Source organism: Thunnus maccoyii, chromosome 21, assembly GCF_910596095.1.
Source record: "Thunnus maccoyii chromosome 21, fThuMac1.1, whole genome shotgun sequence".
NCBI classification, from domain to species: domain Eukaryota; kingdom Metazoa; phylum Chordata; class Actinopteri; order Scombriformes; family Scombridae; genus Thunnus; species Thunnus maccoyii.
Genome location: NC_056553.1, coordinates 23,337,540 through 23,481,718, shown reverse-complemented (window position 1 = coordinate 23,481,718; position 144,179 = coordinate 23,337,540). Strand labels below are relative to the sequence as shown.

The 144,179-nt window shown below is 39.1% G+C and overlaps 7 protein-coding genes and 1 long non-coding RNA gene across 12 annotated transcripts; 1 reads left to right on the top strand and 7 right to left on the bottom strand.

Moving 5' to 3' along the window:
* Positions 1 to 38,869: 38,869 nt before the first annotated feature.
* Positions 38,870 to 43,038, bottom strand: LOC121887701. Its single transcript, XR_006093021.1, has 3 exons — positions 40,660 to 43,038; positions 40,288 to 40,557; positions 38,870 to 39,772 (listed from the first exon to the last, which is right to left on the bottom strand). It is a non-coding gene; the product is annotated as an uncharacterized LOC121887701 (long non-coding RNA).
* A 14,768-nt stretch (positions 43,039 to 57,806) lies between these two features.
* Positions 57,807 to 77,981, top strand: LOC121888369 (ubiquitin carboxyl-terminal hydrolase 26-like). Of its 4 annotated transcripts, XM_042399834.1 has the most exons (11): positions 57,807 to 58,349; positions 58,533 to 58,603; positions 58,781 to 58,898; positions 59,035 to 59,078; positions 59,295 to 59,375; positions 59,648 to 59,740; positions 60,208 to 60,270; positions 60,419 to 60,550; positions 70,698 to 70,792; positions 72,061 to 72,129; positions 72,525 to 72,612. In XM_042399834.1, the coding sequence occupies exons 1-10, from the start codon at positions 58,320 to 58,322 to the stop codon at positions 72,123 to 72,125; spliced, it is 792 nt and encodes a 263-aa protein (XP_042255768.1). In that variant the 5' UTR covers positions 57,807 to 58,319; the 3' UTR covers positions 72,126 to 72,129; positions 72,525 to 72,612. The 4 variants fall into 4 exon arrangements, 3 of the variants coding, with proteins under 3 accessions (XP_042255768.1, XP_042255767.1, XP_042255769.1); XR_006093222.1 differs by having other exon boundaries at positions 70,698 to 72,129; positions 72,525 to 72,550; XM_042399833.1 differs by lacking the exons at positions 72,061 to 72,129; positions 72,525 to 72,612 and adding an exon at positions 77,392 to 77,981 and having other exon boundaries at positions 58,536 to 58,603.
* LOC121888368 (C-C chemokine receptor type 3-like) lies at positions 68,872 to 73,074 on the bottom strand. Its single transcript, XM_042399832.1, has 3 exons — positions 73,030 to 73,074; positions 72,545 to 72,765; positions 68,872 to 69,735 (listed from the first exon to the last, which is right to left on the bottom strand). Exons 2-3 carry the CDS (start codon positions 72,736 to 72,738, stop codon positions 68,874 to 68,876), a joined length of 1,056 nt encoding a protein of 351 aa, XP_042255766.1. The 5' UTR covers positions 72,739 to 72,765; positions 73,030 to 73,074; the 3' UTR covers positions 68,872 to 68,873.
* Positions 77,982 to 85,241: 7,260 nt separating the features above from the next.
* LOC121888222 (C-C chemokine receptor type 3-like) lies at positions 85,242 to 89,818 on the bottom strand. Of its 2 annotated transcripts, XM_042399641.1 has the most exons (3): positions 89,525 to 89,818; positions 89,057 to 89,259; positions 85,242 to 87,450 (listed from the first exon to the last, which is right to left on the bottom strand). In XM_042399641.1, exons 2-3 carry the CDS (start codon positions 89,230 to 89,232, stop codon positions 86,574 to 86,576), a joined length of 1,053 nt encoding a protein of 350 aa, XP_042255575.1. In that variant the 5' UTR covers positions 89,233 to 89,259; positions 89,525 to 89,818; the 3' UTR covers positions 85,242 to 86,573. The 2 variants fall into 2 exon arrangements, with proteins under 2 accessions (XP_042255575.1, XP_042255577.1); XM_042399643.1 differs by having other exon boundaries at positions 89,057 to 89,818.
* Positions 89,819 to 96,383: 6,565 nt separating this feature from the next.
* LOC121888231 (C-C chemokine receptor type 1-like) lies at positions 96,384 to 100,043 on the bottom strand. Its single transcript, XM_042399660.1, has 3 exons — positions 99,983 to 100,043; positions 99,515 to 99,717; positions 96,384 to 98,601 (listed from the first exon to the last, which is right to left on the bottom strand). The coding sequence occupies exons 2-3, from the start codon at positions 99,688 to 99,690 to the stop codon at positions 97,722 to 97,724; spliced, it is 1,056 nt and encodes a 351-aa protein (XP_042255594.1). The 5' UTR covers positions 99,691 to 99,717; positions 99,983 to 100,043; the 3' UTR covers positions 96,384 to 97,721.
* Positions 100,044 to 107,618: 7,575 nt separating this feature from the next.
* On the bottom strand, positions 107,619 to 112,015 carry LOC121888243 (C-C chemokine receptor type 1-like). The gene is made up of 3 exons (XM_042399671.1): positions 111,775 to 112,015; positions 111,277 to 111,515; positions 107,619 to 109,628 (listed from the first exon to the last, which is right to left on the bottom strand). Exons 2-3 carry the CDS (start codon positions 111,486 to 111,488, stop codon positions 108,755 to 108,757), a joined length of 1,086 nt encoding a protein of 361 aa, XP_042255605.1. The 5' UTR covers positions 111,489 to 111,515; positions 111,775 to 112,015; the 3' UTR covers positions 107,619 to 108,754.
* Positions 112,016 to 118,884: 6,869 nt separating this feature from the next.
* LOC121888204 (C-C chemokine receptor type 1-like) lies at positions 118,885 to 123,083 on the bottom strand. Its single transcript, XM_042399618.1, has 3 exons — positions 123,037 to 123,083; positions 122,563 to 122,771; positions 118,885 to 120,880 (listed from the first exon to the last, which is right to left on the bottom strand). The coding sequence occupies exons 2-3, from the start codon at positions 122,742 to 122,744 to the stop codon at positions 120,019 to 120,021; spliced, it is 1,044 nt and encodes a 347-aa protein (XP_042255552.1). The 5' UTR covers positions 122,745 to 122,771; positions 123,037 to 123,083; the 3' UTR covers positions 118,885 to 120,018.
* A 9,148-nt stretch (positions 123,084 to 132,231) lies between these two features.
* On the bottom strand, positions 132,232 to 136,319 carry LOC121888260 (C-C chemokine receptor type 1-like). The gene is made up of 3 exons (XM_042399698.1): positions 136,249 to 136,319; positions 135,781 to 135,983; positions 132,232 to 134,424 (listed from the first exon to the last, which is right to left on the bottom strand). Exons 2-3 carry the CDS (start codon positions 135,954 to 135,956, stop codon positions 133,563 to 133,565), a joined length of 1,038 nt encoding a protein of 345 aa, XP_042255632.1. The 5' UTR covers positions 135,957 to 135,983; positions 136,249 to 136,319; the 3' UTR covers positions 132,232 to 133,562.
* Positions 136,320 to 144,179: the final 7,860 nt, after the last annotated feature.

Below are 144,179 nucleotides of genomic sequence, written 5' to 3'. Positions count from 1 at the left end.
GAAGTGACGGCTATTGACAGCTGAGACTCTTGCCAGCAGTTAGAAAGCAGCCTGGGATATCTCTTTCTCTTTCTTACATGTCACACTGTCTTTCTGTTTCCTTGTTGCTTCCCTCCCCTTTTATATTGTCCCAATTTTCCCTTCTTTCTTGCCCTGAATTCATCATGCGAAGAGAAGATGATTGGTGAGTTCTGGCTGAGTTATTGAGGCTAATTCAGGGTTAAAAAGGTTATGTTGAGGTTAAAGCTGCTCTAATGAATGTTTTTTTTTTTTTTTTTACATTTGGATCAAATCAATCTGTGTCATTTGAAAAGGAGAACTCTCACTGGCATCTGCAGTTCCCCTCAGCTCTACTGAGCATTTTAGCATCTCTTGGTGAAGTTAAACCACTCTCATCAATCTAATTTCCAAAAGCAGCTGGCAGGTATTTTAAACGAAAAATCTCTGATAAACCCTATGTAGCCAGCACTACCTGAACAACATCAAACAGCAGGAACAGTTAGCAACTAGCTCAGTGGTTCTGAACCTTTTTTAGGCCAGCGCCCCCCTATCCATTATCCAGGTCCCTTTGCCCCCATCAATTAAAATGTAGGCTAATTGTCCTCCCTCAATATTATTGTTGATTATTATTCTGTGTTTTATCACTAAAAAAATCATGTCATTGGATGCAAAATAACATTTGTTTTACTGGACAGTCTGAATATCATTATGATTAGTTTCCCATGCAGAGAGCAAAAAAGCCATGTGAATAGAAATCTGACATTCAAACTTTCATTAGGTCTTGTTATTGATCATGAACAGCAGCCTATCAGAAAGTGGTAATTTGGAGCCAGTGCCAAACAAGAAGCATTCTTATTAACTGTTCCAATGAAAAACAAGAGCAGCCTACTGGCGAAAAAGTCTGAAGCTATTGGAAAAAAGCAGAAGGATATGTATCCATAGCTATGGTGTTCAGTAGAATACTGGTGCCATTTTTTCTTTCTCAGCACCATTTTGCTGATATGATATGATTGTTGTTGTTTTATGATGCTATCCAGTTGATTAAATAATCATACCAGCAGCGGTCTGGTAGAGAGCCACAAATAAAATAACCCAGTTCAAGGGCTCACAGGGGTTTTGGTCAGGGGGTGTGGGGGTCCTACCCTAAGAAATTTGATGTTATTTCACTAATTTTCACAAATTTGATGTTATATCTCTATTAGTATTATCATTGTTATTGAGATACAGAGATAAAGAGTTCTGCTTGAGGTTTCTTCCCATTAAAGGGGAATTTTTCCTTGCTGCTGTCACCAAGTTCTGCTCATGGGGGAACTGTTGGGTCCCTGTAAATTAAAGAGTAGGTCTAGACCTGTTTTATGTGAAAAGTGCCCTGAGATAACTTTTGTTATGATTTGGCACTATATAAATAAAATTGAATTGAAAAATTGAATTAAAAACTATGCATTTTCACATACGTTTGGACTATCATCATTACAATACTTATTTAAAAAACGCACTGTGTGCCTTAAAAAATAATAATCACAAATCATTGGTTAAACAGGCTTATAGTGAATGCATTTGAACAATGATATTCTCATCCTTCCACAGTCAGGCTGTAGCTACTAGCCAGCTGTAGGGACGGTATGGTTCAAATTTGATCTTTATCTTATCTATAGGCATACACATTATCGGTTCGGTTCTTTATCAGTACTCTTACTGGTTCTTTTTAATTACTAAAAAAATGTTGGGGTTTTGTTTTGGGGTTTTTTTGTTTGTTTGTTTTTTAAATAGAATATATCTAGAACAGGATTAGAATAGATTTCTATCTAAATATGACAAAATATTGTTTCTACAGCAGCAACAGTAATGTTTCCATCGTGAAAGTCACTGTATAAATCCAATAAAAAAAGAAATCAAAAATGTCAGTATAATAAATAATATTCCTGACGTCAAAATACTTAGTGAAGTTTAGAAACAATGAAGAACACAGACATCAGTCAGTATCAGTCCTTCCTCTTGTCCTCTGTCACTCCTCCTCTGCTGCTGTTTGAGAGAAGGGGCTGTTTGAGTCAGAAGCTAAAGAATTTAAGAATTTGGCAAACCTCATTATACAGTGGTGTTCAAAAGTCACTTTCCCAACACTTTCCCATGGGAAAGTGGCCTTGCACTTCCAGACCCCAGTGTATGTTACAAACTGAGCTAAAAACAAACACTGACAAATTGAAAACAGGAGAGGACAGAGAAGCTAGGGTGACCATAAATAACAGCAAGACTCGTGTCTACACAGAAAGCAGAGCATGTTTAGCAAAGCAGCATCAGAAAGTTCAGGTACAGTGTTGAGCGTAGGTCACCCACGTTTCCGAAGCGCTCAGTGCACAATACACAAATTTGACTGTAGTTATGCGTGTAAAACAGAGGAAAATAGACTTGAAAACCCCGAAGTCTAATGATAAAATTGTGACAATGTGCATTTGAATGTCGGACTAAACTGGCATTAAAAACAGACACACAGAAACGCCCCCGAGAACACCTCAATGCCCCCCTTTCAGAAATATTGCTTCCAGTTTCCCTTAACATTCTCTGAACAACCCCTGGGGGGCAGTACTGCCCCCGTTGAGAAACACTAGTTGGTGAACATAGTGGAGCATTTAGCAGCTAAAGAGCCAGATATTTCCCTCAGGAATGAGTGGAGAATGAAAAACAGAGCTAAAGGAGAGTGAATATTGGACTTACATTCATCAAGTGGACATGTTGTTCTGTGTCTGCTGGGTATATAAATAGGCAACTGCTTGCTAACACATTTGCTTTAACAACTTTATGTGTGATAATATGTCAATGTTGCTTCACTTACTTTAATGCTGCCTGAAGGATAATTCCAATTTATTGCAACTTGGGTCTTATTTCTGCAGTTGTGGTCATCATTTCTGTCAGTGATGATAACACTGCATGCACTCACCAAAGTAGTTGCTGACTTCTGGGAAAATTGCAACATTGCTACAATGAAGTCAGACAGGTCGAGAAACATGAACATTCAGACAATCAGACAGCTTGTTAACAAGCCATTTGAAGTCCATTGAGGTAAGTTACAAGTCAAGTCTACATTGTAAGCAAATTACAGGTCAGTTGCACATCTCTACAAGTCTCTCAATCCTAACTGTTAAAATTACAGCATTTCAACGTTTTCCTTTCAAACCTGCTAATAGTTTTATTTATTTATATAACATAACTGAGACCAAGTAATTCCAAAGCCCTTCCTGATGCTGTTGTAGGGAATGAATGAATTAAATCTTGTGTCATTCATATAACTATGCTGAGCCCACATGGGCTTACAAGACACCACAAGTTCATACAAGCCAGGAGTGCTGCGTATACATTTCCAAACCCAAACAACAAAGTCCAAAAAAAAAGAAGACACTTTCACAATTAAACCGTCAGACCATCGTTGTCGACAACAACGTTCCTAAATCACTGACAAAAACATATAATATATAGTACTGGCATCATCAGTTAATCCATTTTGTCATTTTAAACCAAACACGGAAAGCCGAACCGTTTTCCCTTTTTTGTTGTCAGAATCAAAAAACAAAAAACATCCAATTTTGTTTTTTGCATGTTCTGTTTTTCATTTTTTCTTTTTTGAGTCGAAGAATGAAGAAAGACAGACAGGTGACACGGACGTAGAAGTAAATGTATCAAAATAAAAGTCAAGAGGCCATTCTATAACATTATGCAAGCACAGGATCTATACCAGGGTAATGATAGAAGACAGACAGACAGACATCTTTTTTGTTTTGTTCTTTTCATTCAGGCATTAAATATCTTTTATCCAAAAAGTGTGGAATATATTATTTAGTTGTGTAGTATGAATTAATAGCCTAATTAATTATATATGTGGAAATAGCCTGTGTGGTCCTTCCTAAACAGTATTGTCTAAAGTGACCAGCAGAGGTCCCCACGTGTTACCAAATTATTATAGAAGATATTAGGCCACTCCAACATTGAAAGCGAGACACGTGGAATAGACTATGGAGTAATTGAAGATAAAGAGGAATATAGCTGTTCAGATTTTGTCATAAATTGGGAAGGCTGAGTGTCCTAAGTCTACAGCTCTGATCTAAACCACTTTATTTTCAAGGTAAAATCAAATGAGAACACACCCAAAATGACTGAATGAGTAATAATTCCTTGTGCGTGCACAATTATTGCAAACTCAACAAGTCAAAGTTGTATCAGCAAGCTGTAAACTATGATAAATGTTTACAACAGACAGATTAGGTCATAATTTTACGGCTCCCCTTCATTTTCGGTTCCAAATAAATGAGTCTAATCTGGGAGTTTGTTTACAACCTGTCAGATTGTTTGTCAGACTTAATTTTTAACGATGTTGCAGTACTCCCAGATCTCACCAAAAGGAATGAAGGGCACAGAGTTTTTCATAAATACAGGGATGAAAATATGGCATTTGTCTTTTTATAAATACAGACAAATTTGCCGTGAGACCAGGCTTGTCACTTTGGTCCAGGGGTACACTGTATCATTCTTGCTTTGTTTCATTCCTGACATTTCCTTGCACCTAACATCTCCGCCTTCACTTTCCTTCCCTCTTCATAACCCCCGCCTCATTGCCCAGAGTGTGATGTACAGGGCTTCATTAGAGACTCTCCTTCTATCCCAAATGTCTCTACAATAAGAACATCAGGAGTAAAGAACCCATTTGTATCCATGCTAATGAGCCTGAGTGAGTTCATCCCTCCTGGTGAGCATGCAAGCACACACTCATGCGCACACACAGCCCATGAACCAACCCTACCCTCTGTGAGAGTCTACGGACCAAGGGAATATAATATTCTCTTTTTTCACCATATCAGGCCTGTCTGAGGTTCTTCTCGCTGGTATTTACTTTAGTTGAGGTTTTTCAAATTGAGAGCATTTTCTACTATAGAGCTATAATTACAGGGCCTCAGCACTCATTCCAGAGAGAGGCATGTATCCTTTCTTTATGGCTACAAGACCAAAGACTAACAAAGTGCAGAGAAAAGGAAATAAAAGATTAATGCTGCAGCGGCAATGGGAGTTTGTTATTGACAATATATTTGTAGTTAATACATAGTTTAAAGTCTTGTACAAAAAAATCTACAATTAAGTCTTTTTTGTGGATTTTAACAAGACTGCTTCTTATCTTATCCTCCAGGAACACAATCTCAAACTGTATTACTCTTCTAATACAGGGTAGTAGGCAAGGTTGGAGGCTCTCTTGTAAATACAATTAGCTCTGCTTTGAAGAGTATATAGTAAATAATTTATATCTGGTACTGTTGCTCAGATTTTGGCCAACTTGTGACAACTTGGGCAGTGTCCCTCAATTAAAAGTGATGGATAACTGATGACAGATAAAACCAATGACATTTAAGTTTATCGCAAATAGGAGAGTCTTGAGGAGCAAGATGATTCAGGGATTGATTATGAGGATCATGTTTCAGAGGTTTCTGAATAGAGTGACACTGAAAATGCACCTGAAGCTAACCCAGACACGGCAGGTGCCACCCATGCTGACCCTGACACTGCAGGACCTTCAGCACTTCACATCAATACCACTGAGCCACCACTGGTTGAAGGGAGACAAGAAAAGGGAAGGGCTAGAGCCAGAGGTAGGGCTAGAGCCAGGGGCAGAGCTCCAAGCCATGCACATGGGCAAAATCATGGCATAGAGTGTAATGAAGCAGCTGGAGCTAGAGAGAATGCCAATGACAGACCATAATGTGGCAAAAATGGGACCATGTGGGAAAAAAATCTTCCACAAGCAGGGCAAAGTCATGCAGCTGACATCATCAGAAATCATCCAGGTATAACAAAGACAGCACAGTGCAAAACAGAGGAAGAATCTCTAAAATTTTTTCTGGGCTTAGAGATGATTGATGTTAGAGTGCATGAAACTAACAGAAGCTGAATGAAGAATCAGGGAATGGAATGAGATTCATCCAATCAACATTAATGATGAATGGAAAGCAGTGGATGACAAAGAAATAAAAGCAGTCATTGGCCTTTTGATCATGGCAGGGGTGTCTAAAGATAACCATGAGCCTGTAGATTCCCTCTGGTCAGAGACGGGCTGGAAACCTGTGTTCAATGCAACTATGTCCAGAACAAGATACCAACACATATTGAGATACATGAGGTTCGACAACAAAGCAACAAGGGGAGAGCGAATGGCAACAGACAAGCTTGCACCTTTCAGAGATATAAGGACCGTGTTTGTAGCCTAGCTCCCAAAGTACCTCATTCCAGGCACAGACTTGTTTGGATGAGCAGCTTGTTGGTTTCAGAGGCAAGCACAGTATCCAACAATACATCCCATCCAAGCCTGACAAATATGGAAAGAAAGATCTGGTGGAACTGTGATGCAGAGACCAGCTACCCTCCCAATGGTGAGGTGTACCTTGGCGGACAACCTGGTCAGCAATGAGAGATAGGTCAAGGGGCCCATGTAGTCAAAGAGCTTGTGGGGCCTTGGTGCAAAAGTAGCAGGATTGTCACAGCTGACAATTTCTTTACATCTGTTCCTTTAGCTCAAGCCTTACTAGTAAATGGACTGATGTATGTTGTCACTATCAAGTCAAACAAGCCACATATTCCAGAGGACATGATGGCTAACAATGGCAGAGAGATCAAAAGTTCACAGTCTGGTTTTCATGGGCAGCTTACCATGGTGTAATCTGGCTAAAGCAAAGCGGTACAAGTACAAGCAGTACTGGTGCTTTCCTCCAAAAAAAGGACAAAGACCTGCCGTATACAATCTGCATCTTCAAAAACCAAATAAATACTCAACTTAATAAATAACCAAACAGGAAGCCCATCTGCCCAAATCAAACATGGCTTCCAAACCCTTCGCTTTCATCACAACGGATAAATAAAAACAGCAGAACAGCTGACTGCAGCGTGACAAGAAAGAAAACAAACAAACAAACAAACAAAAAAGAATAAATATTTTTGGTTAGAAGATCGTATCGCTGCAACGTGAAGAGGAGAGCTGATGATGCCACGCTCCAAGTCCCAATTCGAGCAGCAGTGACCATAATATGAGGAAAACTCCACCTGCTGTTGTGGACGTCCAACACTCAGCTGGAAAATCTACTCGAAAAAGGTGTTGACTTTGCTTCTGAAACACAGACAGGAGGGTAGCAAATGTTTGCTCCTCCTGTTGCATGCCAGTATGCCCTGAGCATAGCATAAGCCAAATTGTGTGCTTTAACTGCCTGTAGCGTGTGGTGTTCATAGTTCTATGTAAACACCATTGATTTTACATTATGTACAAATTGAAAAATCTAAATTGGAATTACATTTATTCAACCTTTATTTTAACAGGGGGTCATACTTAGACCAAGGTCTCTATCTACTTTTGTATTGAAAAACAAATAAAACTAAAATGTTGAAGTTGAAATGGGTTTATTTCAATTATTTTATACTGGGGTCAAAATGACCCTGGTTGGTTTCACCATATAAATATAACACAAATAATGTTTACTTGAAATTACTGAAAACTAAATAATACCAAAATCAAAGGATGGTAAATATGCTTTTAATTACTAATGTGGATTGTACTTGGGAGCTGCAATTTGTATTAAAGAAAATAATATATTTTTGTTTTACACAATATGCAAATGAACTAACTTTCCCCCAATAAAAATCATCTGTTTTTTCCAGATGACATTAATTACATAACTAATAATGTTTTGAGAAGAAATAAATTAACATTTTGCTATGATGGTTGTTTCTTATAGTAGTTTATTATTCTTGGGGTCCCCAATGACCGTGGTCGGTAGACCTTGTATGTTAAATATGTTGGTAGGATGTGGGTTAATATTCATTGCTATAAATGCTTAATGTTTACCAAAGGGTTATTTTTCATCTTTAGTCCCTGAACAGATGTTACAAAGCCACCTAAAAAAAGACTAAAAAAGACGATTTAAAATTAAAACACTATTGAGATAATTATATAGCATGCAGGGCAACAATAAAAAGAAAATATGAATATCAGTAAAAATATATCATACATTATACTACATTGTCAGGTTCTAAAATAAAAATGTGACACAAACACATAATTCAACATATATAGCAAATATTAATTAATTACTATTAATGGTAATAGAAATATATACTGAATAAAACAAAATTGTGCTGCATTATTAGACTATTTGAAAACATATAAAGCAGAAGCACTGATATAAAAAGCACATACAACGCATCAAATATAACATTCACTGAAATGCTACATGGTTATATGTAACCTGTAGAAGTTGACGAAGTAGAAGCCAGTAAAGTGATACTACCACTGGGCACCAAAGAACAGTAAATTTGCGATTGCCTGAGCAAGAATCCTAAAGAGGAGCCATTATGTGTATTAAAAGTTGTATGATATTCCACCAAAGTGAGCTTTATTATTGCAGTGCCAAGTGCATAAATAAAAGAATGAAACCTCTTCAAAAACTGTTCATTTCAGCTGGTAATTGCAGATTTCTGGCCAGTGAAAAAATGATAAAAATGTGAGAGAGAAAGAGAAAGCTTTCAAGACGTATTGTGTGGCAGAAGAAAAATCCATTTTTATAGGCTTGAGTTTATAGATGGATTGTGCTTTGTGCCTGTAAATGGTGCTCTGAAACTCATCATTGCATGGTTATCAGATGACTGGAAAAAAAACAAGATAAAAAACCACCAGCTGTCCGAAAAAGGACCCAGAGTGCATCTCATCCTTACATAAAAGCATGCTGCTGCTCTCAAATCACTATTACAGTTCTCTTTCTCTTAAGCTTCCACACTAGTTGAAATTATAATGATTTGTGTGGTAAGAATTTTCACTTTCACTGCTGTAGGAGGACAGCTTGCTTGTTTTTGACATTTTCTGAACTATTTTTTTTTTCTTAAGAAAGGAAGACAGACTTGTTTTCTTATTTCAGGGATACATTCTTCATTTGATTTCAGGAGCATATTCTTTAAAATTTCTTGAATTCCAGAGACGTAGGGTGAGTGTCTCACCCCAGGACCTACACGAACTGACCCCTTTTTCCCAAGTAGGGGTCTGACAACACGACACTGGCCAGAATCAAACAGTGTCAAAACTCTTGGAAAGCCAGATGGCTGACAAAATAACTAAAATCAACAACTGGACTAAAAGCCTTTAAATGACCTTGAGGTCATTTGAACTGGACTACTCCACATTAAACATGGACAGAAACTCTCCTTTTGGGTCCAGCTTACTGCCAAGCCACTGTTGTAAAATTTGAAGGACATTCCTTTGTGAGCTTTCACTAAGTAAACCCTTATTGTAGTGTTAAAACCCTTTCCACCCTGTGTGCCTGTAGCCCAGTTTGTGACAGTAGCCTAATCTGAATTCTGTGTGAATTAAACATCTAATCATTATGTAAATCATGTAATGTTGTTTGTCATAAAATTGCATGAATAATGATATAATTTTGATAGCAATACAATAATCTATTGAAATATTAAAATTCAATTTTATTACATTTTTCACCATGTGACAACATTGCCTTCTGTTGACATAGTGTTGGTATAGTGAAGTCTTTTTAACACTAAAGAGTATGGGTTGTTTCATAAAACTGCATTCATTTCACCTAAACTGTTGCTTTAACCTTGGTGCATTTATTACATATTATATACACTTAAACTTTTAAGAATGTTAAAGATATAATGTTTGAAGAATTTCAGGTTGATTATTTTTATAATATGAAATAATAGTTATGTGGAATTTATATTTGAAGCAATGTGTAATGTTTGGTATATTCATATATAAACTCTGTTTTTCTGAATAGTCTTACAGTAAACTCCGATGTTGACAGGAAGGATTCGGGCATCGTGACTCTGAAGTGTGTGAAGTGTGAAAGTCACTGGTGTAGAAGCCAAACAAAAATGCCATCTGAAGCCAAAAGATCATATAACGACCCCACCTTAGAAGTCCCCAAACTACGAAAATACATATTAATTCGAAATTTTGCGCAAAGCTCTTTTCAACATGCCCTACTCTAGAAACTGATAAAAGCCAGAGGGCGTTCCCCATGCCTTTAGGCTGGCCTTCAACAAGTCCTTAAACTTTCTTTATTTTACCTCGAGTTTTCATTAGACATCTGTTATAAAATTTGTTCCTCGACCTAGTACCAAGTATGGCACAATTTTAATCCTTCCTTGAAAATTTCAGTTATTTTTGCTTTTACAATTTTAACAAGAAACCTCATGTTTTAACGTGTAGTATTTCCATTTTGAAGTTTATCTAAAGAGTTAGAGCAGGCAGAGTGAATTTTCCGACTCAGCGCCTGAACTCAACGGCAGCTCACGTCGCTCTAAAGAAGACAGCAACGCCTCAGCTGGACCTCTGGTTGTCTGCCAAAACTAGACAACCACACCGACTGTTAAGTAACCTGCTGTTGGGCCTACTTGCTCAGCGACTCATTACTCAATGTCACTTGGGAGCTCAGCCAGTAACAAAGACTTTTCCCGGCAGTCTGAAATAAGACTGCCCAGCTTCACCGGTCCACCACGGCAGTGGCCCAAACTCTGCCACAGCCACCCGAAAGCCTGCACAACGCCAGACCCGGATAGATAAGCATTAGATAAGCTTAGGCCCTCATTAGATAAGCTGAAGCCCTCTTCCCCATTGTTATAACATTAAGTTAGGTTCAAGTCACACACTACGGGCCATTATTTCCCAGAGATTTAAAGTTCCTACTATGATTTAAAGGCCTTATTATTCTTTTGTTTTATTATTCTCTTTATCATGTATTATTAAGATGTTTTGCTATATTAACAAATGTCATCATTTATCTTAAGAAGTCATTGTTGTGCTTTCCTTTGAGCAGCAGACAGAAGTCACTGTTTTGAAAAGAACTTACAATTAATTTGAGACTGATTAATTAAACATGTCCTCCTAAAATTAAAAAGGAAGTGGTGCCACTAACAAGTTGAATTGAAGAGTAAAAGTAGAGATCAATCCCTACACTGCACCTTGAACACCAACACATCTACATGCTTATCCAAATCACTGATTGGGCACTTTAAAAGGATGTTGAAAGGGATCCTGGTAGAGGCTACAGACACTCTTCTGTGTACTTGAATGCCAGGACAGAAAGAAAGAAGACAGGCAATGCACTTTTTGAGGCGAAAATTGTTTGGAATGGTACAACAATTTTAAATAACTTTAGTCTAGCAAGTCTCTCAACTGGGAGGATTTTCTACTTTTCTTTGTGTTATATCTAGCACATTGTTAATATTTTCTGACATTTTATAAACTGAAAATAAATCATCATTGAAAGGGCACACTTAAGTTGTATGCAGAAAAGAAGGCACTTGAAACACAGCATGCCTCTGTGCTAATATACTGTAGCTGCAAATGCTCACTACAAGGATACAATTACAGTTTGTGCAAACAACGCCTCGCAGATTTTATGCCTGCAAACAATGCCTATACTATAAAGGATTTGTAGGTTGGTGTTTGTTAACACACAGCATTCAGAGATGGCCCCTCCTTCAGCGAGAGAGAGAGAGCGAGAGAGAGAGAGAGAGCAGTGGTCGAGTGAGCTAGAGAGTGAATGAAGAGAACGAGCAGTGCTAGCAAAAACAAAGCCATGAATCAGATAAATAAAACGTTACTTTCTGATAGTTTCACAGCAGTGACATTCTAAAGGACAAACACACCCACACCTCCACGCACCCCTGCGAGAGGGTGCAGCATTGTCGGATTTTGTATGAATGCAGAGCTTCATCCTGTCCGCTGTGGCCTCTCTGCTCTGCATGTGTGTTGATAAATACACCACCACACACTTCTAATGAGTCATAAGTGATGAATCCTGCATAGTATACCTTTTAAGGAAAAAAAAACTGAAAGAGACCTTAAAATTAGTAGTTGTGATAAATGTTGCGAGTAACCAAAAAGACAGGAAATATCCAACCAAGGGAAACACTTGGTCAATAAATAGATACAGTACATCATCAAGACAAAAAGCAGTGCTTTGCTAAGTAAACCAGCAGTGGCAATCTCTATCCTTAAAAGCACATTTAAAAAGCATCCATTTGTTACATTGGCTAAAGATATTTCAGTAAATCATTATGCCTGAACAGAAAACTAAGAGGGTACCTTGCTGTCTGAGACACTCTCACAGTCAGTTTATTTCACAGCAGGTAACTCTCAGCCCCAAGCTGATGATCTCTAAGTTTGGCAATCTACATCTGAAGCTTAATATGCAAGTTAAATTGTGATTAAACAAACAGGAAACCTGCTGCTGTAGCTGCAAGCCTACTGAGGTCACATTTAACACAAAGGAACATTGTTCTGAACTTGAACGAACAAACAAAGCAGCAGCATCATACTACAGTGGCAGTAGAGGGGGAAGATCAGAGCTTCCCTGAGGTATTTATCTCCTGTATTGGCATGCTAATTAATTGTATTGGCCTCATTGCGCATGTAGTATACTGAAGTGGACATTCACTGCATATTTAACCCGCCAGTTACACCATGCCATGTTCACAATCTTAGTTTGTGTTAGCATGCTGACATTTGCTTATTAGCACTAAACACAAAGTACAGCTGAAGCTGATGGGGATGTCATTAGTTTTGCAGGTATTCGGTCGTAAACCAAAGTACTGGACTAATTAAACTATGACCTGATTATAGTAGCATATGGAAAGTGAAGGGATTAGCAAGGTAATAAAAATTCATTGTGAGGGAGACATGAATGTCATTCCATGCCAAATTTCACAGCAATCCATCCAATAGTTGTTGAGACATTTTATTAAAAAACAAAATCTGTCAACCTGCTGGTGAAGCTGGAGGAAAAGTCAAGAGATCATCAAAATCACTCCCAAGAATGTTTTCTTTTTCCTATCATCTAATATGCCAAGTGAATAGAACGCTATGTCTGCATGTGTATTCATTCCCATATACAGTGTGTATGCCTTCTGCTATAGCTGTAGACATATTTCAGTCTGGAACAAAGTTGTGGACCGACCACCATCCCTAGAGCCCTGCTGCTAGCACAGCTAATAACATATAGCTCCATTGTTTGTGTGTGTGTGTGTGCGTGCCATGAAGCTTTAGTGTTTTTAAAGGTGCCATGTGTATCATTTTTAAACATCACTATATCACTGTCAAATTATAGTGCTATCTTGGTGCTTTTACTGTGAACAAATGGCACCACAGTGGAGAAGATTGGTAGTCTCTGTCTCACATACAGTGTTAATGCTACTGTTTCCACATATTATCACCACATCTACTTAAAACTGTGTTTATAGGTTTGATACCTGCAAGTCATAAATTTCAGTGTTTCTCAATAATTGTCCCAAAAATGGGGAAACCCTGCCAGAAGTTACTGCTGTGCTTAATGCAGTAGGAGCAATTGTCACAGTTCTGTCTTCATACAGAACTATGAAACATTGAATGAGCAACAGATAAATCTCAGTGTCAGATGCCATTTGTGTGCTTAGGGATAAAACTGCACGTGTTTTATTTATTCTGTGCTGATCTTGGCCTGCTGTTTGCATGTTACATGTTAAACAATATGAATGAACACAGAAGATGCTGTTTAATTATAACACATGGAAGACATTTGTTTATTTCTGTACACATGAATTTTCACATATTTAATCCATTCATGTGCTTTTCAGTAAAGGTTTGAAAAACATACAGGAACTTGGTTTAATAGCTTCACCATGAATTCTCCCTTTTTGGACTTTGTAAAATGGATTCTGATGTTGCCCAGGGACAGTCAGCAGCTTTGTTTACATGAAGGGCTGTCAGGTAAAGTTGCGGGTGAAAAGCAAAACTTAAATCTATGGCAGACAGCATACATATATGTGGAAATGAATACACATTCAGACAGTAATGTGTTATTCACCTGCATAGCTTTTCAAGAAAAGAACGCATTCTTGGAAGTGAAATAAGGTGATGCTACAGAGAGCCTCTATAGGCTGTTAGTGTGGGTTGAGCATTTCCCCATCAGAGCCCCACTGCTGGTCAGAAAGGGGCTGCTCCTTACAAAACATTGAATAGTTTAGGTTTCCATAAATCAAAAAAAGATGACTTAAGTGATCCCCTGACTTTCAATCTAGCACCACCAGCAGGTCAAAGTTTCCACTGATCCTGTGAAATATCGTTGCATCTGCTGGATGAATTGGCACAAAAGACATTCATGGTTCCCAGAAAATGAATCCCAATGACTTTAGTGATTTCCTGACTTTTCCTCTCGCTCCACCATGACAGCCCATCTTCCAAAGAAAAACGACAGTACAGGTCAAAAATTCAGCCAGCCAAAATTACCTATAGTTATGTTTGAGTGACAGAAGCCATCTAGTGGCCTTATCAATTATGATGCGGAGAAGTGACGCAGTTCAGATGACATCAATATAAGGTGAGAAATTTCCATAATTGGAGTTGGGTGGATAACTAGATAGATAGATGGCAAAAAATGGACTTAGCTGTAGGAGACTGCTGTTCACTTCCCGTTTGATGTCTCAAATTACAGGTCAGGACAGTTTTTTTAAGAACTGTAACTATGATTGTTGTGCTGTTTACCGTTACCATGATGACGAAGGTTGCCTAACTTTAAGGAAGTAGTAACTTTAACCCACACCACATTTCAAGTTAAACCCTAACAATGATCCTCCCCAGTCTTGTGTTGCTGAACTGAAAGCTCAACTAAAATAAATTTGCAATGCCTCTTTTAATTTGCATTTCTCTCTTTCTCTGGCTCTTTTTTTGTCTGTCCATCTCTTTCATTTACTGTTCCAACCTGGCTAGTCTCTCTGTCCCTCTTTGTGTGTCTGAGAAAACAGTGCTGCAGATTTTACACCTGTTTTTCCTAGATATTAAAAAAGTATACGCTGACTGATCAAATGTTTGTGTTCATAGAATGTTCCACTGCAAATAACAGTCATATGAATAATAACACTACTGTGACAACCACAGTGAATAATGCCAGTACTGGGGTGGTCCAATCCTTTGTATGAACCACTTTTCTATTCACCAATAGAGTGATTTACACCAGTTTGCTTCTGGCAAACAGCCTTTGTGCACTCATGCTTGTGTTTTCAATTTTTTTGCACAGAATTATAGGAGGTAATGCTTTTCTCCATTGAAGTATGTGATAACCTCTCAAGGTTCTCTCAGTTCTCTCATCACCACGTGTCCCAATAGGCAACAAAATTTTGAAAACTACTTGCATCTCTACTACAGCCAAAGTTAATTATTCATAAAAACAGATTAGAGTTGACCTCTGTTTAGCTTATTGATGGATGGACAACAGTACCACTGAACTTTTCTGAAACTCTTTATGATGGACAACAGTGTCAGAGTGTCAGAACAGTGACAAGAGTGTCAGAGGCACATTACAGTATTTATCTTATTTAGATGCACAATGATTCTCATGAAGAGAAGAAGTGAAAGGCTCAGATGCGCTGTAAGGGAACAGCATGCTCAATTTACAAATGTGACCACCCTGGGATTGCCCTCTGTTTGGGTGTGTGTGTGCCTTATCTTCCAGGGTGCTTATAGGCAGGGTGAAGGGCAGGGTCGTCAGAGCAGATGTGGCACACCTGCACAGCCTGGCTCACCTGTATTTAAGATGGCTGCTCTAAAACTCTCACCATGCCACACACTGTGGACACTCCAGGTCTCCACATTTCCATTATTTTTTGATTCTTAACTTTTATACACACCTCATAATACACTCATCCATACACTCCTGGCATTAGTGATCTTACTGATTTCTATGTTTTGCTTGATGCTTGTGTTAATCGGTATCTTGGCTGAATATAACCCTTCAAGGTGATGTTTGTATGAGCATCCTGTTTTGTTACAAGAAGGGGGCCTATAAGTAGATACACTGTTTATCATGTCATGTTTGAACAATCATTAGGGAACATCTCTGTTATGCGTTTGAAATCGTAAAAGCCATTACTTTAACAGAAACCACAAACTAACATGGAACCAATAATATAAAAGGTTCTGCTGTACATGGACTATTGTATGTAGCTGTAAAAGGATATATAAGTCATGTTTCTGACATATGAATTGATTTTGGATCAACAATAAACTGTTAACTGTCACTTGTGAAGGAATGTTGTGATGTTTTTTATATACCACCACTGGAATATTTTGTGTGCAATACTTTATAGCAAATTTTATGCAAAGAATACAGACAGATTTTCAAGTGACATCATCATGAGATATTTGCATGCAAGGGGATAGAATACAAACTAGAATGACAAAGGAGATCAAATTTCAGCTGAAGTTGTTTTGTGGAAGTAATGTATGGAAAATGTTCATTATTCCATGGAGAAAACCTCTCTATTAGCTCAGAGTGCTATTAGCAGCTAACAATCTAGTCAGAAACCTGGATGTTAATAAGGTGGTTGATAAAAACTCTGGTTTAATGTAAAGCAGCTCATACTGTTATTGTGTGTTTATGGCTGTTTAATGAATATTGCAAACGTTTGTCAGCCTGTGTGATCAATGCTTTGGTGATCGTTTTCATGATCAGTTTCATGTATGTGTAGTTTTTCACTGTGTTGGTGACAGCTGATGGAGGTGCAGACTGATGAAAAGTAAATCACACTGTGACGCTTTTTCATTTTTATATTTATTATTATTCAGAGTGGTAAACAGGTGTGCATAGTCTGTATTCATGATCCCCTGCCGCTGGTCAAAAACATATTAAATCCTCTGTTTACACAGTTTGTTTTCATATTAGATGCCTGTTTACACTATGGGCATCTAATATGAGGTTTTGCTTTAACATAACACATCTAGCATATATCTATTGTCTGGTACATGCTGACAGTACAAAAACAATATCCTGAATGAAAAATAGTGTAGCAGGCAAACAGCAGGAATTTAATATGAAGATGAAAATGCTATAATGTTATGCATCATGTCAGCTAACTAGAGCCAAAAGATGTCTATCAATGTGTGGCGTATAGTAAAGACAATATGGAAATACAAGAACGAGGGCCATATATGCTAGGCACATGTAAACAGTAATTTTACTTTTCCAGCAAGTCACTTTATTTCTGAATACTGAAAATATTCATATATATCAGCTGTCATGACATGCCAGCGCTCATGCTTGATTATTTATAAACCAGACACATATCCATACACTTATTTGCGTCGTGGGAGGACGTAAACAAGCTGCCATTACTGTGGTGGCATCTCATTTTTACCTGCACAATAACACTGTAACTGTTAATTTGTAAGTAAAACTGGCAATACCCTATTTCAGAATGGTTTGTTATGTTGTTGTGTAATTATTACTGATACATTAACACACAGCAGTATTTTAATGTTGCATCTGGTGAGGGTGGAACAAATGTTAACTAGATTATATACTGTTGGGTATTTGAATCAGTAACCATACATTTTGTAAACTGGTCATAAGTTTTTATATGTAACATCTTAATCTGGGAAGTAGCTAGCAACTACAGTATAACTGTGAAGTAAGTGTCATGGGGTAAAAAGGAGCCCAGTGGACCACAGTGGAGTAGCAGCATAAAGTAACATAAAATAGTAATACTTAAGTACAAATACGTCGCAGTGCAGTACTTTACTACTTATATGTAGTTACAGGTTATCTAGACGTCCAAAAAATGTAAGCTTTGTTAATAAAGCTTATCCCAAAAATAATTAAAAATAATTAAAATAGATGCCTATATTTTTTTTTCACCTGCAAATCACCTAAACCAGTTGGCCTGTGCTGTTGTCAGGAGCTCCAACAGTACTGAAAAACATTCCCATTCAAACATAAACTAAACTGCATTTGGTTTGACTGCCTCCAGTATTGGCAGCATCACTAGAGAGCGCTATACAGCAATCATGATGTAAGTCATGAGTCTAATATCTGTTTTTGTTTGTATTATAGTTGTTTAAATGTTAAAAAAAAAATGCAGAAACTACATAATTATTCACTTATTTATGAAGAAATTTGACACATTTTTTGTTATCAGTTACTAAGCTACAGTGTAATCTGAACACCAGCTGCATCATGTAACTGAACTTCGATGTTGAAAACACAGGAATGTTTTCAGGACACAGTTGGGAGTTCCACTTTGAAGGCAGCATGAGTAACACTGAAAGTAAAGCCTAACCTTTAAGCTACTCTTCTAGAGGGTTGGCATTTACAGTACATTCATCATTGTCTCATATACTGTACATTATACTGACTGCTCTGTGTGTGTGTGTGTGACTTAGATTTTCAATTGGCTCCACAGTTAGCCATGAGGAAATAGATTCTTGTCATCTCAAAAATGGACTAAAATCACACACACTCACATTAATACTCTCGCTTGCTTGCTGCTGTGCAGGTTTCTCATGGAAAAGTCAAGATCGTGCTTCATCATCTCAATTTCCCCTGGCTGCCTCTGCTCTCTAAATCTCTATGTTGGGGAAAATAACACAGATTTATGGGTGGGGCGCTAACAATATCCTCAGTTATTGCTGGAAGCAAATGAATAAATCACCATGCCAAGATGCTTCAGCTCCACTGCCCGGCCTCATAAGAACTGAGAGTGTGTGTGTGTGTGTGCATTTCTGTATGGCATTGTGTGTGTGCAAACCCATTTGTGCCTCCACACAGGCATGCATCTGTGTGTTTGTGCATTTCATTTTAAATGCGTTATGAACCAACCGCCTCTTTAAACCTATTCTTGTTTGATTTATTCAGTTGATAGCATTTGGTTTTCTTTAGCCTGATCAGGCTGGTGAAATGCAGTCAGTTGTAAAACTCAATTGAAATAAACTCAAATGTAATTTAGTTGAGGAAAATCTTTTTTCCTTTCTCGAACTGGTTTTATTCATTAAGATAGGCATTAGATTTTGCAGGGCTGCTTGGAGAAACATGTGTTATGGATGAACATCATACTGGATGTATTTAGAGTCAACTATAAAAGGAAACATGAGGCTGCAGCCATGGTAGCAGCTCTGTGGGGCTGCTATTGAGCTCTGAGCTAAATGCTAGCATGCTCACAATAACAATGTTAACATGCTGATTGTAAGCAGGTATAATGTTTATAATGTTCACTATCTTAGTTTATCGTGTTAGCATGTTAACATGTTCTAATCAGCACCAAACACAAAGCCCATGGGAATGTCATGAGTTTCGTAGATATTTAGTCATAAACCAAAGTATTAGAAAAATTGAAATTTTGACCATATGATGGCACTAGATTAAATGTTAAGGTATCACCAAAGTTATTACAATTCATCCAGAGGGGGGACATGAATCTGTACCATTTTAGATGGTGATCCATCTGACTGTTGTTAAGACAATTCACTCAAAACCACAAATGTCTGCTGGTGGAGATAAATTCTGGGGATCACCAAAATCATCAGGATTTATCCACTGGGGACCATGAATGTCTACAAATTTGTATGGCAGTCCATCCAGTAGACCAAAGTGATGGACATTGCCATAGCCAGAGACACACTATTAGCTTGGCTAAAAAAGCATAATTCATAGGAGTAGCCACTGTGCTTGGTATAATAAGTGTATGAAATTTCATATTTGGCATTTTAGAAAGGTTTTGTGATTTTTTATTGCAGTGTGTCACCTCCTCTTTTTCCCTTTCATCCCTTTTAGTCTGTCAATCTGAATTTGCCTTTCTTGAGTCTGCTTTTGGGTTTATCTCTTGAGTGTGTCATATTCAACATTGTATACAGTTTTTTTTCTCAGGGCAGACATGAAAAGTTCTGTTTCACCCTAAACTGAGGTAGGATCTTCTCAAATAAAAGTAATCAAATCATCAAACAAATTTAAAGAGATACATTGGATCAAGATGCTAGTTTGTAGTTCAAAATTTGTGACTTCAAATTTTCCACTGATTTTACTACATTGAGTTAAATATAGTAAGTGCAAATATTGGTAATGCTTTATTTTCTTAGGAAGCTACTTGAAACGAAGTGGGTAACTTGGTCCAAATTATATGGAAAATAGCAACGTTAAGACAGTAAAGTATCAACTCATCTATTTTAGTTTTGAAGAAAAATCCGGGAAATGCTCTTGCTCTCCACAGAGATAGCCTTAAAAGACATTATGACAAGGTAATCCATTCATGCCCAAGAAAATATTTATTTATTGTTAGAACTGAATTCTCCATATTTGTTGAATTGCATGTTTACGTACAATTTAACAACTACACAGAAAGACTAACTACACATTTTTGAATGTTCAACTTAACTGCATCAGCCACCAACTTTGGTAAAAAAAAAGGTTATGCTACTAATTCTTTTGAATTTACCTTGATGCTTTGCTAGAATAAAAATCTGCCCTATTATTACTCATTAGTTCCCCCTGCACTGAGCCAAACACGCAGTCCAAACCTTGACACTTGTCTGCAACGTTAACACAAATATAGAGTGAAACGTCTTTGAAAAAAGACCCTCCTCACTGCAATATCTTTCATCTAATTCAGTTCTTTGTACCACAAGAATGAAGACATGAACTGTTTCAATGATACTGACGTAAAAGACCACACTTATGCTTGTCGCTGTTTGCCTTCAAAAGAGATGAGCCACAATGTCAAAAAGTGTGTCACTTGTATAACATTTACAAACCAGACTGTAACAGAACAAAACGAGCTTAGAGGACAACTCAACCACTGTCAACCTGGGTCTCTGTGTATCTGTTGGGGAATGAAATACACAGGTGTCTATAAATAGAGTGTCAAGTTTTTGACTGTTGAAGTTGAGTGCATACAGCTTGTAAACTGAGACGTCAGCTGAAAACTTCACAAAGAAAGTGTTGGGATTGTAGCATGAAGCAGCAAACATATACGTTCATACATTTAATTAATTTAGGAGCAAATGTTAAGTTTTTAATGATACAACTTTCTTCTGTGCCTCTTTCCCTCTCGATCCATTTCTCTTATTCAGTTTTAGTTGCAATACTTGAATAAACATGCTGAGAAAATATCCATACGATCTGCCAAGCTGAAGAAAAACAGAAAACATGTGTTCTCTTTCCCCTTCAAAGAATGCTTGATGACATATTGATTTAGCAGCATGTCTGAGAAAATACAATCCATGTCATGCTGTATTTTCTTATTGTTTACCATTTGTCTTTATAGGTTTGGGTGTATTGGGTCTCGTTGCACATTTCTTAATTAACTTTTGATGGGTAGAAAGAAGGTTTGGCCTTGGGTTTAGATGTGTGGGTGGGTTGTGGGTTGGGGGTTGTCAACTCCAGCACTTTTATAAATGAGCAGAGTGATTTATCACGAGCTGTTGGACCGGCAATCCAGTCCTCAGAACACTAGAAGTAATGACTGCAACGTCATGGGTCGTTTAGTTCTTCATTCCTAATTTATGTGTCTCTCTCGCTGATGGTACGCCCCCTTCTTAAGGGTCTTGTAGAGATCTGTTTTCCAAAGGGTGGTAGCAAACTGGCTGACTGGCAGGAAAATGTTTAAGGTCTAGCAACCAGGATGTTGCTAGACCTTAAACGCCATCTTTGCAAAGATATACATGAACCTATGGTTCATTTTATAGACACTGAAACTGTCATGCATGTATTCATTTCATCACATCTTGATTTTTGAAAAGCCTTAGACTACAGATGGAACAACACTTGAACATGAATTAAGAGATGGGATCATGCTGTATTACACCTGTTTTGGCTTCTTTATACTGTCTGCCTGTTTAAAATTTTTACTGCATTGAAAGTGTTACATGGCCAAGCACCTAGCTACACCACTGAACTGGTAAATCCATACAAGCCTTCTTGTAATCTGAGATCTTCAAGCAGTGACCTCTTAGCAATCCCAACTGGTAAACAAATGGCAAAGAAGTGTAGTTTCACGGTTTGTGTTGTATCGGTGAGGTTCTCCAACAACACCTGAACAGCTATAATTACATATGACCATTACAGACAATTGTGCAGCTATTTAAAACGTACATATTGATAATTCCTCATATGAATTTGTAAAACATCATCAACCATCATATCTCAATCAAAATTATTAAACATCAGAAAAGGATCGATGATAAGTTTGTAGCGCTTGTATCAAAATCAAATCACATTAAAGGATAGCATAAAAAGAACGTTAACAGAGAAATAAAATAATGCATAGAATGATCAAACTGTATCATCTATACATCTGGCCCCTGGGGTGATCAATCCTTTTCTATGAAGAGACTCTATGAAAGACTTTGTTCATCAGCTGGGCCACACAGCCTACCTTTACCTGTGCATCACTGAACTGCTGTGGCTCGCACGCCTGTGGTGTCCACATAGACAGCATTGCTACTGCCAGCTCTATCTTTCTACATAGAGTTTGACTTTGATTATGGCCATCAATAATAGACAGTTTCATATCATTTAATTAAAAATTTCATTTATATTTAATTTAGACAGAAAAAGGTTAAGAAGCGTGTGCTCACTTGGGAAAAATAAATAATATGCCCGCTAGATGTCCTACCAACCACTATGTTTTTAAAGGTTTTTAACTGTATCGGCCACTGCATAGCCAATATTATAAACAGTTCTCTTCTATCAGGGTGTGTCCCCAGATACTTTAAGCAGGCTATTGTTTAGCTTCTATTATAGAAATCAAACCTGGACCTCTCCCCGCCAGAGAACTACAAGCCCATTTCAAAACGCCCTTTCTTTTCCAAAATTTTAGAAAAGACTGTGGGGAAACAACTGGTTCAAACACTGGAATTGCACAGGGTGCTTGATAGATTTCAATCGGGTTTTTGTAAACTGTACTTAAGGAGAACTGTACTGAAACAGTTAAGTTAAGGTCTCAAATGACATTTTAATGGCTGCAGATGCCGGAGACTGTTCTGTTCTTGTACTATTGGACCTTAGCGCAGTGTTCGATACTGTGGACTATCACATTCTAATCCACGGGCTAAATCACCTGGTGGACATTTCTGGGACTGCATTGGAGTGGTTCTCCTCATATCTCACATATAGATCAGTCTCTGTAGGTGAATTTGTGTCGGACACTGCAGCTTTGTCATGTGGTGTCCCCCACGGATCGGTCTTGGGACCCATTCTCTTCTCCATATACATGCTGCCACTGGGACAGATCATCAGCAGTTTCAAGAACATCTCCTACCATATGTATGCTGATGACATCCAGATGTACTTTTCATTTATACCTAATGAACTTCACAAACTCTCTGTACCTACCAGTTTAAACGCAATTAGGAATTGGATGGCAAACAATTTTCTGCAGTTAAATGCAGACAAAACTGAAGTCCTGATCTTTGGCCCTGATAATCTTCAGTCATCAATCAGGCAGAACCTTGGTACCTTATCTTCATCTTCCCGGTCTTGCCTGTGCAATCTTGTGTAATTTTTGACCAATCAATGAGTTTTGAAGAGCATGTTAAGACGCTAACTCGATCATGTTTCTTTCACCTGAGAAACATAGCCAAACTCTGGTCTGTGGTATTAAGAAATGAAATGTTAATACATGCTTTTATCTAATCACGCTTGGACTACTGTAACTTTCTTTTTACCTGTCTTAATAAATCTTCCATACACCACTTACATACTGTCCAAAACGCTGCCGCTAGGCTTTTAACAAAATCCAACAGATGGTCACATATAACTCTTATTTTAATCTCACTGCACTGGCTTCCAGTAAATTTTAGAAGTCATTTTAAAATTTTGGTGCTCACTTATAGAGCCCCACACGGCCAGGCTCCACAGTACATTACAGACCTTCTGCACCCCTACACCACTAGTCAAGCTCTTAGATCCTCCACCCAGGGCTCTCTGAGTGTACACATTTTAAGAATCAGGGGGATCGTGCTTTCCAGTCAGCAGCCCCTAAGCTTTGGAATAGTCTTCCAACAAGCTTAAGGTCCTTGGATAATGTAGACTCTTTTAAAAAGCAGCTAAAAACCCATTTGTTCAGACAGGCATGTGGATAGTATATGCTATTTTATCTTAATTTGTCCATTTTATCTGCTCTTCTTGTATATTTTATCTGGTGTCTTTGTTTTTTATTTATTCAGATTTTATTTTATTTTTTTTATTTCTTTGACTGTGAAGCACTTTGTAATTGGTGTTTGTGAAAGGTGCAATATAAATAAAATTTGCTTGCTTGCTAATATGTGAGGTGAAAGCAGCTTTCTCCAGAGCTATGGCTCCCCAAGCAATATCTTTTTTGCCATTGTCTTTGTAATGATGGGATTGTGGGTCATATAGCTTGGGATATGTCTCAATCTCAACAGCTAGTCTCTCCTCATCCATTGTTCTACACACACGAGAGACAACAGTGACAGCGAGAGGTGAGGAGAGGAAGTAGAGCTGCCACTGGAGCAGAGGAGAAGAAGAGCTGCTACTGGAACCGAGATGTACAGAACAGCTTTTTCTCTGGAAAAAATGCATTTTTTCAGGGCCGGCAACACTGGAAATAGGACAGTGTTATGAAGTGTCATGGGGCCATGCATCAATGTATGCCTAGCTGCTGCCAGTGTGGGGATTGTACATAGAATATAGGGGCGGCTGTTTTGATGCACACCGTTTTTGGCCTTTAGAGGATCCGCCTAGCCATCTCTCCTCTTTGTAATCACCCTTCAAAACATTATTTTGTTGTACATCTTACCTTGATTTTAAATTTGTCTCCCTTCCATTGATTCATTTTTAACTGCAGCCTCTCTTGACTTCTTTAACTCTTGTTTTATTTCCTATTTCATTTAACTATTGTAGTTGTCTGTTTTGGCTTTCTGTTGTAAAGAACTTTACAACTCTTGCTTTAAAAATATCAGAAGATCTGTAGTAATAAATCTTAAGGGTTATAGGTTAAAGGGTTGAAGGGAGACCTTTTTCAATGCGATGAAATGTCAATCTGGCATTGAACTACAGCAATAGGATATGATTTTTTGTTTTTTTAATAATTGAGGACAAGTGATTTTCACCATCTATCTCTTCCACAAAGTCACAACATTTCCAATCATAGTTCTCTAGGTTTTTTCTACAAAGTCCAATTATTCTAGTATTGAAAAAGATATCGAGTAAAGGGAACATTGGCTCCACATTTGCACCCAGCTGTATTTTGTAATTTGCATGTGAGATATTTGTATAGTTTTGGCTTTTGAAATTGAGCTTTACTTCTACAAAAGATCAAAATAACAACTAAAGTGCTGAATTTGATTGTAATATTATGTATTTTTTTGGAACTTTCGGTCATCAGAAAGGGGAAGGCCATCACAACCACAACTAGATAAAAAGTCATGACTCTTTCCAGTCTACAAATGAGAGAGAAATAGGATGTTTCTTAGTAAGGTGTTGATCCACCATTAGAATCCAGAAAAGCATCAGTTCTCCTTCTTGTAAATTCTCCAAGTCTGTGGATCTCTACTGGAGGGATGAACAGCATTCTTCCAAAAGATATTTCCTAATGTGTTGTTTTCGTACTCATCAAACCATTCAATGCCACCCTGTATGTGCCTTCTACAGAAACGTCTGCATTTGTCATATTCTCAGGTGTTTCTATGTATTTGTCACACACACACACACACACACACACACACACACACATATATAAATAATTATGTATATATCTTAAGAGCCAAGTCAAGCTTGACCTTGTTGCAATTGTTGAGGAATTTGCCAATTCATAGAATAAAATCTGTGGACACAAAAAATAACTTTTTCAGACAAGGATGTCTGATAGCAAGTCTCCCTGTAGATACTGTGCTCACATAGCAAAAAATTCATTAGCAACATTAGCAACATACCAGGTTTCAAGGGTTTTTAGAAAACTGAGGAACACTCAACATTAAAATAGTTGAATTATGCATTACTAGGTGACATGCACCAGCTACTCATTTATGCCTTGGTTCCACCAGGCATGTTTTAATTGTGTTTGTTGTTGATATACGATTGAGAGTCTGCACAGGGTTATTTATTTTGAAAATTGACCGGATGCTCTATGCTGTTTTTCTGTCTGACAGCTTGATCCTACCGGGTGTGTTTGCATTGTGTTCCAGCTTTGACACAGAGCTGATCAAGGCCACTCTAGTCAGTGCTTGTGATCCCACCAGATGCACTGCAGTGCATTTCAGAAGTGTCCCAGAAGCAATTCTCTGCTTTGCTCCACTAAACGTACACGCTTATTCTATTCTTGACAGAATGGTAGATGTTAAATGGACTGTACTTGTGTAGCGCCTGTCCAGTCTTCCAACCACTCAAAGCACTTTTACACTATGAATCACATTCATCCATTCACACACATTCATACTCTGAATGGGTACAGGGGCTACCATGCAAAGTCCCAACCTGCCGATCAGAGGAAATCTGACACATTGACACGCGGACTGGAGGAGCTGAGAATCGAACTGCCGATCTTCCGATTAGTGGAAGACCTGCTCTACCTCCTGAGCCACAGCCACTTCAGAAGCCATGTCAAAGCCACGCCAAGCTGCACAGAGCAGATGAGCCGGGCAGGAAGTCAGACACAGGAACAGCATAGAGCATCCAGTCAATTTTCAAAATAAAACACCCTGTGCAGATTCGATTGTATATCACATCACTACATCAACATTACGTTATAACCAGTGACACCAGTCCAGAGGTCAACTGGTCAGAGGATATTTGTCACCATGGACAACGAGAGGTTCATCTTGGAAGTGGAAAATCACAAGGTTTTGACTTATGACTGCCATGGTCCCTGGCTTCCTCTCCAGGTAGAGGGATAGCTCTCTTCTTTCTGGTGCTGCCAGAGCAAAATGCTCCACTTCTGAAACACTCCCAATGGGGTATAACGACATGCAGAGGATGGAACAAAACCATATCACAGCTGCAAAATGACACAGCCATGCCCAGTGGAATCAAGGCATGACTTCCTGCCTGGCTCGATCTGCTCTGTGCAGCCAAGCGGCAACCTCCGGGGCTGAAAAATGTAGCCAACGAAGAAGTGCCAAAGACTGCAGTTCCTCAAATGGCCACTTGAGGCTGGCTCCGAAAGCAAGTCAATCCCCACAGACCCCCATGTTAAAATGCCCAACTTTACAGCAGAAATAAACATGTTTACAGCCTAGTACAAAAAACGGTTTTGGTCTCTATAGCTAATTTCCCCTTTCATGACAACTGTATGGGGGGTGATTTTTTTTTATAACTCACCCATTTAAATGCTATTAAGCTATAAAGTTATGCATAATTAAGGACGTGGCCACTTTGAGTGACAAGTCGCTAGCCGATGGTGGCTTGTTTCAGCAACCAGGCTTCATTTGGCCCACCTCAGCTCCACTTCTTTGCCCTTTGAGCTTCAAAACCACTCCTCAGAAACCAATGGCTGACATCACGGTTGCTATGTCCATATTATTACAGTTTATGTGTGCAACTTGACGCGGCCTCTGTCAAAAATAGACTAGGTGAGTATGTTTAGCGTAGCAGAGAGTGGAGAGCAGCTTCTGGGATGCTTCTGAAACACACTCCAGTGTGTCTGGTGGGATCAAAAACATTGACTAGAATGGCCACAATCAGCTCTAGTGGCCGCGTCGTAGCCAGAATCTGACACAGCCACACCCAGTAGAATCAAGCCGTTAGAGACATACAACAACAGAGTAATCACTGGTGTAAGCACACAGGTATTCTTATAAGTTTTGTTACGAACACGCCACCACAAACATAATGTCTCCTGATGATCAAAACCTGCACACAACAAGCACCTGTTATGTGGTGATTTCAAGCTCTGTCTTTATTGCATATTGCAGCAATGTATCAAAACCAATTTAAACTTGTAGCTAACTTTGAGTTTGACAGTCTCTGAGTGTGCATGTCCATCTATCTAGCACCTCAGGTAATTTGGAAACCAATGTTCAGAGCAGCCAGCAGCTGTTGAGTCTCCTCCAAGAAACTTTGTGGCAAAAAAAGATATTTGACTCCCCTTAGGCCGACCGTCAGCAGCGCATTCAACAATAAAAGAGCCAAATAATTACTGTGCCTGAGGAGGTGATGTGTCTGCAGCCCCCAGTGGTACTCCACACAGCTCTGACTGCCTACAGGCCTATGGTACAGGGAGATATGAGGGACTGACAGAAGGAGAAAGTTAGTGATGAAAGCACTGAGGAAAACAAGGAAGATGTATGCATGGAGGTTAGCATACAGGTGAGAGGAAGGACACAGCACATTTCTAGTGTTTGGAAGCATTTTTCCAGTAAGAATTTTTTGAGTTTGGGGATTTGTTTGTCCACTTGTGGGGGAGTTTCAATACTCTTGGGTGGGTGGCGTAAATTGTATTACAACATCAAACACTATCTTCACTCATATTTTCACCCAGTAATACACAGTATTGGTGAGTACCAATACTAGAAAGCAATGCTTCTAGTTCAACTACATCTCCCAGTAGCTTTTGAGCAGTGGAGCAACTTCCACATTCATATCATTTTTCAAGTAGTCATCTTTTTTTCCACAAAGTAGCAAGTGGATGACCAAATGTATTACTTAACAGTAGAGGTTTTGTGATGTGAAAAAGCTTCAGTAGATGTATGTCCTGCGTGGTGTGTTTCTGTGTACCTGCCCTTTGTTCTGTGTTTCAGGGAGCTGAGACCAATCATTGCTCCTGTTCAATCAGTGGCAGCTGGTAAATCTAAACAAGGCCCACCCTCCTCTTCCTCACCCTCTCTTTCAGCCAGCAGACTCTGCAGGAGTGTTGTTTCCCCACACCACATTGTTTGCTCTTTGTGTTTTATTTAACTTAAATTTGTTTTATCTAACTTAAGTATTCTCATTCATGTTACTTCCTCCAAGCAGGGGTTGTGACAGGAAAGGGTTTTTTTTGGTATTTATGCCTATATATCAGTCTCTCAATGATAAAAACTAACAGTTGGCCTATATCTTTCAGTGAGTGGGGACACAATTTGCCTGTTGGATTCCCCCACTCAAGATGCTGAAGGCATACCTGACCCATGTCAGTATGTATGTCTTATTTTGTCAAAACACTGCATCTTATGTAAGTCTGTCTCCTTTCACTTTAACAACTGCAGTGTTCATCTATCTGCAGGAAGATGGCGCCAGCACATCTAGGGCTCTTGATGATGAGGAGACAAAGTCTGCAGACACAGAAATGCCAGAGATAAGATCAAATGTGAAATGTTATGAATGTATCAACATTTCACAAATTACATATAACCATACAGAAACTGGACACAGAATGCAAAAAGCTCAAAATGAAGAAGTTGAAGCTGAAAATCAAGAAACTGGAGAGGGATGTAAGTATAAATTAAATACAGCAGAAGGTAATGGTTTGGACTGTATTTATTTATTTATTTATTTATTTATTCATTCATTTGTCTTCATAGCTTTAACAAAATGAGTGAATTAATAAATAACTTCAATACAATTTAGGCACACTTTTCTTTCTGAAATTATATATGCTACACTTCCAAATAAGAGGGATCACTCCAAAACAAAAGCTACCATAAATAAAATTGGGACCAACTGAAATAGGCATTCTTGTAAAGGTCCCTCACTGTTCTTCCATCCATGTGTTCCTGAAGGGGTGGGTCAGTGTTTTCCCATTGTTCCTCCAGCAACATTGCGGGCAGTCTCTCACGGTGTAGAGTAGCAATGTTGTGCAAGACTGCACAGGCAATGGTGATGTCACAGGGCCTGTCAGGAGTAACCCTGAGGCTTTTTAAGCACTGAAACCTCGATTTCAGTTGGGCAAACACCATCTCTATCTGTGCCCTGGTTCTTGTGTGGGCACAGTTGAAGGCCCTCTCTGTCTCTGTTGCTGGTTCATGGTAGAGTGTCAGCAGGTATGGCATGAACGGATAGCTTCTGTCCCCAAGCAGGACTCCATTAAACTCCCTACAGAATATAAGTGTTGGTTAAATAAACATGACATTCTTATGGTTAACATAGATCAATGATCCCCTCCACACATGTATTACATCTTATAATAATTGGAACAATGATGTGTCCCTGATATGGTTTTCCAGAAAAAAAAAAAAAAACTATAATTACCACTTTGAATTCCTTAAAATGGCATCTACATTTTCTCCCTCATTACAAATTCCCAAATCTGTCACATCCTGCCAGGATTTTCTGTTGTGTTTGGACTCTGTGTTTTTGTTCTTTTGGGTTTTCTGTGTAATGCTTATGTTGCCTGGTCATTTGGTTGAGCTCATTTATGTTGTTTGACTTTTGGGGGACTTTTGTGCATTTTCAGATTGGACTGTGTTTTGTGTTCTGGGATTTGGTTTTCTCTGTGTTTCCCTTGTGTGTTCCTTCACTCATCCTGTATTCATGTGCTCCTCCTTTCACCTGCCCTGCATTACCCTTGTTAGCCCTGCCCTGCTCCTTGTGTCTTCCCCAGTCTATCAGCTCCCAGTCTGCCCTTGTGTTGTGTCACCTATTCCTTGTTGTCTGATTATTTTAGTTCCTGTTTTATTTTGAAATGTTTTCTCCTTGTGTGTTACGTTTTCTTCCTGTGTTTTCCCACCTTTGCTGATTGCCTCATGTGTTTCACCTGTGTCTTGTTTCACTCACCTGTGTTCAGTTTGTATTCAGACCCTGTGTATTTAAAGTCCAGTTTTTGTCACGTTGTCTGCGTATCTGGTCAGTGTTCCTTGTTTTAGTGTTTCCTGTGTCTTTTGAGTTCTTTCAATAATTAATATTCTGCATCTGATCCTGCCTGCCTGCTGTCTTCTGCATTTGAGTCCACCTGCTCCACTCACTTCCTGACAAAATCTATGAGTGTGAGATATAAAACCTCAAAAGTAAAACCCCTTGGGTAGTAAAAACTTTCTCTTGCCTTGTGCAAATCTCTGGGACAGTGATGATGCACAAATGATCCTCAAATCATGAACAGAGCCCGGACATTTTGCCTTGATGTTGGATATCAGGCAACTTCCATCACAGATCATCTGCCAGCATAGAGGGTGACCATCAATGATGCAGCACACTTCGCTTGGCAGAGCATTCATTTAAAATTACTCATCATGACTAAGAAAGGTTAATGCAGTGGTGTCATTCAAAATGTAAAGTCCAGTTAAGAATCATCTGAATATTTGTCACATGTTCCAGAATAATATTTTAGACTTTGGGTCTGACATTGTGTATGATTTCAAATCTGGTTTTGCATGGGCCCTCTGCAGCTACATGTCAGTGCTATGACATATTTGGTTAGGAAAGGAAATACCTGCTTTGTTTTCTGTATTTGTGTAATTCATTGATCTGTGCTGATAAGGTAAAGTGAAACACTACCTCTGTACAGTACAGGTGCGTCTTTGTTTAAGGCTGACATTGAAATGCACATTTCTGTGAACAACTGCTAGGGTAACAGGATTTACATCCAAAGAAATGTCGACATCAAAGCTAATTTGATCTATTATCACAGACTTGCACATTTCTTCCAGATCCTATTATTACTATTCTGCCTGACAGCGTATGAACAGCTGCACCCCAGTACATACATGTACATTTAGGCTATGGAAAGATTTCCTATTGACACAATCTGCCTCCACAGGTCCAGATGGGGCCTGGATATGCACATGGGTGCAGTCTATGGTGCCTATGACATTGAGGAAGCCTGAAGGAGAGTTTTAAGTTAATACAGAGACATGTCAGCCTGTAGGCCACTTAACATGTTTTTTAACTGTCACATACCTACAACTGAATAAAATGCCTCCTTGATTTTCTGTGTCTCCAGATGGCAAGGGAAAATGACAAAGACATTGAGGTACTGCTCAATGTCTTTGTCCCTGCATACAGGCGAGGCACACCAGAAAACTACACATACAAAAACTCAGGTCAGCCAATACTCTGAATAACAAAAAAGGATAAAACACTGCAAGACTAGCAGTGAAAACTCAAAAAAGCTCGAGTAAATCATAAGAAGCTCTGGAGAACAAGAGAACACCAGGGACTGCAACTTGATAATCTCGCACAGGAGTAGTGTCTTAACCAGGCTTTTATGGAAGGAGTGATTACTGGATGAAAACCAGGTGTGCCTCGCCACCTGGCCAGAAAGTCCTGATAAAAGTCATGAAGGAGGTCAGGGTCCAGAATCATGGAGCAGGACACCAAAGACTGCTCCTCTGGACCGTACCCCTCCTAGTCCATGAGGTATTGATACCCCTGGCCCTGTCGTCATCAATAAGCGGTGCAGAGGGGGCTTGGCAGGAGGGCACAGAGCACTGGTGGAGACAGGTTTCAACAATGACACGTGAAAAGCAGGGTGAACATTCAACGCTGGAGGCAATTTGAGTTTCATCACACTGGGATTGATCACCTTCTAAATTTCATATGGACTGATGTACTTGGGAGCCAGCTTCTTATTCTCTGTCTGCAGACGGAGGTTGCGAGAATGGGGGGCTGGAGAGCAATGTCGGTCCGCCAATCGCTGATTCTGGGCAGTGGTGCGCGTGATGGCTGCCCTAGCCTCACGCCAGACCCGGCACGCCAAAGATGTTCCTGAACCGAGGGGACTGCAACTTCATTCTCTTGGACCAGGAGGAGAGGAGGTTGAAAACCCATGGAGGCCATGAAGAGAGACATACCTGTGGTGAAGCTGACCAGGGAATTGTGGGCGTATTCCACCCAGGGTAGATGGGTGGACCAAGAGGCAGGAGGTCTTGCAGTGACGCACCAAAGAGCTGACTCAAAGTCTTGATTGGCCCATGCCATCTGGCTGTTGGTCTGTGGTTGGTACCCAGACGAGAGGCTGGCCGATGCCCCCAATGCCTGGCAAAAGGCCCCCCAGACTTGGGAGGAGCACTGAGGACCCTGGTCGGAAACATTGTCTTTGGGGGTGCCATGTAGTCTGAACATGTGTTGGATGAGGAGGTTGGCAGTCTCTAAAACAGAGGGGAGTTTGGACAGAGGGACAAACTGCACAGCCTTGGAAAAATGATCAACTGTGGTTAGAATAACCGTTACCTTCAGAAGGCGGGAGTCCAGTCACAAAGTCCACGCTCCATGGACTCTTTTTCAGGCTTGGCTAAATTATAAAGCTTTCTGGATGGAAGGGGGGCGCCAGGGAGTAACTCAATAGAACAATCATAGGGTCGATGTGGAGGCAGTGAGAGGGCTCTGTCTTTGCTGAACATGTCCTGAAGGTCGTGATAAACTGGGGGAATGTTAAACAAATCTATGGTGAAAGGATACTAGAGGGGGTAGCTGACTGTAAACAGTGAGAGGGGCAGAATTTACTGCAATTGGTGATGGAAGATGTGGACCAGTCAATATGGGGGTTGTGTTATTGGAGCCAAGGGAGACCGAGGACTACAGGAGATGCAGGTGAGGGAATGACAAATAGTGAAATGACTTCATGGTGGTTACCTGAGAGCTGGAGGGACAGGGGAGCAGTTCAGTGAGTGACACAAGTGAGTAACTGTCCATTAAGGGGAAGAACATCATTCGGCTCCGGGAGAGTCTCTGTTGGCACATTTGCTTGAGAACACAGTTCAGAATCAATAAAATTGATGGTGTGGTGGAAGAAGTGGTGCGGCTCATCAGCGCCCCCCCGGTGGCTGATGAGCCTGCTCTTTTGGCAGCGGGGGGCAGGATGGGAGGAAATGGCTGGACTGGCCACAGTAAATGCAGAGCCTATGCCGGACTCTGCATTGATATTCTGCTTGTGACAGCCTCAACTGCATGGGCTCCTCAGTGCAGTGGGGGGAGGAAAAACCTGGACCAGGAGCCAGTGCTGAAACTGGAGCTGGAGTGGTGTCGCAGGAGACAGCAATGTCCAGTGGCGAGGAACAGAATGGAAAAGGTGGTGAGTTGGTTAGAGCAGCGGGGAGGAGGACACCCTGTCTTCCTGCCCTTTCCCTACGCCTCGCTCGTAGCCGGTTATCTAGTCAAATGGCTAAGGAAATCAATTCCTCTAGGGACTGGGTCTCATCTCGTGCAGCTAATTCGTCTTTAATATTATTTGCAAGCCCCTTAAGGAAAACACTTTGTAAAGCTGTCTCATCCCATCCGCTCTCATCTACGAGAATGCGGAAATCAATGGCATATTGGGAGACCGGCGCTGAACCCTGGCGGAGGAAAAGGAGCTGATTACTGGCGTCTTTACCCTGAACCAGGTGATCAAACACTTTACTCATCTCACTGACAAAGGTGTGATAAGACTGTGATAACAGAATTATTGGATCACTGACTTAATTAATTATATCATTATGAATCAATGTTATATACTGCTAGGGATTACTAAAAAAATGTAATAATAAATAATTCCAGGTAATATTGTCCCTTCTGATTTTCCATCATACTTTCATACTTTGGTTGGTATGATCATGAAACAGGTAATAAATTGCATATGTGGTAGTAAAATGGTCTTAAGGCCTAAATGCACTGAAAGCAATAACTGACACGTTTCATTTGACACAGGTCAATTGATGCTCCTATGGCGCACTGCAGGCAACACCACAGAACCAACACAGATTTGTCCTGCTGTTCTTTCTATTAACTGTTGCATTAGTTGGATGTAATGAATGAATGAAAAGGAGAAATGCAGAGGAGGAAAATTAAATTAAGAGCGTCTGTTTCCACAGTAAATCCTCTGAGTGTTTGATGGTTATTTATTTGTGCTTTATAATGTAACCACCATGAAACATTCAGAAAATAATGTTTTATTTCTCTCATTTACCAGCTTTGTTCTTGCTACCACTCCCTCAACCACCGCTGCACTGTCTCTCTGGCGCGTGGTCACTCATGCTCTCAGCTCACTCACGCTATCTCTATTTTTCGGCTGCAGAAGAAACACCTTTGGTCGCTGAGTCCTCATTTGACACTCTAAAATCGAAACAAGGTTGGAGGAGGGGGGTCAAGGCAATTTGATGCGCCTCATAACGCTTTTGGTGTGTGTTCAGCCATTTAGAACAATAGGTATACTTCAAAATGCGCACGTCAGATGCTTTTAGTGCAGTTGGGCCTTTAAAATTTAACTTAAGCCTGCATAACTCCTGTTCTCCACATTAATCCACCAGACAATGACAGGCTTCAACGGTGCTACATTCTCTATTCATACATGAGCTGTACAATATGTTGTAGACATTATACAGGTATCAACTCCTTCCTCAGTAGAGGAGACAGTTGAAGGGAGCAGAGCAAGGCAGCACACATCAAATCTGTGAATCTTTGTCATCAAACAGCAGTATCAACTATGGCAAAATGGTCAAATGAATACAAGTAATCCATCATAAAGTAATCATTAACATCTGCACCTCGAACAAAGGGATCTCCCATTTAGAATACTGACAACAACAAAACCTTTAGGAAAAGTGACTAAATTAAACTACTGCTTTGTAAAAATAATGAGTTGTGTATGTGTATGTTGAAACCTCAGAAAGTGCGGTAGGCATAAATTGGGAACAGACTACTTCAATAATTATGTGAAAGTATGCACTAGTCCATCATTTTGTTGCACCTTTAATGATGGAATGGAAAAGCTCGGGAGTAAAAGTTCTTAGTTTGTAAAGAAGTGACTAGAGAGGTAGAAATGTAAAACCAGAAGTGACATCTCAAGGGCACAGCACTGGATCATGGGTGGATAAAACCCTAATCCCCCCTCCAAGGGACACAGATACATCTGTAGGAGGAAATGACACAAACACTGAAGTCTTGGTACATAAAAATAAGTAAAATTATACTCATGTTCAATGCATGTGTTTATGTTTGATTGACATTATAATGGCAAATGCCTCATTGCAGACACGAGAAGTAGAGTTAGCTAGCTAAAGGAACTGAGTTGTCAGTTGGGATCAAACTAACATGTTGCACCTGACTTAATAAGGCCAACAATGAGATAACATTGTGACATATATGTATGGACAGTTATAAGGTAAAATGTGTTTTTAAACTAAATTATAGCAGCTTATAGAACAGAAAAAGCACAGGAGACGCTACAGTCATATATCAAATGTAGTAGACACAGAGCAACATTAGCAGGAATCAGGTCATGTTACTAGCCACCAGATGACTGTAAATCCAATACTCAATCTCTTTTAGCTGTTTTTTGACCCCTGAGAAAAATAACTGGCTCTTTAGTTGCTCCACTATGCTCCATTATATTAACCAATGCTAATTTTGTCTACATGCCATTTAATTGGTGTTGGGCAGGTAGTTTGTTAGTTGCAGGGTTTATTAGAGTATGACGTGGATGAGAGCAGTAAGACTGAACCAAAACTGTTAAGTTCTTGGTTGTAGAATCAAAACAATGAGCTGAAAGACACTAAAACTGTTGAGCTATGGGGAACTGCAGGGTTAATGATAATTCTCTATCACAATGACCTGCAACCCTTATTATGTATATCATAAAAATATATAAAATATTGATTAGTGCTGCTTTGTTTTTTGATCAGAGTAATTTAATAATTTGACCATATTTTAGATTGAGATTTAGTTTGTTTAGTAGAAGATGAGATTATTTTACTTACTTACACAGAAAAACTCTAGGACATGATGAAAGTGTCTTTTCTTCTCCTGATTTTCATTATGAACACATTACCTAGTTATTTAGGGTCTACAGTTGCTGAACTTGGTTCACAGCTGACGCAGGAACAACAGGGAACAGGTGAGTCTTAACTTCACTGTAAAGTTGGCATATTTGTCTAAGTCAGACTTATATCTTGCTCTGTGATTCCTTTAATTTTAATAATCTCTGAAGTGACATCAGGAAAGTGCAAAGTGTCACAATCTTTGTCAAAGTGAGCTGTGAGGCTCCTGCTGAGAGCACTCCTCTGGCTCTGCAGCAGACAGTAGTAGCTTCTCTGTGGACTCATAGATTTATCTGAAAAAATTATCCAGCTGTCACAAAGCTAAGTGCAGTGTTGGCAGCTATATTTGTCTTTCCGAAGCTGCCAGTATGCTTCATCAGAACTGCTTGTCAGATGGAGAGTTTCGGAAACCCCTTCCCCCACACTTTCCCCATGTCAGAATTGAAAGGGCTGTGTCTGACAATATCTGTAACTGACAATTCATACCTACTTCACACAGTGACTGGCCAGCTATGAGGAGGTAAGAAAGGAACCATGGTTTTAACTAACTATTTCTGACACTTTTCATCAGGGTGGAAATCTTTGGGAATCTCAGATGCGATTCAAATTCTTGGTGACACGATTTGTTTCAGAATCTATTCTCAATCCGTGCACTGTACACCAAACCACTCACTCTTGTCTTTTTCTAGTCTGCTGAAATGCAATATGAAACACAAATGACAGTTAAGTTAGATGGCTTGATGAAAGTCACTGTCTGTCAAACTGAAAAAAGAGAAAAGTGTGTGGGAGTGCACAGCTTTTAATTTATTTTCTAAGAGAAGTTAACTGCATTCATTTGGAATCATTTTACAGCCTTCTTCCTGTATGAGAAAAAAATAAACAAAACTGTCATCACTGACCACAACTTCTGGTCCAATGCTTTTTTAAAAAACAGAAGTTGGTCACTTCTGTTTTTAAAAACCCCACTCCAGTTGTTTAAAGTTTTGTAAAGTGCTGCAGTGTGTGTTGGTTAGCTGGACTTGTTAGCGCTGTTAGTTTGGTGCTCCGCTCCACTAACAGTAGTCTCAGGGTGGTGGGGTACAAAGAATTCACAAAATAGCTTTACCTTTGTCTTGCAAAGCTAATTATTAAATCATTACGTGTCGTACTCTTGCATATTTTGAAGATGAACTACAAGATTACTCTAGTGTATGCGCACTGAATTCGTGCTGCACTGTGTCCTGCAACAATACTACAAAATTGACTTTTTGGCACCTATGAATCGATTCAGGATCGTAGAAGATAAGAATTGCAACACTTATGTGAATCATCTTATCAAATCAAATTCATCTTTTGTGAATTTTTCACCCAGACCTATTTTTCATGTGTACAGTCAAGTGCAACACTATGAATGCCCTCCAGGAGAGACTGTCTGAAAATGTAAGGCATTATCCTCCTATTTAAACCATATCGCATCTCCCTTCTCCCTGTGACAGCTGGCTTTTCACTCTGCCTTCCAGTGTGGCAGCTCAGAACAGCTATAAACACAAAACCAGGCTCCTTCGTCTGTCAGAGTTCTGGCCAAAGGACAGCAGAACTTGTGTCTGTTCGCAGCATGTTTAATATCCCCATTGTACTGGATGTGCTGCCTTTACCTGTTGGGGGCTTTGCAAGACAGAGCTGAGGTTCTCAACTGGCTCTGAGACTGACTCAATCAACATTAGGCTGAAAAGAGAGCCTGAGAGCACTTGATACAGTCTTCCTGTCTTCTATCCTGCATCAGTTTATCCAGAGCCTGTGCTACTCACTCTGTAGTGTTGCTGTACAGTAATGCCCTGACAGCCTTCCACACATCCTGAGCATCCAACTGTGTTGCGTTTGGTTTTCTAGTCTTAGTGGGTGAAGCCTCTTTAACCCTGAGACATGATCTCCCACTGAGCTCCAGTCAATGGATCCTCTCCTTATACTGTTGCTGCCATAAATCCACTTACCACCATTGTGTATTCAGTGGCATCCATTACAATTGACAGAGAGAATTTTTAATGCCAAAATGAAAGAATGCACTGCACCATACATAAATATGGTTTTGTGGCTAAAATAGAATGAAAGCATCCTTAATTGCTGGCCCTGTATTTCATGCTCGGCCATTTCATACATATTGAGCATCCAGATTATGTCCAAATACCAATTATTCCACATAAAAGGGCAGAGTAAATGCACTTAATATGGTTGAGAAGAAAAGAGATTAAATATGATAGTCTGAACCTCTTAAGGATGCCGTTTACCCAGACGTATACAAATATAAATGCATCCACCTCACTGAACATTTGAAAACCTAAACTCTTCCACTTACAGAAAGTTAAACAAAGGAAACAAAGTTTTTTTATGTTTTTAATACTATTTTACAGCCTCAAGCTGTATTGAATTTCTATTTGAGTATTTAATATCCACTGGAGGTGAGTGTAACACAATACTGCTTTTTTAAAATTATTTTAGCTAACAGGTGGTACAAATATAAAATATAAAACATCAAACATGTATACATACACATGGCTGTTTCTGGCAATTTTTGTGCCCTGCACCAGATCTCTACTGGTGTCTCTGAGGGCATGATGATGATAGTGATGAAATAAATTAAGGATTACCTAACCTCAGCTCCATCTCTTAACATCTTGACTGTGTCCCTGATGTAATAACAGATCAGGGCAAAACACTTTATTAGTGTAATTTAATAAAGCTAAATAGCTCTATGCTAAGAAAACAAGTTATATCACAGTTTTCCTTTGATGGTATCCTATCATGTTTAGCATTTTGTACAATATCCTTAGAAGAACAATGTCACTGTAGATCTATTGTTGCAAAAATGTCGAGAACGGATTTGTGAAGCTGTTTTGTTCTTGCATGAACAAAACAACTGAGGTTCAAGTGCAACAGGATGCTGAAATAGACATGGATGGGAATGATTCTCATGTTTATGACTTGCAAGTGCTCATCTCATCAGACAACTCAAGACAGTTGTATGATTACAGAGTTAGCAGAGTGAGGGTTAAAAATGCTGTGCGTTGACAACATAACAACTGAGATCCATAGGGCCTGCACATACACACACACACGCATGCACACACACACACACGCACACATTGTCTTTCATAAATGACAGCTTGCATCAACCTGATGAGGTAACATGAATAGGGTTGCTGTGTTGTTTAATTCTTTCCCAATCTTGTGATAACCATTTCAGCTTGTGTTTTGCCTCCTCTGTTTGTCTGAGCTTTTGTTGTGCCTCCCATGTCTTTTTCAGGTTGCTCTGTCATATGTTGTCTCACTTTCAGGCTTTGCTTTTCTGCTGCAACCCTAAAAATATTGCAAAAACAGCATCTAAGAATGTAATTTTTCCAAAACTTGTGTTTACAATATTTACAGCCCAAAATGATTTTACTTTCACATTTCTGTGCCATCTCACAAATTTTACCAGCATCAGTCTCATTTCAGAAATACCAATTTCGATCAGTTGACATCAATTTTGTTCTGTAACAAAACCATTATTTATAGACATCATGCTCATGAAAAGAATTGTGGGATTATTTTGATAGAGTTACCTCAATGCACCTGGTGCTTAACTCTGATGTGTAATTTGACCTCAATTTTCACTGTGCAACTTATCTTATTGTATCCTGTTGTAATGGCTTGTGTTGTTCAGTGTCTGAGTGTACTACATGTATTTTAGGGCTTTTCAACTTGAAAAGGGGAAAAACATGCAACATAGAAAAGTCAGATTGATGGATGTGCCGGTGGAGTTCACCGCACCCTCCCACCACTGTTCATGTTCGCTGTGTGTGTATTGTGTTGAGAATGAAAAAACAAATTACATTTTCCAAAGAGCACAATCCTCCACCCTCCCTTCTTCCACCTCTCCGGCCCTCCATGACGCTGGGATGATAGCGGCTCAGGCTCCTTCATCCAGCCGGCCACGGAGGCTGCGTAATGCGGAAAGCACTTGCTCAGCTGGCACCCCTGCCTCTCTTCCCTCTGTCAGAGAAGCAGACGGCCAAGAAGAAGGAAATGCCATTCCAAGAAGATGGGAAATTTAGCCACATGTGCATTTCCATCTTGCAGGCATCGTCCATAACGACCCTATCCTGGAGAGAGGGAACGACAGCAGCCTTAGACGAAAGGATGGACAAGAGGAATTGAGGAATTATATGGATGGCATAATTAAGATGGCTAAGGAGGGCAAATACCTGGCGTTTGGTGAATCTGTCTGCCAGAGGGTAATGACAGGAGCAGAGAGATGCGCTGTATTTCTCTGAGGGCAGACATGCCTTGAAGGAAATTGAGTCCAGGGCGATGCCTCAGAACTCAATGGAAGTGCCAGGCCTTGATGTTTTCTCCTCAGCCAGCTGCCTGTTTAGTGAAGTGCACGTGGTAGCTGTAAAACCTTGTCCTTCCCAAACAAAAAGGCCATGTCGAGCACAATAGATAGATAATCATCTAACTCAGCTCTCCGTGTGGGAAATGCTGAACAGATAATATGACAGTAAAGAGAAAAAGCAAGAGCAAATTCTGTGGGAGTTAAGTCTTTAGACTGCGGGGGTAGTGGGTTGTGAAGTTGCACAGTGCCGAAGTTTGTCTGTATTTCCCTGAGCTGGCTAATGTTGATGGAGGATTGCTTAAGGATGGCTTAAATCTAACTACTAGAGAGAATATGTTGGCGCGGTGCAGGAGAGACAGGAGAAGGGCGATAAATGATAAACTGATGAAGCTGGCTGGACAGTTGGTGCTGCTGTGGAAAGGTTGAAATTGGTAGCACATTGAGAAAAAACAAATGGATGTTGAGAAAGGGACGGGGTGGGGATGGGTAAAGGTTAGACCAGTTGGAAGTGAAGGAGGAGGCTGAAGAACATCAGCTCGGGTAGCCTGTAATGGGACCCCTTGAGTCGGTGAATGGAGCCCTCCTACTGCTGTGTTGGCTATGGAAGAAAAGGGAGGAGCAGAAGCCGTGTTGCTGAGAACGGCTGAAGGAAGGGGAGAGGAAGGGATGATGGGATGAAAGGATACATGTGCACGGGGATTTTGTGAAGCCTGTGAAGACAGGGATGAAAAGAAAGCTGATATCATCTGGGAGAAATCAGAAACAGAGAGAGCAGGCACAGGGAGACATACAACCTGGCCCCCACCAGAGGGGGCTGATGACGCAGGCTGTGGCTGAAGCAGTGAAGGCCCTGGGACGTCACTCCTGACGACACTGGCAGTTGGTGGCTCAGGTGAAGAAGCCGGAAGCGTGGCAAGTATGGAGTCTGTTGCTGCATTGATGGAGGCTGAATACAGTCGGAAAAGTGTGGCTTTGTTTGCGTTGCAGTGAAATGGGATGCCTTTACCTCACAGGTAACATCGAAGACTGCCACCTTGCAGATGAGGGTGTACTACGGGTGCGCCATGGTGGAGAGCTGGGAGCTGGAAGCCTGCGCAATGGGGATAGCTGCCGATGAGGAGAGAGTTGGAGCTGGCTCTTAGGACCATGCCCGTGGCGTCCAGCCTTCGCTGAAGGAGGAGAGGAGGCCTCACATTTGCGGGCCTCCGAGGTTGGAGTCCAAGAGATCTCATTGGTGGAGCTTGAATGGATACGCCGGCAGGACTGAGGTACGCTAACCACCGAACGCAAGCGACTTCGCTGGGGTGTTTGGCTGCGGTCTGGTTGCTGCGAGTCTGGTGTACCGGTGTCAAACTGATCGTCACACATATTGCTGTCTGAATCGGTTGGGTAGATCCGCAGTTCTGGATCCATGGTAAGTAGACAATTTTTAAGTTGTGTCTTTGTTTAAATTGAAGTTCTTGTATCAAGCGTTCAGGCAAGAAGCACGGTCTGTCTGATCTCGAGACAATCTGAGTTAAACAGGGTAGGATAGGTTGACCCAATATAAGTAGGCTTGGCAGATGATTAGAGGTGTGGTTGAGGTGTGATTCTACTCCTGAAGTTAAAACTACATTTCTTTACAATAAAGATTTGTCAGACTTGTTGACTTAGTCGTCAGATGGAACATTCAGCCCAGCTTTTTAGTGATTTCAATTCTTTCTATTTTCAATACAAATATCTGCCTGATTTGGTACCCTTATTATTCTTTTTTTTTTTTGGACAAATTCTGTGATCCACACATGTAGCGCCAAACTTGTAAATCATTTGCATCTTCCAAGATTTAGAACAACTCTGTCAATTCTGTCTTTCTCCCCCTGTCAGATACAGGGGAGCAACACAATCTTCCTCCCTCACAAAGCTTTAAATTTAGGCTTAGAGTTTATTTGGTGAGCCAAACTACTTTGTTAAGTAATTTGTTTGTTGTGGCCTTGTTTCTTTCTCCTAGTATCTTTTCTAGCAGTGGTACAATATGCTATGCTTGTAATTAGCAACTGACATATGTACAGTATGTATCTTTAACTAACTTTGATTTTAGATGTTTTTTTCTTTTTTTGGTGACTTAATAATCCCCTTTGGGGGTTTTTTTAATCTCACAAGCACAATCCTTTTGTACTCAACTACACTATGGTATTTTGCAAATTAATAAACTAAACTGAAAAAATAGTCAAGATTCAATGAATGATAATACAGTATATAAAAGTTCTACCATTCAGTAAATTTAATGTTTTCATAAGGTGATCCACACATGTAAATGTGTAAATCATTTGCAGTAACTTCTACAATTACTGAAAAGGCACAGATATAACCTAACTATTATAACATTTTCTTTTGTTGCATTTAGTAGTCAATGCTATTCTGATCATTGCAACATCTTTCAAAAGAACTTGACGATATTTGTTTTACAGTTAAACCACATTGCAATCAAGGGTGTTCTTCAGTGGTATTAATGCCACAACAGTAAAACCCACAGGAACAAGACACTCACATGAACATTTTGTCCATTTTTAAAGTAAAATGGCCTTTACTGTAGCAGTGAGGACTAATTTGCCAGCCAAAGTGTGTAGTCATTAGGGAATAACCAACATGTTAATATTTACAGCTCTTGCAATAATCTGTCATAACCCAGTAATCACTTTGTGAAGGAAGTCATTTAGGTCATTTATCTTGTGTAATAGTATAATGGTAAAATTAATCTTTCACGGGTTCCTTTCAGCCTCTAATTATGACAAGCTCTCAGTGCAGTTGAAAAATTAAACTTATAATCATCTAACAATCTTTGGTTAAAATGGCATTCTGCTATTTGTTTTCCAACTTTTGTTTTACTACTTTTGCTCCATACACAGTATATGCCATGAAGATCCAGAGATGAGTGAAAAGTGATATTGCAAATGAGTAGCAAGTTTTATTCCGGCTTTCACAGCTTTTTTCACAGAATATAAACAGCTTTTAGTTGCGGTTCTTTCTTCCATCTTTGAGATGTTAAATATTCATGTCTGTCATTATGGGAAGAACTCTGATTCATGTTCTCTGAAAAAGTGAGAAACTCTAATGGTGCAACTTTCTGCTATTTTCTGTTAAGTGTTGTTCAGATAATGAATGAATGGGGAGCACTGTTTTGACTAAGGTGTTACTATGGAAACTGTACCTTTTCTGTTAGTAAAATCCAACAGAAGATGGAATACAGTGTGACATCTCCACTGTCTTTATTTATTTTATTTTTTTATACTGAATTTTGCATTGTGCTTTTATTAACATTGAGCAATCATAGACCTACTCTTCTGGACATTTTTCTGTCAGTGATGTGAAAGTAAATTCACAATATTGGCTGTACATTTTGAATTGCTTTATTTATCACATCTTGAGCTTAATTTGAGATGAGATTGATGCCACTTGTACATCTGTACAATAAATGTGAAGTTGGAGCCAGGAGACAGTTGGCTTAGCTACTGTAGTTGTGTTTTTGTACAGATAAATAAACCAGATGTAACATATTAATAAGTAAACTTAAGAGGTGCTGGCAGGTGGATTTTGTCACCTTTGTGCAGAGTCAGGCTAGCTGTTTCCCACTGCTTCTAGTCTTTATGCTAAGCTAAGTTAACTGCCTTCTGGTTGCTTAATATTTAGCAGACAGACATGAGAGTGGCATCACTCTTCTCATCTAACTTGCTGCAAGAAAACAAATAAGTATATTTCCCAAAATGTCGAAGTACTCTTTTAATTGACCATCCATAGATGGGCAAGTGACTATCTGCACATCACATATGCTTCCAATAGTCAATAGTGTGTCATAACCCGGCTCCTAGGCCATTGCAAATGTGGTAATGGACACAACGGATGGCAGTAAATTAAAGAGATTCATTATAATAAAGTAAACAACTGAAGAAATAATTAAAAATATGGAGTGTGTCAGTTAGTAGTATCAGTAATGTAGGTGTGGATGTGTGAATAATGAAGTGTAGGGTGTTATGGAGTAAAAACAAAATTAGAATCAAATGAAAAACAAAAGCCTGTGGCTGCTGGCTGGGATGCGTCAAGGTGAGAGAGAGAGCCCGAACAATGCTGGGAGTTGGCCTTTTATGCTATAGCAGCATTAGGCACAGGTGCTCTGAATTCGGCTGGCTGCCACACCCACATTCTCCCAGATACCTTTATGGACACAAGAATATTACAATTCATTACCGCACCAGCATTAGCAAGCAATATACTTAAGGTAGGTTAGGCAGGGGCTATCACAAGTGTAACCTAATTCACCATGGTGGGATACAGAGTGAAATGTCAATACCATAGTAAGTATTTCAATGGAGGAAATTGTGTCAAGCAATGTGTGAAGCATGTTCCTAAAAAAGCAAACAGTGGTTTGTACTGTTACCTCACGGCAAGAAGGATACCGCAGTGTATAAACACCTTATCTAGGTCTGATCGTTCTCTGCCATGCATGTAGATGCATTGTTAACTCAAGTAAACTAGAGGCTGGTCAATGAAAAGAAACAAAAAAGATGGTAAATGATGTAATGATGACGTGTGCTCATCATAAAGAATTGGCTCTTGTTTTTTATTATCAGTGATCAGATGGAGAAACCAAATCCTGCACAGTGGTAAATTCAGCAGAATTCAGGCAGCCAGAAACCAAACTGTGTTAACCTCAACTGCAATTGAGGAAACTGCTAATGACATATACAGAATGTCCTCTGTACTTGCTGTGGCTCTATGTGACACTTTTTTACACCTCAGGTTTACTTTTGTAGTGGCATGGAATTAGCAAAACAAGAAGAGTGGGTGCATTCAACCATTAGATGGGTTCTGGTGTTCCAGGGACTTCATGCTCAAATTAACATGTCATAACTCCATAACTAATTGTCCATGTATACACACAAGGACAATTAATTATCAAATAGTGAGCAAATATGAGCACATGTCAATTATTAACCATATTTAAGAAGACAATTAACATATAAATTAGTGAACAGGTTTTTGCATGGGGAAAAAATACAAACGATAACACGTATCATTCCTAATGTAAATCCCATTAACTTTGAGACCTGTTTTGGTATAATATGCAATAATGTGATTACACAGCCAGGCTATTTTCGCCTGGTACGTGGTAAATAGTGTCGCTATAACAGGCCTAGATGACAATCCAATCATCTGGCTCGGCTGTATAATATTTATTATTAGCTTATTTCTAATGAACCAGTAATCCAAATGGACAATGCACTGACTCAATTAAAGCACATTAATGAATTAAGCATATCTGCATCCACTGAGCTGTGAACCCAGTTCTTTCTTCGATTGGAGGAATAGGACTGCCTTATGTAACACTGTGTACTCAGCTACTCATGAATATATAGTCAACTATGATCCTTTACGACACTTAGGCCATCTAGGTTTCGACTTAGGAGCGAGTGACACAACTAGGTAGAGGTTAAAGAAAATAATAAAAATGTATTACAACACAACAAAAAAAACAAGAAAATAAACTTTCAAATCAAATTCTCTCTTACAGCAAAAATGCTGTTGTTTTAGTCCTTTTGTTTATCAGTCTGTAGAAAGAGTTCAAACAGTCATCCACAGTTCTTTTCAGTTCTCCTCAGTACAGGTGTGTTTGTGTGTGTATATTGTTGTTGCTACCCAGGTAGTGTGTATGTTGAGATCTCATATGCTTATCTGTCCAGGGGTAAGGTTGTTGTCATTCCAGGTATGTTGAGAAAGCAGGCTGGATACTCTCTCTGCCCCTGGTATGGATCCTGACTCGCAAAATCGGACCTCCTCCTCGGAAACGACCTCAAACTCAAAAAAAAAACAAAAAAAACAACAACTGCACACAGCAGGGAAAATATATCTCATCACTATTGTTCAATAATTTTGTTACTTTAAGTAACCATATTTCTCTTACTCTTTCTCTGTATGAGTGGCTTGACTCAATTAATTAGTTAATCAACTGTATTTAAACAGCACACAGAAAAAAAAAAACAAATCTTAAAAATATGAAAAATGGGCGATTTTTAAATAAATTCACCCCCCGTACAGTTGAGGTGGGCCAAATGAAGCCTGGTTGCTGAAACAAGCCACCATCGGCTAGCGACTTGTCACTCAAAGCGGCCACGTCCTTAATTATGCATAACTTTATGGCTTAATAGCATTTAAACGGGTGAGTTATAAAAAAAATCACCCCCCATACAGTTGTCATGAAAGGGGAAATTAGCTATAGAGACCTAAACTGTTTTTTGTACCAGGCTGTAAACATGTTTATTTCTGCTGTAAAGTTGGGCATTTGAACATGGGGGTCTATGGGGATTGACTCGCTTTTGGAGCCAGCCTCAAGTGGCCATTCATGGAATTGCAGGTTTTGGCACTTCAGCATTGGCTTCATTTTACAGCCCCAGAGGTTGCCACTTGACTTAATGTCATAACCTGCCTCGTTACTACATGAAGGAAAACAAAATGGCGTTTGCGGTGTCACTAGTCAAAGACTGCTCATGTTTACATCCTCCTTTTAGTCTGGTAGGAAGGGGGGGGGGGGGGGTTCCCATGCACCCCACTGATATATTTTTCTAACTTAGTTTTTTGTAAGCCTCAAGGTGTCTAGTAAACAAATTTTCATGTTCCCAACTCGAAATATTGACCCATGGATCTGCGGCCAGCTTTGCGGTCATCTTGGATTTCTGGCGGAAATTGAAAATTGACATAATTTTTGAACAAGACATCATACAGAGACAAATGACCCCATTTTTCTATATAATTTTTGGTATGAGGAATTGATTGAGATGGTTATTGTAGTGATTTTATCAAGTTTGGTATATTAAAACTTGAAAATAAATCTCAAAAACCATTTCTTCACTCTTATATAAACATCTCCGATTGGTTTATGGTACTCATAAGGTAAAGAACATAACAAAAATGAATGCAGTGATCTAAAACAATAACACAAAATGGTCGTTTACACTTGGCTAACCACTACCTTACTATGCTAACTTAATACGTCAACTCACTGGAGATTCACGGATTAAATCCAAAAGCAGGTACACCAACATCAAAATAATCCTTCGACCCCACAATCAACAAAACAATAAAAAAGGAAATTAAATCCAAAATGTCTTCAGAAACTCCTGGAGCTCATGTAACTCTTAAGATTTCTCTCTACACGTTTATCTCAGCAGCAGCTGTGTGTTGTCTCTTTCTCTGTTGTTTTGCCTCTAGCTCTCTACAATACAGTCTGAATCGATAGCACCACTATGCACTATAGCTCCTTCTAGTGACCAGTTGTGGGATCGCGCGAAATAACTATTGGTAATTTTATGTGGGTTACACTTATAAACCATGTACATCATGTTGAGGCGTGTTCTTGTTGAAGTTGCAAAAGATGATTTAGTGGGGTTAAAGTGTCTGTTTTGGTTTGTTAATGTATCCAGTGAGGTATGGGTTTGAGGTATTGGTTTCTAGTCTGACCTCATACTGTAGCTCATATGGCCTCTCAAGGCTGCCACTGTTGTCAAAGCCTCATGAAACATTCAACACTGTGACACACCTCAAGAATTCATATTGTGGTATTTTTTACACTCCAGTTAGTTTTTCAGTAAAGTTTTGAGTGAGCGACACATTTAAATATAGAGACATAAACATCAAAAGTAGATAGCAATACAGGACTGGCTACATTTATAGAAAGACTATATAGTTCTTGAAACAGCACATCCATTCTCATATATTAAAAAAAATGAATTTATAAGCAAAATGATGCACTGTCCTTGTTTCATTCAATACACACGAGTTTGGCCACTACATCCTTAACATGCAGTCAGCAAGCACCACACAGCAACACTGTTTTGTCTTGTTTTTTTGTATTTTGAATGGATGGCAGCAGGGCACAACTCACCAGTAACCATTGCAGCTATCTTGACACCTAGTCCAACTAATGACCTGTGTCATATTTGTTGTTACTGGTGTTATGCAAGTTACTTGAAAAATGTAATAATTTACACATTACATATTGGTCATTGTAAAGTAATTACTTTACTAACTACTCAACAGCAATAGTAATTAGTTATATTACTACAAATCCTCTGCAGCCACATGTTCCATCTTCTGTGTTTAACATGTGTAGAAAAAGAAAAGGAGACATTGTGGTTTAACAAGCAGCCAGCTTACAGCTTCCCGTCCTCTCAGTGAAGCTGTATTGTTCTTAAACCCTCCAGCTCTTAAATAAACCAGCTGATTCTTGAATGTAGCCTTGCCAGTGGCTAATGTTAGCAAGTCAGCGGAGAAGACGCAACATGTAAATAAGAGAACTTTAGAGTTACCTGGAGTCGTATTTGTAATTTTTTGGTGGCAGCTTACTGCGTCCCCTCAGCTCCAGCCCCCACACCAAGCTAGCAGGTACAGGACCAGTCTGTCCACTGAATGTACAGACCAAACTGATATCAATCCTCCTTCAAACTACTGTATTTGTCTGTATTTTTAAATTTCTTTTACTAATTATTGTATGTTAAATAGCTACCATAAATGAAAACAGAATTATCAGAGTGATTATCCTTAATGTTTGTAAGTACAGCAGGTTTAAACCTTCATTTATGTCAAATATACTAAAAGCACACTTTTGAATTGCTTTATTCTGTCTAGTTTTATGACTTTACAAGGTGTTGTATGTATTAATTTCCTTTTGGGTGGTTGATCAAAATGTTTTCTATATTTAAATTTAAAATAAAATATTGTGATCGCTGAGTATGGTTCTTACATTTTGAGTAAATTGAGTGTCCTGACTGTTGTGTACAGTTGGATGAAGAGGAAGTGCTGCAGATTCTCTCTGAAATGTTAAAATTGTGAGAGTGGCTGTGAGGGAGGAGAGGAGGAATTTTATTTTTTTTAGCTTTTTACACACAGAAGATCTATATCTGGCTAGATGAGAAGAGGCTGAAAGGTTCACTGTGTTTCAGGGGCCCATTCCAGAAAACAAGTTCAACACCCTGCATGTGTAAGCAGTAGGTACACATTTATCTTTAAAAACAGAGCCTGAGTCAGAGCAGGAAAGTGTCAGTAAGTTAACACAATGAAGTTTTATTCAATGTTGTCCATTAATTTTTATCATTTTCCAGACTTACATTTCCTTAATGACCATAATGTGGAATCTGACTGTGTATCAGGCTGCAGCTACATCACATTTTAAATATATTTTTTTCAGATTTAATCTGACAGGGACAAAACACAGGAGGCAGCAACTGAAGATGAAAAATATAGTTAAAGATTTAAAAAACATATAAATCAAAGACACAGAGACATGACTGTAAGCTCACAATCTGAACCAGAAATAATGTGTTTGGTGATTTGCACTTAAAAGGCATCAAGGTTAAAACACATTAGATTTTAAAATTTTAGACATCTATTTGTATCTTGGCTCAACAGCATTCAGTGATGCTGCTTGATCCTGCTCACTCAGAAATATTAACATATAATCTCCAATATTATAGGACTGATGTTCCTTCAGTGCGACCGATCAAATCAAAGTATTCACTGATCCCACGTCTGAGGCTTCATACCGATTTTTTACAGATTTAAAACTCAGATTACACATTATGTGCAATAAAGATTTCAGTGCAGGAGCTGCTCTAACAAACTAACAGCTGTCTTGTGTGCACAGAGTCTCAGTGTTATAACAGAAGGACATGCAGAGGTTTGATTCTGAGCTGAGGCTGAATTCACGCTGTGTAATATTTGAATGTGAAGGCAAAAACTGCTGTTCAAAGACATGACTGATGTGCATATAAGCAGTAACTTTATAAAGTCCTTGAGTAACAAACTAACATCCAACCAGGATTTTGATTCTGACAGACAGTAAACCTCCACTAATGAATGCAATTCAGTACGCACTTTGATACGGACTGAATGAATGAATGCAGAGATGAAACAGTGTGTCTGGCTCTGTAAGAGAGGAGACAGACAGAAACTCAGGGTTTGTTGAAGAAAACCTGCCAGCCAGCAGGTTAGATTCATAGAGTCATTTACCATGGTAACTGAACCCAGAGTTTAAGTTAGATCTGGAACTGAAAACCCAGAGTCTCCCCTCAAAATCAGAGCTTTCACTAAACCTACTTTCTGGAATACACCCCAGGAGACATGTTGATGTTGACAAGAGGGAGATTGTTCTGTAGTGTGTGAGTTCACCTGATGCAGTGACAAATTTCCCCTCAGGTACAATAAAGTTGGAGTTTGATTTTATAAGAGTGGCATCTATATTGAACTTATCCATCCCAACCACTAGGCACCCAGATGTTCTAGAAATACTAATAATTCTCAGCTAAATTATTATTTCATCTGACAGTGCTTTCCTACAGTGGAGGATTAGGGCCACTTTGACAAAAAACAAAACCTGAGATTTCAAGAATAAAGTCTAAAGGCCAAATCCACAAAGAATGGATAGTGCCTGCTAACAGCACCATGAATTGAGTAGCATTTGCAACCACAATCAGCCCCGTTGTAAGGTCCTGTTCACAAAAGATTTTGTGCTAATGATATGCCGGCACAAACACGCCCATAAAGTTTTACAGCTGAGTGATATTTGCCCTTGTTTTTTTTCTGTTTGAGAGAGCAGAGCACTTTCCAGTGTATCAGGCTTTTCTCCACATTTCAGCACACAGATTGGTCTGTAATGAAAACTGCAGAGTGCACAAAAGCCTCAAACTGCGTGTCTTTAATTAGCAAAGATGCGCACACACAGAGCTCTCCACAATCACAAACCAACTTTCATGTATTTTGTTTCTTTTACTTCTCTAGTATTTTGCATCTATGACGTAATCTACTGAAATGTCAAATGTCAAAATATAGCTATTGATGTGACTCAGGCTGGTCTGAAATGTGTTAGATTAATGTCTGAATCTTACAGTCATGTTGTTCAGGTGTCACTGAATGTATCCAGGATTTTGAAGAAACAAACTGATGTTCTGTTTGTTTCCCACAGCTGGCTGCAGCCTCACACAGCATCCCCACACTGAGAAAGAGGCTGTGCACATTTATGCATGTGGGAGCAGTATCTTCATTAACACCAGATCGCTCAGGATCTGACGCTAATCAACGTTTAGTGTTTTGCTACACACCTACAGGTCAGCTGACACACACACATTCCAGGTTTATATGGTGGAATTGCTTGTAACAAAGCAGCCCTTATGGACGAATCCTGATATCAGTGCTGTTATTTTTATTTTATTTTTAAATCCGAGATACCCTACTTGAGCCTCCGCCCCCCAATGTCTGACTGTAGATTTTGCCCTTAATATCATTCAATATCAATTCAATATCATTCAAGCCTCACAAGCTTGAAGATTTGAAGATAGAGAGAGTGAGTGAGAAGTGAGTGAGTGTGCAGTTAACACCAACTCTCTGAAGACGCTAATAACTCCAACCTAATTGTGCGTGACAATCAGTGCTGGTCTTTTTGAATTCGACAGTTTTTGCAGTGAGGCTTATTAGCCTAGCAATCTTGCAAAGGTTTAGTGGCCACAAAAGCCACGTAATCCTTTTGTGGACTTCGCCCTAAATGTTTTGAGAAAGAAATCGCAATGCTACAAGAATAAATTGGTAATTTTTAGAAAAAATTGTTGTATTTCAAGATAAAGTCTAATTTAATGAGAAAAAAGTTGTAATAATATGAGAATAAAGTTGTAACCTGGACTCCAACTGAGAAACATCTCTTGGTGGCAACAGCAAATCGACTAAAGAAACTACAGAACAAATACTACGTAAACTATAATACTTCAACTCCAGTGCTGCCATGTTAAGCTGTCGTGGAGAAAAGCAACATCTCAAGAGATGAGGTGAGAATTCTCCAGCAGCAAATGGCTTTAAGCAAACTTTTCAAAAGTGCTATCTACTTATTTGGGCATCCCAAGTTTTCTTATTTCTTCATCTTTTGTCTAAAGCTTGGACAAAGGAGTTTACAAAGTTGAGATGGGACAGTATTTTTTACTTGCATGTACATTTCTGTCTTTCAGACACTTGGATCTGCTCAACAATGTGTCCAGACCATGACAGCCCAGCTGAAATGACTCAGGAATACCAGTGCACTCCCAGGCCCTGCAGCAAGCCCTTTTGGACTCCAAAGCAGAAAACAAGCAGCTGGCCACAGGAAATGCTGCTCTGAAGGAGCAGATAGCCAGCAAAGTGGTTAGCTGGGAGCAGAAATATCAGAAACTATTAGATGACAAGGGCCATTTGGTTGCAACTTTGTTTCTGGCCAGAAAAGACATAGAAGGCATGGCGAAGGCCACAAAAGACAGACAATAACAGTTTGACTCTCAGCGCAGGGAAAATGAAAGAAAAGGAGGAGGAAATCCGCTTCTTGAAGAAAACGCTGCATCTCCAGAAACTAGAGATCAAGAAGGTCAAAAAGCACTGGAAGAGTATGACCGAGTGACTGCATTCTGAAAGAAGGAGAATGACAGGATCTCAAAAGCCTAGTGGAAGAAAAACACAGAGCTGAAATTTTCCTTCCACAAGACAGTGACTGAACTGAATGCTGTATGGGAAAGCCATTGTTCAACAGGAGGAGGTTGCCTGATCTGATCACCACAATAAGGGATATAAAGAAGGCTCATGTGGAGAGTGTGGTGAAGCTGAGCCAAAAGGAACTTGTCATCAAGCAGAGTGAGACAGAGTCTTTATTTTTTTAATTTATTTTTTTTTATTTGCACAAAGGTTACTATAAAAATATTACACAGTAAAAAGTTTTATTAAATTGTGCAGGAGAGGAAGGAAGTCCAAAGGGCTTATACAAAGTCCTCCCCTTCATTTCAACAAGTCATAAAAACATACTGAATCATAAAACAATATAACATCAAATAGACAAAGAAACGTGTATAGCAAAAAACAAGAGAAAGAGAAAGAAAAGAAAAAACAATCAAAACAGAAATTTGAACACGCAAGAGGTGTAATACATACCCAGTCACACAAAATTCTGTCAAACACAAAATACAAAGCTCTGGAAGATCAGCTCACAATGGAGATAGCAGAGAAGTAGGCAAGCTCAGAGAAAGAGCAGGAGCTGCAGAGAAAAAGCCAACAAAAGACGAGTGGCGCCATGAGACAAGCCAAATGGGGGAAGAGCTCAAGCTACTGACTCAACAAAACACTGAGCCTCAGGTACATCACATCAGCTGATCATTCTGATTTGAATAATAACCTGTTGGATTCAATGACAACAGTTTGTTTAAGATTTGACCTTTGGACACAGAAAATACTGAATAATGTGCTGTCTCTGTATTTTCAGGAGCTGGTTGGGAAAATAGTAAATGAAAAAAATGAGAATGACGGAAGAGAGGGTACAGAAAGAAACAGAGACGAGGGTGAAGAAGGAGAGGAAAGAGAAGGAGGAGAGGGAGAAGAAAGTGAAGAGGGAGAGGAGGGAGAGAGAAAAGAGAGAGGAGTAATATGCTTTCTCCCTTCCTAAACCCCTTGTCCCTTTCATCCCTACCCCCAAACCATCCCAACCACCCCACCAATTGCCACCTCCCCATCCCCTTCACCCCCATTCAGACTCCCAATCCCCCTCATCATTTCATTGTATTGTAATGTATTTCATTTACTGGTAAAACTGGTGTACAAGAACTTTGGTGTCATGATTTTAATAATGCTATATAAAGGCCAGTATACCATCTTTACAGTTCCCTGCAAGTTCCAGTCAAGTGTTAAACATGCACCCTCCATATTCTATGAAATCAGTCATTAGAAAGAACAGAATTTCAAGGTAACTTCCATAAACAGCAGGAGTGAGAAAATGGGACTGTTTACTTCACAGAGTCAACAGAAAAACTGGCAAGGTCTGAAATAATTTCAGTACGAACACAAAGTGTTTTCCATTTCATGTTCAAGGAGCACAAATGACTGACTGCGTGGAGTTGATGCACTGAGAGTAATAGAGGAGAAGTGGAGAAGTAAGTCAACACAAACTCATTTCAAAAGATGACAAATCTTTCCCTCTCCCTGGACGATATGCCAGAGACAAAGAAACAAGCATGCAAACACAGACAGACAGATTCTGCTAAAGCTTTTGTCATAACACAACCTGGCCTGGACAGAAGATGACTTACTCAATTTCCTGTTAGGGGACTATTTTTGCTTGTATCTTCAGTAATGATTTAGTAGATACAAAGTAGATATACATATTTTTACAGGAGACTTTTAACAGCTTGCTACAGAAACCTGTAAGCCAGATGAGATGTCAAACTCAGTGAGCTCTGTATCACAGTAATGCTAAAGGGCAATCCATCACAGTTTTATCAGTTATTTTTCTGAACTATTCTGAGTGGAATTCACATTGGCAATTTGTTTGCCTCACACAGCAAAAAGCAAATACATCAAAGAAAGAATTTCCATACGTTACACCCATATTGCTATGTGTTATGAGTAAACAAAGTCTGATGAAGTCTGTACCAGATCAGACTCTCTGGAAGTCCAAAGTTTGAGCTCACCACACTGCGCATGCTGGAAGTGGCTGGACCTCCCCCAGTGACCCTAACCTATTTGATTTCCATTTTGCCTCCCTGCCTCCTCTTTTGGATGTTTATGACCATGAAATAGATTTTTAGAGCTGTTCAATTCGTTTCAATTCAGTTCAAAGATTTATCACTGGCCAAGTTTTCCATGTGTTTTCCGTTGGTGGTACCAATTCTCCAGTCGCTGCCATTAAACCATTGTGGGAAAGGGTTGCACAACCATAGATATATACACATACTGTAGATGCCACATTCCAGGCTGTGGGATGCGTCTCAGCCATCACCATATTGGTTTTCTAGCTGCTCTCTGCAGTGGAGAATACCAGACATTTGTGATGCATTTCAATGTTCTAAGGAAAGAAATGCCAAAACTAAGGCACGAGGAACAATATCATGGGTGAGTAGTCATTACACAACACTCTACTGTCACCAACATGTAGAATTTAATATACTGTCCTCACTATAAGCAACATTAAGTGAATCTCTGCTGTTGGACTTTCTATTGCAAATTTATGAGTGAAGTGAACTTGTAGCTTGAATGTATTATTATTATTTTTTATTGATAGCAAACCTGGATATAGCCACATGCACATACAGGAGCCACCAGAGTCCAAGCACAAAGTACTCTGTATTACATATAAATTACTTTTATTTTGTGACAACCCAAACTGCTGGAAAATTGAGTTATGATTGCTGTAAGCACAGACAGACCTCTTCCCATAACAGACTTGTATGCATTTACCGGGGTAACTACCACACACCAATATGGCTTTGACGTGTAAATACAATGAGCCGAATGTGGCATCTATGTGTATATATCTATGAGTACAACCAGATGTACAGAGTACAAACCTCAAATGATGGAAAACCATGTGGTTTTCCTCAAATGATGGAAAACCATGTGGAAAACACAATGAAAATACATTTATGTTTGTTTAATGTATTAATGTGTTAATACTGTTATTGTCTCCTCATCACAGTTCTGATGTTTTCATCTGCTTTTATTTTTAGTCTCCTCAGCAAAATGGAAGCTTGAATGACATTTAAAGGATTAGGCTGGTGATTTTAAATATTTTTCTTATTGTCAACAAATCTCATGTGCAGAGCTAAACCAACACTGAACTCATCCTACTTGTAAGTATTGTGTGTATATCTAAAGTCTGATATATTGTATTCCTTGTGCCGTAGACCTCAGTTGTTGGCCAAAAACTATTAAAAACATGTCAATGAGCTACACAGCTGCACTGGGTGACATGTTCCTTTGTGCCTCGAGAGTAGTTACCGTTACTTGTTTAAAAATGGCTGCAAATGTTAGTAAAACTTTAAATCCTTTAATCTTAAAAGTGATAATCTGCCCAAAATCTATCAAAATATACACTCCTGGTAAGCTTAAATAGTATCAAACTACTCCTGCAGCGTAATAATATGGATTAATTAATGTATGTTTTAGTTAAAACATGGTTGAATACATTGCTTTCCCCATTGTGCTAGTTTCCAAAGCTGCTGGAAAACATTATTTCTAATGTAAATCATAATCATCATTTAGTGTTTGCCAATCAGAACAGAGTGGGCTCATCGGGAGGGGGACAGGAGCTAAACTGGCCTGTTTAAGACAGAGCCTGAATTGAGGAGCTGCATAAAGGACCAGTATAAGATAAATAAGGCATTTTTTGAACTGTAAATCATGCAAAGATATTCTGGTAGATTCCCAGATTAAAAATATAGACCTGGAAATGTGCATAATATGTCCCCTTTAACAATTACCACATTGGATACTTTATATGGCTCCTGTGGGGAGTGGAGGATAAACCATGTGCTCAGTAAACTTCACAGCAGTTTGCTGTTACGTTTATGAGGTTCATTCAAATTGTTGTCGTCATCATTGTCATCTTCCCTCTTTCCTTCCATACTTTGGATGCTGTGAATATTGACAGTAACTATCACAGAAAAATACACACATAAAACTGCAACACCGATGTCACAGTTATGTGAACACAGGGAAAGCCATACAAAACAAAGGACTGCTAATTCTCACAAATACACAGGGACTAATGAATGCTCTCTCCCTCTCTCTCTCTCTCACACACACACACACTCACACACACAGTCAGCAGTCAGAAGAAGCAGTACTGCAGACCCTAAAGCCATGTTATAAGTCAAGACAGGTTGCAGGGTGCATGTAGCTCTAATCCTCCAATTAATTCTCATTCCCCACAAGTGGAGGACCCCTGAGAGCTTCTTGACACTTCTATTAAAAAGTAAAAATGAAACACAGCATGAAGGTGAAGCCAGAGAGATCTTTTTCTTCTGGCCCATCTCCATGGAGAGCAAAGTTTTACAACATTTTTTTGGCAAATACTTAAATTTCTTTTAAATCTTCTATTTCTTTCTTCTTTTTCTCTTGTGGGAAAAGAGTGAGAGGTTGAACTGTTATAATACAATTTGTACAGTAACAGAAGAATCATAAAGGGAAGCAGTGCTATTCTGTTCTGTCTTTGTCATTGGTTAATGACAAAGAGAACACACACACTGCTTTACTGATGGAGAGACTCAGAAACTCACAACTCTGTGTTTGGGACATGAGCTAAGCTAGCACTTTCCACCTGCTTCTACAGTAGCTAAGTAAGCTAAGCTAAGCTACACACATCCTGCACTGGACATGCAGACAGAAAGACATTCCTGAAATGTCAGTGTTTCTTTAAAGAATATTTTTGAATGAGGTTTATTTCTATTTCTATTGCGGTATTGGTAATTTTGTTTTAGCAACGTTAATGTTCAAGGATCTAAATGCTTCTAGCTAGCTAGTTGGGGAATTATAGTATATACAGTGTTTACTACTTACTTACATATCCGCATAAATTACAGTATACATTATTACATACAGTGAGACAGAGTCACATTCTAGAATTACTTTGTTTCAAAGTCTTAACTGAAAGATCACTTCACCTGCTGAAATATACAAGCAATTACAGGTTAACCTCCAGTTATAATAGTGATCGAAAGAGTTACAACAATGTTTGGACTGCATTGTTTTCAGAAGAAGGTATGTTTCACAGATGAACTACTGTAAATACTGTAATATTCATGTGACCTTGTGGAAGTAGACATTTTTCAGCCTTTGAGAGTCAAATGTCTTGTAGATACTGTTGGTGAATTTAATTTATATCAGCTATGAATGCACATTATTTTTCTGTTAATATTCAACTTATTTTTCTTTTTTTCTGAGCAGAAAAGTCAAAAACCTGCAGAAGATATTGTTGCACATGAGAGCCAACAGCACCCCAGTTGTCATGGGAAGTAAGTAAATTCATAACTGTTATTTTACCATTGCCCTAACTATTCCTTCATTTCTACAGTCAGTTTCATAGGCTACCTTATTTAGTTTTCATTTGCAATTCTTGCAAATGATTTATGATTTATTCATGGCTACAAGTGATTCTACAAACAACTGTGTGTGTTTCTTTTTACCTACAGAGTTGCTGTCACCACTGCTCCAGTCTCAGCTAAGTCTGCTGAGGCTAGAAAACAGAAAAAGAGCAAGAAGGTTCCATGGAGGAATCGGCTCTTCAGTCACCCTGAGATACATTTGACAGAAAGTGTCAGAGCTTCATGTTAAGCTCATTTTAGTAGACTGTAACATTTATATTTAGACTTTTTAGTTGTAAGTAACCATAAAAACTGTTTGACATAGTTTACTCATATTGTTATTTTTTCTTTTTACTCTACAGAAGAAGGAAACCAATTGGGAGGAGGATGTAGAAGGAAAGGAAAGGTAAGGTTAGGTTAGGTTTTTTTTACTCTCTTTTAGTTTAGTGAGGGATTTTTCTTAGTATTGTAACACTGGTTCCCAACCTGGGGCTCAGGACCCCTCTGATGGGTCACAAGATAAATCAGATGATTAGTGACAATGGATAGAAAGTAAAACAATATTGTCCCACTACATGAATGTATTTTCTATGATTTATTCATATTATTTATTTCTCTTTAGCACTTGTGACACCAACTTAAAGGCCGAGGCTACGGAGCACAAACCAAAGTCCAAGAAGAGAAGTGGTTCAGATGCCGCAATGTATGTTTCACAGAATGAGCCAGAACTCAACATTAACCATATAGCAACCAGTCTAAATGAGAGCACCAAACAAAACGAATATAGTTTATTAGTCTGTGTATGCAGTATTGAACCGTGAGAGTTTTCTAATCATCCAACAAAGAAAGACGTCAGGTCGCTCCAGCTGCCAATAGCGATGAAGAAGAGAAGAAAGAAGTGCAGTTCTTTGGGGTCTTTCTGTCACTTAAGTGCTAATAATGAATAAAATAAACAATCTGTTTCAATCCTTCCAGCTGCAGCTCTCCAACACCAGAAGAGACAAACGAGCAGCAACAGTCAACCTCAATCTCCCAGGCAATCCAGTTGCTCAAGGAACAGTTCAACAGGTAGTTAAAACCCACCTCCTCATGTACTAATGATACTCCAAATCAATATCTTAGATTACAAAAGCTCAGCTTTAAAGGCCATTTAGTTTTCTTTTAATCACGTAAGAGCTCTCTGAAAACAGCTGATTGTAATCAAAAGTATAGATGTTTTTTTCCATTATATTGCTGAATTAAACAGCCTTGAACAGCATCATGTTTTTGCTTGAGACTGTCAGAGGTCATAATAAATAGAAAGTCTGAAGACTTTAAAATCAATTTTTTCCCATTGTTAAGAATGAATCTTAAAGCTCATCTTTGTTTGGATTAAGAAGACTTAAAGCTTGAGAGAAGGGTTAAAGTATTCTGTATGTAGCTTGTTGGAAGAGTTGGCTAACTGATAAAGACATCTTTATGAGGCTAAGATCAAATGTGAAGGTCTCACAGCCACTTGGCATGTTTAATGACCATGTGTGTTTGTGTTTTTGTAGCACCAAAGGGAGTCATGTTGGTTTCAGAGATGGTGTCTGGGGGAGCACCATCGACTGCTTTGGGCGAGTAAATCTGAATAAGAACTACAGTTATAACAAGACATGAATGCATCAGATCAAGCTGAAATATCTCTAGTAGAAGGTTTGTGATTGGTCAGTGAAGAATTGATGATGTTTACGTGTGTTTTGACTCGTTGTGTTTGTGTGTCAGCTTTTCTAATCTTGGTCAGAGCTGTTACGTCAACTCCAGCCTGCAGAGCCTCCTGACACTGGAGGACTTTGTTTGTGACGTCAGCCGCCAGAAATGGGTCTGGAGTCCAGTCCCTAAGGCCCAACTGATGAGGTACAGCAGCTCACACACACTCATGTCTTCCTCAAGTTTATCTACAAACTCCAAGATGAGGAGTCTTTCCCCCCTGCTGCAGCAGACTGCACTCAACATGAGCACAAAACACACCTGCCCTGTTGACGATCATACAGTGTTCAAGAAAAAGAAGAATTCTCACAAAAATGTATTATAAATAACTTATTAAATTAAATTAACTATTAAACCAAATTTGAGGGTCAATATTTTACACTGTACTGTAACTTCTGTTCTCCTGCTTTTCTCTTTTTAGCCTCTCTTTATTTCGAAATTTAACACTTTTTAAATTGTATTTAAATGTCTTTTTACTTGTGTTGCTTTTATATTCTGTCTTGATGCCTTTCATGCTCTAGGTAAAGCACTTTGAATTACCATGTTGTTGAAATGTGCTATACAAATAAACTGGCCTTGCCTCTGCTGTTAAGACACTGAGAGATTCAGTGGAGTGTTTAGTCAGATGTAAGCGTGGCATGAGATTCAAAAGCCGGTGCTCACTCCAGCAACAGCCCTGCTATCTGGCTCGATAGCAGTTAACATGACTCTGAAAAGTCTTACCGTTTTCTCTCAGGTAATGTTACAACCAGCATTGGCACAGTGAAACTAACAGATCAGCCCAGAGGTCTACAGTTAAATAACATGTTATTGATCAGTAGTAGGTTTAACATTTCCATGGCCCCAGTGAGGCTGGGAGAAATGTGTAAATATTAGAAAAGAACGATGGTGACTGAGGAAATTTAGGCAATCGTTTAACTTATAGCAGGGTGCATGACAGGTATAGTAACTTACAGGGCTCAAAACTTTTTCACCACCTTCTCAAAACTGTCACGAAGCATATTTTTGAATGTTTGGTTCATGCGTGGATGAATCTGCAGATGTGGAGTGCAAACACATGATGCAGCTGGTTTAATTTTCCCGGCCCTGGTGAGAGATGGGCTCGGGGAGACCAGGGCCGGTGGAGGTGATGGCGGAGCTGCAGCTGCAGGCTGCCTGCATGGCTGCATCAAATTAATAACAGCAAGGCTATTTGTTTTATTTTATTGTTGTAGCCTATATGTTCAGTTTGTAAATTTGTAAAGAGTTCATTCTGCTGACTAAAATATATTTGTTGGATCATAGCGTTTGTGTTTTGTTGCTGTTTAAATGTAAGCTATGGCTATTTAAACATTTGTCCGGTAGTTGTTCTGTATGGCCAGAATTCTTGAATATTAACGCCCATATTGGCCATTTTTAAAAAGTCTAGTGTAAATTCCGGCTGTAACTGTTAGCAAGAATCTTTTCACATGTCTTCCTGGGTCTCACTGCTTGTTTTCGGCAGAAAGCCTCTTGCTCTTAGCCTGCTCTCGGTATGTCTCTCTATAGATGGCAGGTGGGTTGCTCTGGTTCTGGCTCTAAGCAGCGGTCATCCTCTGTCTGGTCCCCGTGTCTGGTGTCAGCACAGCCACACACACACTCTCCCTCTCACTCTCTCTCTAGTCGTACACTGAGCTAGTCCTTAAAATAGTTACGCTACTTGTATAACACATTTTAGTTTAGAAAACATATTAAAACATTTTTTTTTTTTTTAAATTCCCCGATGCTTAAGCCTGGCAGGGGGGTCAACTTGCAATACAATGACAGAAACCCTGCAAGTTAGTCTATCTTCTTAACACAACACTGTCAAAATGGTAGTGGAGCACCTCATATGGGTGGAGCATCACCTGCCTGCTGCCCAGCTACCGCCACAGATAGACTAATTCCTAATTCTGTGGGAAGCACTGCTAATCCGATTGAACATAACTGATAGGCTACTTCAACAATATCAATGTTTTAAAGGATTATTGTAATGCTGAAATCATCACAGATGACACATTTAACCTTTACATACTGTATTATCATTATATTCTGACCCTTCACAGTATCCACTCATAATTAGTCTCTATGCTGAATTTCTGATCCATAAATCTTTTTTTCATTCATAAATAGCTTAGTCATTAATAAATGGGTGATTAATCGTTAACTAAGCTTTTAGAGAAAAGATAGAGTATAGCAGCCATACATTTCTCCACTCTCTGTTTAGGACAACTGGCCAGCCCATTGTTCTGAAACCCCAATAGTCTGAAAAATGTCCCACTGGACTGAAAGCCCATTAGTTTGATGGCACGTTATCCTGAAAACAAAAGCCCACCGCTCCGAAGGCCCATTGCTCCAAAAATACACCTGAATACCCTGAAGTTTTTTGCTCTTAATATATTAGTGTATTTTGACATTGAAGTGATCATTTTAACCCAAACCATGATCTTTCTCTAACCCTAAACAAGTGGTTTTTGTGCCTAAACCTAACCAGACCTTAACCACAGCGTTGTCACACCAATTTTTTAACAAGCATGTCAAAATACTCTAAGATATGAGAGGCAAAAGACAACAGAGGTAGCCTAATCTGAACGCCTATCCATAAATAATGGCAGTGCCTCATTATTGGTTATCAGACACTGATAATGTCTGTTACCTGACAAAAAAGACTTTTTCAATATTACTGAGGTCTTCTGTTGAATTTGGTGTCATGTTTCACTCAGTAGAAATCGAAGATGATCATTATCTGGGAAACATCAAGTTTATTTACCTTACATGGAGGTAAAATTAATACTGCATTATGTTAAATCATGTTCACCGAGTTATTGTCTGTTTATGGGTTATAAGAAATCATAAATCATCTTTCAAAGTCATGTCATACAAAGTCATGTGTTATGATTTAGGAGTATCACCTGTGTAACGGGGACCAAGATCTGTTTAATGGAGCAATAATACCAGATAGATATTTTTAATGTAGATTTTTAATATGTTTGATCTATTTAATGTAGACAGTGATCCATCTATACATAAGATCTTTTTATTTTTTTAATTCTTTATTTAATTCTGTGCTGGGCATAAATGTACTGCTGCAGTCTGGGACATGGGCTACTCCACTATTTATTAGAAAAAGTACAACAAATTCCATGTGCAACCCACAAATGGAATTCAGTAAGGCAAAAATGCTGCAAAACTGTGACAAACCAGTAGTTTGCCCTCTTTTGTCAGCATTCAAATCTACCACCTGTCTCTTAATACAATATTCTAATTAAGAGTCTTTCCCACAAACCCCGAACTGTCACAGTACAGACCTTATTGTTCGATGCACGCAGTCATATGAAGAATATGCTACGACCCAAACCATTACTGTCAAAACAGTTTAATAATCCACTTACGCCGACATGTGGAACAATAATTCTTCCATCCGGAATGTTTACCTGTAGCATGTATGCTAGAACCCAAAAAACGGATAAATTCTCCATAACAAGACACACACTAACTCCAAAAAAACAAACATACTTCATGGAATTTTGTAAAGGACAATATTCTGAAATTAGATTAGTTAGCCAGCTAATGTTAGCTAACAAACAAAGACTACAAGGAAGTATGTCATCACTACTCTGCAGAACACACAGCTAGGACCCCGAGCCAATCTGGCAGGCTAAGCTGATCTGGTACCTACCACTGCAGTCACTAGAGTCAAACAATTCCAGAGTGTGTATTTTCGGAGCAATGGGCCTTTGGAGCAGTGGGCTTTTGCTTTTGGGATAACTGGTCTAATGGATGGACTAATGGGCTTTCGGTCCAATGGGACATTTTTCGGATTATTTGGGTTTCGGAATAATGGGCAGTCCCCAACAAGGCAGTGAGAGTTTCAACAAAGGTCTCGAAGAGGGGACGTAGCAGTTCATGATCAGCATCCTAAAGCTGGAAATATCTGCACTTTTATCTTCTTTCTGTCAGCAGTCCAGTCCATCTACTCTGACCTACGTTAGTCAAGACATGACAGGATCTTTGGTTAATACAGTAAGTTACAAGGAAACAAATTAAATTGCATGAAAAAAGTGGTGAGATGAATGCATCAGCTTTGTTGTTAGTGTTTCATTCTTAAGTCTGTTTTATTTTCAAGTTCATATTAGTGGGTCACTTGACCATATCTGGATTGTACAAACAGATTATACAAATAACCCAGAATTAGCAACAATTAGAAATCTACTCATTAGCTTGCTTCTCTGTCTCATAATTGACTTTAATGTCTTGAAGGATGAGAATTCCTTAAATAAGGAAAAATGACTTATCAGGATGGTTTGCTTGAGACCAGGATGTAACCTCCAGGGTTAATTTTGACAAGAATTTTAAATTTAGTCTTAGGCTTAGTCACTCACTGAAAATTGTAGTTGGTTTAAAATCAATGAATTAATAAGACATTTAGGACGGTGTGTGTGTGTGTGTGTGTGTGTGTGTGAAACACGAAACTAGTACTTTGAGATGACTACTATTATCTAGATTGTCTGCCCAAACTAAGCGAGCTATTTCGTGTCGCCTCTACTCATCAGGGCATAATGAACAGAGATTTCGCCGCAATTTTTGTTGTCAATATATTTTCATTTTTATTGTTGTAACAATTTAGCCATGAAATAAAAGACCTTAAACAAATACTTATTGTCAAAATTTTTGTTGACAAAAATTAACACTGGTGAGATCTGGCTGTGGCCTCAATATTACAGTAACTGCTGCAGGGAGAGCTGACTGGCTGATTAGCTGCTTGGAGAGCTCACGCTGCTGGGGGGGCTGCCTTACTGGTTGGCTGCCTGCAGTTCTGGTTTGCTGGCCAGCTGACAAGCTCATGAGCTGCCTGGTGAGCTGACTGACAGACTGATGGCTGTAGGTGCTGGCTGCAGGCCACTGGTGGAGCTGTCTGACTGTATACTGGGGGAGCTGCCTGGCTGGTTGTTTGTAAGCCTGGTAGGCTGTAAACTGTCACCTGATGTTAAATGATGTCGTCCTGGGCCTTTGTTAAAGGGTCATAAATACTCAAGCTTCTTTTGTACACTTTCATATATTTTCATTTTTGTGTGTCTGAGGTTTTTCACAATTGTTGTGCAGTCTCCCTCTGAACAAAGTAAAAAATGGAAGTAAAAATTAGTGTAGTAACGCTACTTTTTCTGCTGACAACCATGACTTTGAAAGGTTGGATCATTGTATTTATTTTGTTTTGTTTTCCTTTTACAATTATTCATATTTAAAATTTCATACAGTATAAGTTATAATAAAAACTGAAACATTGAAACACAGAGATTAATATATCAAGACATACCAAAAAAAACGATTACACAAAACAGACAGTAACTTCAACATCATTTTCAACACACCCTCACCGACTTTTTCGTGATACAGAATAACACCTCATGGGCCACATTGAGACAGAAGAGATATTACTATTTCCCCCCACCACATTTCAGTGCATCTTTGGCTGCTGTTGCAGGTTCTTTGGGTGTATTCACTTTATAATAGTGCTAAAAGTCTCAATAGCAAACATTTTGCACATTGTTGACATTATTATTTCTAATTCCTAATTTTTGGTGCTGCTTTTTCACTGTTTTATTTCAAAGTAAAAAGTGTTTTATATGAAACTTAACAAAGAATGAATCATCACTGTAAAATATCAACTTTCTTTTTAAAAGGACATGATTCTTCATAAACACAACTAATAAAAAACCATAAACAACACAAGATTAAACCAACCAAACCAAAAATCAGATCAGATATACTTACAGGCATGGAAAGTGACTGGACAATGATTATACATGCTTGATTCATTGTTTTGGACTTTATTTGGATGCAGCGAAAGCTCCACTGTCTGGTGTTCAACAAAGTGCTCTTCTCATAATGTAAATTCTTACACTTCATCAGCCTTTTTTTTTTCTTCAAAATGTTCTATAACATCCAAAAGTCCTTTACAAAGAGTTTTAACATTTGCTCAACTATGTAAGGATTAAGGAACTATGGATCCTTAACTTTGTTCAACAGCCCAACTTTTACATTCTGTCACACAGAGGTGATGCAGTTCACTGTAATATTGGATCATTGTATTTATTTTGTTTTGTTTTCCTTTTACAATTATTCATATTTAAAATTTCATACAGTATAAGTTATGATAAAAACTGAAACATTGAAACACAGAGATTAATATATCAAGACATACCAAAAAAAACGATTACACAAAACAGACAGTAACTTCAACATCATTTTCAACACACCCTCACCGACTTCTTCGTGATACAGAATAACACTTCATGGGCCACATTGAGACAGAAGAGATATTACTATTTCCCCCGACCAGATTTCAGTGCATCTTTGGCTGCTGTTGCAGGTTCTTTGGGTGTATTCACTTTATAATAGTGCTAAAAGTCTCAATAGCAAACATTTTGCACATTGTTGACATTATTATTTCTAATTCCTAATTATGCTGTTGGTATCACATGGTATCCACGTGGCGAGGACAAGGATCATACAGTTGAGAAAACCCAAAAACTAATGTGGTGAGCTCCTTCCCTTCATCTGCTGATCCCTGAATCATGGAGCTAGGAACATACAGTATGTTTGGTGAGGGAATGACAATACAGGGCTCAACTGTGATTTTGCAACCTCTCCGGGTCACAGTTCACTAACTTCCACTTTTGTTTTTTGCCTGCGTTGCACTGCCAGCCATCTTTATGTGTTCCACACAAAGAATATGGCACATCTCATAGAAAATTTTATGTGCCAGAGGATGTTGCACAACAAAAGTAGTAGATTTTATGAACTCCTATAGACTTAAAGAGCATCTCTTTTTTTATATATATATACTGGATTTATAGTTCATGTATCATGAAAGTTATCCTGTGAAAGGTTAATTTATGATTTCATTAATTTAATGAGACATAAAAGCCGAAATTAAGTCTAAAAAGTTAGCATTTTGAGCATCGGCCTTGAAATTAACTTTTTTTTTTTCAACAACGCATCATATTACATCACAGAAGAGAGTCGCTCTCTGGTCCCAGTTACAGCACATTATATACATATATATAATATTGAGTGTGTCCTTACCAACTAAACTCAACTTTTTTCCATTTGTACCAAACTGCACAGAATTCCTTTTTTGAGCTGTATCAGGACTGTTGTGTATGTACAAAGTATTGTCCTTTTTTATAGTCTGTAAACACTGCAGACTCACTCTGCAGCTAATGTAGCTCTCTTATTGGCCCTACTGGATGAGTGTGTGCACATATTTTTATATTATTAATCATTTCTGTCACCTGCCTGGCTACTGGTGAAAAAGGTGTTTCAACATTGAGCTATCACTCACATCCCCCATCCCATCTGCTGAATTTCTGTTGCTCAAGACTCCACTTCCTCTTTCCTCCCACTTGCAAAAAAAAAGGAAGCATTACTTTGTGCTAAAACTGCTATTCATTCTTTACAGCGGGACTTTTTTTCCTTCCTCTCAAATTTGGACTTTATTTGGATGCAACGAAAGCTCCACTGTCTGGTGTTCAAAATAGTGCTCTTATCATAATGCCAATTCTTACACTTAATCAGCCTTTTTTTTTCTTCAAAATGTTCTATAACATCCAAAAGTCCTTTACAAAGAGTTTTAACATTTGCTCAACTATGTAAGGATTAAGGAACTATTGATCCTTAACTTTGTTCAACAGCCCAACTTTTACATTCTGTCACACAGAGGTGATGCAGTTAACTGTAATATTGGGTGCAAAATTTGAAAGAACAGTGTATACAAAATAAATCATGATTGTGGCACTGTGGTGCATAACTAAGTGTGGTCTGACACATATACAGGCACAGGCGTGAATACTGTGCAGATGCTGATTATTAGATTATTTTTATGGTTAACCATAACCACAACCAGAACCCAGTAACCCTTAGAACATTCACTTTAAATCTAAGTGTTATTTATAAACTTATGAACACTAGAGGACAGAAGGTCTCCCAAACTAGTTTGTAAATTAACCTTAATGAAACCTTAAGAAAACCTTAAAAATCACTGGAGAATCAAGCTCAAATAGTTGACAAAAAGTCTGTAAATACTGTATATACAAAGAAGGAATGATGTGCTTTTCTGTAGGGATCCATCTCTTCCCATAGCTGAGCTAAACATACCTCTTCTGTCCACATTTACATATGTCATGATGGCATGGTCATGATGAAGAGGTAGCAGCTTTGTTTTGGGCTGGACAACAAACTTTCAAAACATGTTCTCACCTGCTTAAGAAAGGTGAAATTAGCAACATAACTAACTGACATATGGATGTTGTTATAGTTTATATTTCGGCTTTACTTCTGAAATAGGCAAAATGATATCCCTACTCATGTCATCGCTTTCCACCTTAACATACTTCCTTCTGTTGCTTGTAAAACCATGGTTTGTTCAACACATGGCAGGCCTGAGATACAAAGGGGTCCCTATCCCTAAAACTCAACTCAACTCAACATATGGTGTACTGTTCGTGGACATACTAGTTCTGCTGACCGGACTGACAGAAATATGCTTCTTTAACCCTGGGAAGCGTTTCACCAGCAGCTGTCTGAAGTAGTTCTGGAATTTTCTCCCAACAAATGTATAGAAGATGGGACTGATGCAGAAGTAAATGTGGGCAATGTCACGAGTGACTTGAAGTGCATAACCCCTCTTCTGCTTTTCCTTACAGGACAGGTCTTCATCATCAATCAGTAGTAAAACATTGAATGGGGTCCAGCATATAAAAAACAACAGGACAATGACAAATATCAGCCTGACTGTCTTGAACTTGGTAACTGTCTTGGATGATACGACAATGATAGCAATCCTAACATAGCAGTACACAATAACAATCAGAGGAAAGAGCAAGAAAAGGAAAAGTTGAAGGTAAAATCCAGATGCTCTTAGCTTGTCATCAATAGGCGTTGTGTTAAGAGGATATTCCTGACAGAACGTTTTATTGTTGATGAGAGTAGAAAAAGTTGTGTGGAGAATCATCTTTGGGATGCATGCCAGACCACTGACCAGCCACACCACAGCACAGGAGAGCAGCGCATAGCGTTGATTCCTCACTTGCGACACATGCAAGGAGTAAACGACAGCAAGGTGTCGGTCGAAGGTTAGGAGAGTTAGAAACAGGACAGAACTGTAGAAGCCCAGGTAGTAGACACTGCCTACAATCTTACACATTACTTCGCCAAAGATCCAGTAGGAGAGCTGCTTGTAGACTCCCAAGAAGGGAAGGCTGCTCACGAAGATCAGGGAGGACACCACTAGGTTCAGCAGCAAGATGTTGGTCACAGTGGTCAGCTTCTCAAACCTAAGAAGTGGCCATTTAAAACAGAGACTATGGGTCACACAAGCATTTTTGACAGTAATATTTTGCAATAACTTCCAAACTGTGGATTGGTTGGTGGCAGTGAAGTAAATCTGAACATCTTTAGCATCAATTTTAGTGAAGTGTGACAACTAGATAAACTGCTTTGAAATCTGCTGAGTGACAGGTCATACTGTAGAGTCCTGAAATAGAGGAAGTTCACTCATTCAATGTTACACAATTCTCTCAGTTCAGTTTTTTGTGCACATTGTGCAGCTGTGCAGGATTGAGTGCAACATGTGGACGTTTAATGTGATAAGTAATGTGAGTTGACAAATTTGCCATCAAAGTTGAAAATACATGAAATGAATCTGCCTGAGAGTGCCACCCAGATGTACAGTAGTCTGTAAAGGAATCTAGTGCCAACAAGTATTTCAATTTGACCAGTACTTCATTTTTTGACCAAACACCTCAGAACTAATGACACTGTCATTAATGCAAAATAGCACATGTTAACATGCTAAATTAAGGTGGTGACCATAGTTAACATTATACTTGCTTAACATCAGCATGTAAGCAATGTCATTGTAAGCATGCCTCTTGGTTAGGTCTAACCTCAACCAAAGTGAATTTATCCAGACAAAGGTTATGTTTCTGCCAAACAGTATAAAATAAATCAAATTTTTCGGACACAATCTTGCTATTACTACCATTACAAGATTAACAACAAATTTCATGTTCCTTTAAAGGTTCTATATGTAAGAATCAGAAATTCCCTCTCATCAGTGACACCTGTGGCTGTTAAATAAGCTGTGGTCAATATCCTGGTGCTCGCCCCTGTGTGCTTGCAGGGCAAGACTATTGCAGATGATGTATATTTCCTCCCATACACTTCTCATAATTAAATAAAAGATCTCTAATGTTGTGCACCATGATTCAGCAAAGCATCTCTCACTCCCATTCAGTTTTGGCTTTGGCTGGGGACCAACACGCTGCGGTTTAGTTGTGAAAAGTGTGATTATCACGACCCCTGGACTACCAACAGGAAAAACGAAAAGGGGTAAGCTATGTTCTGCTATCACTCTGGAGCTTGTTTTCTGCTCATTTGTTCAGGAAATAATATTTTAGCTGCTCGTGCTCAGGAGTGGGCGATTTGTCATTGCAGGGGTGTTTTATTGTGAAATGTGTTGTGGTTGACAGAGGTTTGACGGATAGCACCGTTTTTGTTGTGTTGTCATGCCGGTTGTTTGTTAACGTTAGCAGGAGGGAGGCAAGGCTCTCTGAGTGTACAAAAACATCACTTCCATGGAAGTGACCTGGTGCCTTCACATAGAAATCAGTCCACGGTGTGTTGATTATCATCACTTGTTATTGAGCTATTTGCTTACTGTTGTCAAAACTTTCTGTCTTTCTAAGATTTTGTGTATCATATGCGATTGTCTATCATTTACAGAGGTTAATGCATCAAGGACCATTATTGATATTGATTTCATTTCATTCCAATTCTGCCTGTGCTTGAAAAAGCTGCACTGAAACTGTTGATTTTTGTCGATTGGCTTTTGAACCATCAACAAAAATCAACTACGCTTTGTGATAAAAGGAAATGAGGCTGGTTTAGAGATTTCATTTGTAATCTCTGAGCTATGAATGGTCCAATAGACATAGAAATAGAAATAGAAATTGGCTCTTTACTTCTCTTGAGCTCTCACCTTTGTCAGCATGCAGTTGACATAACATCTCTTCGACCCTCTGTAATATGCTGTATTATAAACACTCTTACAGTCCAAGACCCAAGGAGACTTTTCGGATACCATCTCATCTGTGTTTCCATGAACATCGTACATATTTTCACAGTTGCTTGCTCACAAAGGTAGAGAGAGAGCAGTGGTGTAGACAGTGACAGAGTAGAGGAATTCTTAGGGGTCTTAGAGAGAGGAACTTTACCTACTGAATAGCTACAGTATTCCTCTCTCAGTGGGCACAAAAATAAGGAGCTCCTACCATGATTTCATTAGCCATGTTTCCATTAGATTCGCAAGATAATTTTAAGCGAACTTTTGAAATGTCGCAAAAAGGAAAATACGAATTAAGTGCGTTTCTATCAACTGGTTTGAAGCAAATAAACTAGGTTACACAACACGTAGTTTCATCAGTAAATGGAGGTATATGCTTAAATAATCTGCCAGTAATGGTTGTAAAGGTTGCCAGTAGAGGTTGCCAAGCAGAAACCAAAAAAAATAGTTATATTGCCTTAGCGAGAGAAAAATGGAGTGAGGTCTTCAGGAATTTGTTTCAATTGGGCAAGTTGTCATCGTTCTTTCATGTCAGCTAGTATTAAACATACATCATGCTATCTGGAGAGGCCGGAAGACGCCGAGAGCAGAAACAGCTGATCATGTGAGTAAAACATTTGCTACGTCATTATTTATTTGACAAATAAATTTCCATCACCCAATTTGCACATAAACTCTTTTTCAGCATTTCCAAAATCCACCTCAAGCAAGCGTAAAAACATTTTGCGAAATTGAGGACGTTAGGTTAATGGAAAAATGGCTGGTGTCTGATTTCCCAGAATTCTGGGATCTGTAGTATTAAATCACAATTGATGTTAAACTGTAAAGATTACAACTTTCATTTACTCTTTGTAGACTATTTCAATTACACTGTAATTCACAGATATATATATAAATATATATAGTAAGGATTGTGTGTATTTTACAAGTTTACAAATTGTACATTTGCTACCTCTAATTGCTTTAAACTGCTTAACCAATAATTTGTTTGAATTTAAGAGTTTTGTTTGTCTACTCACCGATGGATGATGACCAGGACCAGCCCATTGCCAAAGAGACTGAAGAGAAACATGAAGTAGTAAATGGTGGACAGTTGAGCTCCCAGTAAGTTTTCACCATCACTACTACATAGTCCAGCCAGTGGCTCATTGTCATACTCATACTCGCCAAAGCAATAGATTAAGTTTAAATAAGGAGGAGTTGTTGATTCCATCTTCTCCTCAAACGTTAGCAGGGAAATCTGTCAGAAACACAAATGCAACCGTCATACACAGCATTCACAACATGATGCAACAATGCAGTCAGTATGAAATTGAAATTGTAAAATTATCAATCTTTTGAAAATATATAGTAGTATATAAGAGCTATTCAATTCTGCATATATGCTTCTATAAGGCATGGAAATAAGGAGAGCTAGAAAACAATCCCTTTAACTGAGAACCTCCAAGGAGCTCAAATCCGATGTTTGTGGGAATGAGGATCAGGCTGAGCTGAACTGACTTACCGCCTGGCCAGCAGAGGAGCTTCTCCTTGTTGTCTGACTCACAGCTCAGCTCAAGTCACTCCATTATAAGTCAGCCAGCTAGGGGAAGGAAGTACCAGAAAAGTGTGTTGTAATTTGGTACGGCTTGTCCAATTGGGGACATATGCCTTGTCACGTGTAGACAGCTGTTAAAATAGAAGCATATCTGTTCTGTCAGACAGACATGCGTGAGACACACAATTGAAAAACATGGCTGAAACACTTTCTGTGTAGGCACAACACAGTGTTAGTCTGAACATGGCAAAAGTGTCAGATGGTTAAAGTTAGGTAAAGATCATGGTTTGGGCTGACTGTGGTTAAGCAACTAAAACACTTGGTTTTTTCACATCCATCCATCAAACCATGAGATGCTGACTCGTCTAATATGGTCTAATATTCCTAATGATGCTGGACTGAAAGGCTGCAGACTGATATTAATACACATAATGTTATTTCAGATCAATGAAGTTCTCAGTTCACCAGTCCCATTGATACATTTACCTGAACACAAGCTGGTAGACAGCTATATACTTATATACCGTATACATACTAACTATATACTTATTGTACTTAAAAATCTTTTTAGATAGGTATAATAGTTCATTCTTATGAATGCAGTGTGAGGTGTATTCTGTAATCCAGCATGATTTCATGAAAAATCACCAGGTCTTGGTTCTCGATGCTTGCGTTTGGCAGAAACTGTCCCACTCTCTGCCTGCTCAGCCTGCTCTCAGATTGTAGGCAGGTTGCCCCAGTGTAGCTGCAGCCTTACTGTCACACACACTCTCTCTCTCTCGACCACACACATGCTACGCACTGAGCTACTCCTTAAAGGAGCTACACTACTTGTATAACACATTTTTGTTTAGAAAATATCTTAAAATACATTTTTTTAAAAATTGCCAATGCTTAGGCCTGGTGGGCCGCTGGGCTTGCATTACACTGGCAGAAACCTTGAATAATAAAAACAAGGGAGGGGAGGCAGGTCTAAAGTGGATTCTTTTACCGTGCTAAAGCGTCCTTTTTGAGTAAAATGTTAATAAAATCAAGAAATGTTGTTGACTTCAGGAAGTCAGCACCAAACCTGACAGTCAAAGACTGAAATTGACAGCAAGCAGAGTTTTGAGTTAAGTGTGAAGACCATTTTGAAAAAAGTGCAAAAATGAAAAAAAAAAAAAAAAAAAAAAAAAAGGTTTCTTTGAAGTCATGATGGGGTTTATTTTCTCAGTTTCCATCTTCTGGATCTTTTTTCTTACCTGATCTGTGTCCCGGGGAACAAACGTGTTTAGAGTTCATTGGAGTCATTGTGCTAAATCAAGTCACTGATATGGACAATACCGCTCAGTAATGCCCATCTGACCTTCATACAGAAAGACCTGGAATCCTATTGTCACGTCTTAACATTTTGAATGTATGAAATATAATTTTTACCTTTATGAAATAATCTCTGAATTCATTAAAGTGAAACTGTGCCTTTCTTGCTGCTGTATTGTCACTCTTCTGCTGAAGTGTTACTGACCAACACAGATATGTTGTGAAAGATTGTTACTGTGACAACGCATCTGATAGCTTTCACATAGCACTTTGGTACTAGGCCAGTTGCACAGCTGTTGTACTTCTGTAGAAAATTGCATAAGAGACTTTTTTTTATGACAGTTTTTAGATTCAGATCAACTTTTTAATCCCAGTTGGGAAATTAATTTGGTTCTATGCTCCAGACATAAAAGCACCATAGAATCCACAGTAAAAACAATAGAATACTCAATACGGCCAAAATGCTAGGTGCACTGCAAAGAGCAGCTTTCTGCACCTTTTTTTATATTGTTGTGGATCGCCTGTCCTTAGCCTAATTGTTATTTTTTCTGTGAAGTAAACTCACTCCAGGCCTGCTGTGTTCTGTTCAGATCATGCTAACTGTGGTTGGTAAAGTCATATAAATCAAACAAAAACAGCCAATCCAAAATCAGTAAAATCAAATTTGATATAAAAGTGCAAGTGTGCAATGACCAGCTAAGAGACCTATTAATCAGACCTGCATGTTATACAAGCTGATGGCTTGAGGAATAATAGAGTTCTTGTATCTATTTGTTTTGAGTTTTCTTTGTAGAAGTCTCTTTCCTCGGGTCAGGTTGCTGTTGCGACTGAATTTGGAGTGAAGGGGACAAGTTCTATCCTGTAAAACTTTTTCTAGTTTTTGGAGGATGAGTTTGGTGAACAGGCTGATGGCTGTTTCTTGGTCAGTGCCTGTGTTTTTTTTCCCTTTTCTCTAACCCTAACCAAGTGGTTTTTGTGCCCAAACCTAACCAGACCTTAACCACAGCGTTGTCACACCATAAAACATCATTATTTTTTAACAGTGATTTGTAACGGTTTTGGAAAGCAGATTGATTGATTGTTTAATTATGAGGATGTGTTGACTTTTATATGTGAAACCAAAAAGACTGCTGCACATATACTGTAAATTCTCAAAGACTGCTGGCATTAAAGCCAGTATTCAAATTCAGTAATAGCAGGGCATGCAGATGGTACAAACAGATAGAGGCTGAGCTCTAAGAAAGGCTGCTAAATTATATCCACTATCATTATTTACATGGTAAATGTAGCATAACGTACATTTCAATATCACTACAACAGTGTCATTCACAGCACCTGTTGCCCCAACAGTTTTTCTTTTTAACTGAAATGCTGCTATCACTAAACACTTCCTATGGTGTATTGATAAAGCCCAACGGAAACAGACTCAATCATGATTTAAAATAAGCATGTGACTTCAAACCTCTCAAGCTTCCACTCCAGTGATGTGACATAAACATCAGGGGCCAGAAGCATAAAACTCTGTGTAGATTCATGACTGAAACTATGTGTATACACAAAGCCAGAAATGTGCATATGCATTCTTTTCGTCAGATTTATAAAGTCGTGTGTACGCATGGTTCTGTATCATACATCTCAGTCAACTGGGTTGAAGAACTGGGCGCACATGCACGAACCTCATTTCCACCCCCACAATGAGCCATAAATGGATGAAGACATGCCCTGAACCAGCTGTTTTCATATCAGTTTGCTGCCTGCTCCACCAGTCTGTACACCTTTCAACGAAACAAACAGGAGAGAAGTGCAGTTTCACCAATTGTGTTGCACCGGCTCCAACAGCAGAACAGCTGTCATTACGCGCTGCCATTACACATGGCTGTGCGGCTCTTCATACTATCCATATCATTAATTTATTACATGGACCTGTAAACCATCGTCAGCAGTGATATCTCAGAAATGTAATCATACTTTGCAGCACTCATATCTTAACCAACTTTACAAGGTGTGTCACAACTAAATAACTAGTTTAAGCAAACGTTTCAAAAAGGAGGAAATAGTGCTTTTGTTTTTTAATCCACATATTAATACACATGTGGTTCTCTAGTGAGTGCTTGCTTGCTTCTAAAATGTGAAGATTTTCTACATTACTTACATTACAGGTTTGAGCAACTTGTCAAAGTAATTGATAATGGAAATAATCACTGGTGGCAGCCTTTTATAGGCACTGACAAACAACCTCTTTTGTTTCTTAGCTTTGAATCTTGATGAAGAAGATGCAGTCGAATAGAATAGGACAATTTCTTTGGTAGAAAGTAGTTCCAGTGAAAACGAGTCTACTGGGCTATTCCAGTGTAATAGCCCGTCCAAATTTGAAGTCTCAGTTTGCTCACTTTATGGAGGATGCTTTGGGATGGAATCAGATAATGGTCACAAATATTTTTAGCTTGTGAAATTGTTTTTGAAGGTGTAGTACAGTTTTGTAGCTGTAGAAATATTTTGTGTATGTGTAATTAAATGTTGTGTAGGATTTTTTTCAACAGTGAGGTTTCACAAAGTCTGAGACAGACACACCTACCTGTGTTTACAACAGTGAAGTTACATGAGAGACAGACACACAATTTCCTACCAGTGTGTGCAACACTGAAGTTACAACTACAAACTGGCAGGCACTTTTCAAGCTGAAGGCAAACTAATCACTTGGCATGTTTGATGTAAGCAATGCTAGGCTTACCATTAAAACATGCTTCTGAGGAAAAATTGCCCTGAGCTAGTTGTATCTCCAGATGGATCAGCAGTTGAAGTAATTGTATGATTATAATGAGTTGTGCTGCCATTGGTGATGTTGAAGCTTTATTTCTAACATCTTCTTAATATATCCAGTCTTGTCTTGTGCCAATGAGTAAAATAATTTACTTTCTGTGTAGTTGCTAAATACATCAGTGAGAAGAGGCACTGTAGCAGACATATCATTTGTGTGAACTGATATCACCCATTTGCTAGTGGACATGAGTTGTCATTCTCATATTTCAGATGCTGAAGGAGGCCAAAGACTACAGCTCCATCCCAAAAGTTCAGAGGGCCATGGTAATAAAATGAGTGTTGTCAGGGTCTAGGATGCCACAACTTTGATCCAGAAGGCCAGATGATCCACATCAGCCTGGTTTACAGTCTGCTGTACCATCCTTGACCACTCAGGAGCAACCGTAGACACACAGATCAACAGGAGGCATGACATGCATGAAAATGTATCACTGACTCCACTGCTGTGCAAGAGGTGGTTGTTACACTTAAGTCATTCATACAAAATATGAATATTGTTCATCCAGTTAATCTATTTGACATAAGTGTCAGATGTGGTCAAACTATCAGTGCTGCTTTCTGAAAACAGAAAAGTAACAAAGTATCTCAAAACAATACAGGCGACATCTGTGTATTATTAATGTTTCCAAACAGAAACTTTTCTTTTTTTTTTCTTGGCATGTAAGGATTTCATCTGTGGATTCTTTGAGATTTTTAATTGTATTATTTCCTGTAAAAAGTCATAATTCATTTTGTGTAGCTTGTTAAAGACTGCGTGTCATAATTAACAGTTAATTGATTTGTCCATGCCATTAAAAGTGAGGGTCTAGTAAAAAATAGTTTGTGGTACAATGATGTAACAAACAAGTATTTGTTCAGAAACAATTCACTGTAGTCACTTAATTGTAAAAGAAACAATAGCACAAGAGATATTACATAGCAAATAAAAATACATAAGTAACCAATTTACAATATAAAGCACCTCAGACTATTTACAATCGAAAATTGAAATGAAAGCTACATCCTCATACAGATGAAACTGTGCTTTCTGTGACAGTGTGTGACCTGGACCAAGAGTTCCACACTGCCATGCCAATACTGTCTGTTATCCTCTGCTGTGTCTGACAGGTCAACTATGACCTGAGTGTCATTCTTTATATCTGATCCTCTGTGCAACATTCCCTCCTGTGAACCTCCATATGCAGCAGCGTTGGAATTGTCTCTGCTCATTGGTTGTAGCATCTCCTCTCCACAGCTGTGGGTATTTTCCCGCATATCTGACCAACACACTGAGCAGGATCCTCAGCACCAGAATCATCAACACCCTCTGCACGGCACATAGCCCCTGCTATGCTCCTGTCCACTGCTCACTGAATTCAACATCAGCTCTACCTGTGCCAAGAAACAGAATAAGATTAAAATGCAAACCAATCACAGCACAAAAAATATAGTCAACTTCCTGCAAATTTACTGGCTTACTGTTACCATTAACCTTACCTAAGCTAATAGCTAATGCTAACTTTATCTTAGTAAGCAAGCCAATATAAACCTCATACTATCCTCACATTTACAACGAAGCTTCTGTAATCCCACAGAAGCTAAACTGTCCACAAAATTGTAAACACTAAAGAGTGGGCTAGTGTTCATGTCTATATGCCATTATGGTACATGTCTCCATTCTTGGTTTACTTTCAGCTTGAAAAGTTCAAATAGCTGATGCTGCTACTTTTATTTTTATAACTACCAAGGAATAGAGATGAATGGGAAACACTAAACATATACACATATAACAACTAAAATGAATGAATAAATGGATGCATGAATGAATGGGTAAATTAAATTAAGTTACTGCTGACAAAATGAATGAATTAATGAATTAATGTTATCAAAAACAAGTCAAATGCAATAAGGGGCCAAGAATCTAACTACAACATGGTTTTCCCACTATTTCCTTGGTGATGAAAGGCCGATGATGAGGCACCAAGCAAGGCGAAACAGTCAGATGAGAATCATTGCAGTAGGTTCAGTGAAGCAACTTTGGTTCACTAAGTCTTTTGCCTCTTAATTGAGTCTTTTTCTGGAGCTCTCAGCTCTCATCACAAAAAAGGACTAAAAACTAAAAGAGGCGAAGAAGAAGGGGTCAGACAAAGAATTGTAAAACTTCTTATAGCTAGGAGGCGTGTTTTTGAAAAAAGGATCCTTGGCGCTCTTTTGAGGGACCACATGGATTACTAATTAAATCCTTTGTGTGAGAAAGGGAAGAAGAAAACTGGCCTCTAACTTTAAAGGGAAATAATTTAAATCATATCAGATATCTGAAAATTACACGCTTGTATATTGAATACTCACTCATTCTGTCATCAATGTTATCAACACATCATGAAACAGTGAGAACACTTAGAAAATGTAATGTTGATTAACCAAATAAAATACAGAATAAAATCAATAAACCTTTATTTGCCAATCTGTAATTAAACCTATTAAGAAAGCATTATCCTAGCAATCGAACCATAGCTAAAAGATGCACTTTCACATAATACATTATATCAAATAAATCAAATGCAATAACATGTGTGACTTACAATTTGCACATTTTGAAGCAGAGTTTGAATTCCCATAATAAACCAAATTAAATTATTTTAAACACATCAAAAGTTAACATTTGTTAGATAAGTCTAGATACATAATTTTACACATTTTTGGTGGCATTCTTGACCAATTCAGATGTTTTATTGTATATAAAATAAAAGAGAGAAGGAGAGCCACTCAAAGGAAAGCAGGTTCTCTCAAAATTTACTTAAGACATGGGAGCTAGCATAAGAAGGGAGGATGGCCCATCCAGGTTGAGCAGTCTGTTTGTATCTGAGAAGAAAAACAAAGTCCAATTTAATATCCAAAACTGTTCATTTTCTCTCCATAACTGGTGGTGAGAAGGCTGGATTTTTAGTCCTGTCCAATGTTTCCTTGACATCCTTATGCCTTTAGGTCAGAGGTCACTGGGTCCGTGTGTGTGTGCTCCTGCACCCACACAGACAGATTGTTAGGCCAAAAGGAATCATAATGTTTTTGAAAGAATTAAATGTTTCCTCTTAAATTCCTGGGTTCATTATCCTACAACAGTACTTGTTTCTGAAATGCATCAGGCTTCTGCAGATGGTCCGTTGCATATGTATGATTTTATGATGAGGACACCAATAAGGTTTTCTTTTACTGACTCTTCCATGGAGGTCTTGTTTGTGCGAGCATCACTGCACAGTGGAACGGTGCACAACCACTCCTGAGTCTGCTAAATCTTCCTGCAGGTTTTTTGCAGTCCAGCAGGGGTTTTGATTTGCCTTTCTGACCAGCATACAAGCAGGTGTCTCCAAGAGTTTTCTTGGTCTTCCAGATATCATCTTGACATCCACGGTTCCCCTAAACTGCCATCTCTTAATTACATTTTGCACTGTGGAAACTGCAAGCTGACAACACTTATCTTCTTGTAGCCTTCCCCTGCATTGTGGACATCAATAACTTTCATTTTCAGAGTCTTACATAGTTGCTTAGAGGAACCCATGGTTGCTGAGTGTTCATGCAAGATTTGAAGAGTCAGAGTATTTGTAAAGCTCTGACATTGGCACCAGCTGACATTTCCAAATGAGAACTGTTGACATGCCTCAGGCCTAATGAGCTGATTAAGGTCTGAGACGTGAAAAATACGGAAAAATGCAATGTTCACATAAAAAAAATCAGTGTTTCTCTGATGCTGTTTGGTGGGCACAGGACGTCTGGAATTATAACAGTGAGGCTGGGAAAGTCATTTTCAGTCTGAATGTTTCATTTTTTGATTTGAGCACATCGTGTCATCAGAAAGAGTGTCTAATTATGTGGTGAATTAATAAAATTTCAACATCTTAATAAGAAAAAATTCAAAATTGAATGAATATCAATGGATTTGATTTAATACACAGAAGAGCTGCAGCAGAGTTTTTTTTCCCTCTTCCTCTTTCCTCTCACAGACACAGGCACTGCTACAAGCAGCAAAGTTTTTTTTCTTTCTCTCCGTCTCTGTTCATTCAGCTTAGGTGCTGTAAAACACCCAAAGAGTAAAACGTTCTGCTTTCCGTAAACTTTAGTAAGGATTAAATCACCTGTTTATTAATGAGTGATGAGGTGGTTCAAAACCAGGAAAAGGGACGAGGTCTGCATAGAAGAGATGACTTCTTGATAATTACAGAGTAATTACAATCAGACCACTGAGAGATTGGTACCAAAAATAGTTAACAGGAAAAAGAACCAAGTGATGTGAAACCCATAGTTCAATATATGCTGAAGATATATGGTGAACAAAGCTGTAGTCAACTTAAGGTCTCAGAATTTGGCTTCCCCTCAGAAGGAGTTTCAGCCCAAGACAGCTGGAAAAAATTAAAAAAGAATATGGAGAAAAAGGAAGAGCAAGATAAAAGAAAGCAGAAGAGAGGTCAAATAAAGAAAGAAGTTCATTCCTTTTACTGGAGATTGGAAAACATTTATGCTACGGCAGGAAGAGGTAAATAAAAGAAACAGAAAGCAATAGCAGTAGTAGCAGCAATAGGTCAGGGAGGGCTTCAAACCAGTCTGTGCAGTGTCTCAAAAAAGATACATGGGATTCTCACCTAGATGCGGCCCCGCTATGACATCTTCAACCACAAACCAGCCCTCAAGGAGAAGAAGACCACAACCCCAGAAAGGTCCTGGCACACCACCCTCGCTGAATACTCCAAGGTTCTTGAGTTACCACCCCCAACAAGAGTGGGGACCAAAGACACCAACAATGTGATCCTCCATCAGACACGAAAGGCTTCTCCAATTACTCAAAATGTTTCTGTGAAAGATGTCAAAAACAATAGTGCTGTAGCAAAGGTGTTGATAAGACAATAATTTTCAGATTTGGGATTCCAAGAAATATCAGTAGTGATAATGGCACACATTTTTGAACAAAGCAATCATTTTACTATCTGAATATTTGGGAATTGACCTAAAATAACACTGTGCCTGCCACTCACAAAGTGGAGGGGCAGTAGAGAGAGAAAATGGCATTCATGTTGGAACCAGACCAGGTGGCAAGGACCATACCAGGTTCTCCTCACCACCACCTCAGCAGGTTGCAAAGAGAGCAGTGTGGGTGCCCGCCAGCCACTGTATGGGTAAAGGTGCTGCCACTTGAGACAGAGGCCCAAGGAGAGAGGATTAAAATCCTACACCGCTCACAGATGAGCAAGAGAGGTAATTGAAGGTGAAGGCCGCTCTCTCTGAGGTTTAAAAACCTACTGAAAGTCAACGGAGGCCATATGTCAGAGAAGTGATGACTTCTCACCTGCTGTTTACGACCACAGCAGCTGAAACAACCTCACTCGTTCAAGCCCCTGTGTGATGGCCCCTGCCTAACCTACCTTAGGTGAAATGATGCTGGTGTGGCAATGAATTATTGTTATAAGGTGTCTGGGAGAATGTGGGTGTGGCAGCCAATCGAATTCAGAGCACCTGTGCCTAATGCTGCTATAGCATAAAAGGCCAACTCCCAGCATTGTTCAGACTCTCTCTCTCACCTTGATGCATCTCAGCCAGCAGCCGCAGGCTTTGGTTTTTCATTTGATTCTAGTTTTGTTTTTACTCCACAGCACCTTACACTTCATTGTTCACACATTCACACCTACATTACTGATGTTATTGACTGACATACTCCATATTTTTAATTATTTCTTCAGTTGTTTACTTTATTATAATAAATATCTGTACTTTACTGCCATCCGCTGTGTCCATTCCCATATTTGTCATGGTCTAGGAGCCGGGTTATGACATACTGAGGGCTCGTCCAGGACATGAACCCGGGACCTCTCGCACCCAAAGCAAGAATCATAACCCTTGGAGCCAGGTTATGACACCTGACAGAGTGAGGTCTCCATATCCCTTACAGGTTGCGAGTAATTGTACTTAGTAGAGAACTGCATTGGGATTGGGATCCCACAGGTCTCGCAGGACCCAATGCAATCTTGCGGGAACAGGTGGTTTGCTGTGGGCGGGAGTGAGCGGTCAAAAAATATACTGCAGGTCCCGGGATTTAGGCAATGCTGCAGGCAAACTCTCACAGAGCCGGGCCGAGTGCTTAGTCTGCACTCCTCCTGGTGCCCCCTGACACTACTATCTGCTACAGTACTGAGAACAGAAACACCAAACAATGTGTGCATATTGCATATACTGCAGGTTATTACTTCTTGTACTCATTAAGGAGGTAACAGAGTTGTAAGCATGTAAGTTGTATGCATCAAATCGCATGCCATCATCATTAGGAGCACTACTCCTGATCAGTGCATTAAAAGACACAGGGAAACTAAGCAAAATAAACCAACCAAAGACAGCAACACATGTTCTAAAATAATAAGTAGACTAAAATAAATGAATACAATGTAATTCTGCCATAGAATAGGCATATTTATTGCACTAGAATAACTGGTTATTGCACTAGTATGAATGTATATTTCGCAATTTCGCTATGTTATTACCAACAAGTATGCATCTCTTTATTAATAGTACGCAGTAAAGTAATGTGTCTTCCCTGCTGTACGGGAGAAGACACAACGAGTGAATGGTCAGAAAGTTTGCAGGTGCAGGCAAATGTGGACACACTTATTGCAGGAGCGAGTGGTAATGGTCAGGTATCTAGCAGCAGCGGGCGGGAGCGGGATTAGGAAAACAGTCCCATGCAGGGCTTTAGTACACACCTCGTGTACAGTGCAGTGTTTTGTGTAAAATAAACATTGATAATTTAGACAAACCTCAAGCAGTCACTTCTTCTGAAGAACATTATCCCTGATCACAGGATAATCAAAAGATGGAATCCATACCACCATGCATCATGAGTGCAAGTAATTTCTACATGGTGGTGGCCCTTTACTGGGCGCAAAGTACATGGGTTGAAGACTCTACAATCTGATTCAATCCCAGACTGAACTCCTCCAGAATCATGATGACATTTGTGTGTAAAATGTATCGATTAAGCATATATTGGCCAAAGACAGCATTTTGCAATATTACTTTTGGAGAACAGAACATGATGAAAAGAATGTAACAATGATTGAATGTTTTGAGTTGGACTATGCATTAAGGCGTGGATATTCTGTATATCGCAACTCTGAAAGACAACTCACTCTTTGTGAATTCATCTTTAATTTCCATGACACTCATCTCTAACTTTCTCTGTGATGACATATTGATCATGAGATAATGATTTTATCTGCAGTGCAACAGCTTAATAATGACTGTTGGTTAAGGTAGACTTCATGTGCTGATATCAAATTTCACACTGCTTCCAATATCTGACAACAGAAACAGGAACCTTTCTAAATTTGAATTATATTGTTAAGTTGGCTGTGTTAAAACATAGTATTTACATTTGATCACAGATAGCTGGTGTCTGAACTGAGGATGATGGGAATGTCAGTAGTTTTGCCAGTATTTGATCCAGACCAAAGTGTTGAACAAATTAAAAATGTAAACTGCTGACGGCTCTAGATGAAAAGTCAACGGATCACCAAAGTCATTCCAGTCATTCATTCTGTGGGGAAAAAGAATGTTTGTACATAAGTTCATTGGCAGTTTATCCAGTACTCATTGATAGTTATTGCAGTCTGGACCAAAGTCAAAATCTTTGACAAGTGAAATTAAAAGTAGAAGTAAGTGTGAAAGCATTTACAGTATTTTTTGTAATGTGGGGAAGTGATCCTGTAATCCTTTCACCAGAGATATTGACACTAGGCTTTATGCAGAAGATAAAAATATGTCCAGGTCTGCTCCCCTGAGCCAGTTTTCTTCATAACAACATTTTTAGCTCTGTACTTCAATTCTTGGTTATGTGGGGGAAAACTGGCCAGATCAGCAATGTAATCAGGTGGTCTTGTCCTCTTCTGAACATGGACATGAGAAACATGTATTTGAACTTCTACACAAATCCTTGACAGTTGCTTTCTTAAAAGAATGTTTTCAGTAAAAGGGGTGTTTTGAAAAGGTATGTACGTATATTCTGGAAATATGGGGGACATGAAGAAAGGAAACATGTAGCCTGGTGATTTAAAAGGGTTGATTTAATTAAATAGTTTGGATTTAGACAAACACACAAACCAAACAAAACCCAACAAACCATTAAGCTTTTAACTCCCTTTTTGGTGCTGCTTTTTCACTGTTTTATTTCCAAGTAAAAAGTTCTTCATATGAAACATAACAAAGAATGAATCATCCATGTAAAATATCAAATTTCTTTTTAAAGGACATAATTCATTATACACACAATAATAAAAAAAAACCCATAAACACAAGATTAAACCAACCAAACCAAAAATCAGAGCAGATATACTTACAGGCATGGAAAATGACTGGACAATGATTATACATGCTTGATTCATTGTTTTGGACTTTGGATGGATGCAGCTAAAGCTCCACTGTCTGGTGTTCAACAAAGTGCTCTTATCATAATGTAAATTCTTACACTTAATCAGCCTTGAGAAGAACTACAAGCCAGACTTCTAAACTTTTTTTTTTTTTTACACACTATACTGACATTTTAGAAATAATCCAAATTAAGTGAAGTCATGAAAAGCTGTCAGAGATACAGATAGCCATTACAAATGAGAGTTTAGGCTGTATGGCGAAAATACAGAGCAAAACACTTTTGTATCACATCCAAAAGTCCTTTACGAAGAGTTTTAACATTTGCTCAACTATGTAAGGATTAAGGAACTATGGATCCCTTCCCCCTTAACTTTGTTCAGCAGCCCAACTTTTACATTCTGTCACACAGAGGTGATGCAGTTAACTGTAATATTGGATGCAAAATTTGAGAGAACACTGTATAAAATAAATCATGATTGTGGCACTGCAGTGCATAACTAAGTGTGGTCTGACACATATAAAGGCACAGGCGTGAATACTTTGAAAATGGGGTTATGGCAGATGTTAGATTATTAGATTTGTTCTTGCAAATGGAGTTACTCAACTTTAAATGCAGAGCTTTGTTTATCAACATCTGACAACTAGAAGACAGAAGGTCTCCCAAACTAGTTTGTAAATGAACCTTAATGAAACCTTAATAAAACCTTAAAAATCACAGGAAAATCAAGCTCATGTAGTTGACAAAAAGTCTTTACTGTATATTCAAAGAAGATATGGTGCGCTTTTCTGTAAGGATCCATCTCTTCCTGTAGCTGAGCTAAACATACCTCTTCTGTCCACATTTACATATGTCTTGATAAAATGTGCATGATGATGAGGTAGCAGCTTTGTTTTGTGCTGGACAACAAACTTTCAAAACATGTTCTCTCTCTTCCTTCAGTTGCTGTAAAACCATGGTTTGTTGAGCACATGGCAGTCCTGAGATACAAAGGAGTTCCAAACCCTAAAACTCAACTCAACTCTATACTTTTCTGTGTACTTTTTGTGGACATATTGGTTCTGCTGACCTGACTGACAGAAATATGCTTCTTTAACCCTGGGAAGCGTTTCACCAGCAGCTGTCTGAAGTAGCTCTGGAACTTTTTACCAACAAATGTATAGAAGATGGGACTGATGCAGAAGTAAATGTAAGCAATGTCATGAGTGACTTCACGTGCATAACCCCTCTTCTTCTTTTCATCACAGGACGGGTTATCATCATCATCATCATCATGAATCAGTTCTACAATGTTAAATGGGGTCCAGCATATAAAAAACAACAGGACAATGACAAATATCAGCCTGACTGTCTTGAACCTGGTAACTATCTTGGATGATATGACAGTGATAGCAATCCTAACATAGCAGTACACAATAACAATCAGAGGAAAGAGCAAGAAAAGGAAAAGTTGAAGGTAAAATCCAGATGCTCTTAGCTTGTCATCAATAGACATTGTGTTACCAGGATGTTCCTGACAGAACATTTTATTGTCGATGAGAGTAGAAAAAGTTTTGTGGAGAATCATCTTTGGGATGCACGCCAGACCACTGACCAGCCACACCACAGCACAGGAGAGCAGCGCATAGCGTTGATTCCTCACTTGCGACGCACGCAAGGAGTAAACGACAGCAAGGTGTCGGTCGAAGGTCAGGAGAGTTAGAAACAGAACAGAACTGTAGAGGCCCAGGTAGTAGACACTGCCTACAATCTTGCACATTACTTCGCCAAAGATCCAGTAGGAGAGCTGCTTGTAGACTCCCACGAAGGGAAGACTGCTCATGAACATCAGGGAGGACACCACTAGGTTCAGCAGCAAGATGTTGGTCACAGTGGTCAGCTTCTCAAACCTAAGAAGTGGCCATTAAAAATGTTAAATATAGAAAAAACAGAGACTATAGGTCACACAAGCATTTTTGACAGTAATATTTTGCAATAATTTCCAAACTGTGGATTGGTTGGTGGCAGTGAAGTAAATCTGAACATCTTTAGCATCAATTTAAGTAAAGCGTGTCAACTAGATAAACTGCTTTGAAATCCATTGATTGACAGGTCCTGAAATAGAGGAAGTTCACTCGTTCAATGTTACACAATTCTCTCAGTTCAGTCTTTTGATTTTGTGGTGTGCAAGCTAGCTTCTTGTACTGCCTGTAATTGCCTAATATTTTACCCTGATACCACTGCATAACCTCCAGGAAAATGACATTTCGTAATCAGGCATTTATTTGAATTGTCAAGGCCATTTTTAACTTTGAAATTAAGATATTGCAAGACATTAGTTTTGAATCATGAAGGATGTTCGAGTGTTTCAGTGTACCACTGCCTGTTATTGATAATATATTGATGACTTGTGCACATTGTGCAGCTTTGCAGGATTGAGTGCAACACTTCTGCTCTGGTCTACATTGCAAAATAGGACGTGCACAACCAGCTCAGTAATGTGAGTTGACAAATTTGGCATCAAAGTTGAAAATGCGTGTGTCACCCAGATATACAGTAGTCTGTGTGGGAATCTAGTGCCAACAAGTTAGTATTTCAATTTGACCGGTACTTCATTTTTTTGACCAAACACCTCAAAACTAATGACACTCCCATCATCCTCAGCTGTTCTTTGTGTTCAATGCTAAATAGCACTTGTTAGAAATGTAAATTAAGGTGGTGACCATGGTAAGCATTATACTTGTTTAACATCAGCAATGTCATGTGCTAGCATGGCTCTTGGTTAGCACTTAACATCAACCAAAGTGAATTTATCCAGACAAAGGTGATGTTTCTCCCAAAAGTAAAATATGAATCAAATTTTTAGGAGACATTGTTGCTAATCACAACCATAATAAGATTAACATAACAAATTTCATGTTCTTTTAACCAAGAGGGGAACAAACACCCCTCCTTTTCTTGTGCCAATTTCTGTAAGAGCCCAGAGAAGAATTTTTGATGCTGTTTTTGACCTGCATTTTTGAGCAAGAGACATTCAATGCATTTACATTTAGTAACCTGTCTACAAAGTAGTTTTAATCATCAGTGGCGGGGTCCACATTTGCGCACTTGAGTCAAACTGCCAACACATACACAAGTGACTATAATCCAGCACGACTGTTTTTAATTTTATCTCATTGGTATCAGCCTCACTGTTCACTCTCCTAACAGTGTATCAGAGCTGTAGCAGTTGCTCTTCTGTTGTATTTTTAACAAAGTAGTTGCTTCACTAGTGTTTGCTGCTCACAAAATTCTGGGATCTGTAGTAGTAAATCATACTTGATGCTAAATTGTAAGGATTACTACTTTAATTTACTCTTTGTAGACTATTTCAATTATCCTGAAATTCACAGGTAATTATAATAAGGGTTGGGTGTATTTTACAAGTTTGCAAATTGTACATTTTCTACCTCTAATTGCTTTAAACTACTAAACCAATATTTTTTCTGAATTTGAGAGTTTTGTTTGTCTACTCACCGATGGATGATGACCAGGACCAGCCCGTTGCCAAAGAGACTGAAGAGAAACATGAAGTAGTAAATGGTGGACAGTTGAGCTCCCAGTAAGTTTTCACCATCACTACTACATGGTTCAACCGGCTTCTCATTGTTATCGTCATAAGTATAGTTATAATCAGAAGCTGTTGATTCCATCTTCTCCTCAAATGTTAGCAGGGATATCTGTCAGAAACACAAATGCAACCATCATACACAGCATTCACAATATGATGCAATGATGCAGTCAGTATGAAATGAAAATTCTAAATATTGTCAAGCTTTTGAAAATGTGTAGTAGTATATAAGAGCTATTAAATTCTGTGTGCATGCTTCTGTAAAGCATGCAAATGAGGAGAACTAGAAAACAATCCCTTTAAATGAGATCCTCCAAGGAGCTCAAATCAGATGTTTGTGGGAATGAGGATCAGGCTGAGCTGAGCTGACTTACCGCCTGGCCTGTTGTCTGACTCTGAGGACCAGAACTGTCTGTCTCACAGCTCAGCTGAAGTTACTCCATATAAGTCAGCCAGCAAGGGGAAGGAAGTACCAGAAAAGTGTGTGTGTGTGTGTGTGTGTGTGTGTGTCTGGGTCTGGGTCTGGAAGGAGCAGGGACTGGCTGACAAAGCCAAGGCCAAATGTGTCCCAGACAAGGTTGAGACCTTGAGAGCAGAGCAGAGTACTGAAAAGACTGTTCTGTGTAAGAACCCCATTGCAGTGGTCAATATAAGGGTGAAATGAATGAGGAAGCTGAGTTTTTACATGCAGTTCTTATGTTACACCACATCTACACAGGACGCTTAGTGTATGCAGCACGTTAGCAGAGCAGCGGCATCACAACAGCTCCATCTGTGTCTACATTCAGGATGCATTCAGGCACAGTGAGTGTAGGTCAATCACTACACAATAACTACAACACACAATCATTGCAGTTACTAAAAATGAAAGAAAATAGACTTCCAGGTGTAGTGCGAATGAAATGCGAGCTGTTACTTATCACGTGTAGACAGCTGTTAAAATAGAAGCGTATCTGTTCTGTCAGACAGACATACGTGAGACACACAACTGAAAAACATGGCTGAAACACTTTCTGTGTAGGCACAACACAGTGTTAGTCTGAACATGGCAAAAGTGTCAGATGGTTAAAGTTAGGTAAAGATCATGGTTTGGGCTGACTGTGGTTACGCAACTAAAACACTTGGTTACACTCGTTTTTTTCACATCCATCCATTAAACCATGAGATGCTGACTCGTCTTTTATGGTCTAATATTATTACTGATGCTGGGCTGAAAGGATACAGACTGATATTAATACACATAATAATATTTCAGATCAATGAAGTTCTCAGTTCACCAGCCCCACTGATACATTTACCTGAAAACAAAGCTGTTCAACAGTAATCTCAAAGGAATATTACAGGAATATAGATTATATATATAAATCAATACTATCTCCCCCAAAAAATCAAATACATTTTTTTTTTAAATTTGCACAATTCTAATATTAAAAAGTGATTGATTTAACAAATTAAACCATACACTTATTGTACTTAAAAAACTTTTCAGATAATCCAGCAGGACGGCATGAATAATTACATTTTATTCACCATTAGAAACCTGCAGCCCACTGTCTATTATTGCATTACACATCCAGTTTGATAAAGGTTTTTTTTTCTTTTTAAAGAAACAACAGTTTAAAGAGGCAACACTTAATGATCTGTATAATATTCCTACACCTATCTTGTTTGAAACATCACTATGATATTCATCAAAATACAAAAACATATTGTATTCAAATATTCCTTGTGATGTCTTTTTGTCTCTCAGTACCGAATTCATTCTGACAACTTTTTTTATCCTGTATTATATTTTTATTATAATAAATATATACTTTTTTCAATGTTAGGAGTGTATGTTTGATTTGTATACTAGTATGTCCTCCTGCTTTGGGTGTGGTTTATTACAGTCTGTGCTTCTGTCTCAACGTTTTCCTGATAAAGATGAAGAAATTTGTTTTTCACTGATAATGTCACTTGTGACATTATTGAACTATTTCCACACTGTCAGATGGTTTTGTCATTTCTGAAGAAGTTTCTATAAGAAATTAGATATACAGTATCCTATAATTACATTTTCTGATGACTCAGATGTAGTCAGCTTAAAGTCCCCCCAAAAATGTGTTTCTCCTTATTGTTCCTTCACTTAAATTTTTATGCTACAATGTGCAGTATGATGTAAAGGAAGGTTTGACACTAAAAGGCTGTTTCATCTGTTGAAAGGGGAAAGTTTAAATCTGAGTTTAAAACTAGGAGCATGATTTATGACATCACAACTAGTTTGGAGCCAATCATGGTCCAGTATGCAGCTTATACAAGTGTGATGTGAAACCTGAAGCCTCCAGTGCACATACACTGAAAATGGACAATGAACAATATTTGCATGTTCATAAATTCTGGAATTTTAATGAAGGAGAAAGACAAGATATAGATTTAAGAATTTTAACAAGATAATTGAACTGGTTTTGTTGGAAAAACCATATCAGACAGATTCTTTTATTTCAAGCAGAGTATTTTTTATATGTCTTAAAACATGTCTGGAGGGATCCATAAATATCTAGGTGTCATTTTGCATTCTCAACTTAAGTGTGATGCCCATATAATGAAATTGTCTAGACTACTAACTGTTTTTGTTTGGTGAGACCATGTATATCTCTTGAAGCAGCTAAAATGTATACGCATGCCACGATTTTATCACATATATCCTACTCTGTGATTATCAGGGTGCAGGCCTCCAAATCAATAATCAAGGCTGTAATCATTTTTATAAAAACTATAAAAGGTAAAATGGCACCATGGTCAAATTCTTCAAAAATAGAACTTAGGTAGAGTTTTCATTCATAAAGTATTGCATTACCCGTATGTAATGTGCTTATCTGTATGGTCCAAGTTAAATAAACAAATAACTGAGTAATAAAAACAAGGGAGGGGAGGCAGGTCTAAAGTGAATTCTTTTACTGTGCTTAAGAGTCCTTTTTGAGTAAAATGTTGATAAAATCAAGAAATGTTGTTGACTTCAGGAAATCAGGACCAAACCTGACAGTGAAAGTCTGAAATTGACAGCAAGCAGAGTTTTGAATCAAGTGTGAAGACCATTTTGAAAATAGTGCAAAAATGAAAAAAAAAGGGTTTTTTGAAGTCATGAGGGCTTTTTTTCTCAATCTCCATCTTCTGGATCTTTTTCTTACCTGATCTGTGTCCTGGGGAACAAACTAGTTTGGAGTTCACTGCAGTCATTGTGCTAAATCATGTCACTGATATGGACAATACTGCTCAGTAATGCCCATCTGACCTTCATACAGAAAGAGCTGGAATCCCATTGTCAAGTCTTAACATTTTGAATGTATGAAATATAATTTTTACTCTGAATTCATTAAAGTGAAATTGTGCCTTTCTTGCTGCTGTATTGTTACTATGACAACACACATCTGATAGCTTTCACAAAGCATAGCAGAAGGTACTGGACCAGTTGCACAACAACTGTTGTACTTCTGTAGAAAATTGCGTAAGAGACTTTTTTATGACAGTTTTTTAGATACAGATTCAGACCAACTTTATTATCTCAGCCGGGAAAATTCATTTGGTCCAGTGCTCCAGACATAAAAGCACCATAGAATCCACAGTAAAAGCAGTAGAACACCCAATACAGCCTTGATCAGATAGAGCACTTTTTGCAGGTTGTAAAACACGTGGCACACCGCACTGCCTTTTTTGTTGAAGTCTACAACTTGAAAAAAGAGCAGCTGCATAACTGTGAGAAAGTCATCAAGTAGGTGAATGATTTACGGGGGTTTGTAGTTGTTCGACAGAACCCAGCAGAGAGCCTCAGATAAGGAGTTAAAGATTTTTGGGCTACACTTGCAGCTAAAGGTCAAAAACACAGCAAAATAGTATGCGCCCCTCCAGAGGACTCAGAAAAGATGCCAATATTCAGGGTGGATAGGAAGGACCTTGAAAGAGCTGGTAACGTCCGCCTTGGACAACCAGACTCCTTGGCCTGCGAGGCGGATGAGGGAGATGGCATGATCAATTGCAGATCATCCCCCTACCCTTGCAGAGGTTGAGTCTTCCTCTCTTATCCACACTTTTGGGGAGAGAGCCAAGGGTGGATGGCTGGGCAATGGATGATTTGGGGGTGATGGACAGTGGAGGAGCTGCTGGTGGTAAGCCACAGAAAACAGTGGGACTTTGCTTTTCCACAGCTGAGGTGTGGGGCAGAGGAGCAGAGAGGGTGCATGTGGTGGGATGGGAAGGGGCACCACACAGGTTGCAAATGAGCAACGAGCGGGTTACAAAGACTCGGCAGTACAGTTTGGGATCCAACTATCTCCAGTACGTGCCCTGGTTGAACTATTGCAGGGGTCTGGCAGCTTGAGAGTTGAAAAGGACATGGTGTGAATAAAAGTTGTTGCCGCCGAACCACAAGGCCAGGTTGAGGATCAATGGTAGTTGTCAAACTCAGACCTGCGGTTGAGGAAAGCAGAACAGATGACATCTCAATACAATGAGAATGAGAAAGTGAATTCAACCACTATAAGGTCTTTGGAGGGAGCCGGTTCCCTGGGGACATGAGGTTGAAGATCAGATTGAGATGATCCGCCATTCGGGTCTTGTGTGACGTGACTTCCTCCCATAGTCACATCCCTGTCGCAGACCGCCAACATCATCACGTCAGGCACCATCGCCATCTTCTCTCTCTCTCAGACACAAACAAACACACACACACACACACACACACACACACACACACACACACACACACACACAGACACACACACGTGCATTCCCATGCACGTGTGTTTTTAGAATGGTAGTTTATTTATCAGAGCATTTGTTAACTTTGTTAACCTTGCCAAGTTAAATAAATAGTTATATCTTTAAAGAAAAGTTCTTTTGTCATTATTGTGTCTAACATATTGTTAAAAGTGGCTGATTGAAGGAGCCAGAGCTTGAACTTCAACCGTCTTTGTTCACCCAGGAATGTTGACATCTCTCAGATATTAACATTCTAGGTGAACTTTCATGACACTACCTTGTTTGGTTATTGGTCCCAGTTTCCGGGTGGTGCCCCCTATCTGTTAATACATATGAATGATTTTATTAATTTTATAATTAATTAATCATTACGATAATTGTTAATTATTGTTAATAACCAACTGTGCTCCTCACAGATCCAACAGTTGGTGTCGGAATTATTGATTAATTTTAACAATACCTTGATTTCATAATTCATAATTATCAACGATAATTATGAATTATTGCTAATAACCAAACACACTCCTGCCTGTCCCAACATTGCCTTTTTAATGACGCAAAGGGAACCATATGAAGCTTAACGAAAGTTCACTCATGCCTGGCGTAATTTTATCGCTCATACCTCCCTGTCATTCTCATTTATCATGCACACTCAATCATTTCCTAGCTGTCAATGCATGGGGGCATAGTTTGAGTTTCAGCTGTCACCAGCTGATCACTTCTACCCAATAGCGTGGCGACACATTTTCATTGTTAGCCTGTCATCTATGCAAAGTGTTCCTTGTGAGAAACTTGAATGCGACACATACTAATGAAATATATGAGTCACCCATGGGGTTGCGAGTAATTGTACTCAGTAGAGGACTGCATTGAGATTGGGATCCCACAGGTCTCGCGGTACCCAACGCGAATCTTGCAGGAACAGGCAGTTGTAACTTTGCTGCTGGCAGGAGCGGGAGGTCAAAAAATATACTGCGGGTCCCGGGATTTAGGCAGTGCTGCAGGCAAACTCTCACAGAGCTGGGCTGAGTGCTCAGTCTGCGCTCCTCCTGGTACCCACTGACACATCTACCTGCTACCACTCCTCCTCACACACATACACACATACTCATGACTAGGCACCACTGACTGCTGTGACCTGCCGACTTGAACGAGCTGAGAACAGAAACACCGAACAATATGTGCATATTGCGATACTGCAGGTTATTACTACTTTTGTGTTCATTTAGGAGGGAACAGAAGAGTTGTAAGCTTGCATCAGGTCACATACCATCATCATTAGCACTACTCCTCATCAGTGCATTAAAAGACACAGAGAAATGAAAGAAAATAAAACAACCAATGACAACAACACATGTTCTAAAATAATAAGTAGGTTAAAAGAAATAAATACAACGTAATTCTGCCATAGAACAGGCATATTAATTTCACTAGAATAACTGGTTATTGCACTAATATGAATGTATATTCACTAGAACGCAGTTTCGCTACGTTATTACCAACAGGTTTGCATCTCTATTAATAGTGCACAGTAAAATAATCTGTAATACTGTAATCTGTGTACTTAAAGAAGAATTTACAGGATTATTTCTGCTCTTTGTGAATTCATCTTTAATTTCCATGACACTCGCCTCTAACTTTCTCTGTGATGACGTATTGATCATGAGATAATGATTTTATCTGCAGTGCAACAGCTTAATAATGACTGTTGGTTAAGGTAGACTTTATGTGCTGATATCAAATTTCACACTACTTCCAATATCTGACAACAGAAACAGGAACCTTTCTAAATTTGAATTATATTGTTAAGTTGGCTGCGTTAAAACATAGTATTTACATTTGATCACAGATAGCTGGTGTCTGAACTGAGGATGATGGGAATGTCAGTAGTTTTGCCAGTATTTGATCCAGACCAAAGTGTTGAACAAATTAAAAATGTAAACTGCTGACGGCTCTGGATGAAAAGTCAACGGATCACCAAAGTCATTCCAGTCATTCATTCTGTGGGGAAAAAGAATGTTTGTACATAAGTTCATTGGCAGTTTATCCAGTACTCATTGATAGTTATTGCAGTCTGGACCAAAGTCAAAATCTTTGACAAGTAAAATTAAAAGTAGTGAGAAAACATTTACAGTATTTTTTGTAATGTGGGGAAGTGACCCTGTAGTCCTTTCACCAGAGATATTGACACTAGGCTTTATGCAGAAGATAAAAATATGTCCAGGTCTGCTCCCCTGAGCCAGTTTTCTTCATAACAACATTTTTAGCTCTGAACTTCAATTCTTGGTTATGTGGGGGAAAACTGTCCAGATCAGCAATGTAATCAGGTGGTCTTGTCCTCTTCTGAACATGGATATGAGAAACATGTATTTGAACTTCTACACAAATCCCTGACAGTTGCTTTCTTAAAAGAATGTTTTCAGTAAAAGGGGTGTTTTGAAAAGGTATGTACATATATTCTGGAAATATGGGGGACGTGAAGAAAGGAAACATGTAGCCTGGTGATTTAAAAGGGTTGATTTAATCAAATAGTTTGGATTTAGACAAACACACAAGCCAAACAAAACCCAACAAACCATTAAGCTTTTAACTCCCTTTTTGGTGCTGCTTTTTCACTGTTTTATTTCCAAGTAAAAAGTTCTTCATATGAAACTTGACAAAGAATGAATCATCAATGTAAAATATCAAATTTCTTTTTAAAGGACATAATTCATTATACACACAATAATAAAAAAAAAACCCCATAAACACAAGATTAAACCAACCAAACCAAAAATCAGAGCAGATATACTTACAGGCATGGAAAGTGACTAGACAATGATTATACATGCTTGATTCATTGTTTTGGACTTTGGATGGATGCAGCTAAAGCTCCACTGTCTGGTGTTCAACAAAGTGCTCTTATCATAATGTAAATTCTTACACTTAATCAGCCTTGAGAAGAACCACAAGCCAGACTTCTAAACTTTTTTTTTTTTTTTACACACTATACTGACATTTTAGAAATAATCCAAATTAAGTGAAGTCATGAAAAGCTGTCAGAGATACAGATAGCCATTACAAATTAGAGTTTAGGCTGTATGGCGAAAATACAGAGCAAAACACTTTTGTATCACATCCAAAAGTCCTTTACAAAGAGTTTTAACATTTGCTCAACTATGTAAGGATTAAGGAACTATGGATCCCTTCCCCCTTAACTTTGTTCAGCAGCCCAACTTTTACATTCTGTCACACAGAGGTGATGCAGTTAACTGTAATATTGGGTGCAAAATTTGAGAGAACACTGTATAAAATAAATCATGATTGTGGCACTGCGGTGCATAACTAAGTGTGGTCTGACACATATACAGGCACAGGCGTGAATACTTTGAAAATGGGGTTATGGCAGATGTTAGATTATTAGATTTCTTCTTACAAATGGAGTTACTCAACTTTAAATGCAGAGCTTTGTTTATCAACATCTGACAACTAGAGGACAGAAGGTCTCCCAAACTAGTTTGTAAATGAACCTTAATGAAACCTTAATAAAACCTTAAAAATCACAGGAAAATCAAGCTCACATAATTGACAAAAAGTCTTTACTGTATATTCAAAGAAGATATGGTGCGCTTTTCTGTAGGGATCCATCTCTTCCTGTAGCTGAGCTAAACATACCTCTTCTGTCCACATTTACATATGTCATGATGGCATGGGCATGATGAAGAGGTAGCAGCTTTGTTTTGTGCTGGACAACAAACTTTTGAAACATGTTCTCTCTCTTCCTTCAGTTGCTGTAAAACCATGGTTTGTTGAACACATGGCAGTCCTGAGATACAAAGGAGTTCTCAACCCTAAAACTCAACTCAACTCTATACTTTTCTGTGTACTTTTTGTGGACATATTGGTTCTGCTGACCTGACTGACAGAAATATGCTTCTTTAACCCTGGGAAGCGTTTCACCAGCAGCTGTCTGAAGTAGCTCTGGAACTTTTTACCAACAAATGTATAGAAGATGGGACTGATGCAGAAGTAAATGTAAGCAATGTCATGAGTGACTTCACGTGCATAACCCCTCTTCTTCTTTTCATCACAGGACGGGTTATCATCATCATCATCATCATGAATCAGTTCTACAATGTTAAATGGGGTCCAGCATATAAAAAACAACAGGACAATGACAAATATCAGCCTGACTGTCTTGAACTTGGTAACTATCTTGGATGATATGACAGTGATAGCAATCCTAATGTAGCAGTACACAATAACAATCAGAGGAAAGAGCAAGAAAAGGAAAAGTTGAAGGTAAAATGTAGAATCTCTCAGCTTGTCTGCATCAACAAATGTCAAGTTACCAGGATGTTCCTGACAGAGTGTTTTGTTGGTCATAAGATGAATAAAAGTTTTGTGGAGAATCATCTGTGGGATGCACGCCAGACCACTGACCAGCCACACCACAGCACAGGAGAGCAGCGCATAGCGTTGATTCCTCACTTGCGACGCATGCAAGGAGTAAACGACTGAAAGGTGTCGGTCGAAGGTCAGGAGAGTTAGAAACAGGACAGAACTGTAGAAGCCCAGGTAGTAGACACTGCCTACAATCTTGCACATTACTTCGCCAAAGATCCAGTAGGAGAGCTGCTTGTAGACTCCCACGAAGGGAAGACTGCTCATGAACATCAGGGAGGACACCACTAGGTTGAGCAGCAAGATGTTGGTCACAGTGGTCAGCTTCTCAAACCTAAGAAGTGGCCAATTAAACCGTTAAATGTAGAAAAAACAGAGACTATGGGTCACACAAGCATTTTTGACGGTAATATTTTGCAATAATCTCCAAACTGTGGATTGGTTGGTGGCAGTGAAGTAAATCTGAACATCTTTAGCATCAATTTAAGTAAAGCGTGTCAACTAGATAAACTGCTTTGAAATCCATTGATTGACAGGTCATACTGTAGAGTCCTGAAATAGAGGAAGTTCACTCATTCAATGTTACACAATTCTCTCAGTTCAGTCTTTGTTTACTTACTTCACTTCATTTTTTGACTGAACACCTCAAAACTAATGACACTCCCATCATCCTCAGCTGTTCTTTGTGTTCAATGCTAAATAGCACTTGTTAGAAATGTAAATTAAGGTGGTGACCATGGTAAGCATTATACTTGTTTAACATCAGCAATGTCATGTGCTAGCATGGCTCTTGGTTAGCACTTAACATCAACCAAAGTGAATTTATCCAGACAAAGGTTATGTTTCTCCCAAAAGTAAAATATGAATCAAATTTTTAGGAGACATTGTTGCTAATCACTACCATAATAAGATTAACATAACAAATTTCATGTTCTTTTAACCAAGAGGGGAACAAACACCCCTCCTTTTCTTGTGCCAATTTCTGTAAGATTGCTTCACTAGTGTTTGCTGCTCACAAAATTCTGGGATCTGTAGTAGTAAATCACACTTGATGCTAAATTGTAAGGATTACAACTTTAATTTACTATTTGTAGACTATTTCAATTATCCTGTAATTCACAGGTAATTATAATAAGGGTTGTGTGTATTTTACAAGTTTACAAATTGTACATTTGCTACCTCTAATTGCTTTAAAATGCTAAACCAATATTTTTTTTTGAATTTGAGAGTTTTGTTTGTCTACTCACCGATGGATGATGACCAGGACCAGCCCGTTGCCAAAGAGACTGAAGAGAAACATGAAGTAGTAAATGGTGGACAGTTGAGCTCCCAGTAAGTTTTCACCATCAGTACTACATAGTTCAACCGGCTTCTCATCGTTATTGTCATAAGAATAGTTATAATCAGAAGCTGTTGATTCCATCTTCTCCTCAAATGTTAGCAGGGAAATCTGTCAGGAACACAAATGCAACCATCATACACAGCATTCACAATAAGATGCAATGATGCAGTCAGTATGAAATTAAAATTCTAAATATTGTCAAGCTTTTGAAAATGTGTAGTAGTATATAAGAGCTATTAAATTCTGTGTGCATGCTTCTGTAAAGCATGCAAATAAGGAGAACTAGAAAACAATCCCTTTAAATGAGATCCTCCAAGGAGCTCAAATCAGATGTTTGTGGGAATGAGGATCAGGCTGAGCTGAGCTGACTTACCACCTGGCCAGCAGAGGAGCTTCTCCTTGTTGTCTGACCCTGAGGACCAGAACTGTCTGACTCACAGCTCAGCTGAAGTTACTCCATATAAGTCAGCCAGCAAGGGGAAGGAAGTACCAGAAAAGTGTGTGTGTGTGTGTGTGTGTGTGTGTGTGTGTGTGTGTGTGTGTGCGTGTGTGTGTGTCTGAGTCTGGAAGGAGCAGGGATTGGCTGACAAAGACAAGGCCAAATGTGTCCCAGACAAGGCTGAGACCTTGAGAGCAGAGCAGAGTACTGAAAAGACTGTTCTGTGTAAGAACCCCATTGCAGTGGTCAATATAAGGGTGAAATGAATGAGGAAGTTGAGTTTTTACATGCAGTTCTTATGTTACACCACATCTACACAGGACGCTTAGTGTATGCAGCACGTTAGCAGAGCAGCAGCATCACAACAGTTCCATCTGTGTCTACATTCAGGATGCATTCAGGCACAGTGAGTGTAGGTCAATCACTACACAATAACTACAACACACAACCATTGCAGTTACCAAAAATGAAAGAAAATGGACTCCAGGTGTAGTGCGAGTGAAATGCAAGCTGTTACTTATCGCGTGTAGACAGCTGTTAAAATAGAAGCGTACCTGTTCTGTCAGACAGACATACGTGAAAGTTAGGTAAAGATCATGGTTTGGGCTGACTGTGGTTAAGCAACTAAAACACTTGGTTACACTCGGGTTTTTTCACATCCATCCATTAAACCATGAGATGCTGACTCGTCTTTTATGGTCTAACATTATTACTGATGCTGGGCTGAAAGGATACAGACTGATATTAATACACATAATAATATTTCAGATCAATGAAGTTCTCAGTTCACCAGCCCCACAGATACATTTACCTGAAAACAAAGCTGTTCAACAGTAATCTCAAAGGAATATTACAGGAATATAGATTATATATATAAATCAATACTATCTCCCCCAAAAAATCAAATAGATTTTTTTTAAATTTGCACAATTCTAATATTAAAAAGTGATTGATTTAACAAATTAAACCATACACTTATTGTACTTAAAAATCTTTTTAGATAATCCAGCAGGACGGCATGAAAAATTACATTTATTTCATTAGAAACCTGTAGCCCACTGTCTATTATTGCATTATACATCCAGTTTGCTAAAGGTTTTTTGTCTTTTTTAAGAAACAACAGTTTAAAGAGGCAACACTTAATGATCTGTATAATATTCCTACACCTATCTCTTTTGAAACATCACTATGATATTTATTAAAATACAAAAACATATTGTATTCAAATATTCCTTGTGATGTCTTTTTGTCTCTCAGTACCGAATTCATTCTGACAACTTTTTTTATACTGTATTATATTTTTATTATAATAAATATAAACTTTTTTCAATGTTAGGAGTGTATGTGTGTTTGATTTGTATACTAGTATGTCCTCCTGCTTTGGGTGTGGTTTATTACAGTCTGTGCTTCTGTCTCAACGTTTTCCTGATAAAGATGAAGAAATTTGTTTTTCACTGATAATGTCACTTGTGACATTATTGAACTATTTCCACACTGTCAGATGGTTTTGTCATTTCTGAAGAAGTTTCTATAAGAAATTAGAAATACAGTATCCTGTAATTACATTTTCTGATGACTCAGTTGTAGTCAGTTTAAAGTCCCCCCAAAAATGTGTTTCTCCTTATTGTTCCTTCACTTAAATTTTTATGCTACAATGTGCAGTATGATGTAAAGGAAGGTTTGACACTAAAAGGCTGTTTCATCTGTTGAAAGGGGAAAGTTTAAATCTGAGTTTAAAACTAGGAGCATGATTTATGACATCACAACTAGTTTGGAGCCAATCATGGTCCAGTATGCAGCTTATACAAGTGTGATGTGAAACCTGAAGCCTCCAGTGCACATACACTGAAAATGGACAATGAACAATATTTGCATGTTCATAAATTCTGGAATTTTAATGAAGGAGAAAGACAAGATATAGATTTAAGAATTTTAACAAGATAATTGAACTGGTTTTGTTGGAAAAACCATATCAGACAGATTCTTTTATTTCAAGCAGAGTATTTTTTATATGTCTTAAAACATGTCTGGGCGGATCCATAAATATCTAGATGTCATTTTGCATTCTCAACTTAAGTGTGATGCCCATATAAGGAAATTGTCTAGACTACTAACTGTTTTTGTTTGGTGAGACCATGTATATCTCTTGAAGCAGCTAAAATGTATACGCATGCCACGATTTTATCACATATATCCTACTCTGTGGTTATCAGGGTGCAGGCCTCCAAATCAATAATCAAGCCTGTAATCATTTTTATAAAAACTATAAAAGGTAAAATGACACCATGGTCAAATTCTTCAAAAATAGAACTTAGGTAGAGTTTTCATTCATAAAGTATTGCATTACCTGTATGTAATGTGCTTATCTGTATGGTCCAAGTTAAATAAACAAATAACTGAGTAATAAAAACAAGGGAGGGGAGGCAGGTCTAAAGTGGATTCTTTTACTGTGCTTAAGAGTCCTTTTTGAGTAAAATGTTAATAAAATCAAGAAATGTTGTTGACTTCAGGAAGTCAGGACCAAACCTGACAGTGAAAGTCTGAAATTGACAGCAAGCAGAGTTTTGAATCAAGAGTGAAGACCATTTTGAAAATAGTGCAAAAATGAAAAAAAGGGTTTTTTTGAAGTCATGAGGGCTTTTTTTCTTAATCTCCATCTTCTGGATCTTTTTTCTTTCTGATCTGTGTCCTGGGGAACAAACTTGTTTGGAGTTCACTGCAGTCATTGTGCTAAATCATGTCACTGATATGGACAATACTGCTCAGTAATGCCCATCTGACCTTCATACAGAAAGAGCTGGAATCCCATTGTCAAGTCTTAACATTTTGAATGTATGAAATATAATTTTTACTCTGAATTCATTAAAGTGAAATTGTGCCTTTCTTGCTGCTGTATTTCACTGTGGAATTGACATGTCACCCTCCTGATGAAGTTTTGTTACTGTGATGACCAACATAAATAAGTTGTGAAAGATTGTTACTATGACAACACACATCTGATAGCTTTCACAAAGCATAGCAGAAGGTACTGGACCAGTTGCACAACAACTGTTGTACTGCTGTAGAAAATTGCGTAAGAGACTTTTTTATGACAGTTTTTTAGATACAGATTCAGACCAACTTTATTATCTCAGCCGGGAAAATTCATTTGGTCCAGTGCTCCAGACATAAAAGCACCACAGAATCCACAGTAAAAGCAGTAGAACACCCAATACAGCCTTGATCAGATAGAGCACTTTTTGCAGGTTGTAAAACACGTGGCACACCGCACTGCCTTTTTTGTTGAAGTCTACAACTTAAAAAAAGAGCAGCTGCATAACTGTGAGAAAGTCATCAAGTGGGTGAGTGATTTACTGGGGTTTGTAGTTGTTCGACAGAACCCAGCAGAGAGCCTCAGATAAGGAGTTAAAGATTTTTGGGCTACACTTGCAGCTAAAGGTCAAAAACACAGCAAAATAGTATGCGCCCCTCCAGAGGACTCAGAAAAGATGCCAATATTCAGGGTGGATAGGAAGGACCTTGAAAGAGCTGGTAACATCCGCCTTGGACAACCAGACTCCTTGGCCTGCGAGGCGGATGAGGGAGATGGCATGATCAATTGCAGATCATCCCCCTGCCCTTGCAGAGGTTGGGTCTTCCTCTCTTATCCACACTTTTGGGGAGAGAGCCAAGGGTGGATGGCTGGGCAATGGATGATTTGGGGGTAATGGACAGTGGAGGAGCTGCTGGTGGTAAGCCACAGAAACTGTGGGACTTTGCTTTTCCACAGCTGAGGTGTGGGGCAGAGGAGCAGAGAGGGTGCATGTGGTGGGATGGGAAGGGGCACCACACAGGTTGCAAATGAGCAACGAGCGGGTTACAAAGACTCAGCAGTACAGTTTGGGATCCAACTATCTCCAGTACGTGCCCTGGTTGAGCTATTGCAGGGGTCTGGCAGCTTGAGAGTTGAAAAGGACATGGTGTGAATAAAAGTTGTTGCCGCCGAACCACAAGGCCAGGTTGAGGATCAATGGTAGTTGTCAAACTCAGACCTGCGGTTGAGGAAAGCAGAACAGATGACATCTCAATACAATGAGAATGAGAAAGTGAATTCAACCACTATAAGGTCTTTGGAGGGAGCCGGTTCCCTGGGGACATGAGGTTGAAGATCAGATTGAGATGATCCGCCATTCGGGTCTTGTGTGACGTGACTTCCTCCCATAGTCACATCCCTGTCGCAGACCGCCAACGTCATCACCTCAGGCACCATCGCCATCTTCTCTCTCTCTCAGACACAAACAAACACACACACACACACACACACACACACACACACACACACACACACACACACAGACACACACACACACGTGCATTCCCATGCATGTGCTCAACCCTGTACATAGCTGTTTGTGTTTTGCTTGGTAGAATTAGATTTTAGAATGGTAGTTTATTTATCTGAGCATTTGTTAACTTTGTTAACCTTGCTAAGTTTAATAAATAGTTATATCTTTAAAGACAGGTTCTTTTGTCATTATTGTGTCTAACATATTGTTAAAAGTGGCTGATTGAAGGAGCCAGAGCTTGAACTTCAACCTTCTTTGTTCACCCTTGAATGTTGACATCTCTCAGATATTAACATTCTAGGTGAACTTTCATGACACTACCTTGTTTGGTTATTGGTCCCAGTTTCCGGGTGGTGCCCCCTATCTGTTAATACATATGAATGATTTTATTAATTTTATAATTAATTAATCATTACGATAATTGTTAATTATTGTTAATAACCAACTGTGCTCCTCACAGATCCAACAGTTGGTGTCGGAATTATTGATTAATTTTAACAATACCTTGATTTCATAATTCATAATTATCGACGATAATTATGAATTATTGCTAATAACCAAACACACTCCTGCCTGTCCCAACATTGCCTTTTTAATGACGTAAAGGGAACCATATGAAGCTTAGCGAAAGTTCACTCATGCCTGGCGTAATTTTATCGCTCATACCTCCCTGTCATTCTCATTTATCATGCACACTCAATCATTTCCTAGCTGTCAATGCATGGGGGCGTAGTTTGAGTTTCAGCTGTCACCAGCTGATCACTTCTACCCAATAGCATGGCGACACATTTTCATTGTTAGCCTGTCATCTATGCAAAGTGTTCCTTGTGAGAAACTTGAATGCGACACATACTAATGGAATATATGAGTCACCCATGGGGTGGCGAGTAATTGTACTCAGTAGAGGACTGCATTGAGATTGGGATCCCACAGGTCTCGCGGTACCCAACGCGAATCTTGCAGGAACAGGCAGTTGTAACTTTGCTGCTGGCAGGAGCGGGAGGTCAAAAAATATACTGCGGGTCCCGGGATTTAGGCAGTGCTGCAGGCAAACTCTCACAGAGCTGGGCTGAGTGCTCAGTCTGCGCTCCTCCTGGTGCCCACTGACACATCTACCTGCTACCACTCCTCCTCACACACATACACACATACTCATGACTAGGCACCACTGACTGCTGTGACCTGCCGACTTGAACGAGCTGAGAACAGAAACACCGAACAATATGTGCATATTGCGATACTGCAGGTTATTACTACTTTTGTGTTCATTTAGGAGGGAACAGAAGAGTTGTAAGCTTGCATCAGGTCACATACCATCATCATTAGCACTACTCCTCATCAGTGCATTAAAAGACACAGAGAAATGAAACAAAATAAAACAACCAATGACAACAACACATGTTCTAAAATAATAAGTAGGTTAAAAGAAATAAATACAATGTAATTCTGCCATAGAACAGGCATATTAATTGCACTAGAATAACTGGTTATTGCACTAATATGAATGTATATTCACTCGAACGCAGTTTCTCTACGTTATTACCAACAGGTTTGCATCTCTATTAATAGTACACAGTAAAATAATGTGGCTTCCCTGCAGTACGGGAGAAGACACAATGAGTGAATGGTCAGAATATTTGCAGGCGCAGGCGGGAGTGGACACACTTATGGCAGGAGCGAGTGATAATGGTCAGGTATCCAGTAGCAGCGGGCGGGAGTGGGATTAGGAAAACAGTCCCATGCAGGGCTCTAGTACACACCTTGTGTACAGTGGTTTCTGTAAAGTGAGCACTGATAATTTAGACAAACCTCAAGCAGTCACTTGTTTTGAAGAACCCCCACTCACAGATGCTATTTCAGTAAATTAGTTTAAATTGGAGTATTGTACTATTTGGTCCAAACATCCCCACATAGAATTGACAACCAGAAGGCACTAAATTTGGGCATGATTGGCAGATAAGGCAGATATTTCTTTTTTTTTTTTTTGGTTTAACACACTAAGAAGCAGATCAATCTCTGCAAAGAACTGTATTCCAATTCTTCGTGAAACTGGTCATCAGAAAACATTTTAACAGGGAACAAGGATAATTTAAAGTCTGTGTACTTAAAGAAGAACTTATAGTACTATTTCTGCTCTTTGTGAATTCATTTTTAATTTCCATGACACTCGCCTCTAACTTTCTCTGTGATGACGTATTGATCATGAGATAATGATTTTATCTGCAGTGCAACAGCTTAATAATGACTGTTGGTTGAGGTAGACTTTATGTGCTAATATCAAATTTCACACTACTTCCAATATCTGACAACAGAAACAGGAACCTTTCTAAATTTGAATTATATTGTTAAGTTGGCTGCGTTAAAACATAGTATTTACATTTGATCACAGATAGCTGGTGTCTGAACTGAGGATGATGGGAATGTCAGTAGTTTTGCCAGTATTTGATCCAGACCAAAGTGTTGAACAAATTAAAAATGTAAACTGCTGACGGCTCTAGATGAAAAGTCAACGGATCACCAAAGTCATTCCAGTCATTCATTCTGTGGGGAAAAAGAATGTTTGTACATAAGTTCATTGGCAGTTTATCCAGTACTCATTGATAATTATTGCAGTCTGGACCAAAGTCAAAAACTTTGACAAGTAAAATTAAAAGTAGAAGTAAGTGAGAAAGCATTTACAGTATTTTTTGTAATGTGAGGAAGTGACCCTGTAGTCCTTTCACCAGAGATATTGACACTAGGCTTTATGCAGAAGATAAAAATATGTCCAGGTCTGCTCCCCTGAGCCAGTTTTCTTCATAACAACATTTTTAGCTCTGTACTTCAATTCTTGGTTATGTGGGGGAAAACTGTCCAGATCAGCAATGTAATCAGGTGGTCTTGTCCTCTTCTGAACATGGACATGAGAAACATGTATTTGAACTTCTACACAAATCCTTGACAGTTGCTTTCTTAAAAGAATGTTTTCAGTAAAAGGGGTGTTTTGAAAAGGTATGTACGTATATTCTGGAAATATGGGGGACATGAAGAAAGGAAACATGTAGCCTGGTGATTTAAAAGGGTTGATTTAATTAAATAGTTTGGATTTAGACAAACACACAAACCAAACAAAACCCAACAAACCATTAAGCTTTTAACTCCCTTTTTGGTGCTGCTTTTTCACTGTTTTATTTCCAAGTAAAAAGTTCTTCATATGAAACATGACAAAGAATGAATCATCCATGTAAAATATCAAATTTCTTTTTAAAGGACATAATTCATTATACACACAATAATAAAAAAAAACCCATAAACACAAGATTAAACCAACCAAACCAAAAATCAGAGCAGATATACTTACAGGCATGGAAAATGACTGGACAATGATTATACATGCTTGATTCATTGTTTTGGACTTTGGATGGATGCAGCTAAAGCTCCACTGTCTGGTGTTCAACAAAGTGCTCTTATCATAATGTAAATTCTTACACTTAATCAGCCTTGAGAAGAACTACAAGCCAGACTTCTAAACTTTTTTTTTTTTTTACACACTATACTGACATTTTAGAAATAATCCAAATTAAGTGAAGTCATGAAAAGCTGTCAGAGATACAGATAGCCATTACAAATGAGAGTTTAGGCTGTATGGCGAAAATACAGAGCAAAACACTTTTGTATCACATCCAAAAGTCCTTTACGAAGAGTTTTAACATTTGCTCAACTATGTAAGGATTAAGGAACTATGGATCCCTTCCCCCTTAACTTTGTTCAGCAGCCCAACTTTTACATTCTGTCACACAGAGGTGATGCAGTTAACTGTAATATTGGATGCAAAATTTGAGAGAACACTGTATAAAATAAATCATGATTGTGGCACTGCAGTGCATAACTAAGTGTGGTCTGACACATATAAAGGCACAGGCGTGAATACTTTGAAAATGGGGTTATGGCAGATGTTAGATTATTAGATTTGTTCTTGCAAATGGAGTTACTCAACTTTAAATGCAGAGCTTTGTTTATCAACATCTGACAACTAGAAGACAGAAGGTCTCCCAAACTAGTTTGTAAATGAACCTTAATGAAACCTTAATAAAACCTTAAAAATCACAGGAAAATCAAGCTCATGTAGTTGACAAAAAGTCTTTACTGTATATTCAAAGAAGATATGGTGCGCTTTTCTGTAAGGATCCATCTCTTCCTGTAGCTGAGCTAAACATACCTCTTCTGTCCACATTTACATATGTCATGATGGCATGGGCATGATGAAGAGGTAGCAGCTTTGTTTTGTGCTGGACAACAAACTTTTGAAACATGTTCTCTCTCTTCCTTCAGTTGCTGTAAAACCATAGTTTGTTGAGCACATGGCAGTCCTGAGATACAAAGGAGTTCTCAACCCTAAAACTCAACTCAACTCTATGCTTTTCTGTGTACTTTTTGTGGACATATTGGTTCTGCTGACCTGACTGACAGAAATATGCTTCTTTAACCCTGGGAAGCGTTTCACCAGCAGCTGTCTGAAGTAGCTCTGGAACTTTTTACCAACAAATGTATAGAAGATGGGACTGATCCAGAAGTAAATGTAAGCAATGTCATGAGTGACTTCACGTGCATAACCCCTCTTCTTCTTTTCATCACAGGACAGGTAATCATCATCATCATCATGAATCAGTTCTACAATGTTAAATGGGGTCCAGCATATAAAAAACAACAGGACAATGACAAATATCAGCCTGACTGTCTTGAACTTGGTAACTATCTTGGATGATATGACAGTGATAGCAATCCTAACGTAGCAGTACACAATAACAATCAGAGGAAAGAGCAAGAAAAGGAAAAGTTGAAGGTAAAATCCAGATGCTCTTAGCTTGTCATCAACAGACGTTGTGTTAAGAGGATATTCCTGGCAGAGCGTTTTGTTGCTACTATTATGAGTAAAAGATTTGTGGAGAATCATCTGTGGGATGCACGCTAGACCACTGACCAGCCACACCACAGCACAGGAGAGCAGCGCATAGCGTTGATTCCTCACTTGCGATGCATGCAAGGAGTAAACAACTGAAAGGTGTCGGTCGAAGGTCAGGAGAGTTAGAAACAGGACAGAACTGTAGAGGCCCAGGTAGTAGACACTGCCTACAATCTTGCACATTACTTCGCCAAAGATCCAGTAGGAGAGCTGCTTGTAGACTCCCACGAAGGGAAGACTGCTCATGAACATCAGGGAGGACACCACTAGGTTGAGCAGCAAGATGTTGGTCACAGTGGTCAGCTTCTCAAACCTAAGAAGTGGCCAATTAAACCGTTAAATGTAGAAAAAACAGAGACTATGGGTCACACAAGCATTTTTGACAGTAATATTTTGCAATAATCTCCAAACTGTGGATTGGTTGGTGGCAGTGAAGTAAATCTGAACATCTTTAGCAAGCGTGTCAACTAGATAAACTGCTTTGAAATCCATTGATTGACAGGTCATACTGTGGAGTCCTGAAATAGAGGAAGCTCACTCATTCAGTGTTACACAATTCTCTCAGTTCAGTCTTTTGTTTTTGTAGTGAGCAAGCTAGCTTCTTGTACTGCCTGTAATTGCCTAATATTTTACCCTGATACCACTGCATAACCTCCAGGAAAATAACATTTCGTAATCAGGCATTTATTTAAATAGTCAAGGCCATTTTTAACTTTGAAATTAAGAGATTACAAGACATTAGTTTTGAATCATGAAGGATGTTCGAGTGTTTCAGTGTATCACTGCCTGTTATTGATAATATATTGATGACTTGTGCACATTGTGCAGCTTTGCAGGATTGAGTGCAACACTTCTGCTCTGGTCTACATAGCAAAATAGGATGTGCACACCCAGCTCAGTAATGTGGATGTTTAATGTGATAAGTAATGTGACTTGACAAATTTGGCATCAAAGTTGAAAATGCATGAAATGAATCTGCCTGAGAGTGCCACCCAGATATACAGTAGTCTGTGTGGGAATCTAGTGCCAACAAGTTAGTATTTCAATTTGACCGGTACTTCATTTTTTGACTGAACACCTCAAAACTAATGACACTCCCATCATCCTCAGCTGTTCTTTGTGTTCAATGCTAAATAGCACATGTTAGAAATGTAAATTAAGGTGGTGACCATGGTAAGCATTATACTTGTTTAACATCAGCAATGTCATGTGCTAGTATGGCTCTTGGTTAGCACTTAACATCAACCAAAGTGAATTTATCCAGACAAAGGTTATGTTTCTCCCAAAAGTAAAATATGAATCAAATTTTAGGAGACATTGTTGCTAATCACTACCATAATAAGATTAACATAACAAATTTCATGTTCTTTTAACCAAGGGGGGAACAAACACCCCTCCTTTTCTTGTGCCAATTTATGTAAGAGCCCAGAGAAGAATTTTTGATGCTGCTTTTGACCTGCATTTTTGAGCAAGAGCCATTCAATGCATTTACATTTAGTAACCTGTCTACAAAGTAGTTTTAATTGTCAGTGCCGGGATCCACATTTGCGCACTTGAGTCAAACTGCCAACACATACACAAGTGACTATAATCCAGCACTACTGTTTTTAATTTTATCTCATTAGTATCAGCCTCACTGTTCACTCTCCTAACAGTGTATCAGAGCTGTAGCAGTTGTTCTTCTGTTGTATTTTTAACAAAGTAGTTGCTTCACTAGTGTTTGCTGCTCACAAAATTCTGGGATCAGTAGTAGTAAATCACACTTGATGCTAAATTGTAAGGATTACAACTTTAATTTACTATTTGTAGACTATTTCAATTATCCTGTAATTCACAGGTAATTATAATAAGGGTTGTGTGTATTTTACAAGTTTACAAATTGTACATTTGCTACCTCTGATTGCTTTAAAATGCTAAACCAATATTTTTTTTGAATTTGAGAGTTTTGTTTGTCTACTCACCGATGGATGATGACCAGGACCAGCCCGTTGCCAAAGAGACTGAAGAGAAACATGAAGTAGTAAATGGTGGACAATTGAGCTCCCAGTAAGTTTTCACCATCGCTACTACATAGTCCACCAGGTAGCTCATCATCAGGATCATCATACACATATGTTGTTGAGTCATTGGTATCGTAATTATCGTATATATAATTAGGAGTTGTTGATTCCATCTTCTACTCAAATGTTAGCAGGGAAATCTGTCAGGAACACAAATGCAACCATCATACACAACAATATGATGCAATGATGCAGTCAGTATGAAATTAATATTCTAAATATTGTCAAGCTTTTGAAAATGTGTAGTAGTATATAAGAGCTATTAAATTCTGTGTGCATGCTTCTGTAAAGCATGCAAATAAGGAGAACTAGAAAACAATCCCTTTAAATGAGATCCTCCAAGGAGCTCAAATCAGATGTTTGTGGGAATGAGGATCAAGCTGAGCTGAGCTGACTTACCACCTGGCCAGCAGAGGAGCTTCTCCTTGTTGTCTGACCCTGAGGACCAGAACTGTCTGACTCACAGCTCAGCTGAAGTTACTCCATATAAGTCAGCCAGCAAGGGGAAGGAAGTGTGTGTGTGCGTGTGTGTGTTTGGGTCTGGAAGGAGCACGGATTGGCTGACAAAGACAAGGCCAAATGTGTCCCAGACATGGTTGAGACCTTGAGAGCAGAGTACTGAAAAAAACAAAAATGAAAGAAAATAGACTTCCAGGTGTAGTGCGAGTGAAATGCAAGCTGTTACTTATCGCGTGTAGACAGCTGTTAAAATAAAAGCGTATCTGTTCTGTCAGACAGACATACGCGAAAGTTAGGTAAAGATCATGGTTTGGGCTGACTGTGGTTAAGCAACTAAAACACTTGGTTACACTCGGGTTTTTTCACATCCATCCATTAAACCATGAGATGCTGACTCGTCTTTTATGGTCTAATATTATTATTGATGCTGGGCTGAAAGGATACAGACTGATATTAATACACATAATAATATTTCAGATCAATGAAGTTCTCAGTTCACCAGCCCCACTGATACATTTACCTGAAAACAAAGCTGTTCAACAGTAATCTCAAAGGAATATTACAGGAATATAGATTATATATATAAATCAATACTATCTCCCCCAAAATATCAAATAGATTTTTTTTAAATTTGCACAATTCTAATATTAAAAAGTGATTGATTTAACAAATTAAACCATACACTTATTGTACTTAAAAATCTTTTTAGATAATCCAGCAGGACGGCATGAAAAATTACATTTATTTCATTAGAAACCTGTAGCCCACTGTCTATTATTGCATTATACATCCAGTTTGCTAAAGGTTTTTTGTCTTTTTTAAGAAACAACAGTTTAAAGAGGCAACACTTAATGATCTGTATAATATTCCTACACCTATCTCTTTTGAAACATCACTATGATATTTATTAAAATACAAAAACATATTGTATTCAAATATTCCTTGTGATGTCTTTTTGTCTCTCAGTACCAAATTCATTCTGACAACTTTTTTTATACTATATTATATTTTTATTATAATAAATATAAACTTTTTTCAATGTTAGGAGTGTATGTGTGTTTGATTTGTATACTAGTATGTCCTCCTGCTTTGGGTGTGGTTTATTACAGTCTGTGCTTCTGTCTCAACGTTTTCCTGATAAAGATGAAGAAATTTGTTTTTCACTGATAATGTCACTTGTGACATTATTGAACTATTTCCACACTGTCAGATGGTTTTGTCATTTCTGAAGAAGTTTCTATAAGAAATTAGAAATACAGTATCCTGTAATTACATTTTCTGATGACTCAGTTGTAGTCAGTTTAAAGTCCCCCCAAAAATGTGTTTCTCCTTATTGTTCCTTCACTTAAATTTTTATGCTACAATGTGCAGTATGATGTAAAGGAAGGTTTGACACTAAAAGGCTGTTTCATCTGTTGAAAGGGGAAAGTTTAAATCTGAGTTTAAAACTAGGAGCATGATTTATGACATCACAACTAGTTTGGAGCCAATCATGGTCCAGTATGCAGCTTATACAAGTGTGATGTGAAACCTGAAGCCTCCAGTGCACATACACTGAAAATGGACAATGAACAATATTTGCATGCTCATAAATTCTGGAATTTTAATGAAGGAGAAAGACAAGATATAGATTTAAGAATTTTAACAAGATAATTGAACTGGTTTTGTTGGAAAAACCATATCAGACAGATTCTTTTATTTCAAGCAGAGTATTTTTTATATGTCTTAAAACATGTCTGGAGGGATCCATAAATATCTAGGTGTCATTTTGCATTCTCAACTTAAGTGTGATGCCCATATAAGGAAATTGTCTAGACTACTAACTGTTTTTGTTTGGTGAGACCATGTATATCTCTTGAAGCAGCTAAAATGTATACACATGCCACGATTTTATCACATATATCCTACTCTGTGATTATCAGGGTGCAGGCCTCCAAATCAATAATCAAGCCTGTAATCATTTTTATAAAAACTATAAAAGGTAAAATGGCACCATGGTCAAATTCTTCAAAAATAGAACTTAGGTAGAGTTTTCATTCATAAAGTATTGCATTACCTGTATGTAATGTGCTTATCTGTATGGTCCAAGTTAAATAAACAAATAACTGAGTAATAAAAACAAGGGAGGGGAGGCAGGTCTAAAGGGAATTCTTTTACTGTGCTTAAGAGTCCTTTTTGAGTAAAATGTTAATAAAATCAAGAAATGTTGTTGACTTCAGGAAGTCAGGACCAAACCTGACAGTGAAAGTCTGAAATTGACAGCAAGCAGAGTTTTGAATCAAGAGTGAAGACCATTTTGAAAAAAAAAAGGGTTTTTTGAAGAGGGCTTTTTTTCTCAATCTCCATCTTCTGGATCTTTTTCTTACCTGATCTGTGTCCTGGGGAACAAACTAGTTTGGAGTTCACTGCAGTCATTGTGCTAAATCATGTCACTGATATGGACAATATTGCTCAGTAATGCCCATCTGACCTTCATACAGAAAGAGCTGGAATCCCATTGTCAAGTCTTAACATTTTGAATGTATGAAATATAATTTTTACTCTGAATTCATTAAAGTGAAATTGTGCCTTTCTTGCTGCTGTATTTCACTGTGGAATTGACATGTCACCCTCTTGATGAAGTTTTGTTACTGTGATGACCAACATAAATAAGTTGTGAAAGATTGTTACTATGACAACACACATCTGATAGCTTTCACAAAGCATAGCAGTGGGCACTGGACCAGTTGCACAACAACTGTTGTACTTCTGTAGAAAATTGCGTAAGAGACTTTTTTATGACAGTTTTTTAGATACAGATTCAGACCAACTTTATTATCTCAGCCGGGAAAATTCATTTGGTCCAGTGCTCCAGACATAAAAGCACCATAGAATCCACAGTAAAAGCAGTAGAACACCCAATACAGCCTTGATCAGATAGAGCACTTTTTGCAGGTTGTAAAACACGTGGCACACCGCACTGCCTTTTTTGTTGAAGTCTACAACTTAAAAAAAGAGCAGCTGTATAACTGTGAGAAAGTCATCAAGTAGGTGAATGATTTACTGGGGTTTGTAGTTGTTCAACAGAACCCAGCAGAGAGCCTCAGATAAGGAGTTAAAGATTTTTGGGCTACACTTGCAGCTAAAGGTCAAAAACACAGCAAAATAGTATGCGCCCCTCCAGAGGACTCAGAAAAGATGCCAATATTCAGGGTGGATAGGAAGGACCTTGAAAGAGCTGGTAACGTCCGCCTTGGACAACCAGACTCCTTGGCCTGCGAAAACAGTGGGACTTTGCTTTTCCACAGCTGAGGTGTGGGGCAGAGGAGCAGAGAGGGTGCATGTGGTGGGATGGGAAGGGGCACCACACAGGTTGCAAATGAGCAACGAGCGGGTTACAAAGACTCGGCAGTACAGTTTGTGCCCTGGTTGAGCTATTGCAGGGTTCTGGCAGCTTGAGAGTTGAAAAGGACATGGTGTGAATAAAAGTTGTTGCCGCCAAACCACAAGGCCAGGTTGAGGATCAATGGTAGTTGTCAAACTCAGACCTGCGGTTGAGGAAAGCAGAACAGATGACATCTCAATACAATGAGAATGAGAAAGTGAATTCAACCACTATAAGGTCTTTGGAGGGAGCCGGTTCCCTGGGGACATGAGGTTGAAGATCAGATTGAGATGATCCGCCATTCGGGTCTTGTGTGACGTGACTTCCTCCCATAGTCACATCCCTGTCGCAGACCGCCAACATCATCACGTCAGGCACCATCGCCATCTTCTCTCTCTCTCAGACACAAACAAACACACACACACACACACACACACACACACACACACACACACAGACACACACACACACATGCATTCCCATGCATGTGCTCAACCCTGTACATAGCTGTTTGTGTTTTGCTTGGTAGAATTAGATTTTAGAATGGTAGTTTATTTCTCAGAGCATTTGTTAACTTTGTTAACCTTGCTAAGTTAAATAAATAGTTATATCTTTAAAGAAAAGTTCTTTTGTCATTATTGTGTCTAACATACTGTTAAAAGTGGCTGATTGAAGGAGCCAGAGCTTGAACTTCAACCGTCTTTGTTCACCCAGGAATGTTGACATCTCTCAGATATTAACATTCTAGGTGAACTTTCATGACACTACCTTGTTTGGTTATTGGTCCCAGTTTCCGGGTGGTGCCCCCTATCTGTTAATACATATGAATGATTTTATTAATTTTATAATTAATTAATCATTACGATAATTGTTAATTATTGTTAATAACCAACTGTGCTCCTCACAGATCCAACAGTTGGTGTCGGTATTATTGATTAATTTTAACAATACCTTGATTTCATAATTCATAATTATCAACGATAATTATGAATTATTGCTAATAACCAAACACACTCCTGCCTGTCCCAACATTGCCTTTTTAATGACGCAAAGGGAACCATATGAAGCTTAGCGAAAGTTCACTCATGCCTGGCGTAATTTTATCGCTCATACCTCCCTGTCATTCTCATTTATCATGCACACTCAATCATTTCCTAGCTGTCAATGCATGGGGGCGTAGTTTGAGTTTCAGCTGTCACCAGCTGATCACTTCTACCCAATAGCATGGCGACACATTTTCATTGTTAGCCTGTCATCTATGCAAAGTGTTCCTTGTGAGAAACTTGAATGCGACACATACTAATGGAATATATGAGTCACCCATGGGGTGGCGAGTAATTGTACTCAGTAGAGGACTGCATTGAGATTGGGATCCCACAGGTCTCGCGGTACCCAACGCGAATCTTGCAGGAACAGGCAGTTGTAACTTTGCTGCTGGCAGGAGCGGGAGGTCAAAAAATATACTGCGGGTCCCGGGATTTAGGCAGTGCTGCAGGCAAACTCTCACAGAGCTGGGCTGAGTGCTCAGTCTGCGCTCCTCCTGGTGCCCACTGACACATCTACCTGCTACCACTCCTCCTCACACACATACACACATACTCATGACTAGGCACCACTGACTGCTGTGACCTGCCGACTTGAACGAGCTGAGAACAGAAACACCGAACAATATGTGCATATTGCGATACTGCAGGTTATTACTACTTTTGTGTTCATTTAGGAGGGAACAGAAGAGTTGTAAGCTTGCATCAGGTCACATACCATCATCATTAGCACTACTCCTCATCAGTGCATTAAAAGACACAGAGAAATGAAACAAAATAAAACAACCAATGACAACAACACATGTTCTAAAATAATAAGTAGGTTAAAAGAAATAAATACAATGTAATTCTGCCATAGAACAGGCATATTAATTGCACTAGAATAACTGGTTATTGCACTAATATGAATGTATATTCACTAGAACGCAGTTTCTCTACGTTATTACCAACAGGTTTGCATCTCTATTAATAGTACACAGTAAAATAATGTGGCTTCCCTGCAGTACGGGAGAAGACACAATGAGTGAATGGTCAGAATATTTGCAGGCGCAGGCGGGAGTGGACACACTTATGGCAGGAGCGAGTGATAATGGTCAGGTATCCAGTAGCAGCGGGCGGGAGTGGGATTAGGAAAACAGTCCCATGCAGGGCTCTAGTACACACCTTGTGTACAGTGGTTTCTGTAAAGTGAGCACTGATAATTTAGACAAACCTCAAGCAGTCACTTGTTTTGAAGAACCCCCACTCACAGATGCTATTTCAGTAAATTAGTTTAAATTGGAGTATTGTACTATTTGGTCCAAACATCCCCACATAGAATTGACAACCAGAAGGCACTAAATTTGGGCATGACTGGCAGATAAGGCAGATATTTCTTTTTTTTTTTTTGGTTTAACACACTAAGAAGCAGATCAATCTCTGCAAAGAACTGTATTCCAATTCTTCGTGAAACTGGTCATTAGAAAACATTTTAACAGGGAACAAGGATAATTTAAAGTCTGTGTACTTAAAGAAGAACTTACAGGATTATTTCTGCTCTTTGTGAATTCATCTTTAATTTCCATGACACTCGCCTCTAACTTTCTCTTTGATGACGTATTGATCATGAGATAATGATTTTATCTGCAGTGCAACAGCTTAATGATGACTGTTGGTTAAGGTAGACTTTATGTGCTGATATCAAATTTCACACTACTTCCAATATCTGACAACAGAAACAGGAACCTTTCTAAATTTGAATTATATTGTTAAGTTGGCTGCGTTAAAACATAGTATTTACATTTGATCACAGATAGCTGGTGTCTGAACTGAGGATGATGGGAATGTCAGTAGTTTTGCCAGTATTTGATCCAGACCAAAGTGTTGAACAAATTAAAAATGTAAACTGCTGACGGCTCTAGATGAAAAGTCAACGGATCACCAAAGTCATTCCAGTCATTCATTCTGTGGGGAAAAAGAATGTTTGTACATAAGTTCATTGGCAGTTTATCCAGTACTCATTGATAATTATTGCAGTCTGGACCAAAGTCAAAAACTTTGACAAGTAAAATTAAAAGTAGTGAGAAAACATTTACAGTATTTTTTGTAATGTGGGGAAGTGACCCTGTAATCTTTTCACCAGAGATATTGACACTAGGCTTTATGCAGAAGATAAAAATATGTCCAGGTCTGCTCCCCTGAGCCAGTTTTCTTCATAACAACATTTTTAGCTCTGTACTTCAATTCTTGGTTATGTGGGGGAAAACTGTCCAGATCAGCAATGTAATCAGGTGGTCTTGTCCTCTTCTGAACAAGGACATGAGAAACATGTATTTGAACTTCTACACAAATCCTTGACAGTTGCTTTCTTAAAAGAATGCTTTCAGTAAAAGGGGTGTTTTGAAAAGGTATGTACGTATATTCTGGAAATATGGGGGGCGTGAAGAAAGGAAACATGTAGCCTGGTGATTTAAAAGGGTTGATTTAATCAAATAGTTTGGATTTCAACAAACACACAAGCCAAACAAAACCCAACAAACCATTAAGTGTTTAACTCCCTTTTTGTTGCTGCTTTTTCACTGTTTTATTTCCAAGTAAAAAGTTCTTCATATGAAACTTGACAAAGAATGAATCATCAATGTAAAATATCGACTGTCTTTTTAAAGGACATAATTCATTATACACCCAATAATAAAAAAAAACCCAATAAACACAAGATTAAACCAACCAAACCAAAAATCAGAGCAGATATACTTACAGGCATGGAAAGTGACTGGACAATGATTATACATGCTTGATTCATTGTTTTGGACTTTGGATGGATGCAGCTAAAGCTCCACTGTCTGGTGTTCAACAAAGTGCTCTTATCATAATGTAAATTCTTACACTTAATCAGCCTTGAGAAGAACCATAAGCCAGACTTCTAAACTTTTTTTTTTTTTACACACTATACTGACATTTTAGAAATAATCCAATTTAAGTGAAGTCATAAAAAGCTGTCAGAGACACAGATAGCCATTACAAATGAGAGTTTAGGCTGTATGGCGAAAATACAGAGCAAAACACTTTTGTATCACATCCAAAAGTCCTTTACAAAGAGTTTTAACATTTGCTCAACTATGTAAGGATTAAGGAACTATGGATCCCTTCCCCCTTAACTTTGTTCAGCAGCCCAACTTTTACATTCTGTCACACAGAGGTGATGCAGTTAACTGTAATATTGGATGCAAAATTTGAGAGAACACTGTATAAAATAAATCATGATTGTGGCACTGCAGTGCATAACTAAGTGTGGTCTGACACATATAAAGGCACAGGCGTGAATACTTTGAAAATGGGGTTATGGCAGATGTTAGATTATTAGATTTGTTCTTACAAATGGAGTTACTCAACTTTAAATGCAGAGCTTTGTTTATCAACATCTGACAACTAGAGGACAGAAGGTCTCCCAAACTAGTTTGTAAATGAACCTTAATGAAACCTTAATAAAACCTTAAAAATCACAGGAAAATCAAGCTCACATAATTGACAAAAAGTCTTTACTGTATAGTCAAAGAAGATATGGTGCGCTTTTCTGTAGGGATCCATCTCTTCCTGTAGCTGAGCTAAACATACCTCTTCTGTCCACATTTACATATGTCATGATGGCATGGGCATGATGAAGAGGTAGCAGCTTTGTTTTGTGCTGGACAACAAACTTTTGAAACATGTTCTCTCTCTTCCTTCAGTTGCTGTAAAACCATGGTTTGTTGAACACATGGCAGTCCTGAGATACAAAGGAGTTCTCAACCCTAAAACTCAACTCAACTCTATGCTTTTCTGTGTACTTTTTGTGGACATATTGGTTCTGCTGACCTGACTGACAGAAATATGCTTCTTTAACCGTGGGAAGCGTTTCACCAGCAGCTGTCTGAAGTAGCTCTGGAACTTTTTACCAACAAATGTATAGAAGATGGGACTGATGCAGAAGTAAATGTAGGCAATGTCACGCGTGACTTGAAGTGCATAACCCCTCCTCTTCTTTTCATCACAGGACTCGTTTTCAGGTATTAGTTGTACAACATTGAATGGGGTCCAGCATATAAAAAACAACAGGACAATGACAAATATCAGCCTGACTGTCTTGAACTTGGTAACTATCTTGGATGATATGACAGTGATAGCAATCCTAACGTAGCAGTACACAATAACAATCAGAGGAAAAAGCAAGAAAAGGAAAAGTTGAAGGTAAAATCCAGATGCTCTTAGCTTGTCATCAATAGACGTTGTGTTAAGAGGATATTCCTGGCAGAGCGTTTTGTTGATACTATTATAAGTAAAAGATTTGTGGAGAATCATCTGTGGGATGCACGCCAGACCACTGACCAGCCACACCACAGCACAGGAGAGCAGCGCATAGCGTTGATTCCTCACTTGTGACGCATGCAAGGAGTAAACAACTGAAAGGTGTCGGTCGAATGTCAGGAGAGTTAGAAACAGGACAGAACTGTAGAAGCCCAGGTAGTAGACACTGCCTACAATCTTGCACATTACTTCGCCAAAGATCCAGTAGGAGAGCTGCTTGTAGACTCCCACGAAGGGAAGACTGCTCATGAACATCAGGGAGGACACCACTAGGTTGAGCAGCAAGATGTTGGTCACAGTGGTCAGCTTCTCAAACCTAAGAAGTGGCCAATTAAACCGTTAAATGTAGAAAAAACAGAGACTATGGGTCACACAAGCATTTTTGACAGTAATATTTTGCAATAATCTCCAAACTGTGGATTGGTTGGTGGCAGTGAAGTAAATCTGAACATCTTTAGCATCAATATAAGTAAAGCGTGTCAACTAGATAAACTGCTTTGAAATCCATTGATTGACAGGTCATACTGTAGAGTCCTGAAATAGAGGAAGTTCACTCGTTCAATGTTACACAATTCTCTCAGTTCAGTCTTTTGTTTTTGTGGTGAGCAAGCTAGCTTCTTGTACTGCCTGTAATTGCCTAATATTTTACCCTGATACCACTGCATAATGCCCAGGAAAATGACATTTCGTAATCAGGCATTTATTTAAATTGTCAAGACTATTTTTAACTTTGTTTCCAGGACTGGTTTGCATAGAGATTAAGAGATTACAAGAGATTAGTTTTGAATCATGAAGGATGTTCGAGTGTTTCAGTGTATCACTGCCTGTTATTGATAATATATTGATGACTTGTGCACATTGTGCAGCCTTGCAGGATTGAGTGCAACACTTCTGCTCTGGTCTACATAGCAAAATAGGATGTGCACAGCCAGCTCAGTAATGTGGATGTTTAATGTGATAAGTAATGTGCCTTGACAAATTTGGCATCAAAGTTGAAAATGCATGAAATGAATCTGCCTGAGAGTGCCACCCAGATATACAGTAGTCTGTGTGGGAATCTAGTGCCAACAAGTTAGTATTTCAATTTGACCGGTACTTCATTTTTTGACTGAACACCTCAAAACTAATGACACTCCCATCATCCTCAGCTGTTCTTTGTGTTCAATGCTAGATAGCACATGTTAGAAATGTAAATTAACGTGGCTATGGTAAGCATTATACTTGTTTAACATCAGCAATGTCATGTGCTAGCATGGCTCTTGGTTAGCACTTAACATCAACCAAAGTGAATTTATCCAGAAAAAGGTTATGTTTCTCCCAAAAGTAAAATATGAATCAAATTTTTAGGAGACATTGTTGCTAATCACTACCATAATAAGATTAACATAACAAATTTCATGTTCTTTTAACCAAGAGGGGAACAAACACCCCTCCTTTTCTTGTGCCAATTTCTGTAAGAGCCCAGAGAAGAATTTTTGATGCTGTTTTTGACCTGCATTTTTGAGCAAGAGCCATTCAATGCATTTACATTTAGTAACCTGTCTACAAAGTAGTTTTAATTGTCAGTGGCGGGGTCCACATTTGCGCACTTGAGTCAAACTGCCAACACATACACAAGTGACTATAATCCAGCACTACTGTTTTTAATTTTATCTCATTAGTATCAGCCTCACTGTTCACTCTCCTAACAGTGTATCAGAGCTGTAGCAGTTGTTCTTCTGTTGTATTTTTAACAAAGTAGTTGCTTCACTAGTGTTTGCTGCTCACAAAATTCTGGGATCTGTAGTATTAAATCACAATTGATGCTAAATTGTAAGGATTACAACTTTAATTTACTCTTTGTAGACTATTTCAATTATCCTGTAATTCACAGATAATTATAATAAGGGTTGTGTGTATTTTACAAGTTTACAAATTGTACATTTTCTACCTCTAATTGCTTTAAAATGCTAAACCAATATTTTTTTTTGAATTTGAGAGTTTTGTTTGTCTACTCACCGATGGATGATGACCAGGACCAGCCCGTTGCCAAAGAGACTGAAGAGAAACATGAAGTAGTAAATGGTGGACAATTGAGCTCCCAGTAAGTTTTCACCATCACTACTACATGGTTCTTCCACTGTCACATTGTCATCGTAATCAGTATAGTTATAGTTATAATCAGGAGTTGTTGATTCCATCTTCTCCTCAAATGTTAGCAGGGATATCTGTCAGAAACACAAATGCAACCATCATACACAGCATTCACAATATGATGCAATGATGCAGTCAGTATGAAATTAAAATTCTAAATATTGTCAAGCTTTTGAAAATGTGTAGTAGTATATAAGAGCTATTAAATTCTGTGTGCATGCTTCTGTAAAGCATGCAAATAAGGAGAACTAGAAAACAATCCCTTTAAATGAGATCCTCCAAGGAGCTCAAATCAGATGTTTGTGGGAATGAGGATCAGGCTGAGCTGAGCTGACTTACCACCTGGCCAGCAGAGGAGCTTCTCCTTGTTGTCTGACCCTGAGGACCAGAACTGTCTGACTCACAACTCAGCTGAAGTTACTCCATATAAGTCAGCCAGCAAGGGGAAGGAAGTACCAGAAAAGTGTGTGTGTGTGTGTGTGTGTGTGTGTGTGTGTGTGTGTGTGTGTGTGTGTGTGTGTGTGTGTGTGTGTCTGGGTCTGGAAGGAGCACGGATTGGCTGACAAAGACAAGGCCAAATGTGTCCCAGACATGGTTGAGACCTTGAGAGCAGAGCAGAGTACTGAAAAGACAGTTCTGTGTAAGAACCCCATTGCAGTGGTCAATATAAGGGTGAAATGAATGAGGAAGCTGAGTTTTTACACGCAGTTCTTATGTTACACCACATCTACACAGGACGCTTAGTGTATGCAGCACGTTAGCAGAGCAGCAGCATCACAACAGTTCCATCTGTGTCTACATTCAGGATGCATTCAGGAACAGTGAATGTAGGTCAATCACTACACAATAACTACAACACACAACCATTGCAGTTACCAAAAATGAAAGAAAATAGACTTCCAGGTGTAGTGCGAGTGAAATGCAAGCTGTTACTTATCGCGTGTAGACAGCTGTTAAAATAGAAGCGTACCTGTTCTGTCAGACAGACATACGTGAAAGTTAGGTAAAGATCATGGTTTGGGCTGACTGTGGTTAAGCAACTAAAACACTTGGTTACACTCGGGTTTTTTCACATCCATCCATTAAACCATGAGATGCTGACTCGTCTTTTATGGTCTAATATTATTATTGATGCTGGGCTGAAAGGATACAGACTGATATTAATACACATAATAATATTTCAGATCAATGAAGTTCTCAGTTCACCAGCCCCACTGATACATTTACCTGAAAACAAAGCTGTTCAACAGTAATCTCAAAGGAATATTACAGGAATATAGATTATATATATAAATCAATACTATCTCCCCCAAAAAATCAAATAGATTTTTTTTAAATTTGCACAATTCTAATATTAAAAAGTGATTAGAAATTAGAAATACAGTATCCTATAATTACATTTTCTGATGACTCAGTTGTAGTCAGCTTAAAGTCCCCCCAAAAATGTGTTTTTCCTTATTGTTCCTTCACTTAAATTTTTATGCTACAATGTGCAGTATGATATAAAGGAAGGTTTGACACTAAAAGGCTGTTTCATCTGTTGAAAGGGGAAAGTTTAAATCTGAGTTTAAAACTAGGAGCATGATTTATGACATCACAACTAGTTTGGAGCCAATCATGGTCCAGTATGCAGCTTATACAAGTGTGATGTGAAACCTGAAGCCTCCAGTGCACATACACTGAAAATGGACAATGAACAATATTTGCATGTTCATAAATTCTGGAATTTTAATGAAGGAGAAAGACAAGATATAGATTTAAGAATTTTAACAAGATAATTGAACTGGTTTTGTTGGAAAAACCATATCAGACAGATTCTTTTATTTCAAGCAGAGTATTTTTTATATGTCTTAAAACATGTCTGGAGGGATCCATAAATATCTAGGTGTCATTTTGCATTCTCAACTTAAGTGTGATGCCCATATAAGGAAATTGTCTAGACTACTAACTGTTTTTGTTTGGTAAGACCATGTATATCTCTTGAAGCAGCTAAAATGTATACGCATGCCACGATTTTATCAAATATATCCTACTCTGTGATTATCAGGGTGCAGGCCTCCAAATCAATAATCAAGGCTGTAATCATTTTTATAAAAACTATAAAAGGTAAAATGACACCATGGTCAAATTCTTCAAAAATAGAACTTAGGTAGAGTTTTCATTCATAAAGTATTGCATTACCCGTATGTAATGTGCTTATCTGTATGGTCCAAGTTAAATAAACAAATAACTGAGTAATAAAAACAAGGGAGGGGAGGCAGGTCTAAAGTGAATTCTTTTACTGTGCTTAAGAGTCCTTTTTGAGTAAAATGTTAATAAAATCAAGAAATGTTGTTGACTTCAGGAAGTCAGGACCAAACCTGACAGTGAAAGTCTGAAATTGACAGCAAGCAGAGTTTTGAATCAAGAGTGAAGACCATTTTGAAAATAGTGCAAAAATGAAAAAAAAAGGGTTTCTTTGAAGTCATGAGGGCTTTTTTTCTTAATCTCCATCTTCTGGATCTTTTTTCTTACCTGATCTGTGTCCTGGGGAACAAACTAGTTTGGAGTTCACTGCAGTCATTGTGCTAAATCATGTCACTGATATGGACAATACTGCTCAGTAATGCCCATCTGACCTTCATACAGAAAGAGCTGGAATCCCATTGTCAAGTCTTAACATTTTGAATGTATGAAATATAATTTTTACTCTGAATTCATTAAAGTGAAATTGTGCCTTTCTTGCTGCTGTATTTCACTGTGGAATTGACATGTCACCCTCTTGATGAAGTTTTGTTACTGTGATGACCAACATAAATAAGTTGTGAAAGATTGTTACTATGACAACACACATCTGATAGCTTTCACAAAGCATAGCAGTGGGCACTGGACCAGTTGCACAACAACTGTTGTACTTCTGTAGAATATTGCGTAAGAGACTTTTTTATGATCTTTTTTTTAGATACAGATTCAGACCAACTTTATTATCCCAGCCGGGAAAATTCATTTGGTCCAGTGCTCCAGACATAAAAGCACCATAGAATCCACAGTAAAAGCAGTAGAACACCCAATACAGCCTTGATCAGATAGAGCACTTTTTGCAGGTTGCAAAACACGAGGCACACTGCACTGCCTTTTTTGCCGCCGAACCACAAGGGCAGGTTGAGGATCAATGGTAGTTGTCAAACTCAGACCTGCGGTTGAGGAAAGCAGAACAGATGACATCTCAATACAATGAGAATGAGAAAGTGAATTCAGCCACTATAAGGTCTTTGGAGGGAGCCGGTTCCCTGGGGACATGAGGTTGAAGATGAGTGAATAAACTGGGTGAGGTCAATGTAATTACCGCCTGCCTAAGTGTGGTTGGCACAGGGGAGGGTTGGGGGGATGCAAGAGGGTGCACCGGAGGTAAAGCGGTGGTCAGGGTGAAGCTGCTGTGGGTGGCGCTGTAGGAAAAAGAGGTGCAGACACAGTATGATGAACAATGCAGTAACGTGCAGGCTCTGGAGAGGGAAAGGGTAGGGATTGGGGTAGGGAGGGGGAAAAGAGGAAAGAGAACAAAATGATGGGGCATGGCGGATGGCACCACTGAGGGCTGCTGTGTTGGCTCGGTCTTTACAGTAGTAGTAGCTGAAGTAGCTGAAGGAGGAGGTGCACGTGTGGCGGTGCCATGACGTCACAGGCGTCACCATGAATGCAACACTGAGAACCCAAAAGAGGGGAGATCAATGGGAGGGAGTGGTGTGCTGCAGTTGTCGTACAATTGAAAAAGTCTCGCCTCATTGTTGTTGCAGTGGAAAGGAATGTTTCTTGACATAGGGCGTGCTTCAAACGAGCGACAGTACACTCAGAAATGTTTGGAGCCAAGGGGTAGTCAGTGCGCAGGCGGCGCGGAGAGCGCTGCTTGTGGCAGCTTCTCCTGTTGTGCGGGCTCAGGGATCTCAATCAAGAGTGAGATGGGCATTGGGGATGAGTGATGTCCCTCGAGGAAGAGGCCAAGAGGCCCGTGTGATGCAGACCAACAAGCACAAATGATAAAAGAGGAATATAATTGTTGAGCCTCAAACCACAAGGTCACACAGAGAAGGCCTACATATACCTGCTGAGGCCTGACCACGAGGTGCTTTTTCCTTTGTTTCCCCAGAGACAAAGGAATAGCACCAAAATGCTGCTTACAGACAATGGGAGTCAATTGCAAACTCCATTTCCAGCAATGCTTTGCGATTTTCACACCTCAGCGGGGAACAGTCAACATACAGTCTCTCACTGGCGGAGCCACTCCTGCACAGTGGAGCGTGCTGATGACGCAGCCATGACATCACCGCCCCTTTAAAAACTGAAGGTGCCCTGAAGACCATGCCTTTCCCATGTCGTTGAGCCAGGGGTAACATCTGTCCCTCTGTGAGTCAGCTTGACTTAAGGGGGTACCCCACGCACGTGTTTTTCCCCTCACCGAAGACTACCCTCGCCAAACGAGACGAGACTTCGCCTGTGTTCACCCAAACACCATCCCTGGATCTGAGAGAGACTGCTGCTGCAACCAGTGCCCTCAAATTCCCTAGAGAAGGAAGAAACGGAGTTTCCTCAGGAAGACGTGGAACTTCTCTGCCCCTCTCTTCTTCACTGAGTCGACTCTGCTGTTTTCTCAGCCACGCCACTGAGAGCCAGCTCGCCAGAGATTCGCCACAGCACAAGAACAGCCACCGTCTGCATCCGAGCCGAGGACAGAGCTCCACAGAAAGATGGACTTCACACACACCCTGCTCGCTTTCTGAGGCAACCGAGTAAGAGGCATAAGTCTGGGCAGAGGCAGTGTTAGTTGTGTGTTCCTTTCAGCATCAGTGCTGTTGTTTAGCATTTAGCTTTTTAGCTTTATTGCTATTGTTTGTTGTGTGAGTTGACGGACCGCAAAGTCCATTTTTCCTGCTTACTCTTAGGAGTATTTTAAGTTTGCTGCCTGTTTAGTTGTGTTCACCACGCTAGACTGTTTTGTGTTTGTCCCGCTCGGGACTACTGCTGTGTTTGTTCCGCTGTGAGTGAGTAAGTAAGTTGCTTTGTCGATCAGAAACCAGAAACATGCATTACAGATTGCCATCCGTACACATGCTGTCTGTGGACAAAGGAACTGCTTCTCTTCCTCTCACGATCGCTTTCCCTCCTTGTTCTCTCTCTCTTGCGACTAACACACACACACACACACACGTGCACACACACATACACGCACCAACATCTTTACACACATTTGATGGTCAGATAACATTAGATACAGCACTGCTCTATCTTTCCTTATCCGCCACCAGACACGTGTGTTTTTCACGGAATTAGGTGAGCGCGAGACGCCGACCACCAGGCGGCGCCATCTTGCTGTTGTCTAACCAAGACACCGCTGTACATCCGCCATTCGGGTCTTGTGTGACGTGACTTCCTCCCATAGTCACGTCCCCGTCGCAGACCGCCAACGTCATCACGTCAGGCACCATCGCCATCTTCTCTCTCTCTCAGACACACACACACACACACACACACACACACACACGTGCATTCCCATGCATGTGCTCAACCCTGTACATAGCTGTTTGTGTTTTGCTTGGTAGAATTAGATTTTAGAATGGTAGTTTATTTATCAGAGCATTTGTTAACTTTGTTAACCTTGCTAAGTTTAATAAATAGTTATATCTTTAAAGACAGGTTCTTTTGTCATTATTGTGTCTAACATATTGTTAAAAGTGGCTGATTGAAGGAGCCAGAGCTTGAACTTCAACCTTCTTTGTTCACCCTTGAATGTTGACATCTCTCAGATATTAACATTCTAGGTGAACTTTCATGACACTACCTTGTTTGGTTATTGGTCCCAGTTTCCGGGTGGTGCCCCCTATCTGTTAATACATATTAATAATTCTATTAATTTTATAATTTATTAATTATTACGATAATTGTTAATTATTGTTAATAACTGTGACGGCCCCAGAGCCTGTTGCCTCTGTTTCCTTTGGTCCTGTGGTTTGTGTCTGTGTTTGCAGGTCCTTGGATGGGTGGAGCCGATGTCATTCGAGTACTAACTGGGAACACCTGGCCAGTGCCCCAGAAAGCATTTAAACCCGCCTGCCCTGATTCCAGTCTCTCTCTCTGATCCCTTCTCCACTCACCACGCTGTGGTTGTTTTTTGCGTTGCCTTTTTGGTTTTGTTTTGCACTGACAACACGCACCTCACATTATACAACACATCCACACACTTTCAACCACCACTGACACTTACTTCCACACCCCATTGCAATTATTGTTATTTACTTTAATAAACTTCAGTTTATTATTGCTGAGTTTGGGTGTGCGTCTCCCTCCTTTGTTGTGGCCTGCAAGCTGGTCATAACATAACCAACTGTGCTCCTCACAGATCCAACAGTTGGTGTCGGAATTATTAATTAATATTAACAATACCTTGATTTCATAATTCATAACTATCAACGATAATTATGAATTATTGCTAATAACCAAACACACTCCTGCCTGTCCCAACATAATTGCCTTTTTAATGACGTAAAGGGAACCATATGAAGCTTAGAGAAAGTTCACTCATGCCTGGCGTAATTTTATCGCTCATACCTCCCTGTCATTCTCATTTATCATGCACACTCAATCATTTCCTAGCTGTCAATGCATGGGGGCGTAGTTTGAGTTTCAGCTGTCACCAGCTGATCACTTCTTCCCAATAGCATGGCGACACATTTTCATTGTTAGCCTGTCATCTATGCAAAGTGTTCCTTGTGAGAAACTTGAATGCGACACATACTATTGAAATATATGAGTCACCCATGGGGTGGCGAGTAATTGTACTCAGTAGAGGACTGCATTGAGATTGGGATCCCACAGGTCTCGCGGTACCCAACGCGAATCTTGCAGGAACAGGCAGTTGTAACTTTGCTGCTGGCGGGAGCTGGAGGTCAAAAAATATACTGTGGGTCCCGGGATTTAGGCAGTGCTGCAGGCAAACTCTCACAGAGCTGGGCTGAGTGCTCAGTCTGCGCTCCTCCTGGTGCCCACTGACACATCTACCTGCTACCACTCCTCCTCACACACATACACACATACTCATGACTAGGCACCACTGACTGCTGTGACCTGCCGACTTGAACGAGCTGAGAACAGAAACACCGAACAATATGTGCATATTGCGATACTGCAGGTTATTACTACTTTTGTGTTCATTTAGGAGGTAACAGAAGAGATGTAAGCTTGCATCAAGTCACATGCTGTGATCATTAGGACACACCAATGGCAGGAGCGAGTGATAATGGTCAGGTATCCAGTAGCAGCGGGCGGGAGTGGGATTAGGAAAACAGTCCCATGCAGGGCTCTAGTACACACCTCGTGTACAGTGGTTTCTGTAAAGTGAGCACTGATAATTTAGACAAACCTCAAGCAGTCACTTGTTTTGAAGAACCCCCACTCACAGTTGCTATTTCAGTAACTTAGTTTAAAGTGGAGTATTGTACTATTTGGTCCAAACATCCCCGCATAGACTGGACAACCAGAAGGCACTAAATTTGGGCATGATTGGCAGATAAGGCAGATATTTCTTTTTTTTTTTGGTTTAATACACTAAGAAACAGATCAATCTCTGCAAAGAACTGTATTCCAATTCTTCGTGAAACTGGTCATCAGAAAACATTTTAACGGAGAACAAGGATAATTTAAAGTCTGTGTACTTAAAGAAGAACTTACAGGACTATTTCTGCTAAGAGAGTTTAATGTAGAACATACCATGGTTGAGCATAAAACAGATAGTGAAGTATAGTTAATTGTGCATACTTTTAACCATAGTGGAATAGGTTCTATAAACTTATTGGACCATAGACCCGTACATGGGGAACTTCCAGAACCTGTTGGTGCACGGGAGGAGGATCTCACAGGGAAAACTGACATGATAGAATTCAAAGTAGGGCACTTAATCACTTGGTCTACACACTCACACAAACAATTAAAAACCCTGTCAGACCCAGTGGAGAGACACAGAGAAGGCACCACCCCCAAAGCCAAACAACTGTGACACATTTGGGTTCAATGGTGATTACTTAAAAAATGGAAACAAGGGTACAGTCAGTGCCAATCCCTGGGACAGCTGGAGGGACTACTCTGGGAAGCCCTTCTTCTCTTCAGCGCACATGGTGCCGTTTCCCCCATCCCCCTGGGAGGACCATGTAAGACAAATCACCAGAGTAATAGCCTACATATTCTCAAAACACACACATCCTTATCCTCCACACACAAACTAGAGTGCTAGGACAAAGCACCACTGTGAGAGGAAAAAAACATTATCAACAAGAGACATTATCCCTGATCACAGGATAGTCAAAAGATGGAATCCATACCACCATGCATCATGAGTGCTAGTAATTTCTCCATGGTGGTGGCCTTTTACTGTGCGCAAAGTACATGGGTTGAAGACTCTACAATGTGATTCAATCCCAGACTGAACTCCTCCAAAATCATGATGACATTTGTGTGTAAAATGTATCGATTAAGCATATATTAGCCAAAGACAGCATTTTGCAATATTACTTTTGGAGAACAGAACATGATGAAAAGAATGTAACAATGATTGAATGTTTTGAGTTGGACTATGCATTAAGGCGTGGATATGACAACTCACTCTTTGTGAATTCATCTTTAATTTCCATGACACTCGCCTCTAACTTTCTCTGTGATGACGTATTGATCATGAGATAATGATTTTATCTGCAGTGCAACAGCTTAATAATGACTGTTGGTTAAGGTAGACTTTATGTGCTGATATCAAATTTCACACTACTTCCGATATCTGACAACAGAAACAGTAACCTTTCTAAATTTGAATTATATTGTTAAGTTGGCTGCGTTAAAACATAGTATTTACATTTGATCACAGATAGCTGGTGTCTGAACTGAGGATGATGGGAATGTCAGTAGTTTTGCCAGTATTTGATCCAGACCAAAGTGTTGAACAAATTAAAAATGTAAACTGCTGACGGCTCTAGATGAAAAGTCAACGGATCACCAAAGTCATTCCAGTCATTCATTCTGTGGGGAAAAAGAATGTTTGTACATAAGTTCATTGGCAGTTTATCCAGTACTCATTGATAGTTATTGCAGTCTGGACCAAAGTCAAAAACTTTGACAAGTAAAATTAAAAGTAGTGAGAAAACATTTACAGTATTTTTTGTAATGTGGGGAAGTGACCCTGTAATCCTTTCACCAGAGATATTGACACTAGGCTTTATGCAGAAGATAAAAATATGTCCAGGTCTGCTCCCCTGAGCCAGTTTTCTTCATAACAACATTTTTAGCTCTGTACTTCAATTCTTGGTTATGTGGGGGAAAACTGTCCAGATCAGCAATGTAATCAGGTGGTCTTGTCCTCTTCTGAACATGGATATGAGAAACATGTATTTGAACTTCTACACAAATCCCTGACAGTTGCTTTCTTAAAAGAATGTTTTCAGTAAAAGGGGTGTTTTGAAAAGGTATGTACATATATTCTGGAAAAATGTGTGATGTGAAGAAAGGAAACATGTAGCCTGGTGATGTAAAAGGGTTGATTTAATCAAATAGTTTGGATTTAGACAAACACACAAGCCAAACAAAACCCAACAAACCATTAAGCTTTTAACTCCCTTTTTGTTGCTGCTTTTTCACTGTTTTATTTCCAAGTAAAAAGTTCTTCATATGAAACTTGACAAAGAATGAATCATCAATGTAAAATATCGACTGTCTTTTTAAAGGACATAATTCATTATACACACAATAATAAAAAAAAAACCCATAAACACAAGATTAAACCAACCAAACCAAAAATCAGAGCAGATATACTTACAGGCATGGAAAGTGACTGGACAATGATTATACATGCTTGATTCATTGTTTTGGACTTTGGATGGATGCAGCTAAAGTTCCACTGTCTGGTGTTCAACAAAGTGCTCTTATCATAATGTAAATTCTTACACTTAATCAGCCTTGAGAGGAACCACAAGCCAGACTTCTAAACTTTTTTTTTTTTACACACTATACTGACATTTTAGAAATAATCCAAATTAAGTGAAGTCATGAAAAGCTGTCAGAGATACAGATAGTCATTACAAATGAGCGTTTAGGCTGTATGATGAAAATACAGAGCAAAACACTTTTGTATCACATCCAAAAGTCCTTTACAAAGAGTTTTAAAATTTGCTCAACTATGTAAGGATTAAGGAACTATGGATCCCTTCCCCCTTAACTTTGTTCAGCAGCCCAACTTTTACATTCTGTCACACAGAGGTGATGCAGTTAACTGTAATATTGGGTGCAAAATTTGAGAGAACAGTGTATAAAATAAATCATGATTGTGGCACTGTGGTGCATAACTAAGTGTGTTCTGACACATATACAGGCACAGGCGTGAATACTTTGAAAATGGGGTTATGGCAGATGTTAGATTATTAGATTTGTTCTTACAAATGGAGTTACTGAACTTTAAATGCAGAGCTTTGTTTATCAACATCTGACAACTAGAGGACAGAAGGTCTCCCAAATTAGTTTGTAAATGAACCTTAATGAAACCTTAATAAAACCTTAAAAATCACAGGAGAATCAAGCTCAAATAGTTGACAAAAAGGCTTTACTGTATATACAAAGAAGGAATGGTGTGCTTTTCTGTAGGGATCCATCTCTTCCTGTAGCTGAGCTAAACATACCTCTTCTGTCCACATTTACATATGTCATGATGGCATGGTCATGATGAAGAGGTAGCAGCTTTGTTTTGGGCTGGACAACAAACTTTCAAAATATGTTCTCTCTCTTCCTGCAGTTGCTGTAAAACCATGGTTTGTTGAACACATGGCAGTCCTGAGATACAAAGGAGTTCTCAACCCTAAAACTCAACTCAACTCTATGCTTTTCTGTGTACTTTTTGTGGACATATTGGTTCTGCTGACCTGACTGACAGAAATATGCTTCTTTAACCCTGGGAAGCGTTTCACCAGCAGCTGTCTGAAGTAGCTCTGGAACTTTTTACCAACAAATGTATAGAAGATGGGACTGATCCAGAAGTAAATGTAAGCAATGTCATGAGTGACTTCATGTGCATAACCCCTCTTCTTCTTTTCCTCACAAGACAGGTTTTCAGGTATTAGTTGTACAACATTGAATGGGGTCCAGCATATAAAAAACAACAGGACAATGACAAATATCAGTCTGACTGTCTTGAACTTGGTAACTATCTTGGATGATATGACAGTGATAGCAATCCTAACGTAGCAGTACACAATAACAATCAGAGGAAAGAGCAAGAAAAGGAAAAGTTGAAGGTAAAATCCAGATGCTCTTAGCTTGTCATCAATAGACGTTGTGTTAAGAGGATATTCCTGGCAGAGCGTTTTGTTGCTACTATTATGAGTAAATGTTGTGTGGAGAATCATCTTTGGGATGCATGCCAGACCACTGACCAGCCACACCACAGCACAGGAGAGCAGCGCATAGCGTTGATTCCTCACCTGTGACCCACCCACGGAGTAAACGACAGCAAGGTGTCGGTCGAAGGTCAGGAGGGTTAGAAACAGGACAGAACTGTAGAGGCCCAGGTAGTAGACACTGCCTACAATCTTGCACATTACTTCGCCAAAGATCCAGTGGGAGAGCTGCTTGTAGACTCCCACGAAGGGAAGACTGCTCATGAACATCAGGGAGGACACCACTAGGTTGAGCAGCAAGATGTTGGTCACAGTGGTCAGCTTCTCAAACCTAAGAAGTGGCCATTTAAACCGTTAAATGTAGAAAAAACAGAGACTATGGGTCACACAAGCATTTTTGACAGTAATATTTTGCAATAATCTCCAAACTGTGGATTGGTTGGTGGCAGTGAAGTAAATCTGAACATCTTTAGCATCAATTTAAGTAAAGCGTGTCAACTAGATAAACTGCTTTGAAATCTATTGATTGACAGGTCATACTGCAGAGTCCTGAAATAGAGGAAGTTCACTCGTTCAATGTCACACAATTCTCTCAGTTCAGTCTTTTGTTTTTGTAGTGAGCAAGCTAGCCTCTTGTACTGCCTGTAATTGCCTAATATTTTACCCTGATACCACTGCATAACGCCCAGGAAAATGACATTTCGTAATCAGGCATTTATTTAAATTGTCAAGGCTATTTTTAACTTTGTTTCCAGGACTGGTTTGCATAGAGATTAAGAGATTACAAGAGATTAGTTTTGAATCATGAAGGATGTTCAAAGGTCTCAGTGTATCACTGCCTGTTATTGATAATATATTGATGACTTGTGCACATTTTGCAGCCTTGCAGGATTGAGTGCAACACTTCTGCTCTGGTCTACATAGCAAAATAGGATGTGCACACCCAGCTCAGTAATGTGGATGTTTAATGTGATAAGTAATGTGACTTGACAAATTTGGCATCAAAGTTGAAAATGCATGAAATGAATCTGCCTGAGAGTGCCACCCAGATATACAGTAGTCTGTGTGGGAATCTAGTGCCAACAAGTTAGTAGTAGTAGTATTTGACCAGTACTTCATTTTTTGACCAAACACCTCAAAACTAATGACACTCCCATCATCCTCAGCTGTTCTTTTTGAATTTCAATGCTAAATAGCACATGTTAGCAATGTAAATTAAGATGGTGACCATGGTAAGCATTATACTTGTTTAACATCAGCAATGTCATGTGCTTGCATGGCTCTTGGTTAGCACTTAACATCAACCAAAGTGAATTTATCCAGACAAAGGTGATGTTTCTCCCAAAAGTAAAATATGAATCAAATTTTTAGGAGACATTGTTGTATCAGAGCTGTAGCAGTTGCTCTTCTGTTGTATTTTTAACAAAGTAGTTGCTTCACTAGTGTTTGCTGCTCACAAAATTCTGGGATCTGTAGTAGTAAATCACACTTGATGCTAAATTGTAAGGATTACAACTTTAATTTACTATTTGTAGACTATTTCAATTATCCTGAAATTCACAGGTAATTATAATAAGGGTTGTGTGTATTTTACAAGTTTACAAATTGTACATTTGCTACCTCTAATTGCTTTAAAATGCTAAACCAATATTTTTTTTGAATTTGAGAGTTTTGTTTGTCTACTCACCGATGGATGATGACCAGGACCAGCCCATTGCCAAAGAGACTGAAGAGAAACATGAAGTAGTAAATGGTGGACAATTGAGCTCCCAGTAAGTTTTCACCATCACTAGTACATAGTCCAGCCGGCGTCACATTGTCATCGTCATAGTCATAGTTATAATTAGGAGTTGTTGATTCCATCTTCTCCTCAAATGTTAGCAGGGATATCTGTCAGGAACACAAATGCAACCATCATACACAGCATTCACAATATGATGCAATGATGCAGTCAGTATGAAATTAAAATTCTAAATATTGTCAAGCTTTTGAAAATGTGTAGTAGTATGTAAGAGCTATTAAATTCTGTGTGCATGCTTCTGTAAAGCATGCAAATAAGGAGAACTAGAAAACAATCCCTTTAAATAAGATCCTCCAAGGAGCTCAAATCAGATGTTTGTGGGAATGAGGATCAGGCTGAGCTGAGCTGACTTACCACCTGGCCAGCAGAGGAGCTTCTCCTTGTTGTCTGACCCTGAGGACCAGAACTGTCTGACTCACAGCTCAGCTGAAGTTACTCCATATAAGTCAGCCAGCAAGGGGAAGGAAGTGTGTGTGTGCGTGTGTGTGTTTGGGTCTGGAAGGAGCAGGGATTGGCTGACAAAGCCAAGGCCAAATGTGTCCCAGACAAGGCTGAGACCTTGAGAGCAGAGCAGAGTACTGAAAAGACAGTTCTGTGTAAGAACCCCATTGCAGTGGTCAATATAAGGGTGAAATGAATGAGGAAGCTGGGTTTTTACATGCAGTTCTTATGTTACACCACATCTACACAGGACGCTTAGCGTATGTAGCACGTTAGCAGAGCAGCAGCATCACAACAGCTCCATCTGTGTCTATATTCAGGATGTATTCGGGCACAGTGAGTGTAGGTCAATCACTACACAATAACTACAACACACAATCATTGTAGTTACCAAAAATGAAAGAAAATAGACTTCCAGGTGTAGTGCGAGTGAAATGCGAGCTGTTACTTATCGCGTGTAGACAGCTGTTAAAATAGAAGCGTACCTGTTCTGTCAGACAGACATACGTGAGACACACAACTGAAAAACATGGCTGAAACACTTTCTGTGTAGGCACAACACAGTGTTAGTCTGAACATGGCAAAAGTGTCAGATGGTTAAAGTTAGGCGAAGATCATGGTTTGGGCTGACTGTGGTTAAGCAACTAAAACACTTGGTTACACTCGGGTTTTTTCACATCCATCCATTAAACCATGAGATGCTGACTCGTCTTTTATGGTCTAATATTATTATTGATGCTGGGCTGAAAGGATACAGACTGATATTAATACACATAATAATATTTCAGATCAATGAAGTTCTCAGTTCACCAGCCCCACTGATACATTTACCTGAAAACAAAGCTGTTCAACAGTAATCTCAACGGACTATTACAGGAATATAGATTATATATATATAAATTAATACTATCTCCCCCAAAAAATCAAATACATTTTTTTTAAATTTGCACAATTCTAATATTAAAAAGTGATTGATTTAACAAATTAAACCATACACTTATTGTACTTAAAAATCTTTCTAGATAATTACATTTTATTCACCATTAGAAACCTGCAGCCCACTGTCTATTATTGCATTATACATCCAGTTTGCTAAAGGTTTTTTGTCTTTTTTAAGAAACAACAGTTTAAAGAGGCAACACTTAATGATCTGTATAATATTCCTACACCTATCTCTTTTGAAACATCACTATGATATTTATCAAAATACAAAAACATATTGTATTCAAATATTCCTTGTGATGTCTTTTTGTCTCTCAGTACCGAATTCATTCTGACAACTTTTTTTTATCCTGTATTATATTTTTATTATAATAAATATATACTTTTTTCAATGTTAGGAGTGTATGTTTGATTTGTATACTAGTATGTCCTCCTGCTTTGGGTGTGGTTTATTACAGTCTGTGCTTCTGTCTCAACGTTTTCCTGATAAAGATGAAGAAATTTGTTTCTCACTGATAATGTCACTTGTGACATTATTGAACTATTTCCACACTGTCAGATGGTTTTGTTGTTTCTAAAGAAGTTTCTATAAGAAATTAGGCCTTAGTATCTTATAATTACATTTTCTGATGACTCAGTTGTAGTCAGCTTAAAGTCCCCCCAAAAATGTGTTTTTCCTCATTGTTCCTTCACTTAAATTTTTATGCTACAATGTGCAGTATGATGTGAAGGAAGGTTTGACACTAAAAGGCTGTTTCATCTGTTGAAAGGGGAAAGTTTAAATCTGAGTTTTAAACTAGGAGCATGATTTATGACATCACAACTAGTTTGGAGCCAGTCATGGTCCAGTATGCAGCTTATACAAGTATGATGTGAAACCTGAAGCCTCCAGTGCACATACACTGAAAATGGACAATGAACAATATTTTCATGTTCATAAATTCTGGAATTTTAATGAAGGAGAAAGACAAGATATAGATTTAAGAATTTTAACAAGATAATTGAACTGGTTTTGTTGGAAAAACCATATCAGACAGATTCTTATATTTCAAGCAGAGTATTTTTTATATGTCTTAAAACATGTTTGGAGGGGATCTATAATTATCTAGGTGTCATTTTGCATTCTCAACTTAAGTGTGATGCCCATATAAGGAAATTGTCTAGACTACTAACTGTTTTTGTTTGGTGAGACCATGTATATCTCTTGAAGCAGCTAAAATGTATACGCATGCCACGATTTTATCACATATATCCTACTCTGTGATTATCAGGGTGCAGGCCTCCAAATCAATAATCACACCTGTAATATTTTTATAAAAACTATAAAAGGTAAAATGACACCATGGTCAAATTCTTCAAAAATAGAACTTAGAGTTTTCATTCATAAAGTATTGCATTACCCGTATGTAATGTGCTTATCTGTATGGTCCAAGTTAAATAAACAAATAACTGAGTAATAAAAACAAGGGAGGGGAGGCAGGTCTAAAGTGGATTCTTTTACTGTGCTTAAGAGTCCTTTTTGAGTAAAATGTTAATAAAATGGGGAAATGTTGTTGACTTCAGGAAGTCAGGACCAAACCTAACAGTGAAAGTCTGAAATTGACAGCAAGCAGAGTTTTGAGTCAAGTGTGAAGACCATTTTGAAAATAGTGCAAAAATGAACAAAAAGGGTTTTGAAGTCATGAGGGCTTTTTTTCTCAATCTCCATCTTCTGGATCTTTTTTCTTACCTGATCTGTGTCCTGGGGAACAAACTAGTTTGGAGTTCACTGCAGTCATTGTGCTAAATCATGTCACTGATATGGACAATACTGCTCAGTAATGCCCATCTGACCTTCATACAGAAAGAGCTGGAATCCCATTGTCAAGTCTTTACATTTTGAATGTATGAAATATAATTTTTACTCTGAATTCATTAAAGTGAAATTGTGCCTTTCTTGCTGCTGTATTTCATTGTGGAATTGACATGTCACCCTCCTGATGAAGTTTTGTTACTGTGATGACCAACATAAATAAGTTGTGAAAGATTGTTACTATGACAACACACATCTGATAGCTTTCACAAAGCATAGCAGAAGGTACTGGACCAGTTGCACAACAACTGTTGTACTTCTGTAGAAAATTGCGTAAGAGACTTTTTTATGACAGTTTTTTAGATACAGATTCAGACCAACTTTATTATCTCAGCCGGGAAAATTCATTTGGTCCAGTGCTCCAGACATAAAAGCACCATAGAATCCACAGTAAAAGCAGTAGAACACCCAATACAGCCTTGATCAGATAGAGCACTTTTTGCAGGTTGTAAAACACGTAGCACACCGCACTGCCTTTTTTGTTGAAGTCTACAACTTAAAAAAAGAGCAGCTGCATAACTGTGAGAAAGTCATCAAGTAGGTGAATGATTTACGGGGTTTTGTAGTTGTTCGACAGAACCCAGCAGAGAGCCTCAGATAAGGAGTTAAAGATTTTTGGGCTACACTTGCAGCTAAAGGTCAAAAACACAGCAAAATAGTATGCGCCCCTCCAGAGGACTCAGAAAAGATGCCAATATTCAGGGTGGATAGGAAGGACCTTGAAAGAGCTGGTAACGTCCGCCTTGGACAACCAGACTCCTTGGCCTGCGAGGCAGATGAGGGAGATGGCATGATCAATTGCAGATCATCCCCCTACCCTTGCAGAAGTTGGGTCTTCCTCTCTTATCCACACTTTTGGGGAGAGAGCCAAGGGTGGATGGCTGGGCAATGGATGATTTGGGGGTGATGGACAGTGGAGGAGCTGCTGGTGGTAAGCCACAGAAAACAGTGGGACTTTGCTTTTCCACAGCTGAGGTGTGGGGCAGAGGAGCAGAGAGGGTGCATGTGGTGGGATGGGAAGGGGCACCACACAGGTTGCAAATGAGCAACGAGCGAGTTACAAAGACTCAGCAGTACAGATCTCCAGTACATGCCCTGGTTGAACTATTGCAGGGGTCCAGCAGCTTGAGAGGTGAAAAGGACATGGTGTGAATAAAAGTTGTTGCCGCCGAACCACAAGGGCAGGTTGAGGATCAATGGTAGTTGTCAAACTCAGACCTGTGGTTAAGGAAAGCAGAACAGATGACGTCTCAATATAATGAGAATGAGAAAGTGAATTCAGCCACTATAAGGTCTTTGGAGGGAGCCGGTTCCCCGGGGACATGAGGTTGAAGATGGGTGAATAAACTGGGCGAGGTCAACGTAATTAGCGGCTGCCTGAGTGTGGTTGGCACAGGGGAGGGTTGGGGGGATGCAAGAGGGTGCACCGGCGGTAAAGCGGTGGCCAGGGTGAAGCTGCTGGTGGTGCTGCAGGAAAAAGAGGTGCAGACACAGTACGATGAACAATGCAGTAACATGCAGGCTGTGGAGAGGGAAAAGGTAAGGATTGGGGTAGGGAGGGGGAAAAGAGGAAAGAGAACAAAATGATGGGGCTTGGCGGATGGCACCACTGAGGGCTGCTGTTGTTGGTTTGGTCTGTGCGGCTGCTGCAGCTGGTATCAGGGTGGAAGCAGCTGAGGTGGCAGAAAAAAAGGGATGGCAAAGATAGGAGAGAGGAGGAAGGGATGAGGGGTGTATGTGTATGGGTAGTAAGTAAAGCTAGAGAAAAATTAGATGGAAGTGGTGGCTGTGGGGTAGAGAGACCCTGTGCTGAGGTAGAAGCAGCCTGGCCCTCAGAAAGGGCTGAAGTGGCTGAAGAAGGAAGTGCACGTGTGGCAGAATGACGTGCCATAACATCACATGTGTCACCACAGATGCAACACTGAGAACCCAAAAGAGCATGGGAAGATCAATGGGAGGGAGTGGTGTGCTCCAGTTGTACAATTGAAAAAGTCTTGCGTTATTGTCGTTGCAGTGGAAAGGAATGTTTCTCAGACTGAGGACATGCTTCAAGTGAGTGACAGTTCACTCAGACAAGTTTGGAGCCGAGGGGTGGTCACTGCGCAGGCGGCTTGGAGAGCACTGCTTGTGGCAGCTTCTCCTGTTGTGCACGCTCTGGGATCTCAATCAAGAGTGAGATGGGCGCCGGGGATGAGTGATGTCCCTTGGAGGAAGAGGCCAAGAGCACTGCTTGTGGCAGCTTCTCCTGTTGTGCAGGCTCTGGGATCTCAATCAAGAGTGAGATGGGTGCCGAGGACGAGTGATGTTCCTTGGAGGAAGAGGCCAAGAGTCCTGTGTGATGCAGACCAACGAGCGCAACTGAGGCTGCCGGAAAGATCGGATGCCAGGAGAGGACTCCAGGACATCGAACAAGTCCTCGTCCGATGTGTTCAGGAGTAACTCGGGACCCATGCTTCAGGTAAGCTAGAAGATTTGATCGATACAAGTGTGTCACAGTGTGCTGGCAAACTGAGACAAAAGGGGAGAGGAACGGATAACGTGTGCCTAAAAACTCTGTAGTGTGGAAATGGGATGTGTGCAAGGTGTGGTCTTTGTTCCCGCAATTTGTTTATAAATCTATAAACTTCATATGTTGGAGCTCTAGTATTCATGTGATTTCAAATCATATACTGAATTATATGCAAATTCACAATTGAGCAAAACATCACATTAACCACAGGTGAGCATTGTCGTCATCATATTTAACAAATTATATACATATCATTATAATGGAGGGAGAGTGGTCTTCACAATCATTAACATGAGTTTTTAAATTATTATTATGAGGGGGAAAATGATAAAAGAGGAATATAATTGCCTTTTTAATGACATAAAGGGAACCATATGAAACTTAGCGAAAGTTCAGTCAGGAAGACTATCATTTGCATGCCTGGCGTAATTTTATTGCTCATACCTGCCTGTCATTCTCATTTCTCATGCATGCTCAGTCATTTCCTAGCTGTCAATGCACAGGGGCGTAGTTTGAGTTTCAGCCGTTATCAGCTGATCACTTCTATCCAATAGCATGGTGACACATTTTCATTGTTAGCCTGTCATCTGGTTGCTGTCTTTTTAAATATGTCTGTTTCTCCCTGCTTTAGTCTGGCATGCTGACTGATAACTATCTACCTATTGATCAACCAACGTTGCGAGCATTCAAAGACTGCATTTTGAAGAAAGATTTATGCAGACTGTTCCTTGTGAGAAACTTCAATGTGACACATACTAATATATAGATATATATGAGTCAGCCACAGGGTTGCAAGTAATTGTACACAGTAGAGGACTGCATTGAGATTGGGATCCCACAGGTCTCGCAGGACCCAACGCGAATCTTGCAGGAACAGGGGGTTCTAACTTTGCTGCTGGCGGGAGCTGGAGGTCAAAAAATATACTGGGGGTCCCAGGATTTAGGCAGTGCTGCAGGCAAACTCTCAAAGAGCTGGGCTGAGTGCTCAGTCTGCGCTCCTCCTGGTGCCCCCTGACACTACTATCTGCTACAGCTCCTCCTCACACACATACACACACACTCATGAGTGCGCACCACCAACTGCTGCAACCTGATGACTTGGACAAGCTGAGATCAGAAACACCAAAACAATATGTGCATATTGCAATACTACAGGTTATTACTACTTTTGTGCTCATTAAGGAGGTAACAGAAGAGTTGTAAGCTTGCATCAAGTCACATGCTGTCATCATTAGGAGCACTACTCCTCAGCAGTGCATTAAAAGACACAGGGAAACAAAACAAAATAAAACAACCAAAGACAACAACACATGTTCTAAAATAATAAGTAGGCTAAAATAAATAAATACAATGTAATTCTGCCCTAGAATAGACATATTTATTGCACTAGAATAACTGGTTATTGCACTAGTATGAATGTATATGCACAATACAATTTCGCTATGTTATTACCATTAGGTTTGCATCTCTTTATTAATAGTACACAATACAATATTGCGTCTTCCCTGCCGTAAAGGAGAAGACACAATGAGTGAATGGTCAGAATGTTTGTGGGCGCAGGCGGGAGTGGACACATACATTTCGGGAGTGGGTAGTAATGGTCAGGTATCCAGCAGCAGCGGGCGGGAGCGGGATTAAGAAAACACTCCATTACAGGGCTCTAGTACACACCTCGTGTACAGTGGTTTGTGTAAAGTGAACATTGATAATTTAGACAAACCTCAAGCACTCACTTGTTTTGAAAAACCCCCACTCACAGATGTTATTTCAGTAATTTAGTTTAAAGTGGGGTATTGCACTATTTGGTCCACAGATACCCACATAGAATTGACAGAGTTACCAGACGGCACTAAATTCGAGGATGATTGGTAGATAAGATTTTTTTTTTTTTTTTTTTGGTTTAACACACTCGAAATACAGAATTCAATCTCTACAAACAATTGTGTTCCAGTTCTTTGTGAAACTGGTCATCAGAAAACTTTTCAATAGGAGATGTCATTGACTTCAGGAAGTCAGCACCAAACCTGACAGTGAAAGACTGAAATTGACAGCAAGCAGAGTTTTGAGTCAAGTGTGAAGACCATTTTAAAAATAGTGCAAAAAAGAAAAAAATGGTTTCTTTGAAGTCATGAGGGGTTTTTTTTCCTCAATGTCCATCTTCTGGATCTTTTTTCTTAACGGAACAAAGTTGTTTGGAGTTTATTGCAGTCATTGTGCTAAATCAGGCCACTGATATGAACAATACTGCTCAATAAGGCCCATCCGACCTCGATACAGAAAGAGCTGGAATCCCATTGTCAAGTCTTAACATCTTGAATGTATGAAATATAATTTTTACTTTTATGAAATAATCATTGAATTCATTAAAGTGAAATTGTGCTTTTCTTGCTGCTGTATTTCATGGTGGAATTAAAATGTCACTCCTCTGCTGAAGTGTTACTGTGATGACCAACACAGATATGTTGTGAAAGATTGTTACTGTGGCAACACACATCTGACAACTTTCACATAGCAGTTTGGCACTGGGCCAGTTGCGCAACA

Bases quoted from the DNA above. Each gene is read 5' to 3' on its own strand.
- LOC121888369 (XM_042399833.1), top strand. From the start codon at position 58,320: ATGTTTGGACTGCATTGTTTTCAGAAGAAG. The intron at 58,899-59,034 runs GAAAGTGTCAGA...TTTACTCTACAG, and splicing joins ACCCTGAGATACATTTGACA to AAGAAGGAAACCAATTGGGA. The intron at 60,551-70,697 runs GTACAGCAGCTC...ACTCCCATTCAG, and splicing joins CCTAAGGCCCAACTGATGAG to TTTTGGCTTTGGCTGGGGAC.
- LOC121888368 (XM_042399832.1), bottom strand. From the start codon at position 72,738: ATGGAATCAACAACTCCTCCTTATTTAAACTTAATCTATTGCTTTGGC. The intron at 69,736-72,544 runs GTGAGTAGACAA...GCCACTTCTTAG, and splicing joins GTCCTGGTCATCATCCATCG to GTTTGAGAAGCTGACCACTG.
- LOC121888222 (XM_042399643.1), bottom strand. From the start codon at position 89,232: ATGGAATCAACAGCTTCTGATTATAACTATACTTATGACGATAACAAT. The intron at 87,451-89,056 runs GTGAGTAGACAA...GCCACTTCTTAG, and splicing joins GTCCTGGTCATCATCCATCG to GTTTGAGAAGCTGACCACTG.
- LOC121888231 (XM_042399660.1), bottom strand. From the start codon at position 99,690: ATGGAATCAACAGCTTCTGATTATAACTATTCTTATGACAATAACGAT. The intron at 98,602-99,514 runs GTGAGTAGACAA...GCCACTTCTTAG, and splicing joins GTCCTGGTCATCATCCATCG to GTTTGAGAAGCTGACCACTG.
- LOC121888243 (XM_042399671.1), bottom strand. From the start codon at position 111,488: ATGGAATCAACAACTCCTAATTATATATACGATAATTACGATACCAAT. The intron at 109,629-111,276 runs GTGAGTAGACAA...GCCACTTCTTAG, and splicing joins GTCCTGGTCATCATCCATCG to GTTTGAGAAGCTGACCACTG.
- LOC121888204 (XM_042399618.1), bottom strand. From the start codon at position 122,744: ATGGAATCAACAACTCCTGATTATAACTATAACTATACTGATTACGAT. The intron at 120,881-122,562 runs GTGAGTAGACAA...GCCACTTCTTAG, and splicing joins GTCCTGGTCATCATCCATCG to GTTTGAGAAGCTGACCACTG.
- LOC121888260 (XM_042399698.1), bottom strand. From the start codon at position 135,956: ATGGAATCAACAACTCCTAATTATAACTATGACTATGACGATGACAAT. The intron at 134,425-135,780 runs GTGAGTAGACAA...GCCACTTCTTAG, and splicing joins GTCCTGGTCATCATCCATCG to GTTTGAGAAGCTGACCACTG.